Source organism: Pinus tabuliformis, chromosome 2_1 (genome assembly GCF_031772625.1).
Source record: "Pinus tabuliformis cultivar Carrire ecotype Pingquan chromosome 2_1, CPIR1, whole genome shotgun sequence".
NCBI lineage: Eukaryota > Viridiplantae > Streptophyta > Pinopsida > Pinales > Pinaceae > Pinus > Pinus tabuliformis.
In genome coordinates, this window is record NC_142299.1 from 380105970 (window position 1) to 380250148 (window position 144179).

A 144179-nucleotide genomic window follows, 5' to 3' on the forward strand; every position below is an offset into this window, starting at 1 on the left:
CTCTTCAAGACTTTCACATCCTCAACATCCTTACCTTTATCACTGGAAACACACACTACAAACAATACACACCCTTTCCTTCAACTGTGCTTAACATGTATAGCTATAACCATTCTCACCAATGTAGGCTTCTTCTTACTCTGGAATATTCTCTTCTCTCCATCGTCATCCAAGCACTCAATAGCCTTCTCATAATAATTCACCTTAGTCCTATGAAGGTACAAACAATCCATACCCATAAGCATATTGTACAAACCCAATGGAAGCACCTTCAGATGTGATGATGTAGGCATACCTTTCAACTCAAATACATAAGTTCTTATCCAATGATGAACTCTTTTCTTAGTACCTGTAGCCAACTACACCAACCAAGACTCAGCATGCACTTCTTTTCTCAAACCACACTTATCCACCAGGTCAAGATCAACATAACTATAGTTAGATCCAGTTTCAATCAAAATAGAAACAACCTGATCACAAAGCTTAACTTCCATCTCAATAATATATGCCTAGTGATTCGCCTGCTTGTTATCAAATGTTGCATAGATCCGGGGAATGCTCTGTCCAACATCCCCAATTGTTTGTGCCTCTTGAGCATTGTAAATCTGAGGCCTACCACCCTGATATGATGGAATATCCTTATTGAGATGATCCTTGCCACATATCCAACACTCCAAATGTCTGATACCATCACCTCTATTTTTCTGTTCTCCAAGTTGCGACCCATGTCCCTTCTCTACTACATTAAACTTATTGTAAGGAGCAACATTCTCTTTCTCACCTGCATCCTAAGGTCTTGTTCGCTTCGGTGGCGATTTACCTTTAGTATTTTGATTCCCTTTCCAACCCTAATTAGACTCGATCTTATGCTTTGATTACTCATAACAGTGCTTCAACTTTCCAATGACTTCTTCCAGAGTCCAAGGTTCATCATAATCAATATGATGCTTAAATGCTAATGGAAATCCACTAATAAATATATGAAATTTTGTCTTCTCATCCGTAGGATACGACATATACCTCAACAACTCCAGAAACTTAATCATGTACTCCTCATGTATCATCGATCTCATCTTCAACTCATAGAACTCCTTGGATCGACTGTCATAATACCTCTCTAACAAGTACTTCTTCCTGAAGAGTCTCTTGAATTCATGCCAACTAAACTCCTCTATTTTGATGTCTCTGACACACTTCACATCTCCTCACCAGATGTCTGCTTTCCCTTTGAGGCTGAAAATAGTTATCTTGGCCTTCATGTTCTCTGTGTAGTCATATAGCTCAAAGAACTTCTTCATCCCAAGCAACAATGCCTTTACATCTTCCGGTTTCTTTAGCTCTCCATCGAGTGTAGGTGGCTTTTCTTTCTTGAACTCATTCAATAAATATCCCCTGTCACTCATCCTAGAAGGATGATAGCAATGATGACCATGGTACCTATCAGAACCAAAACTAGAGTAGAACCCATGACCATTGCCTCTCCTATCAAGTGTATCCAAGAACCTGCCATCTCTGACTCTGTCATCTTTTTCTAACTTGTACCCACCAGTAGACCTGCTACCATATGCCCCATTAGTCCTGTCTTCCTATCCATAACTGAATTGTGGTTTCCCATGTCTCTGTAAGTCTGACAAACTTTGAAGGATAACTGCATTGACCTCTTCTTGTTTTTCTTCTTCCCTGGCAAGTCTTTCTTGTGACTGAGTGATCCTGTCATTATCTACCTTACAACTTTGGATTTTTGCCTTTAAACTTCTCACGTTGTCTGCTATGTCTGGAGAGTACCCATATCTTGGTTTCTCATCTTATCTATAAGGAGAGTCTCGTGAACTATAATCCACCATTTTTCTAGTCATATTTGATCCTCTTCCTCCTGCAAACATACCATGTCAGATAAAAAAAATACGAACATGATCAAAATACCCCAGTGAAGTTCAAGGGAGGTTATCTTGTCTACAAAATAAATCCATATTAGCACGATACATGTATACACATAATCATATCAATATACCAACATTATGCATGATAACACTAATTGCATACCATGACCTCATGCACGAAAACCATAACCATGACAATGCATGCATAACAACCATATAGACAACTGAGATGCATGCATGACAAACATACTTCGCCCATTCAATCCAAGTATTGAACCATGCTCTGATACCAATATAGTATTAGATAACACCCAAGGAGAATGAAACCCGCTTTGGTCCTAATTTGTAACCCCCCCCCCCCACATTTAACCAATTTCATTGGCCTTCCAGGGTAAACATGAGGCGAAGGGTTACTATGACAGGATCCAACCTCCTAGGTTCCTTTAAGGAAGTGGGGTCGACTAATAAAGACAAACTGACATTTCACAACACCCTACAGGGCTACAAGACACCCAGAGGCTAAGAAACCATCCTAGGTGACCAAACCATGAGTTGGACCCCTCCTTCTCTGCCTTGGGCCCTAGACCGACCCGCAACAAGGCCTCCATGTGGTTGGAAGCCTCCAACTGTATGCACAAGTTTACATCCATGCAGTTGCAACCCAAACACTCTAGTTAGGAGCATGCGGTCCTAGATTTTGAGCTTAAATTCCAAGCCAACCTCTAGACCACTACCCAGAACTTCCTGTAACTTATCAAAATAAATAATGACATGACAACAATGCTAGACATACAAATTTGAAGACATAACTTGACCTAGACTGCCTAGAATATGACAAACATTTCGTCAAACATATTGAGAACATGTAATCTATAGGTCATGAATGCATATATGAACATAGGGGTCTAATACTTATCTGAGAATCATAAAGAAGGTCTAATTCCCTCTCACAATAGTTGCAATAACATTTTTTAGCTCATGCATTCATCAACCATTCATCAACTAATCAAAACATGTCAAGAGCCATAACTAAAACCTATTATGAAACCATGCTTATAACCAGAACAATAACCATGATAGAACAACCATCAAAGCCATCTAATAAAAAGTTCAACTACTCATGAAATACAATAGGACAAGAGATCTTATTAACACATGCAAAAACTAACCAAGTCAAGGACTTCCACGTACCACTCGACCATAGATTGAGTTGAACCGAATCTTTCTTTTAGCCAATCACCTCTATGCCATATTCCAAGCATGAATGTGGGACTCAAGACAAGAAAAACCAAGGCTTCTCGGAGATTAAACCAACTCCACCCTAAGGCTTTACGACAATTCTCCCAAAACCAATCAAGGGATCACTAGGCCTAAAACAAGAATATAAACAACCATGGCTTCCTGAAGATTAAACCATCTCCACCCGCAAGATTTATTGCAATCCCATCAAAATCGATCAAGGGATCACAATGCCCAAACATAAGCTTGGATGCCTCATAATTGCTTCACCAATACCTTGAGGAATTTTCTTGTCTCCACCCTCAGGCTTTACCACAATATCGCCAAAACCGGTCAAGGAATTCCTAGGCCCTTGGGGAATTTTTTGAGACCACCTCACCCAGTTCCAAAACCATATGACAATCCAAAGCTCAAGAAAATAAAAGAACCCCATCACATCATGGCTATTCAGAAATAGCAAGTCAAGGTTGAAACCATTGTCACACCTAGCAAAACCCATGCCAATAACAACAAGAGAACTAAATACACGCATGCATGTACCATGCATTTACAAACAAACTAGGAAATCAAACCTCCAACATGTTGCCTGCATGTATTCCTACTGAAGCTGCTTAATCCAACTTACCTTGATTGTCCCTTGCTTTCATTTGCCTTCATGTCCTTCCTTTGTTTGCTTGCTTTTTTCCTCCTATTGGAGCTCTTCTCTCTTTGAAGCCAATTCTAACCAATTCCAAAGCCAAACTGACAAAAATCTTAACCAACAAGTTCTAGAGTGACAAAAGTTGTGAACTGATCCTCATAAGCCTTTTTATCATTGAGGCCTCTATTTTCTTCAATTTCCTCTATTCTCCCTTCAATTTTCCTCTCATGCAAACCCGTGACCTCTCATCTCCCTTTTCTCCTAATTTCCTTTATTTTCATAAATAAAATGCCAATTGATGCCTCTTTTCCTTTTCAAAGCCTTTGTCAATTTTCCTTAGTCATAATAAACCAAATGAACACCCAATAGGATGTTTTGCCCAACATTCAACTTGGAATATTTGTTCGATGACCGTGGTCTTATTTTGCCTTTATTAACTCTATTAACTTTATTACATGAACTTTTAACTCGGGGTTGTTACACTTGGATGACTCCAACTTTCTTCACTATATCCACAGAAATTTTGCTATCTCCACCCATCTGTCAAGAGTTCCAGGAGAAATCCCATCTCCATCCTTGACCCTTCGGAATTTCCCGAGACCACCTCACCAGGATCCAAAGTCTCCTGACCATCTAAAGCTTAAACCAAAGAGGGAACCCACAACACTATGGATATCTAGGAAATGGCAAGGCAAGGTTGAAAACCACTGTCAATCCAGGCAGATCCCATGCCAATGATAGAAAAGAAACCAAATAACCAACTTCATGTACCATGCATCCAAATATCATCAATGAAATCACACATGCAACCTATTACCTGCAATGTCTTCCTAATGAAGTTTCTTTTCCAATCCTTTCCGTATGCTCCCTTGCTTTCCTTTGCTTGTCTATTTTTTATCCAAGTGCTTCCTCTCTCTTCTCTTAGAGCTTTATTTATGAAAGTGATCAAAATATAGAATTGACAAAATCTATGAATTGTTTCTCTGATGCCTTTTTATCATTGATGTCTAGTCTCTTCCTTTCCTTTTTCCTTTTTCTTTCATTTTCCTCTAATTTATCTCTAATTTCCCTTGCATGCATATTTGTGTCTCTTCATCTTCTTTTTCTCCTATTTTCCTTTATTTCTCATATTAAATTGCATTTATTACCTCTTTGTCTTTTCCAATTGACATAGCCATTAATTAACCACGAGTGATGCCCACTATAATCTTTTGCCCCCCATTCATCTTGGAATACGTGTTCGATGATCTTGGTTTAATTTATTTACATAGAAAATCAACCCGAGGTTGTTACACAATATAACCATGAAGCAGATTCCTAAGCTAATAAAGGTCATACTCAATAATTGGGAAGAATCGTGATAAATGAAATGGAGAGTCTTACCCCCATTCCCTGGCTGCATGAACCAATTTTTATTATATATATATATATATATATTTTAAATTTGCTGATATTACATGCCAAATGGACCTTAGCATGTCCATCTGGAATGCTTGAAAACTCAATGGATTTATCTTGAGTTCATAGTACCTTCATCTTAATCTAAGGTGGGGTGAAACAACGGTGTGGAAAAGGTACGCTTGTCAATATGAGAATTCCATCAGAATGACTACTTAAGGTGATGTAAATTTGGCCATTGCAGTTAATCCTCGCGTGGAAGCATGTAAAGGAGTTGAACATAATGAAATGGAGTGGTGGTGAGAGGGATCATTGTATTAGACTAGATTCAAATTGGATCACCCACAATGTGATTGAGAAATGGCAACTCATAGTAATGATGATCGAACGTGGGATGGTTTTAGCAAGTGTAGGACTAAGAATCTATACCCCAATGCGAGGCATACGTACAAATTCACATTTCAAGCGTACAAATCTATCTTTGGTTGGTTTCCTGGCAAGAGAGAAATCCACAATTCCAAGGCTCGTGTTGAGGAAAGGGCTTGAGTTTGGGAATGGAAAGCGTCTTTGACAATGTCAGAGTGTCTTGGTTCAGTGATTACCTGAGGTAATTTCAAAGAAAGGTAATTCACACTGGGTTTTTTCTCCAAATTCATATTTCTCAGAGTCTGTTGAACATGGTATTATCTGGTTCTTCTTCTCAACTTCTTGGAAGAGTTACGGTGTGGTACCAAACTCTGTTATGTGAACCTATGTCTTTATTGTTATTGGTTTGATACCCTTGCATGAGATCTCAATTTTGTTTTGCACCCTATAGATCCTTTCCATCAACTGCTTTATTCACAATGATACGTTGGAAGAACACTTCTCTTTTGAGAAACCTCTAAACTTGCAACTCATCTTGTTAACCTCTACCAATAAGGGAAAAAGAAAAATGTTATGTCTCAAACGCAACAATACTCTATGCCCCATCAGTTACTATTTGAAAAGTATGAAAATAACTTCTTAGAATAGAGCAAGAATTAAGATGTCAAGGAGTATTGAAGACAAACATGGAGAAGTTTTGAAGAGAATCAATCAATTGTAAAATGAAATCATTACCCTGCAATTGAGAAACAACCGCCTTTTTTCAAGTATAATTTCCACCATGGAAATGCTTATCAATCAGGAAACTATTATGCATAGGGTTGAGGATAAAATAACAAGTCTAAGGCAACAAAGTGAAGAGTTGCAACATTCTTTGAATAAAACTTTTGTTGATCACTTAATTTCAAGCAATAATGATAATCAAGCGGAGCAAGTTTTGCGAAATCTAAGTCTCCCGCCCACTCCAATACCAAATGATGCAATGCCAAAAAATGTTGACCTTCCCAAGTAATGTTTCTATGCTTTTTTAAAGTTGGTCTAATTTTGTTAGTTTTTCAATGCATCTATACTTGTAAATGCAAAAATTTGAGTAGTGAGGAGAGTGCAAAACTTCTTGTTGGAGTTAAAGGGCGATTTTAAATTAGACGTATGGGGTAATAACCCATTGTAAAAGCCCAATTTTGATGTGCTCGTTGCATCCTCACACAAATTTGCTAATATAATACAATATTATTGTTTATGTTAAAAAAATAAAGATTTAAATTTCTTTTTTGCTTTTAGGTTAGACGGTTCAAACCTCATTTATAGTGTAAATAATGTTTTTTCTTATTTATCTTCTAAAAAAACACTCGTTACTCATGTGCTTAATCAACACTTGTTATATATAATAATACTTATACCTATTTTATAATCGATAACTACTCATTGAACTTGCTTTTCACAATATTATAATCTCCTTTTGCTTTTAGGACGAATAGGTTCAATCCTCCTCTTCGTTTTATGATAGACCAGTTCAATCCTTTTTTATATTCTTTTACTTAGCTATATTAAGTTTGACTCTTCATTATGTATTTTTTAAGTTCTTTGTGAAGGACCAAGCTACACTATTTCTTGTTGCAATGCACCTAGGTTTTAACATCTATGTACAAGGGATAAAATTTAGGTGCATTTCATAGTACATTATCCTTATTTGATGGTTTTAACAATGATTAGATCATATATTGATATATAATGAATATTGATTATTGGGTAAAATTTTGCTTTCATTTTAAAATTTGTATTTTATTATTTAAAAGTTAATCTCCTTTATATGTAAATAAATAAGTTAATGGCATAAGATCTATAGGTATTTAGTAACAGTGGAGGATAGCATATGGATTAGCAATGGGTTATTTCACGTCACTAAGGGAAGTTTATTCAGGATGATGTAGTTACACATAGGAATCTTGAATTTGTATAAATACATATTATGCCAATAACCCTAAGTATTGCAAGCTCTTTCTTGCTTTGAAAAACAAGAGAGAGAGAGAGAGAGAGAGAGAGAGAGATGAGGAAGTATAAGAAGAGCATAATTTATTTTGTAATTTGTTATTTTTAAGAATGATGGTGGAATTCCACCCTTTGAGGAGAATATATGATATGGAGAGCGTTATTAAGTGTGCAAATACAACATTTTGAATGACTTTATTTTTGTACAATGAGATAATGTTGTCATTTGGTTTACCCTTTTTTTAAAATACTTATGATCCTTGTGGTTTTAAATGGGCCAAAATCCTTGTAGTCAAATTTTCAGGGTCAAAGTTCCTGTCAATAAAGTGGAAGTATAACTTTCAATGAATATCCTACTAAATATGAAGACAATTTTCAACATAAGAAGGGTTGAGATAACAAAAAGAGGTCAAGTTTGTCGACTACTTAACTTGTGCCATTGCAATACTACTTTTTCCTAGGCGAATAAACTATATAATTGGTTCACCCAAAATAATATTGTGTGAAACTTACAAGTGATTGTCAATTTGGGTTAAAAGGCAAACACTTAGGACTAATATGTATATTTATTTCACAACTAGCCCGACAAATTAGGTGGATTGGTTGAGTGCTTTGAGCTTTATGCAAGACATTCTAAGGTTAATTCCATGAGTTAACTACCATTCATAAAATATGGGGAAGTGCTAAAAAAAGTTCTCATAAAATTTTCACTAGAAAAAATATATATTTCACAATTAATCCATTACATTAGTAAGAAAGTAAGTGTATTTTTCTATTATCTCATTAGCATAAAGATATGATATTAACACTTATACATTATGTTGTTGGACTTCCATTTTGTCACATTTTTCAATGACTTATTTGGCCTTTTATCACTTATATCCTACCCTCATAATCACATATTGTTTGCCTTATCATGCATTTCTACTCCTTTGAAACCAAAACCTTTTGACAAGAATATATACATAAAAAATATTTTTTTTTATTAATTCCTAAGACTATAATGAATTAATTGAATTTTAAATTGCTTTATTTTATTTTTTCTCGAGGAAAAATTGTAATTATATTCAACCTGAAAACCAAGTAACTAAATTACATTTTACAAATGCCTAAAAGCATTCCTTTAGATCAGCCTTTCGGTCAATGCCCAAAAATAAAATTTAGATGAATTTGTTGAGGCAAAACCAGTCAATTGTTGGTGCCCAAAAAACCAAAACCAAACAGAAAGGAGAACTTGGGACTAAGAAAAAATGCTTAGTTACCCTTTTCTACCCTTCTTCTTCTCTACTTTTCACCATCCTCCTTGATGGAGAGTGGATGTTACAATGATTAGTTGGTTCTCTTCTATTTTTCTTGATTGCTCCTTGTCTGATTTTGAGCTCTCAGATGAATAAGGATGTTTGAATCCTCCAATTTCCTTCTCCTTTTGCATTGCTTGGCCTAAATTTCCTTATACACTTGGATTTTGTGAACTTATTGCCACGATTCCTTATTGATTGATTCCTTCATTTTTTGAAGGTGCTTGTGGGTTTAGGTTTTCCTCAGTTATGGGATCCTCTTCCTCTTCTTCGTCTGGTTGTTGTGGTAGAAATTTCCATCCCTTAGGCTTCTTAGCTAGTTTATTTTTCTTCCTGGGGTCTTTCTTTGCCAAAGTACATGAGGTTTGTAAATGTCTAGTTTGTAGACAAAAGCGGCACTTGAATACCGAATTCTCATAATATAAGAACTTAGTCCAACACTAATCATTGTGTGTGAGAAGAATACGATCAAGTATTCCTTTGCTAATGTCTACCTCTATGCAAATTCTGGCAAAAGTATAACTTGTTTCTTCTATTCTTTGTGTATCCATCTTGATGTATCTCCCCAGCATGTTACCAATTCCTTCCAGAACTTTTGGATGCCAAAAATGAGGGGGTAAATTATGCAATCTTACCCAAACTAGAATTTTGGAGATCACAGTTGGCATCAAATTGTGGGAACCATGGGGTAAATAACAGTCCCACACTACCCCAAAACCATGGACCCTCTTGTAAAACATATTCTTTGATCTCTGATGATTCAAATTTTACGATGAAGAAGCCCCTAGAGCATAGGTGAACCTCACAATTTATTGTCCAAGTCATAAAAATCCACTGAAAGAGATCCAAAATTTTTTGCCAGAAACCATTAAACCTACAAATGATTGCCTAGGATTGATAGGTTGTATGAAGATTAGTTATCTCTGCCAGATCTATTGTCATTTTCGGGATTTGATTCATCTTCCCCACATTATATGGCTTAAGAATGTTGATAGTTTGTTCAGGTTTACCTGATACATCAAACTTTCCTTTAAGGGTGTCTTTGAATGAAGTAGATCCATGGATTGGTCCCTTAGGGTTACTGGATCCAGGTGAACCCTCCCCCTGCAGCCTCAAGTTAATGATGATTATGGACTTTCATTCTACGCCATCGTCCTATAGCTACTAATCATCTTGCATAGATCTATCGTCATAGATCAAACACTGTGACTCCATTGGAATACCATATATGTTAATGGATATCCCTTTTCAAGTTTCGTACCAAAAACTCATTATGAACCCCCATGAGGATCGATCTTTCAGATGGGGTTTGTGCAAAGATTTGGAATACTGCACCCTTGACCATAATAGGTGTTTTCTCGCATTTCTCTGATGAGCACTCAGCGAGGAACAAATATGCCTCTATCCCAGGTTTCATGGACCTTGGGGGACCCGACTTGTCGTCTTTATTATATTCCACTAAGAATCAAGGTAGATAACCCAAGTCTAGTCTTGTATAGAAGAGAGTTTCCAGATCTGTAGAAAGATTAGGTAGCTATCCTACATAGTTTATATCCATTGGCAAAACCATGTCCCACCACCAATCTACTGACCTTTTTGCTTTATCAACTAAATCTATAACTTGGAGGACACGACTGCGTAGATCCATAGAGGAACCATCATGATTGCTTGTATCTTCAGAGAAAATGATAGATCTGCAGTTATCTCTACTCCCATAAAGGAGATCTGCCAGATCTAGGGTGTTAGGATAACATTCTATCGAGAAACCCTTTTGTTTACTTTCACAAGTTTATGCCGGATGGATCATCTTCCGAGGCCCTTCTACATCCTTATTTTCCACACTTTGTTCCCTCTGAGTAGTTGATACCACATTAGCCATGAAACTCGAAATCATCGTCTAAAAAAGGCTTGTGGTTATTCTATAAAAGTTCTAAAAGTTTGATCCAATCTGATCCATTTTGTATTGCATCATTATAAAAATGAGTGCCCTAGGTGTTGAGGGCGGGTTAAGGAATGACAACGCCCTGAGATTTTCTTCCGAGAACCCTATCCATCACTCTCATTTTTATCTATAAGAAATCCAATGAATTTTAAATTGTTAATTTTACTAATAATGAATTGTTTATCCTAGTTCATGTACAATTAGTTCACTTTCAGTACCCGATCATGTTTAGCATATTTGCGTTCTTCGAGATGGAATTCGACCACATGGGTTTTGAAGGTTTAGGTGTCAATATAATTCTATGTTGATCATATCACACCCAGGTCACATGTGTGAGCCTCCAACGTTAAATCAATGTTACAATTCAAAGTTTCCATATAATCAACTTTAGGCATGGATTCCACAGTGTTATAGGCCAGTCAATAGGCCTTCAATTGGATCAATCAACATCCTTTGACCTCCTTTTCATCATACTTTCACAAAACCCTAAGCATGACTCATTCTAATCCCTGAGTTTTTGTCTCAAAAACACCTTGTTTAAATCATTTTAAGGACCAACGCTCCCTGGCCTTCTACTGGACAACATTGACTACTAGGTTGCTCCACTCTGCACCTACGCTGATCACAATAGGTTGCTCATTGTTGGGGGTGTGTTGATTCTAGAAATTCGAGAAAAAGAGAGATAATTCTTAAGCCTATTCTTCTATAAGCTTCCAAGGTCTATTGTAACCATTTACCTTAGATAAAAGTCTCGAATCCTATCCTATCCTACCTTGGAGTTTTCATCCCTTATCCCTTGAGCTCATCCTCCCATCAAGAGTGGATCTCAAGCCCAAATTGGTAAAAGGATAAGAATTCATGAACTACCTCCTTCACCTATATATTTACTGCCATCCATAGGCAAGGGGTTGGATTTTGGAGAGTGATTCTACCCTTATGTTGTTGTTATGAGAGATATCATTCCATGCATTAGGGTGATTAGGGTGCACTTTGTGACATCGAAAGGAAAAGTCAACTTGGAGGAGCTATTTTCCGGGATCAATGCCTATTTTTGGTTGTAACTCACTCCATTCCTATTAATGCAAAGAGTTCATTGTTTTCCTATATATGATGTTATGGTTTCATATATTTCAATACCATGTTGACCTATTGCATAAAGTGATTAGATGATCCTACATAGATTTTGTGGATCGTTGGCTTGTGTTATGTGATTGTGCATGTTCTATTAATAGCGATAAGAGCTAGCATTAGAGCATTCAAGACAAGGACGGATCAAAGCATATGACAAATTCTAGGTAGGCTTAATCTCGTTATCTACTTAGTTTAAGGAAAACATTAGTTCCTTTGTCTTTCTGTTGTTCTAGGTCAGTCCACCAAGCCTAGGGAAGATACTTCTGTCCGCAGTCATAGATTCCACATAACAAATTGGCGACCATACCAGGGAAAGGTGTATTCCATTAGTGGTTTCTTTGTCTATTGTGCTTGTCTTACCTCTTCTCTGGACCTTTAATGTTTTATTCAGTCAAGGACATACCTAGGAAGACCTTTAATTGAGTCTCAATTGCAATCCTTATGTCGGAACTTTGCATCCCTAGACCAACGAACCCTCTGGTTTTATGACAGAGAGTTTCACCCCAGTTGAGCCTTCTTTGTGCCTACGTTGCATAGCGTTGCTGCCTACTTTGCACCTGTGTTTGCCCCTGTTCATGCACAAGATTTTATTTTCCTTGATTCTCTCTCTAATAAACCTTCTTCTAGTAGCTCTTCCTTGAGCCTCTGAGTGTCTTATGGTCCCTTTGAAGCATCCAATTGGTTTTATTTTGTTTTAATACCTTTAGTAAGGATTTGTTTAAATATTTTCCTTTGTTCTTATCATTAGGTTGTTTGTAAACTAATTTTGTTTGATCATTGAGTGCTTAGATGAATTGGTGTTCTAGTCATCGTTCTGAAAAGATTGTTTGAATCAGTGATCAGACTTTGCATCTTAGTTTTATTCATTTTTTAAAATTAAGTGACTTGAAAAGAAAAAGCTTTGCATTGACATTTAGGGTTTTGTGTGTGCATTGAAATTGGAACAACTACTTTGAAAAGGGAATTGTGTTTTTCACATTGTTGTTGCATACTCTTTGTCTCTTCCCTTCGTTAGATAGATTTTCATCGAATGAGAAATATTCCGTTTCCTCATGTTAGTTTGCATTTTAGGATATTCAGGTGGCATTCACTGTGAGCCCCAAAACTGAAATTTAATTGAAGATAAACAATAAAATTTATTGAATCAACATAAGGATCATTTGTAACATTAACGCAAACATTTAGAGGTCTAGGCTAGAGACATGTTGTGGCGTCATTAAATGTAGGAGTTGTTGTTGTTTTCAAGTGTTGTATCCGGGGAGTGAAATCCTGTCCCACGTACATGGGTGTATAGAATCGTTTTCTGCGTACCTTTGGGTATATTAGACAATGCTCTAGGCACATAAAGTATATGGGTATGCTCTCATCGAACGGTTAAGCATTAGACAACACTAGGACAGACTGAACTTCCATGTACTGTCGAGTATATTTTGGAAGTCCCCTATAGGTTTCTATCCTCACCATAGGTAACTGAGTCGACCGCCTTGTGTACCGTGATACACCAAACACAACATCTGGGGAGATTGTCTGCACGTATATTAAGTCCTTTATTCGCCAATGTGTATATTGCAGTTCACATTTTCTTAGTAATTCTTTATGCCTAGATTACTCTATTTTTTATTTATTTTTGCGTTGATTTCTAAAATTTATTATGCAACATGGAAGAACAAAATCCCCCACTACATCGTTCAAGTAGAATGCAAAATAAGCCTCCTCTTCCACCAGAGGTTACTCCTGGTTGTTTTCAGAAGCATAAGAAGACACAAACTACCAAATTGGGAAATTCAAGAGCTGCTTCTGGTCCTCCTCCTGAATCTAATCAACCTGAATCATCTTTCCCTTTGAACACTGAGCCTGAGATTACCTATACTCTTGCATATGAATCTGACACAATTGAAATAAAAGGCCTTGAAACTTTATTGTCTAAGGTTATTGAACATGGCTTCCTTGTGTCAAATATTTTTCTTCCTAAGGTTGTTGAACCTAAGGAACCTCAACCATCTTCACCTGTTACTTTAGGTCCTTCCCCTTCTCTTCCTTTGTCTCAAACAAAACCTCCAACTATATATCTTGGACCTAACGATGAACCTATTCCATACAGACTTGTGAGTATTGAAGAGATCCTGCAAGAAGAACCTCATCCGTCTACTCCTGTTCATTGGAGTGGACTCCATTTTTATCAGACTGATCCTCTTCCTCCTCTTCAGACTCCAACACAAACTCCTTTACCTGATTCTTTTGACTCACCCGCAGATTTCTCGTGAAAATCTTCATTGGGATTGTTAACCATGATTGGATCCGATTTGACCTCCCAACCCATGTCCACCACTATGGTTGAGACATCAAATGTTGCTTCCTCATCTATGTTTGCAACATCACCAGAGGCACATATGTATGGTGGCCCGTTCGTCCCACCTGGTTATCAGTCTTTATCTGGTACCTTCTCTAGTGTAGCTTCTAGTCCTTGGACCTCTCCCATGTCATCCATTTTGGGAATTCCATCTGGTACTTCTCTTATGAACACCACTCAGCCTGCTCCTTCTCCTCCGCCTACACCTACAATTGAACAACAGGTTGTCCCTTATGTTAGTGGGAAAGGTTATCTTCAACAACCTAACTCTCCTTATGTTGGGTGCCCTCCATATGGATTGTAGTTGCCTCCATCATCTCCTCCTCCTATGGCAGGGGGGAAAACTGTTGTTGGTATACCTCAAATTGGTAATCAACCTTATTATAATCCTCCTTGTCCTGTGATGGATGCCAGTGTTTGGAAACCTACTTTCTCGGTCCAACCTGGTTCATTTTGGGACTGATTGTTGAATCCTCAACTTGTGCCATCTTCATCTCAAATTATTACCCATCCATCCATACATCCACAAGTTTAAAAACATCTAATTCAACCTTCACAGGTTGTTGTTGCATCTCAACCTATTCTGTCGGTATCTGGTACCTCTCAGGTTCCACTTACCCAACCTTTACAAGGTACCTTACAATTTCAACCACTTGGGAAAGGTAATCCTCAAATTATGATATGATAGTGTATAGTATGGCACAACCCCAGTCGAACACCCCTTATGCCGGGATGATGCAAAATCCCGCAGGGCAACTATATATATATATATTTTGTTATTTTTTTGTAACTAATTAATTAATTATTTTACTTTTATATTGCAATATATATCCTCTTTGACCTCTCTATTAAAATATTATCCAATATTTTAGTATAATAATATTTAAATCTAATTGTTGAATATTATTTATTTTTTAATAACCATTTGATAAATATATTAAACTTATTTTTAATTATATATTTACAAATATTCAATTCTTATTATATTATTATTAAATTAATCTAACTAATTTGAATTCAAAATTGTTTTAATTAAAAATATTAATAAAATAAAATAAAACATAACAAAATAATAATAAATGTATTCAACTAATTTTTAACAGCTAATTCTTAATAGCTATTTCCCTACGGCTAACTTTGGAACCAGATGCATCCATGCTATTTAAACATGCCGACTGACTGAATTTTTCACCTTTGTCCTCAGGATGAACCACATTAGATCGTTCAAAACGTCAAACACCATCTCATGATGTGATTAATCCGAAAGACTTTATCAAAATCAATATAGACCTTATCAGGGTGTTCCTCAAGTACCTTTTCAAGGCCAACATATCCAAACCCAACCATTCCAGCCTTTGCAGGGTTATTCTGGAGTTGGTCAACAAGGTTATGTGTATGCTAGTTACCAAAATCCTCCTTATTCTAGAGCCCATGTTCCTCTTTATTAGAACCCTCGTTATCCGGGAATTCAAGTACCTATTGCTCAAGCTATTCCTTCTTATCCAGGCTATCCTCTACCATATTTTAACTGATAATTGCCTTTTGTGGCAACTCTTGAAATGCGAGATTTGACTCGGCTTACCAATGATCTTGTCGCTCATTCACCTTGGTGGCCGATAATTCCCACCAAATTGCCTTCCAATATCCCAAAGTTCAATGTGAATCTTGGAGAAGACCTGTCAACCCATGTCATGACGTATCATCTGTGGTGTTATTCGAACTCCCTTAATGATGATTCCATATGATTACGTCTTTTCCAATGTACTCTTACAGGTACCACAACTAAATGGTACATTGAGTTACCTAGAGCTTCGTTTCATGATTTCAGTTCCTTAGCTACCACCTTCCTTACGCATTTCCAGTTACCCATTCGGTATGAAACTGGAATGGAACTTTTGACCAACTTCAAACAAACTAAAGACACCCACATTTTAGATCACATTCATGAGTGGCGACGTCATTACTGGTTGGTTAAGACCTATGTTCTAGATCAATTTTTAGAGGAATGGTTCATTAAATACCTGTTTCGATCTATCATAGAGGATGTAGCCAAAGGCAGAGTCGTGACCGAAGAGCAAGTAATTGCTCAAGCTTAGTATTTGGACCTCATCTATACCCAATCTAGCATGCTCTATGAAAATATACCAAATGATACAAGATCTGTGAATGTTATTCCTCCCACTCCTAGTAAAGAATCTCATGATGTTGATGGCATCATTGGTTCTACTAGTTCACAAACATTGAACAAACCATTTGGTCCTGTTCTCATTGTTTCTTCCCAAAACTCTTCATCCAATCTTCCTGCGACTTCTTCTTCCAAGATAAATGTCATTTCATGTGATAAGGAAAAATATCAACAACAACTAGGAAGCAAGAAGAAAGAAAAAGGCAAAAAGAAGAAATATTCTTCATTGGAGGATAAACAAACAAATCAGTCCTTTGATAAAAAATGAAAGCCTCGCTACAGATGTTTGATTTTCAACGAGGAGCACTTTACTCGTTATTGTCTTGATTGCACGAAAGTGAATCAATTTCTGAAATCTTCCACTTCTCCCGCTATGTTGACCGACCCGTTTCCCAATCAGGAGACCCATATGATTACTTGAGACCCATCTTCCTCTAACACAGTTTTAATGTTTTCCTCCATGAAGCATAAATCTAATGTTATGGTGGCTACTTGAAACACAGACTATGTTAATGTGAATATTCAAATGGTTAGGCTACTGATCAACCTACCATTTCGACATCACCTCCTTCTAATCCTCCTCTGCCCACGATTCTTATAGAGTTAACTATTAAGCCTTTGAAGGGAGTTATTCATAAATCTGCTTTCAACCCTCGTGCTAGGGCTGTTAAAAATTATAACGCAGTTGAGGACTTGGCTCAGCCTCCGTCAGATATGTTGACCTTCAAAGTGTTGCAAAGCTACCTTGCCCAGAAAAAGGCTTTGCTTTCAGCTATCCGATGTGTGGATCCTTTGGTTTCCAACCTAGTTGTTTTCATTCATGAAAACTAATACCCTGCCTTCTAGCTCAATTGGCCTTTATCATTCAGGTTGTCATCTGTGGTAAGAAAATTCATCATTCTATTGTGGACGACGAAACCTCGACCTGCATCATGTCTGTCTTGCTGGAAAGTGATTGGTTTGCCTCAACTGAGTCAATCACCTACCACATTGAAAGCTTTTGACTGGAGAACATATAAGCCTTGTGGTATTCTAAATTCCTTACAAGTAGAATTAGGGGACAAAACTATATCCATATAAGTGGAAGATATTGACGGACCTCTTGGTTTACGCCATGGCTACAATCATTTCGACTTATTTTTGTATGATCGCCTTTCCTCATAAGGGTGGGATTGTGGCCATTGACCAACTCACCTTTTTCGCCTTCGATTATCATGTTACTGGAAATGTCTTTCTTATAGGGGAAACTCAGTATTCTTATCAGCATGTCGGGGTTGGACTATTGAAGGATTCCTCACTCATGGGAACCTTTTCACTTCCTCCTCCTCCTCTTCCCGATAACTCATCTTCGATTTCTTATATCAATATGATATCATCTTCTACTATCCAAACCGATCCATGGATTGTATAAGATGAAACTAGCATCCATATTTTTGGCGACCGAATGTCTCTTAGCCCTATTGAACTCGATTATGAAGATATATATTCAACTTGTGCAGCTCATACCTTCTCTTCGATCAATTGGGTCATTCGATCATCAAATTATGGCACGTATTCTGATCCATTCTCTCGTGTATTCTCTACCATTGAAAACATCATGGAGATCATGATGCCAGACGATGCATCGTGGAATGATCATCACCAATGTTCCTCTTTACCATATTCCATTGAGAACAATCTTATTGATGTGTATCTACCCAATGTCATCAAGTCTTTTAACAATTATGTTTCTATCCACAAAGTCGATTTCGATAAGAATCTATCAAATATCAAATAGACGATACATATTGATATCTATGTTAAACTGAGTATTGTCGAAAATCTAAACATTGGTGCATCTTGCTCTCCATTCGATATTGAGACCTATAAAGCCCTATTTTAGGAGTTTCGTGATGTCTTTGCCTAAACCTTTGAGGAAATTCAAGGTATCGACCCAAAAATAGTAGTTCATGAGATTAAAATGTATCCTAATGCTAAACCAATATGGCAACGTCTCCATCCAGTCCAGCCAAAGAAGGTTTCCACAATTAGGAGTGAAGTTGAAAAACTCCTCCGTGTTCGTTTCATCTACCCCATTCCTCTAGCTGATTGGGTGTCAAACATTGTCCCTATCATGAAGAAACAGGGGACAATCCGGGAATGCATTGATTATAGGGATGTGAATCGTTGCTTTTCCAAGGGACAATTACTCGACCACGTTCATCGACTAGATTGTTGATGGTTGCGCCAATTGTGAAATCTATTCGTTCATGGATGGTTTCTCTGAATATAATCAAATCAACATTTTCCTAGTGGATCAACCTAAGACTTCATTTATTTGTCCTTGGGGTACATTTTCCCACCAAAAACTCCCACTTGGTTTAAAGAATGTTGGGGCTACGTTTCATGGGCAATGGATTACACTTTTCATGATATTAAAGACATTGTGCATCCTTATTTGGACGATCTCCCTGCTCATTGTAAGTGTTAGGTTGATCACCCGATGTATATTAGGGCCATTTTCTTACAGTGTAGACACTATAATATTCAACTGAATCCACACAAATGTGTGTTCTGCATTAGTTTTGGTCATTTTTTTTAACACGTAATTCATATCATCCTTTGAAAGTACAGGCAATCATTGATTTGCCTGCACTTCTTCTCTCATTCAGCTTCAACGACTTAAAGGGAAAGCTAACTACCTACGACAATTCTTCCCTAATTACGCTGAGTTGACCAAAGGATTCACTCGTCTGCTTAATAAAGGGGTTCCCTTCCATTTGGATAACGCAGCTGATAAAGTGTTTGATGCCTTGAAAGATGCACTAGTTCAGGCATCTCTACGAAGCTTCCCATCCTCTTTGGGAAAATTGCCTTTTAGGGATCATCGCGGGTATCCAAGCAAACAGAGTGATGGTATCACGGGGCTAGTATAGTGAAACTAGCGACCATCGTGGTTTTCAATGTCATAAGGGTGATGATTCTCAAAATTATGGTTTTAGAGCTATTTCCTTCAGGGGAAGCTCAAGACATTTTCCAATCAATGTCTTAGGAAGGATCTGAGCTGCATATATGAATGAGTACACTGCATAATGGTCATGTTTTGGGCACTTCAGGGTATGTCACAGGGAAGTGCAGGAGGTGTGACAATACTGTGTAAAAACAACCATAAGGAACATGAGAACCAACCAAAATCAAAAGGAAAGACACCCACAACACCATGGATATCTAGGAAACGACAAGGCTAGGCAAATCCACCATCAATCCAGGCAATCCTCCATGCCAATGACAAATCATAACCAAGAAACCACATGCATGTGCCAAAAATAGCAAGGAAATCATACATGCAACTCGGTACTTGCAAACAAAACCCATTGTAGTTGTTTATCTCGATGTCCTCTTGCACTTTCCTGCTCTTTCTTTGCCTTCTTTCTCCAAATCCCCAATATGCCACACCCTCCAAGATTGCTCCAAGAAAACTCTAATTGTCCAAGAGTATGAGAGGAAGAGTAGATAGAGAGCTCCAAGATAAAACTAAAAAAAGTCTGTCAATTGATCCTCAAAAGCCTTTTTATTAAAGAGGCCTCTAATTTCTTTAAATTTACATTATTTTCCTTCAATTTCCTCCTCACATGCAACCTATGACCTTTCACCTTCCTTTTCTCATAATTTCCTTTATTTTCATAAATAAAATGTCAATAAATGTCTCATGCCATTTTCTTTGCCAATTTCCATAGCCATTATTTAATCACAAGTGATTCTCATCACTATGTTTTTGCCCAACATTCTGATGAGCCCCAAAAATGGGTAACTTATTGGGCTCATTTTGCCTATTGTTCTTCATCAATCCACCATTTTTCATAGTTTATGCATGTTTTTTGAGTATATTTATGTTAGTTGAACGAATGAGGATAGTCACTTGACCAAGAAGGCTAACACGTGGTTATTGCAGATTTTTGGACAAATTTTGGACCAAAGCAAAGCATTTATGAGCCAGATGACAGCCAAGCATGAAGGAACAAGGGTGAGGATTCGTAGGAAGGGTGTCTCCTGCACTAAATGGCCCCTTCCTCGAAATCTCCACCCTCAGCTCGGAGTTCAGCAGGCCACCGAAAAGGATTCCCAAGGGCAGCCGAGCAGTTTTGTGTAAAGTGACTGATCACTGGCAGTTTGAGCAACCGAGCCCCTCGAGTTAAGGAGGGCTGTTGGAGACCCTCGTAGTGCATAAATAGGAAGGCTTCCAGCCTTCGTAGGTTACTTTTTGGAACAATTGTATTTTGCACTATAGTGCTGCTAGTTTCTCAGCTCATTTTGTAGCTTCTGTTGTACAACTTTCTTTGTGACATGGTTATTTTTGAATAATGGAAAGCAGTTTCATTTGGAATCAGTTCTGAGATTTTCTTAGGAGCCTGCAGCTCTTGGGGTTGGGCCCAACCCAAGTGCCAAGGCCTCCTTCATGTACTGTTATATGTTTTTAATGTTTTTTGCAAAATACTTCTGTTAAGTAGATTACAGTCTTGCTTGGTTACCTAGATCATTGTTGATGATTAGAGAGACTTTTCATGTTCAGATCAATTTGATAGGTTAATAATAGAGAAGACCTTCAGAAAAAGGCCATCAAGCACCCCTGATCTCACCTCTCCCTCTGTGGAACCATGAGCTGAGAGCAAGGTGTCCTTGCTGCCCCCAAAAACACTGTCTTTGCTTCATCATGCAATTGTTAGTGTTGAATTCTCATTTGCAGGAGTTGATACTAGTTGTGGTTACATGTTCAGGTTCATGATTACTTAGTTTGCATAGCTATTTCACATGATTTCGTTGCAATAAACTTCTGTTCATTCTCTTTGCTGATATTTAGGTCAGACTAGGTTAAAGTAGCTAGGTCTTTGGTTTTTCTGAGTCCTTGTTTGAATAGTTTGGAAAATAACTTGTAGAGCACCTGTAATACCTCTTTGCCTACCCCTACTCCCTCAATACCACCTACTCCATCCTCCAACTCTGATTCTTGCCTCGCATTTGCCACGTTCCCTCACTTTGACCTAATTTCCATATTTTTGTGCAACATTGCTCTAACCCTCCTTGAACAAATCCAGCCATCCTTATCACTCACCCGCTTCGTTCGCCAAGTCCTAGACCTCATCACACCCTCATCTCACCTCCATACCCACTTCTCCACCTTTTTCCACCATCAGCCCTTCAAAACTCCCTTTCGGAACATCCTGTAGAAGCCACAGAACATCCTGTAGAACCCCTGCAGACTTCCTGTAGAAGCTCACGAAAGCGGTTTCTTGAGATCCGAGCACTGTGAAACTCTCTGGAAGGGTGCTAGGGACCTCTGAGGCCCTCTTCTAACCTTCCCAACCCTCTAAAAGCGCCTACTCCATTTCCCTTCGCCAGTCAACCTCTGAACAGTCAAAAACAGTTAAAGTAGATGCAAAATAATTCTGATAAATTACTGAAAAATGAAAAAAGATGTTTTCTTCGTATTTCTCTTTAGAAGTAGCTTAGTCACATGCATTTTACCTTTTTAGAAGTCAATGGCATCCATTTCTGTAGCTTTCATCCTTTTACTTGCATCAGTAGGGTTAGTCGGTAGAACTAGGGTTTGCGTTCCTTTTTCACTTTCAGCTTCTTCCTGCAAGTAGACTAGCTTCCTTTGAGTTAGCTTTCATCCATCACTATTAAAAGCTTCTTATGAGAGCTCATAGAAGTTGGCTTAAGTTCCTAGCGGACTTGTGTCAGCTGATCTAGTGACAGCTGCGGTAAGAGCTAGTACTTGTGCATATAGCACCGTCGCTTCCAAGTTTGCTACGAACTACCGGGTTGATAAAACTAAAGAAGGGAGTCCCAGGAGTTGCAGCATTATTGCTGCAATACTGGAGCCCACCAAATTCAGCTTGGAATACATGTCCCATGACCTTGGTTATTATTTTGCCTTTATTAACTTTATTACATGGATTTTTGACCAGGGCTGTTACAGGCTTCACAAATGACTTCAAAAAAATGAAATATTACAATTTGTTTTGATGTGAAATTTGGTGACTTGATCAATGTTGCACATGTCATATGTAAGGTCAGAATCATTGGAACATACCTTGTTTACAAGAAGAAGCTTTGAGCAAAAAATCAAAATCCAACAAGCTATATACCACATTGAAATTTTTTGTGTGAACTTTTGAAGAAGAATAAATTGTTAGAAGGTTGAATTGAAGAAGCCTAGTCACTTAATAAGGAGCCAAGCTGGTGTCTTTGCGGAAGAAGAAACCAAAAAGAAGTTTGAAAATATCCCAGTTTGAATACAAGCAATGATGTTCAAAACTAGTATGACGTCTGGGAAGTAAAAAATGTAAAGAGATAGAAAAAACAATAGAGTATACAATTTTTAAAGGTATGTATCATCACTAAATTTACTAATGACGACTTTGGTTAAGATCAAACTCCTTTGGCAACATTCCTGAAGACTATGCCTATCAACATAACTATTAAAAGTTTGTAGCAAGAATTGTATAAAAAATTATCCTTGGAACTATTGATCCTAGTTCAATAAAGTAATGCTAAATCCCAATGTATCTTGAAGATTGAAAACTCATTAAAAATTAGTCATGGGATTGTAAAGTATTATTGAAGAAAGGAAACCTATGAATGTTGAAGAAGATGTGACCTTTACTCATGTATTGAAAGGTCAAAGTTGTGCTCTTCTTTGAAGATACTGCAAAGTATGGTTGAAGGTCATTTTTAGGATGTTTTTGAAAAACTCTTAATGTGGCAAGAAAGGTTGACTTTAAGGTTGTTGGAGATTAACAAATTCGTTACATCTGATGGCTGAGACAAAAGTATGAATCTTAGATTGAGATACATTGAATGTGTCTAATGTTATGACTGAGTAAGAACTTCCAATATTGAACTGTAAGATTTTTGGTGCCACTGCTTGTATGGTAGAATGCTAGAAAAATGGTTATCATTGAGAAAGATCCTCTTTGAGCCAGAGGAGTTAAAAGGAGGCATTGGAATATTCATGCACAAGCAGTATTGTAAGGCTACATGATCCTAGAAGACAAATCATTTAGAAGTATGGTCACAACCAAGAAGATATCTTGCTAAGACAATATGAATATTGAATGAAAGGAATTGAAGCAAAAAATCCTTTAAAGGCCAAAGCTCTCTTGATAAGGTCAAGTCATGTGTAGATCTAACCTACACTGTCACCATTATGGCAGGGCAAGGAGATAAAGGATTAAAGACCTAAATTTTTTGAATGAATCTATATTGATATCATATACATTGTTGCAGAAAATCTTACATGGTATCTAGGTGTTGTGATCTAATGCTTAGCCCATAATGATGAAGTCCATTCATTGCAATGAAGACCAAGTCTCTAAAAACAAAATGTTATTGTTGCTACAATGGTTTGGAAGGACCAAATAAAATTATTGGATGCAACATCCTTGATTGATTAATGACAATGATGGACTTCATCACATGTATGGGGCTTCATCACGTATAATGGACTCCAGGTTTTTGAAATTTTGAAATCTAGGGTTTGTGAACCCTAGTAGGCTAATAAGGGCTTGGATAAGAAAGCCATGGGGTTTACGAACAAAACCCTAGGATTTAACCTAAATCAACATTTTTGCTGAAAGTAGAGACCCTAGCTTGTGTAAGGAAGAATGACATCATGTTAATGACGAGGACAAGGTTGATGAAATTGCAAGATGGATGCCAGAAGGCCAAGATCAAGAAGGAGCTGGATTTTTTCATACGATCCTCAAAATATAAGTAACATATATCTCTCTTCTTTGATTATTGTTGTTATTGTTTTCACCATTAGTTAGTCTCTTGTCTTTGTATCCTTTTCTTAGTTATAATTGTTCTTCCATAGCCTCCTAGTGAGGATTATAGGTACATAGTGAAGGCTACAAAGACTTTGGAAACAAATGGAAGAAGTGGAAGAGAGAAGCAAAGTGTGTGACAAGAGGACCTTCCTTGAATCATGATTTGTGTTAAGGAATACTGTAATAGATGAATTTCAAGCTCAGAGGGAGCTAATAGATCAACAAGTTTGAAGTATGCCTTGATTATGCCGAAGAGAAGCCAATAATGACTTCCAAATGGATCTACAAGATATATTGTGCAACAAAAGGCAACATAAAAAAGTACAAACTGAGAGTTGAATACAAGGTTCTCCCAAAAGGAGGGAGAGGATCATGAAAAGATGTTTTCTCCAAGTTAAGAGGTACACTGATGTTAAAACTATTATCTTTGATTTGAAAATTGCACTAGGTGGATGCATAGATCGTTTCTCTTAATATAGTAATTGAGAAGGAAGAAGTGTACGTAGAGCTACCTTAGGTTTTTGAAGTGCATGAGAAGTAGTCTCATGATTGAAGAGGACTTTATACGATCACAAGCATACATGTTGAGCTTGGTATTTTTGGGATAATGGATCAAGGATGATTCTATATGATTTGCCTTTGTTGGAAGTAGAAGGACTCATGTGTCAGAGGGAGCAGTTGTGGCAAAAAGAATTGCTTTCGTGATAGAGGGAACAATCAGAGAGGCATGTTTTAGCTTCAAAGGGAGTTGACCTATGAGTTCGAGATGATGGATTGTCATTGATATTGTCAGAATAAATAATTGATATGTTGAAAGACAAAAATGGTAGAGGAGCAAACAGAATTACCACAACAAGATATGTTTTTAGTATGAAAGGGAGCACCCAGTCAAGGTGACAGGAAAGAAACTATGATGATGGACCCAGTGTAAGGATACTAATCGGTTTATGAGCTAGGGCATGTTGCTCGACATGGGTTGGAGTACCAACAAGGTACAATTGATCATGGAAAATACAATTATGATTTGAGATTTGTCTCAAATAATGAAATTCAACTACAGATTTAGACTGGGCAGAGAGTGTTGAAGAGAGGAAGAGTTCATTAAGATATTTCTTTAGTTTGGGCTCTGTTATAATTTCTTGGATGAACCTGAAGTAGACATTTGTCACAATCATTATTGCTGAAGTTGTGTTGGCAAGTTGAGAAGCAATTTGGCTTCAAAGGCTACCTACAAGATTATCTTGATCAAGTGCAAGTGTCGACCATGATGACAGGTCAAAACATAATGATATGCAATATCAAAGGAAACAGTGTGACTTTAGTATTATACTTTAGTATTATTCTATAGTATATCAGATTGCTGGCAAAGCCTCTATCCCAAGATGAAGCCTATATATACTTAAGTGACAAGCTTGGAATTATTGAGAATGCTTCTCTCAATGAGAGGGAGTGCTGATGAGATAACATCATGGACTGACATTCTCCCTGTGTCATATATGACCAAAATTAGGGAGAATGGTCCAGCAAAGGACAATCATTCTTCTTGTGTCAAGTATGTCGACCAGAATTAGGAAGAATGGTCCTAAAGGCTTAGGATTACTTAGATAGAGTGTGGCCTTTCGACATTAAGCTCATTTAGCACCAGGCCCAAAATTACTCAAATAGTGTGTGGCCTTTGGAGATTCACCATGTGTCAGAATATTGACCAGAATGATGGTGAACCAGGACTAGTCTATATACCATGTGTTAGATAGACCATAATTATTGTGACTAGTTGATGCTAATGATGTACTATGTGTCAGAGGTACTGACCATACTTATGGTAGCTTTTTGATGTTGTTGGTTTACCATGTGTCATAGTTGTTGACCAGATTATTGTAACATGTTGATGTTATCAATTTACCATGTGTCACAATTGTTGACCAGATTATGGTAACTTGTTTTACCATGTGTCACAATTATTGACCCAATTATGGTACTTGGTTTTGTTATAACCTTTTCTTAGAGAAATCTGTCAACAAGAGAACATCTAGATAGTCATTATGAATACCTCCCTAGCTAAGAGGGAGTGTTGAATTTTGTAGTTATGGTTGATCTTCATAATTAATATTTTAGTCCTTAATGTATTTACAATGATAAATGTAAAGCATGTTCTTCATGCTAGTGTCAACAAATAAATTATAAATCATGTTCTTCATGCTCTTTTCAAAATAAGGAAATTTGAATTTTTGGCTCCAAAATAGGCAAGTCGACCCTCCTCCTAGTCAAGTCGTCCTAGCTCTATTGTGGCACCCATTCAACCAACAAGAAAAGTATTAATAAGGCACTAAACCCTCCTCCAAAAGACACTACTTCATATCACCTCTGTTGAAGAAAATTTAGATCAATCTGAGTCAATTTGTGGCAAGGATCAATATGAGGCAATTTATAGCAAGGACGAATCAGCGGCACTATTTTTATCATGAAGAAAGACAAATTCCTGAAGTGATAAGGAAGAAATTCTGAGATATATCAAGGATGATTTTCTAAGCATGTTAGGGTTGCAGGACAAAGATCTTTAGGTGCAGAAGTAGGCCAAAGTTTGGCCCTGACAGACTAGGCCATACATAGTCTATTGGCCAGATGGTTGACTTGACTAGGATGGAGTTGGAACATGTTTGACCTAGCTTTCTTTATTGGTCATTGTGACTTTCTAAATAACTAGAACATCTAGGTGTGTGTCTCTTGTTGAACTTTTAAAGGTTGTTGGTGATCCAAACTTAAACAGGAACACAACAAATTACAGCGATAACCATAAACACAGATATGCAACGGAAATAATACTTCATTTCATTAATGTAAAACACTGAAATATGCTTACAAACAGTGATGGAAATAAACTAGCTAGGGTGATGGTAGCTTATCTCTGAGAAGAGATGTGGTGGCTACATGCCTCTGAATTGTCTTACAATGAGGCTCAAGGGCCCTTTTATTATTGAACAATAAGAGAAAACCCTAAACAACCAAAACCCTAACCCAAGGAGATGTAACACCAAGAGTTTGTGGGCCCTGTTGGGGTGAGTTGGACAACCAACTTCCCAGGGTCACGAATTGGTCATATTATCTCCGTTTGATGCGCATGATAGCCCGTTGGAAAGATCTCTCCGAGGACTATGACAAAAAAGACGATTTTAGATAAAAAAAACTGCTAGCTGTAGATTTCCCAAAAAAACGTCATTTAGGGCCTCAAAACGGCTCTGGAAGTTTAGGACCCAAAAAATTGCTAAAAATAGTAAACTATGCTATAATTAAGGAAACTGAAAAACTGAAAGAAGCACTGGTGGGGATCCAAGTGGAATTAGTGGGTGGCCACCAATATCCACCTGGATCATTCCTCCCCCCTTAGGAAGCAATGGTCCCCATTGCGTTGAGTTCCTCCATGAGATGAGGGAACTTCTGTTGAACTTGGTCCTTGGTGAGCCACTTGCCCTGGTGAAGGAGTTGGCCTGCTTTGACAACTCGATACAGTTGGATATTCTGCTGGTGAGTGTGCTTGATTTGTGTGTCCATGATCCGATCAGTTGCAGCTTGTTCCATGCAATTTGGATTTAACTCTGTGGGTGTGAGTTGTTCTGCAATGTCGGATGTGTCTAGTAATGGTGGAAAGTATGGCCGAAGGCAGTCCACATTGAACACTGGGTGCAGGCCAAGGAATGGGGGAATGTTGAGCTCAAATGCATTGTCTCCCATAGCCTTGGTAATGGTGTAAGGACCATATCGGAGTGGTCTGAGTTTCCGATAGGCTCTGGTAAGGTGTTCCTTTTGCAAATGCAACCAGACTTTGTCGCCCACCTGAAACTTGTGTGGCACCCGATGTTGATCATGTCGCTGCTTGTACTTAGCATTTGATTTCTCCAGAATGTCATGGACCTGCTAGCGAATATGTTGGATGTGCTCAATGAAGCTGTTTGCCTTATCTGTTTCGGACTGGACATGAGCAGAATCTGCGTGAGTAGCTGCAAATGGCATGGCCACATCGATGGGACATAATGGCTGGAATCCCAAGCCCACCTGAAAAGGGTTGTGGCCAGTCGAGCTATGGAGAGCCCGGTTGTAGCTGTGTTGAACATAGGGGAGGCTCTCGTCCCATGTGCGTGGATGCTTTGAGTTGTACATGCGCATAATGTGTACGATCATCTTGTTGACAACCTCTGTCTGGCCATCAGTTTGAGGATGGAAGGCTGTGGACTTAGTGAGTTTGGTGTCCAGCATCGACCAGAGACTGGACCAAAATGTACTGAGGAACCTGCTGTCCCGATTTGAGATGATAGACTGTGGGATCCCAAAGTGTACCCACACTCGTTCAAAGAAGAGTTTAGCAGTGGCTTATGCTGTGATATTCTTCTTGCAGGCCGCCATAATGGCCATCTTTGAGAACCTGTCGAAGACCACAAAAACACAGTCATTTCCATGCTTAGTGGAAGGAAGGCCTGACATGTAATCCATGGAGATGGATTCCTAAGGTCGACTAAGGGTAGGCAGCGGGGTATAGAGGCCTTGCTTCTTGATGGTCGATTTGGCGATGACGCAGGCAGTGCATGATCTGAAGTACTTCCCGACATCCTGTCGAAGATTTGGCCAATAGAAATACTTCTGCAGTACTGCCACTGTTTTTTCAGCCCCAAAATGCTTAACAGCCCGACTGTAGTGTGCTTCCCAAATCATCTTGGCACGCTCGCTTGAAGGAACACAAAGGTGACCCAGGTGGCATAACAGGCCATCCTGGAGGTGAAAATCTGGAACATGCTGACCCTCCAAGAGTGTCTGGTATGTGTGGCCGAATTCCGGGTTGCTTTTGTAGAGCAGTGGCCAATCAGAAGTCTCATGCCCACAAGAGTTGAGCACGGTGGTTAACGCCATGATCGGTGGTCGACTGAGGCAGTCTGCAACATTATTAGTGTTGCCCTTCTTATACTTGATATTCAATGGGAACTGTTGCAGGTATGTGGACCACTTCTGATGGTGATCATTTTGAAATTTCCCTTGGGTCTATATGAACTGCAGGGGTCGGTGGTCTGTGTGGATGACCATTTCCTTCCCCAAAATGTAATGCTTCCATTGTCGGCAGGCCTGCACAATGGAATACATCTCTTTATCATAAGTGGGATACTTCCGGACTGTGTCTGAAAGTGTTTCACTGTGATATGCCACTGGATGCCCATGTTGAGTAAGGACTGCCCCAATAGCATAGTCAGAGGCATCTGTCTCGACCTCAAATGGTTGTTGTAAATTTGGTAACGCGAGCACTGGTGCCGTGCAGAGGCGATCTTTCAACTCTATGAATGCCTTCTGTTGAGATTCAGACCAAAAGAATTTTGCTTTCGCTCCTCCCTTGGTGACTTGACTCAAAGGCCAAGTGATATGAGAAAACCCCAACACGAACCTGCGGTAGAAGTTGGCAAGACCTAGAAAGCTGCGGAGCTCTGTCAGAGTGGTTGGAGATGGCCAATCCCGAATGACTTGGATCTTGGCTGGATCCACATGCACCCCCTGTTCATCAATAATGTATCCCAGATACTGAACCTAGGTCATGCCAAAAGTGAATTTATCCAAATTGGCACATAGCTTGTGTTGCTGTAGTGTCTGGAGAACCTGTCGGATGTGGTGGAGGTGCTCTTCCCAACTCTGGCTGAAGATCATAATGTCATCCAAGTATACCACTACAAATGAGTTGGTGAATGGCCACAAGATGTCATCCATTAGCCTCATGAAGGTTGCAGGAGCATTTGTCAATCCGAAAGGCATAACCAACCATTCAAAAAGGCCCTCCTTGGCTTTGAAGGCAGTCTTCCACACATCAGAGGGTTCGATTGGTACCTGGTGATATCCTGACTTCGGATCGATCTTGCTGAAATATTTTGCCCCCTTTAGTTGGTCCAAGAGGTCATCAATCCACAGGATCAGGTACCTATTACGGACAGTGATCTTGTTCAGCGCCCGATAGTCAATACAGAGTCTCCAAGTCCCATCCTTCTTCTGTACCAACACGATTGGGCTCCCACAAGGTGATGAACTCGGACGGATGTGACCTTTCTGCAGCAGCTCCTGAATCTGCCTCTTGATTTCATCGTTCTCCAGAACGGAGCGCTGATAAATTGGTCCATTGGGTAGCAGCGCACCTGGGGTCAGACCGATGGAGTGCTTGACTTGACAATGCAGAGGAACCCCTGTGGGGAGGTGAAGATGTCCTCGTACTCCTCCATGACCTTGTCCATCTGTAGTTGTCGTGCGGAGGGGCCCTGTCTGGAGGCTGTGGCCACCGTCTTCTTCTTTCCTTGAGGGCGTATCATCAAGAAAACAAATTTCTCGGTTTTGGAAATGAGCTTACTGCATTGTTTTGCAGTAATCAAAGAGATGACAGTAGGCGGTGCTACCTCTGGTATCCTGTACAACTTATTTCCCAATGTAAAAATAACAGCACGAGGCCTTGATCCATACACAGCATGTCGCTTCCACAAGTATGGTTGTCCTAATAATACATCACAAACTTCAAGGGGATCAATGTGTCACAATACCTCATCCGTGAAGGGCTTGATGTTGTATGGAAGGCGACACTGCTGGCTCAAGCGAAGATCTCATCCTTGGTGAAGCCACCCGATGGTGTACGGTTGTGGATGTGTTGTGGTCAGTAAGCCCAACCGCTTCACGACCTCTGCCGAAATGAGGTTCTTTTGGCTCCCGCTATCGACAATGAACTGTAGTGAGGAGCCCTTTACCCACATCTGGGAGTGGAAGAGACGCTCCTCCTCCTCTGGATCTTCGAGTTCATTTTTCTGGATCTTCACAGTAGCGACAGTGGCATTGGGATCTGCATCAATGATCTGCTTCCCTTTGTCATTCCCCTTGTCGGGTTCTGATTCAGATTCGGAACATGCATCTGACTCTGAAACCTTTAGCTCAGCCACTAGTGACTGCTTGGCCCGACAGTCACTTGTGTTGTGAGTGGAGCTCTTATGGAACTCACACCATTTTCCTGTGTCCTTTTTCGGCTTCGCGGCACTGTTCTTTGCTTGCAACTTTGGCGGGTTGTCTTGGGCTGCCCCGCCTTGGCTTTGTCCTTTGTTCTATGGTTTAGGGGCACCTTTCCCTTGCTTTGGATTCGCAGATCCAAAGTCTTGCTTCTTTTGTTTAAACTTCTGCTCAAACTTGACGGCATATCGCTATGTTGTGCCGAGCGAGGAGATGTTCAAGAACTCTATTGCTTCCTAGATGTACTTGTGCAGGCAGCCGCAGTATTTGTGTATCAAATGTTGCTCTTAATCCTTAATACCCAACTTCATGCGAAGGTTATGGAAAAGATTGGTAAACTCCGGCACGTCTTGGTCCGTTCCCTGCCGTAGCGTGGTCCACTTTATGTATTCATCCTCATAGCTTCCAACAGGGTAGTACTGCTCCTTAATGGCATCTCGGAATGTATTCCAGGTGGGTGCGGCTAAAAATAGTGACTCGGTATTTTCATCCTTCTGCTCGCAATAGGTTTCCTACCAGTGCTTGACGTGGGGCGCTGCTTTGAGAAGAGCGAAAACAATCTTTTCCCGACTCGAAAATTCATGAACCAAAAAATAACCCTCTAGCATATTTAACCATTTATCTACAGCATCTGCGTCTATCTGACCCTCGAATATGGGGATTTCAAAATTAACTTGTACCTTAAAGGGTGTGGCATTTCCAGAGTAGCTGCTGGAAGCTGATGCGTCGCTTCTAGGTAGCCGCTGAAGGATCTGGGCAAAGCTGTCCATCATCACGTTCCGTTGTCGCTCGAGGGCTTCTTCGAGCAAGATTTTGATAGGATCTCCCACCCCCTCGTCTTTCTTCTCATCCACCATGGGAGGCTGTCGGGGTTTGCGAGGCTAGTCTTGCAAAGGTTCGACCAGTTCAAGCCCTAACTCCTTATATCCCGACCTCGTTGGGGACATGCAAAGAAAAACAGAGAAAAAGAAGACCGCTTTGATACCACTGATCCAAACTTAAACAGGAACGCAACAAATTACAGAGATAACCGTAAACACAGATATGCGACGGAAATAATACTTCATTTCATTAACGTAAAATACTGAAATATGCTTACAAATAGTAATGGAAATAAACCAGCTAGGGTGATGGTAGCTTATCTCTAAGAAGAGATGTGGTGGCTACATGCCTCTGAACTGTCTTACAATGAGGCTCAAGGGCCTTTTTATTATCGAACAATAAGAGAAAATCCTAAACAACCAAAACCCTAACCCGAGGAGATGTAACACCAAGAGTTTGTGGGCCCCGTTGGGGTGAGTTGGACAACCAACTTCCCGGGGTCGCGAATTGGTCATATTATCCCGTTTGACGCGCATGATAGCCCGTTGGAAAGATCTCTCTGAGGGCTATGACAGAAAAGACGATTTTAGATTAAAAAAAAAAAACACTGGCGGTAGATTTCCCAAAAAAAACGTCGTTTAGGGCCTCAAAACGGCTCTGGAAGTTTAGGACCCGAAAAACTGCTAAAAATAGTAAACTATGCTATAATTAAGGAAACTGAAAAACTGAAAGAAGCATTGGTGGGGATCCAAGTGGAATTAGTGGGTGGCCACTAATATCCACCTGGATCAGTTGGGTTTTCCCCCATGTGGGTTTTCCCAAGGCAAAATGTTGTGTTCTTGTTTTGCTATCTCTTTGTGATCCTAATTACATTTTGTTTTGTTGTTGATATTCTCTGTGTAATTACTTTATGATGAATAAGCATGAAAGAAAATATTAACCTAAGAATAAATCGTAAGAAGTAATTACCAGTTTAATGGATGCTTGAAAACTCAACACACTTTGGCCTTGGCCAACTTGCTGAAGCAATTGACTGCTAGTGGAAGGGGGTATTGATTCTTCACAATTTGCTTATTAAAAGCTCAATAGTCAATACACATCCTCAACTCATTTGTATCCTTCTTTTTCTCAACAAGTATAGGAGCACCATAAGGGGATTAAGAAGGATGAATAAATCCTGCATCATCCAACTCCATCAATTGCCTCCTCAATTCATCCAACTTCGGCCCTGACAACCCATAAGGGACTCGTGCTGGTGGTGGAGAACCAGGCTAAAGCTCAATGTGATGGTCCACTACTCTTCTTAGTGGAAGAACTTTTGGAAACTCATTTTGCATCCTATTTACATATGTCTCCAACAAATCAGAAAGCTTTGGTGGAATAGGTGTCCCCACTCCATCATCTCCTACTTCCTTGATTGCTGCAGCATATCTTCAGGCATTTGACTTCCAATGTTGCTTTTTCCATGATTAGCGTAAACACAAGCTACACACTCTCCTTTTGTTGCTCTCATGTGGTTGCATGCACAACCCACATCTTGTTGTCATCCAAGATAATGAGTGGATCCATACATGGTATCAGAACCACTTGGATTCCTCTCAATAAATCAACTGCTCAAAATCATCCATAAGAATCACTGTGAAATCCAAAAGTCCCTTCCAACCATCAAGCTGAAGTAGCACATTTGCTACCAATCTTATCACTACCTTAGCCTTGGAGTTCACTGCTTTCACCATTGTCCTACTCACTATTACTTTCAACCCAAGTCGCTTTTCCAATCTTACCCTCAAGAAATGGTGTGAGGCCCTTGTGTCAACCGGTGCTACTATTGTCTTCTTACTGATATCCATGTTCACAATGCATAATTAGTGCCTTTTGCAGAATTTTCTCTACAAATAAGCTAGCTCACTGATATCATGTAGAAATTTGACCTGCAGATCAAACTGATATATGCAATGTACTAAAGCATAATACTAGATCTACATCTACCATAAACTTTTTAGCAGAAGCTTCATTGAACATGAACAACATCAAGCATGAACAGATATAACTGAGAATGAGAAGTAATCAACCATAACACAAAAGATATAACCTGGGGGAAGCACCAGCCTAAAACCCCATCTCTGTATTATCAATCAAGTGGAAATCCTCAACAACATACAAAAAGAATCAGCTCAAAAGCTATCCTGCTCTCTCTGTACTCTGATGATGATGCTCATGGACTACCTAGGCCTGAATATATAGGCTACACAAGTCCTCCAAGCTCCTATTTCCTTGCGCACTTTTGATTGGGGTCCAATGTTATAACATGTGTGAATTGGCCACATCATACCTGCTGTAGCCTCAGGTCTAACTACGCAATCCATAAGGAATAATATTCCTTCTGCATGCAAGGAATATTCACAAGGAATATCCTAGCAACTGATAGTACACTGTCCCTCCATCTGATCTCAACTGGGTCTCTGTCTGAACTGACATGCATGAGTTATACATGAGTAAATACTCAGCTATCTGAAATACAGTAGTTACATGCATGCAAGCATTAACTAACTGAACTCTCATTAATTTAACAAACTGTTAAATTAATCTAACTGGACTTGACTAAGTTAAACTAAGTCAACTGATCATACTCAATATAGAACTCATCCTTATCTCCTTTAATCAAGGGATAAATTCCTCAATCAAAGGAGAAACTATTGCATGTCCTCACCTAGACTTCAAGTTCATAATTCCTTAACTAATTAACTCAAACTGAATTAATTAATTAATTTACAAACTGCTGTTAATATCAAATTCAAATTTTACTTCCTATATTTAGTCCAGGGACTGACTAAAATAGGAATCCACACTGAACTGCTAAAAATAGAACTTCTATTTTTAGCACTTCCATTTTTCATTCCCTGTTGCCCAATCCAGCACTGATACCCAAACTATTATTTTTAGCAGTGCTATTTTTAGCACTTCTATTTTTAGCAATTTCTTGTTGCCATTTTCAACACTCCCTCTCAACAAGAAAGGCTTCCTCTCGAACCCGATCCTATACCTTCGGAATGTTCTGCATGCAACACTTCTACCAAGTGTGGTTGCTTCAGCAACTCTCGGAACAAAAAAAACTCCCAACTGACCTCTCTGTTGGGCTAGAAACATACTCTGATGCTGAAGCTCTACCTACTGCTGACAAGTGCTCCCTCTCTGACCTCTGCGTTACTGCAACATCTCCATGCATCTCGCACCATTTCACACCTCTCTGTGCTACCCTACACTGGTGCAACACACTTGTGCCTCTTGCATTGTTGCAACCTGCTAGCTCTGCGTTGTCCTGGGATTCCCTACACTGTAGCTCTCTCTGCCGCTCCATCTGCATCTGTCTCTACCCAATCAGTCAGTTCTGCTACTCCTCATCGGGGCTCTCGTAGCAAAGTCGAATCAAAGAGGTTGGGTACCTCAAGGATCCTGCCCCTATTCCAGCCTTCTTGGGACAATCACTCCACATTGCCCCACCTCCTACCTGGAGGTATGGCTGCATGTGATCCCTCTGCCCACCTGGCTCGAAGTTTCCCCCTACTGGAGGTCTCTACATGAGTAGATGTCTCTACTCGATCTCCACTCAGCTTCCCTTGTTGTGGCTGCTCCACAACCTCCTGAAGCTGCTGCACCAATCATGGCTCCTCCACAATCGTCTCAAACTTCTTCTGGCACTGCATGTTGAGAGGTAATATACTCTCCCTCTCAACCACCAAGTCTTCATCAGTTGCCTTGCTGCTTAAGGCTTTGCATGCATCTTGAACCTCAAGAGAATACAGGTTCTTGACCCGTGAACCAATCTACTTCACCTGTCTAGTGATGATATGTCTAAGGAAAACCTTTCCCTTACTGAAGATTACATCTTAGCCTCTGTCTTCCATCATCGCTATTGACACCAAGTTTCTCTTCAGTCCTGGTACGTACTTGACATTGGTCAAGGTAAGGCGAGCTCCATGCTCCCTCTAAAAACTAACTGTGCCTACACCTGAGACACTGTACTTTTCATCATTACCCATCGCTATGAGTATCTGGAGATCTTTCTCCTCCAAAGTATTGAACAAACTCTTGTCACCGGTCAAGTGGAAAGAAGCTCCATTGTCAAGAAACCAACCACTTCCCACCATGGATGAAACCATGCATGCGAAGAGTGTGAAATCTAACTCGAACTGTGAAGCAAGTGCCTCACCCTCAGATCCTTCCCCAGATCCCTTCTTGGATTTCCTCAGTGGACAATTTGTAACAAAATGGCCCACCTCATGACAACGAAAGCATCACACTTTTGATTTGTCAAACTTCTTCCCACCATGGGAAGAACTAGATTCGGAAAGAGAAACCTTCTCCTTCCCCTTCTTCACCTTACTCGCTAAGGCACAGTTTTCTTCATCCTCCATAGATGAAGAACCATCTCTGGTGCTTCTTCTTATCTCCTCCTGCATCAAATCCGACCAAAGTCGTTCCCAATCTGGCAGTTTCTCTCTTCCATTAACCGAGTCCTGGTAGCTATGCCAGCTCTTAGGAAGACCGAGGAGTGCAAGACTCACCATGTCATCATCAGCTGTCACGATCCCTACACTTCCAAGCTCATCCCTACATGAGGTGAGCTTGTTCAGATACATAGAGATCATGTCATCCTTTTCACACTTGATCTTTCGAAGTTTGTCCTTCAGTGCCAACTTCCTCTGATCATTGCTATTCTGATAAAGATCTTTCAATGTTTTCCACATCGAAAATGGAGTCTCCTTCCCATGGAGGCTCGAGACAATGTGATCTCGAACTCCCTCCAGAAGGATTCTCCTTGCTCTAGCCACACACTTCTTCCATTCCGCCAGTTGAGTAGCATCAGTCGGCTTCGGGACTTCTTGATCAATGAAGTCCTTAAGGCCATTATCTTCTAATACTGCCTCCATGTGATCCTTCCAGGCTATATAATTCGAACTGCCATCAAGGGCATATTCGAGTCTCAAACCATAGAACGCCATTGGTGAAATAGATGTGATAAGAACTCAATTCAATATTCAGAAACCACAAACTTCAACTTCTCCCTTCTTGTATATTGTTCTTCCTTGATCACCTGTGCTCCGATACCATGTAGAATTTTCTCTACAAATCAGCTAGCTCACTGATATCATGTAGAAATTTCACCTGCAGATCAAACTGATATATGCAATGTACTAAAGCATAATACTAGATCTACATCTACCATAAACTTTTTAGCGGAAGCTTAATTGAACATGAGCAACATCAAGCATGAACAGATATAACTGAGAATGAGAAGTAATCAACCATAACACAGAAGATATAACCTGGGGAAAGCACCGGCCTAAAACCCTATCTCTGTATTATCAATCAAGTGGAAATCCTCAACAACATAAAAAAAGAATCCATTCAAAAGCTATCCTGCTCTCTCTGTACTCTGATGATGATGCTCATGGACTACCTAGGCCTGAATATATAGGCTACACAAGTCCTCCAAGCTCCTATTTCCTTGCGCAGTTTTGATTGGGGTCCAATGTCATAACATGTGTGAATTGGCCACATCATACCTGCTGTAACCTCAGGTCCAACTACGCAATCCATAAGGAATAATATTCCTTCTGCATGCAAGGAATATTCACAAGGAATATCCTAGCAACTGATAGTACATTGTCCCTCCATCTGATCTCAACTGGGTCTCTGTCTGAACTGACATGCATGAGTTATCCATGAGTAAATACTCAGTTATCTGAAATACAGTAGTTACATGCATGCAAGCATTAACTAACTGAACTCTCATTAATTTAACAAACTGTTAAATTAATCTAACTGGACTTGACTAAGTTAAACTAAGTCAACTGATCATACTCAATATAGAACTCATCCTTATCTCCTTTAATCAAGGGATAAATTCCTCAATCAAAGGAGAAACTATTGCATGTCCTCACCTAGACTTCAAGTTCATAATTCCTTAACTAATTAACTCAAACTGAATTAATTAATTAATTTACAAACTATTGTTAATATCAAATTCGAATTTTACTTCCTATATTTAGTCCAGGGACTGACTACAATAGGGATCCACACAGAACTGCTAGAAATAGAACTTCTATTTTTAGCACTTCCATTTTTCATTCCCTATTGCCCAATCTAGCATTGGTACCGAAACTACTATTTTTAGCAGTGCTATATTTAGCACTTCTATTTTTAGCAATTTCTTGTTGCCATTTTCAACACCTTTGATTGTCTTGTTCCTTCCCTAATACACTTATCATCTTAACAAACTATTCAAATGAACATGAAACACAAAAAACCAAACTTACCTCTTAGTTTGCACATCTCCATCTTGGTTGCACTGTTGAAATACTCAACTTCCACTGAGTGGTTGCTCTAGCACCACCTATCACAACTCCGGGGCCTCCTATGGTTGCGAGGCACCTTGTGGGCGCATTGTGATCCCTTGAGCGTGCGACATTAACGTGTTTCACAATTACCTAGTGTAGCATAGTGTTACTTCACTCAGAATATGCCTCACAATACACATTACCCTATCAACCTCTATATTATATTAAGTGTGGAATTATCATCAACATAGAGAAATAATAATATTGTCACTTCTACTTCCAATTATCTTCATTCATTAGCAGAACATAGGCATTATATGCAAGACATTAAAAAACATTAACATCATCATACACATGCACCATTTCATAAGGGATGACCCTCCGACCTTCTGCTTTTATTAAAAATCAAAAGTACAAGAGATTCACTGAGTCAAAGGCTCATGCTGCAATTTTACCTAGCCAAAAACCCCAAGAAATTGCCAAAACCCTTCACCCTAACCCTTAAGGCCCCACCCAAATCACCCATAACTCTACCACGATTTGCTACTACCCTATTGGGCTTGTTTGGTTTGGTTCACAAGGACTCCTCAGGTTATGCACAACCAGAGGCCTGAGGTCACTTGTCTCTTTTCCCTTGCATTATCCTTCATCTCTTACATTTGTTCCAAGTCCCATGTGACTTCGACTGATATGAGTTTGATGTCCCTCTTCCACTGTTTGGTTCCTTCTATATATACGGTTCATCACCATTCTTCGTGTAATTGCTCTCCACTTTCCAACGGGTTGGCTCGCCCATATAGGCCATGTGCCTTAGGTTATGCCGACTATTCATTCTTCCCAGGCGCCCACATCGCCTACTCATCCCACACTACCATTCCACTTCACTTGGGCGACATGATTTTGTTTGGTTGCTTTGTCCAACTCATGCATCGCTTGGCCTGTTGTGCCATCAAGCCACAATGGCTCTCAATTTTTTGACACCTCCCTCCATATTGTCGCAAATCATGTGATATGTTCATTACATTTCTTGCGACGCCAGAGTCACCCAAGTCACCTCATCTCACAAAGGCTTCAAGTAGTGCACCTTAGCATGTAGATGAGACAAGGATGCGCCTTAGCACCCTTGGGCCTGACACTCATATATCAATTTAACATCTAATTTGGCTGTAACCTTAAAATTAAGATATATTTATCTTATCAAAAAACATATTCTCTAATATCACATACCCAACCTATTTATTTAAAATATCACATTCACACATATATTTAAAATTATTACATGAGATTCGTACACTAGAAATAATTATAGCATAATATTAATACATTGAAATAGACTTCCCCAATGGGGGTGTGCACAAGATCTGAGGGGGCTTGGGAGGACGAGCTCGCCACCCTGCCCACCTAATGTGTATTAAATGGTAAAGTTGTGACTCGTCTTGGGTACGTAGTTGCATGCAACCACCTAGTTGGCATTAAATAGAGCCGTGAGGATGATGAACTGTGTATTCATTTTGGTGGTGAGGGTCGAAGGCAATTGCAGGCGTGAGGTCGAGTTGATCTCCCTGTTGTCTTCCCCTTCGACTGACTCTTGTGTTGTGTTATTTTGGATCATTTATGCACCTGACTTGTGTTATGAGAGAAGTGCTTTCTGCTTGGAGCTGGTGAAGTGGAGGGGGGTGGATAGTTCAGTCTAGAAGAAAGGGAATTTGCTATCAAAACTGGGGTCTGACAGGTCGTGTCTTAGTGCGGCGGGAGAATTGTGAGTTTGGTCGCTTGGTAATAATATTGAGAGATGTAATCTACCATGGATGTTGGAAAAGTGGAGGTGGGTGAAGAAACTCAGTTAGAAAAAGAATAATTGATTTTTGGCTCTAGTAAATGGTCATGGAGGTTGATGCAAGTTTCAAATTGTGGTTGCATACTCTGGAATGTTGGTATCAAATCCTCTAGCTTACCTTGTTATTCTTAAATGTACTCTTGGTTGTGTTAGCTTAGTCTTTGTCTGTGTAATTGTTATCTTGGTGTCTATGCACATTTTGGGTCTTGGGTTTGGTTGTTCCCAGGGAAAGAAATTTGTGAGAAGTACTATTCTGGGAAAGGGGTCTCTCATGTTTAGTTTGTTGCCGAGGGTCAACACTCTTTTGCCATCCTAGTTTTTATTATCTCGATGCGGTTATCGAACGTCTAGTACACCATTGGGTTTATGTCTTGTTACTTGTATTATTTTTCAGTTTGTAGTAGGATCCATATAAAGTGGAATCAGTCCTAGGGTGTCTGAGTACAATGTTCCATTGTGTGGTATAATCTGGTCTATGTTTCATTATGATGACGCTAGTATCTTGTTGGGAATGTTTCCTACCAGTTTTGGGTTTTCTCCTATCACCTTCCAGGTCATGGTCATTTTTGCTTTTGTTATAAGTGTGATCCCCTTTTGTTCGTCATGCCGCCTAAACAATGCATGCAATGCATAAGGGGAAGTGGTGGCAGTAGCTGACCAGGTCAACGAAGGCCTCGACTCTTTGCTGAGGATTCAGTTGTTACATATTTTAATGTAGTACCCTTGGAGACATGACAGGAAATCAGGAAATTAGAAACTTAGGCAGGAGTGAAAACACAGTCCTACTCCGACTATGAGATTATGGATGAGGTCTCTTGTTGGGTTCCGGACACTGGTCATACCGGGGGACAAAAAAAATAATATCTCAATTATGTTACTCTTCATTGGTAGATGAAGACTTTGCTTGGTTTGGTATTGAAATACAAACAAGTGGAAATGTATAACATATTTGCTTCTTTGGAAGACATTAAGTGGATGTTGCGAAACTAACATTTTACCATGGAAAAGCTTGCTCAAGACTAGCTCATGTGGAAGGACACCTGCATTGCGATACAAAAACTAATTCTCCTCCTGGATCAAGTGCCAGGGTCCGTGCTCCCATCTCTTCTTTTGATTCTTAATGGTGTTTATATCTGCTAGTATATTTGGTATTCTGTTATGCTTTGTAATGGTCGCCAATATGTTTTGATTTTTTACATTTTGGGATTAGCTGACTGATGTCCTTTATATTCTAGGATTAGTAAAAAAATATGAATCCTTTAGTATCCCCAAAAGTTCACAAAAATATCCTTAGTAATATGGTCATAATAACCATGTAAATTTAAGTTATTTTGGTAATACAAGATACTTTAATTAAAAAAAACATTAAAAAAAGCAAAATTAAAATTCATAATATTAAATATTAAATTTAATCAACCTAATTCATATTCACCATTTATTTTTTAATAAAAATTTAAACTTTAATTTCTTTTAATCCCGTTAAATTCTAATCTAAAATGAATCTTTACCTATCTAAATTTACATTGAAATAATGGAAATTAAAATTCACAATATAAATTACAATATTAAAATAAATCGAACTTAATTTATATTCCTCATTTTTTATTAAAACAAAGAAATTAACTTTAATTTCTTTTAACTCTTTTTGGTCCTTGATGATGGATGAAGTCACTATCCAAAACATTGGACGGATCAACCATAAATGAAATGAAATTTTAACATCCACGAGACTAGATATAGTCTATGGGACCACTAGCTTCCGTGCTTTTGCCTTTTGCAATTCAATCCTCTTATTATTCAAATGATGAGCTGACCCAACCTTCTAATAGTCCCCTCACTGAAAAGACAATGCTAAGGAACCGATGTTAACATATTGCTGTAACTGTTTCTGATGTCTCTCGAAGCATCACATTCCAAAATGAAATGTTTTTCCGATTCCACTGCCCCCGAAGTGCAAAAAGTACAAACTTGTTCTTCCCAAGCTTCTTTAGGTCTTTTCCACCAACCTGTTCCGCATTGTAATTGATGCAAGTTAGTTCTTAATTGAGCAATAAGAATCTTTGCTCTCCATGGAATGCTAGCTCCAATGTACTCTTTTTGTTGGAGATCACAAGTGGGGTTGAATTCTTGAACATAATACTTCTTCTTTCTACCCAACTCTTTTCCCCATATACGCTTACGAAACTTCTCCATATCAAAACTATTTAAATCCTTGCTATTTGTGGGACATGCATTGAGGTAAATATTTCTGTTTTGCATCCATTTGTTTTTTTGTCTCATCCATGATTTCTTTCTTTCACTCATTCCTTCATTGAAGATAACTTTAGGCCATCTACCTTCTCCCATTTGCTCAATTCTTTGTAGATACCTTATGAGATGCACCATAGCAATTGCTTCGATGGAAGTTGCTTCTGTTTCACTCAGTATTATCTCATAAGAAAGCGAACTTTTTATTTTAAACTTGCTCATGATCAAGCGTTTTTGGATTTTCTCAGCTTGCTTCCATTTTGAGACAGGGATGCTAATAGCCCACAATTCACACCCATATTATCACTTGACAACCTAGGAGTCCAAAAAGCACTTTAATTGTTTTCCAATCCCATAACTCTGCCTCTCTACATCTGTTTTGAAAAGCATATAATGTTTTCCACCCTCCTAAAATTCTCTTCTTTCTACAGTGCTCCCAATTAAGTTTGTTGTTGAAATCAATCACAAGGTACTTGTATTCATTTACTTCTTCAAGAATATTGCCTTCAAGAAGAACGTATGCTGGCTCTGCTTCTTTTTATTTGATAAAATCATTATTTTGGTCATGATGGTATTGACTTGCATCCCCATTGCTTTACAAAAATGCTCAAGGGCATATAGGTGCATCTGCAATCCCTGGCCGATTTAGCAATCAATACAAGGTCATCAACATATAAAAGAAGCTTTATCACAAACTCCCCCAACCGAACACCATCCCCACCTTGCAGATTTAGCCACTCTTCCAATTTATCAATATATAAACCAAAAAGAGTAGGGGATAAAGGGAAACCTTGCTTGACTCTGATGTCACTTCTAAAGCTTTCTAAAATGCCTGCTGAAGTTCTAATTTTGACTTTCACCTCTTCATAAACCCTATGGACGACGACTCTATAATGCACAGGGATTTCAAGTTCTTCCATTCTACTCCACAACTTATCTCTAGGCACTGTGTCCAATGCCTTTTTGAAGTCAACAAAGCAACAAAATACTTCTTCTTTGCCCTCCCAAACCTTTTCAATAATGTGTCTCAATGTAATACCATGATCTAGTGTAGAATGTTTCGGCCTAAAACATGCTTGCCCTTTTGCCCTCTTTTCTTTGACTTCCGCCCACTTATTGTTCTATTTTCTACCATGCCGTTGAAAAGCTTTACAAACAAAAGATTGATTATAATAGTTTTATAGTTAAAAGCTGCTCAAGAACACAGGTGGGACTTTTGCAAATCGATTCCAAACACCAAAAATCCAGAAGCTGGAGTTGGTGATGAGACTTGCTTTCTTATTGCTTGTATCTTCCTACACTACGAGCGTATGGGTGACGCCTCCAAAGATTTGAAGAGTTTTGTAAACAAAAGATCATAATGGTTTATAGTTAAAAGGATTATTAATGGTTTTATAGTTAAAAGGATTATTAAGATAATATAATTGGGAACAATATTGACAGTACTCTTTTAATCCCATCTAAAACGAGCCTGCCTTTGCTGATTTGAATTTACATTCACATTAAAATTGGCGTTCTTTCTCTTGTTGAAAAAAAAAATACTCAACCTGTGATTCTCTTCAGGTCACACAACTTCTGAATGTCTGCCGGATTTCAACTCTTGGATATGCGAAAAATCTTGATTTTCACATGTTCGCCAAGTGTTTTTTGAATGCGACCTCTCAGACAAAGGTTCTCTAATACATTCCCATTTTCTATATCTCTGCAGCTTATGGCAGCAAGGGGCAAACTGGCTGACACATGATAATGGGTAGACAAAATCGCTCCTTCGAACGGAGACAAAGGAGATTGGAAGAGATAGCTGAAGCCCGTGCTGTACCATACTCTGGTCCAAACAAGTTATTATTCATTTTTTGCAAATTGATTTCAAAGATTTCAATTCTATCCATGATAAGTCAGATTCCATTTTGTTAAGTACCATTTCGTTTTTGAAACTGTCCCCGCCACTGAACGGAGATCTTTAAATGGCTGTAATTGCTTGAATGTATCTGCCAGAGGGTAGAAATTTTTGGTCGTTTATATTTAATTGGCTTTAATTTCGGGTGATCTTGCATAAACATCATGGCCCATCTGTTGTAGGAACCGCCGGTAGTCCAAATCACGTGGAGTTAGGTTGCAGGTTGTTGTTGTCGTTTTTTAACAGAAGCGACCCAAATTTTGCTCGGACCGGATCAAATCCCAGGGACGTGTAGTTTTGGGGATTTTCAAGTAGAGCTTGTAAATTGAATTCCGGTTAGTTGTGGTTAACCAGGACAAATTTACTGTCAGGACTCAGGAACCATGGAATTGCATAAGTGAACAACAATGAATTCCAAAAAGAGCTGGTGGCAAAAGATACCATCATTATAGTACTGGAATACACATCATAGCACTGGAGAACACAAAATATGGATAACACCATTTACTACAACGATAGATAATCTATAGGATCATTTAACCCAAAGCATAATAGCTAGCTCAACGTATAATAGATAACACTATTTACTACAAGGATAGATAATCAATAGAATCATGTAACCTAAAGCATAACTAACTTTCATAGAATTAGAATAAGAAGGACATAGTCATCTTTGATTGCTTTGGATGCTCCTAGATCTCCTGCTATTGATTGTTGCTGTGTTGAAGGTTGTTTGGCCTCCTCAGAATGCCCGATTTGCCATGAAGAATCCCTTGCTCTGTCTAGTTTGCAACAATTATCTATACGACACTCTTTTGGTAACCAATTTTGCTGGATTTCATTGCAGATGGTGGTCCACAGATACACTAGCAGTAGTGACCGGAAGTAACAAAGGAATTGGACTTGAAATTGTTCGACAACTTGCAAAGCAGGGCCTGACCATTGTTCTCACTTCAAGGGATCAGGTTAGGGGACAGGAAGTGGTGGCATCCTTACAGACAGAGGGACTTAATGTGGTTTTCCATCAATTAGACATTGTGGATCCAAAATCGGTGGAGCTGTTTTCCAATTGGATAGAAGATCAATATGGCGGCATTGACATTCTGGTAAAGTATTGACCAGTGCTTTATATACATATGTGCTGCAGTTTTTTCCTGTCCGAACAGAATTCTTTTCTTACTGATTCAGAACACTTGTTTAAAATTGTCTTGGAATTTGGGAGTAATTAACATGTCTCTTTACTTCTGTGCAACTTTTACTGTATGCCGTTGAAAGAAAGCACTTTTCTCTTAGTTGTCATACCCGGCCTGATTACTTGGTGCCACGGGTATCCCAGGTTGATATAGATTGTAAAACGAATGGATAAATATATTCAGTTTTAACCTCTAAATAAGGATTCACATAAACTTTATGACCAGATGCTTCATTAGATTGTCTCAAACCTGACAAGTGCAATTGGATTGGAGATTAGAGGTTGTAGTTCCCAGTGGTATGCATGTTGGAATCAATTGGTTAAGGTTTAGTTTTGATATGAGTTTTGTGAATCTTGGGGTCCAAATACACATTGCTACGTCTTTACTGGTCGTCACATGGGGGTTCAAAGTTTAACAAAGAATTTCTGAATCTAGATGACTCTTGATTTTATTAGTGGCTCCAAGTGACTTGAGTTTTGTAACCAAATTTTTGTGTGCCTTTAGAGGGATTGTTTCCATTTTTTAGGTCTTCGGGGGGTTCTGGGGGTGGGGGTGCAGGTGGAGGGCTGTTTAACCTTTGGGGTTGGTTTTTGAGAAATGCATAGTTGTCTTATCCATACAATGGGTAAACTAAGCCAAACACTTCAAATCCAACGTCTTGTGTGGTGGGCCTCACCTTTATTTTATCTTAGGTATCAAGTCTTTGATTTGATTATCATAGTTCCTTTTTTGTAATCTTTTGTAAATTGTATGTAGATTCTTGTTGAAGTTTTTGACTACTATATTAGAGAGTGTCCTCACAAGAAGAATTCTCCAAGGGACGACGACAACAACAACAACAATTTCAAAGGCAATGGCAATCAAAGGAACACCATGTTCAACAATAAAGGAAAGAGGAATGCTCCCGCTGCTTGATATGGAAATGGTCGACTTGTGAAAAATCGGAAACCTGAATCCCATTGCAATGACAGGAAATAATTCTCCTAATTGTTAAATTAATTCTTAACAATTTATGTATTGTTCGCTACAACAAATACTAAATCAATCACACTGCAACCTACACAAATAAAACTACGGAAGAAATAAACAATGGAAGAAATACTAGCACACACACATAAAATGATAGTTATTTTTGGACCAGTGTCCCCAGAAAAACCCGACTCGGGAAAACTAGTGCAACAGCGGAGGGTTTTATTATTATGCAGTAGTGAAACACTGTAAAACTGGCAATCCTACAGAGAAATACTGGCAAGAAAATCTAGTGAGGAGAAATTCCTCACTCCACAGGCAAATCCTGGCATTGACCTCAGCTCAAATTGAGTCGTCCAAACTGCCTTTGCGCAGTCACTGTGTCACCCTAGCGTAGTTGCTGCTGCTCTCAGCTTGGAACAACTTCTCCTCAAGCTGTCTGACTAGCTACTGTCTGGGAAACCATCTCTCCTGGCCCCTGGAACCTTTGCCCAGCTTTTGGCACCAAAATTTTGCTTCTCCCCAGCAATTCAACTTTACCTCTAGAGGCTATTGTGTTGTTCTTTGCGTCAGCCTCTCTGTGGCTTCTCTGCCTCTCTGCAAATGCACTCACCAGATCAGGAAATCTTCCTCTGGCTTCACTGTCCCTACCCCTCTCTCACTGCTTCGATCTCACAACTCTCTCTCGACAACTGAATGCTACTACTCAGGAAATCGATTTGCTCATGGAATCGAACTGCACAAGTGTATTCTCCAAGTGCCCATCGACTTCTTCTTATAATCCTCTGTTGAGACTTCAATGACCAAGATTAGATATTAATTGATGGCTAGGATTAACTTGAAGTCGATCTGTGTGAGTTTCTAGAACATTCATACCTTGACTTGATTAATTCTAGTTAATTAGTCATATTCTCTAAGTTTTGACTTAGGAAATATTTAAAAACTGACAATAATCTAATTAAGTCATTTCTAGGTGGAATTTCTAGAAACGATTTATGGGTTTTGGAGATCTCATGTATTCTAGCCTCTCCACAAAATGTCAAGGCTAGAACACATCCGATGCTACAAAAACTAACACTCCCTCTTAGTGAGTAATGTATTCTAGAGTTGCTGCCTCCTGTAGCGACCCTCTGTCTCTGCATCATCTCCTGTCACGTTGCTGCTGCCCACCAACTACTGCGCAATTCTGATATACGTTGCATCTGTGCTGCTGTTGACTCTGCAAAACTGCTGCCAACACTGCATCTGCACTGCAACTCCCTCTCCATCTGTTGTTGCTGCAACTGAAAAGCATCCTAAATACAGAATCAACTGTGATCAGTATGATACATCTGTCATTAGAGTATTTGACTGCTGCTAGTATCTGCGCTGTCACTGAGGCATCTGCGTTGCTACTAACTCTACACGGTGCCACTTTGCACTACGCTGTCCAGTATCTGACTGCATCTAGACTATGCATCTATCACTCTGGCATCTGAATGCATCTACTGCCACTGATCCATCCTACTACTGAAGATTGTGGGCCCCCCGTAGCAAGTATTGATCCATGAGGTGGACTTCCTCAAGGATCCTGCCCAACCGGCACACTGGAGTCTCATACTCCTCCTCCTAGATCTGGTGCTCGATTATCACCTTTTGAGCCTTGTCCCTTACTCGAACCTTTCTTCGCTTTGCAACTTGCAGTAGACAACTCGCACTTCCTCTGGTACCTGTCTTCGGCAAATGGAAGTTGATTTGCTGCCTAGATCTGCGTTATAGCTAACTCACACGACCACCTATGGCAATCTCATATGGCCATCTTTGCAAAGCAAAATTTTTTGCGAAACTCAAAAGTTGGGAAAGTAAACCTGTAAATCTCCCTCTTTCTCGCTGCTTGGTTGTTGGATCTACTACTTGCACTCCCTTCTAGAGTGAGAAGATCTTCTCCCAACTATTGCCGATCTACAAGGAAAATCGAACTTCTTGGGACTAGAAGTTCCCTGAGGAAAATTTTCCCTCTCAATGTGTGCTCGTCTTCCTCCCGACGCTAGTTCTTCTCTAACAACTGCTGCAAAACTGTTGCGTCCAGCTAGAGATTTGCTCCGCGAAAAAGTACTGGCTGCTCCCTCTACCTCTGCAAACCCTCGATTTGGAGAGATCAAATTTTTTTTGTCCCTCTTAGAAAAATCGATTTCTCCTCAAGAATTCGACCTCTTGTCCAAGGTGACTGCACTGTCTCTGGGGTTTCGAACTGCTGCTCCTCAATGAACAATGAAATTCCCGCTTCCTTCGCTACTGAGCTCTCCAAATGATCATTTGTGCTCTGATACCATGCACAAAATCGGAAACCCAAATCCTATTGCAACAACTAGAAATAATTCTCCTAATTGTTAAATTAATTCTTAACAATTTATTTACTGTTTATTGCAACAAATACTGAATCAATCACACAACAACTTACACAAATAAAACTGTGGAAGAAATAAACACTGGAAGAAATACTAGCACACACATAAAATGACAGTTATTTTTGGACCAATGTCTTTGGAAAAACCCAACTCGGGAAAACCGGTGCAGCAGCTGAGGGTTTTATTATTATGTAGCAGTGAAATAATCTGAGTACAACTGGATGCCGAAACTGGCAATCCTACAAAGAAATATTGGCAAGAAAATCTAGTGAGGAGAAATTCCTCACTCCACAGGCAAATGCCGACACTGACCTCAACTCAAATTGAGCTGTCCAAACTGCCTTTGCGCAGTCACTGCGTCACCCTAGCGCAGTTGCTGCTGCTCTAAGCTTGGAACAACTTCTCCTCAAGCTGTCTGACCAGCTGGTGTATGGGAAAACATCTTTCCTGGCCTCTAGAACCTCTGCCCAGCTTCTGGCACCGAAATTCTGCTTCTCCGAGCAATTCGACTTTGCCTCTAGAGGCTACTGCGCTGTTCTCTGCGTCAGCCTCTCTGTGGCTTCTCTGACTCTCTGCAAATGCACTCACTGGATCAGGAAATCTTCCTTCGGCTTCGCTATCCTTGCCCCTCTCTCACTGCTTCGATCTCACAACTCTCTCTCCAACAACTGAATGCTGCTACTCAGGAAATCGATCGACGCATGAAATTGAACTGCACAAGTGTCTTCTCCAAGTGCCCATTGAATTCTTCTTATAATCCTTTGTTGAGACTTCAACAACTAAGATTAGATCTTAATCGATGGCTAGGACTAACTTGAAGTCGATCCATGTGAGTTTCTAGAACATTCATACCTTGACTTAATTAATTCTGATTAATTAGTCATATTCCCTAAGTTTAGAGTTTAGGAAATATTTAAAAACTGACTAATAATCTAATTAAGTCATTTCTAGGTGGAATTTTTCAGAAATGATTTATGGGTTTTGGAGATCTTATGCATTCTAGCCTCTCCACAAAATTTCAAGTCTGAAACACATCCGATGCTACGAAAACTAACACGGCCCCCCAAAAGGCCGAGAAATTCCAGGTATGAGGAAAGTAATGTTATAGAAAAACAAAATGAGTTTTATCTTATTTACGCTCTATCTACTGGCTCTCCTTCGGATACTTGTGGATCATTGGTTGATTGATAGTGGAGCCTCAAGGCATTTCACTGGGTACAAGGAGGCCCTCTCAAATTTGGTTGAAAAAAGACTAATTTGAAATCATACTCGGAGATAATGCCATCTACCCCGTGAAAGGGACAGGTATTGTCACTCTTCACTTGAATCAAGGTCAAACCATTCATCTACATGAAGTATTGTATGTGCCCGCAACCCGATTTGAAGAACCTGGCGTATATTTCTACGATGGAAGATAAAGGTTTCAAGGTATAATTCATTGATGGAAAGGTACATATTTGGCAAAGAAACCGTAAAGATGCATTTACACTTGGTTTTAGGGTTGATGGTCCCTATCAAGTTGGAGGAAATCCTTTGGGAGCCTTGACTTGTGATACTTCTCTTCAAATTGAATTATGGCACCGAAGATTTGCCCACCTTCATTACAAAGCCTTACCTGGGGTAAGGAAGATGGTCATAGGTATGCTCGAGTTCAACATAAATCATGAAGGAGTTTGTCAGGGTTGTGCAATTGGGAAACTTACAAGGGGACCATTCCCTTCTAGTGAAAGCCAAACTACCGATATTCTTCAATTGGTCCATTCTGACCTATCTAGTATGTTGCTTGTAACATCATTGGGAGGATACTTATACTATGCAATCTTTGTGGATGACTTCTCATGCAAAACATGGATTTATTTCTTGAAGAAGAAGGATGAAGTGTTCAAATGGTTCCGTTCTTTCAAAGCATTGGTGGAAAATCAAACAGGGAAGAAAATCAAGATATTGAGGACCGATAATGGAACCAAATATGAATAAAATGAATTTAATGACTTTTGCAGATAGGCTAGCATTAAGAGGGAGACAACTATTCCATACACTCCTAAGCAAAATGAAGTTGTTGGAAGGAAGAATCGAACTTTCATGGAAGCCACCTATGCCATGCTCCATGATCAAGGTCTACCGAAGTTCTTATGGGGAGAAACTGCCAACACTAACGTGTATGTTCAAAATAGGAGCCTGCGTCAAGCACTAGATTTCAAGACACTCGAGGAGGTTTTCACTGGTAAGAAACCTGATGTTTCTCATTTAAGAATAATTGGGTGTCTCGTGTATTTTCATGTACCTAAATAGAAAAGAAACAAGTTGGAAGCATAAGGGAAGAAAGATATATTTGTTGGCTACAGTGAAAATTCAGAGGCATATAGAATCTATGTGCTTGGTCAAAGAGATGTGGAAGTAAGTCATGATGTCACCTTCGATGAAGATAATGCCCTTGGGAAAGCCAAATATCTCCCTATTTCAAGGAAGGACAATGATGATGCTGCAGAAAAATAGGATGAACCTCCGACGGATGAGCCTATGCCCGATATTGAAGGCCCGATGGATCCCATTGATCTACCTCTTGGTGATCCCTCTACCTCAAGGAAAAGACCTTTGTAGCTCAAAGATATTTTCGAAGATGTTCTCCAAGAGGGACATTTCGCGAAAGTAAGAAGCCGAACAGGTATCAAGGGTACTTTGCTGCTATGAGTACTATTGTTCAAGCTGAACCATGTACGTTCGAAGAAGCCGTAAAGCACCAAGTCTGGAAGGATGTAATGAATGAGGAGTATGAATCTATTATGAGGAATGATGTCTGGGAAGTGGTGCCTAGACCCAAGGACAAGTTCGTAGTCACCTCAAAATGGCTATACAAAATTAAACATGGCATTGATGGGAGTGCAAAAAAATATAAGGTCAAGTTCGTTGTTTGAGGCTTCTCTCAAAATGAAGGAGTGGACTATGACGAGATATTTTCACTGATTGCTTGATATATCACTATCCAATCTATTATTGCTCTCGTTGCCACTCAATGATGGAGTCTACATCAAATGGATGTTAAGACTACTTTCTTGCATGGCTCGCTTAAGGAGGAAGTCTACTTGGAACAAACTTAGGGATTCGAAGTACAAGATCGAAGGACACATGTATGCAGATTGAAGAAAGCCCTCTATGGGTTGAATCAAACCCCTAGGGCTTGGTATGCGAGGATTGATAGCTATGCTGACCCAAACCTATACTTCAAGGTTGAAAATAACACGCCTCTCCATTTGGTCCTTTATGTAGGTGATCTCTTTCTGACCGGTGCTGACTCTCTCAATTTTTAATGCAAGAGGGAGTTGACTTCAGAGTTCGAGATGAAGAACCTAGGGTTGATGCACTACTTCCTAGGCCTAGAGGTCTGGCAAAAGTGAGGAGAGATTTTCCTTTCTCAAGGAAAATATGCTGTGAAGTTGCTCGAGAGATGTGGGATGGTGGATTGCAAGTATGTGTTTACTCCGATGGGACTCAACTTCAAGAAGCTATGTGGAAGTGCTGCTGGGCACGAATTGGCAAATCCTTCTGAATATAAACAACTTGTGGGGGCCCTGATGTTCTTGGTAATCTCTCGACCGACATGTGCTTCGTTGTGAATACGTTGAGTCAATTTATGGTCGAGCCTCATCACACACATTGGATTGCTGCTAAGAATTGCTGGGAATTTGAGGCTACATGGATACACTGATGCTGACTGGGCTGGCAGTGTGGTGGATTGTAAGAGCACGTCTGGATGTTTCTTCTCATTGGGGTCTACTTCAAGTTCTTGGATGAGCAGAAAGCAGAAATCGGTTGCTCTAAGCACCGTCGAGGCTGAATATATTGTAGCTAACATGGCCTGTTGTGAAGCTATTTAGTTGAGGAAACACTTTAGTGAGCTATTTGAGCACGTGCTTGATACCACCGTGATCTACTGCGACAACCAAAGTGGGATTCGCCTTTCAGAGAATCCCGTGCTCCATGATCGCTCCAAGCACATTGATATCAGGTACCACTTTATCTAGGATATGGTACAATAAGGAGCAATAAGGCTCCAACACATCAGAACTGATGGACAGGTTGCAAACATCCTCTCGAAGCCCTTAGGGAAGGTCAAATTCTTAGCCTTTCGAGAGAGACTTGGAGTTGTGGAAAGACCCTCCCATGAGGGTCCTGCTTGAGTTGGACATTGAGCTCTGGGAGCTCTTGGGGGCTTGGGGTACTTCTTGGAGCTATGAGCGACCATAGGGTGAATGGTTCACCTCCCCTATTGGTGCGCTGTGTACAGAGTGAGTGGTTCACCTTCCCTTGTGATACCCCATGATGGTTGATATGTGTGTAGGGTGAGTGATTCACCTTCCCCTACGATTGATATATGCATAGGATGAGTGGTTCACCTTCTCCTATGGCATATGAGCAGGATGAGTGGTTCACCTTCTCCTGCGGATGCCCTAGCATACATCCTACTCATGTAGTCCGGGACTCATGTGAAGTACCTCTCATCTGGCCAATGAGTCGGGAAAAGTGGATAGGGACCATAGCACAACAAATGGATGCATCGTGTACTGCCGTACTCCCTATGTCTAGGATGCATGATTTTCAACAACTTGATTTGGGATCAAGTTCGATTGAGTTTCTACCTCTAGACTGACTTGGTCTGTGGAGAGTGGTAAGGTCTTGTGACTCACTCTCAATCAATTCTTCTTCATTATTTATATCAGTGTTCAGCAGAGATGAGATGAGATACAAAGATGGTACATGACGACAGGATGGCATGATGATGGATAGATTGGCAGGTGGAATTCTCCCTAGTTGAGCGGGAGTGTTAAAATTGAAACTAGGGCCAAATTCCACATTGGACAACTCATTTGATGGAGATGATGATTGCATTGAATTCGTCTTTTCAAGAAGACCAAATTTGATCTAAAGATCATCAAATTTGGACAAGCAGAAGTGTGTTTTTGAATTTATGCCCACACGTGTAAATATTCAAGGTTGGCCTCATCATGATGCAGGCTCATGAAGCCCAAGAGACATGTAACTTCACCCTCAACGACTTGTATAAATATAAGTGACCTTTCACCTCATTTGGCATCATCATCACTCACACATTCTTCTCTCTCCTTCTCTCATTGGTTTGTACAACTATTGGGCATATTCTTTCTCTCACACTTTTGGCAAGGAGGACAAATTTCAGACAAAATTACAGAGCCAAAAATTTCAGATTTTCTTTCTGTTTGACTAATGTTGACTTTGTCTTTCCAGGGAAATTTTGAGTTCGATCTTTTGGGCAGTTTTCTGTTTGGGCAAGGCATACTTATTGGCAAAAAAACTGAAGCTTTCTGTTGACTTTGACTGTGTTGACTTCAGCCTGCAACTAGTTTTTCTGTAGCAAATTTAACTTCGACTTTGACGAAGTTTAAGGTGGAATTTTGGGACTGTTTTCAAGGCATCTTGACCAACTGATCTGACCACATTTGACCAAGGTTGACTGAGCTCTTTTGTGGATTATTTGCTGCTGCACCATTGACTGGTTAGGGCTGATTTGACTGTTGTTGACTAAGAGCAACATTGCAGATTTTGACAGGACTATTTTGGACATCTATTGGCAAGTCAATTTTGACTTTTGTACTCTCTCTCTGCTGAACATTTGATATAATAACAAGAAGAATTGATCAAAGGGATTTCCCCATCTTGGGGTTTCCCCTGGCATCCGCCAAATCTGGTGTCCTCTTGTCTTGGCTTGTCTTCTGCATTTTGTTATTTCATGTTCTATCTACAATTACTGCGAATGTGATTAATGGTTAATGTGATTGATATTGGAAACTAAATTGGAAATTGTTATTGGGCTGCTAAAAGACATTGAAGTAATTATGCTAAGCATAGAACATACCATTGTTAACTAAAATTAACACATGTACTTTGACTGGAATTAGGGATGTTATCCTTGTGTCAAGTACATTGACCGGAATTAGGGAGAATGGTTTGATAGATTAGATAGCATCATGGACTGACATTCTTCCTGTGTCATGTACTCTGATTGGAATTAGGGATGTTATCCTTGTATCAAGTACATTGACCTGAATTAGGAAGAATGGTCTGTGGTCTATCTTTCTCCTTGTGTCAAGTACTTTGACCGAAATTAGGGAATGTATCCTTGTGTCAAGTACTTTGACCTAAATTAGGGAGAATGGTCTAGCAGAGGACATACTCCATGTGTCAGTTGACCTTGGTTGGAGTATGGTCCTAGAGGCTGTAGCCTCCCAACATCGTGCTCTGATCTCTTTCTAGAGAGAGCTTGTTTATCTTTGATGAGGCCTATGGTGTTTCACCTAGACTATGTCTATAGTTGTTTGATGGTGAAACGTGATTATGTTGATGTTGGTGATTATGATATTGATGATGATGCTTATCTTAATCTTGATCTTTCCTTAGAGAATTTGTCAACTTGAGATTATCTTGATAGTCATTATGAATACCTCCCTAGCTAAGAGGGAGTGTTGAATTTTGTAGCTATGGTCGGTCTTCATATTGATATATTTTTATTGATGTACTTGTTCATGTGAAGCATGCTCTTCATGTTCATAAGAAAATTAAATTATTTTTTTATTTATCGAAAAGACAAATTTAAATTTTGTTTTTGGCACCACAAGCAATCCAAGTCAACCATCTACACTTCAAGTCGGCTCAGCTATTCTTGGCAGCCATTTGATCCATGGTTCACTATATATATAAGTCATTTGTCCTCTTCTCCGACCACATTCGATCTGAGCAACAAGCAATAATATCTCTAGCCATACATAGTAAGACAAAGAGCAAAATGAAGATATAGAAGACAAGAAAAATTTCTTGGAAGTGCCGAATTTTCTTTGTGGCATATCCCTTGGAAGGGCCGAGTTTCTTTGTGATTTATCTCTATTCTAGGAGGTTGAATCTCTGTGGAACAAGGAGGTCGAGTCTTTGTGATTATCTCCGTGCAAGAAGGCCGAAACTCCTGTGGACTAATCTTGTGGAAGAGGGATGAAGTTCTGTGTTTTGTCTTTGTTGAAGAAGGCCGAAGTTCTGTGGCTAGTCTTTGTTGAAGAGGGCCAAAGGTATGTGATATATCTCTATGGAAGAGGGAGCCAAATTCTCTGTTATCTCTGTGGTTGCAATCAGATTGAGAGGGATGACTTGGACACTTGGTGGATGCTCTTGCTAGTTAGTTTGTCCATAGCTTTGACTTTGATATCTCTTGTTGAATTGATTCTCTAAGGAAATAATTGCTGGGTTTTTACCCCAAGTGGGTTTTCCCAAGGTAAATATTGTGTTGATCTTGTGCATTGTGATCTCTTCTTTTCTCATTCTTGTATGGTTGAATTTCTGAAGTATAATTGCTTGATGAAGAAGTTGTAAATGATAAAAGGAAGTTGAATATAATTATCACAAGTAATTATTAGTGTTCAGAAATAAGTTCTAGTCTACATTGAAATATATTTTTTTCAACACAAATAACCTAAGGAATTTAAGCTAAGTGCCCCCTAAGGATCCTACAATGGAAATCCACTGGATATAGGTAAAAAAAAGTTAGGGTTTGAGGTGGATGTAGGAGGAAATTCTAGATTCACATTCAAAGCAGTTATGGCTCAATCTGTAGTGATATGTAAACTGTTGTGGGTATTCCACTGGACAGTTTGTCACAACAGGTATGATAAGATTATACTTAAAAGCTAAAATCTATACTAAGAAGGTTATTTTCCTTAGACTTCTGGATTTGTTAAGTTATTCCTTTAGTGCATGCAATATAAAAAATGCAAAAAATAGAAAAAAGACAAAAACACAATCACTTACAACCATAATAACACAAGATATGACATGGGAAACCCTTTCGGGAGAAAACCCATCTAGAAGGTGAGTTTGCTCTACTCTTTCTTTCTTTGTATGGAAATGGATGCAAGTACAAAGAAGTGGGACTTGCGGCCTGTGGACTACTACAATACACAAACCCTCTCTATTTTTTCTCTCTCCACTCTTAGTTACTTTGCTCATCTATGGAACAAAATGCACTCGAATAGAATGAAACCCCTTTTCGTCCTAGTGGCTAGGCTATCTGTCATGTCCCTTCTCAAACACATTTGTAACAGGGTGTTTCCACACATTTTTGCACAATTTTGGCTAAGGGAAAGAACCCAGCATTTTCGACTTAGGGACTTAGGAGGAAATTCGACTTAATTTGGTTGCTAGTGGAAGGTGGGGGCCACCCACGTGGGAATTCAAACTAGGCCATTTGAATGGTTTGGAGGGAATTCGAAGTGTTGGATGGAGGGGCCCACATGAGGCAAGGAAGGCCCACAAAGATAAAAGGAGGAGAGAGCTCTCATTTGGATTCATTCTTACACCTTGCAATCAAAATTACTTGATTGTTCGCTTTGCTGTTTAGCTGAGTCAACCGGTTGTTTAGCCACGAATCTCTCAAGCGGGAGATTCAACCTCTACTTCGGGGGACCATCTGTGCCCGCCCTAGAGAGGCAATTCCATAAGTATTTCAGGAGTTCCGGGAGTGTGTACAACACTACCATTCAGCGACAACAGGGAGTGCGTATTTCTAGCTAGCTGGAGAATACGCAAGGGGAGTTTGGAGCTATCAGTGATCAAGCATTTGTCGGGAGAGTTAGAAGATTGGGAGAGAAACAAAGGGTCAGCCTTTCTTGTGAGTTTGGAGCCAACAGAGCCAAGATCCTGACAGTTCGATTTACAGTTACCCGGGGCCTGTGCAAAGAGTCACCACTAGGCTCACGTGGGAGTTGGAAGAAGGAATTGTAGAGTTGGAGCTGGCCAGGAGAAGTAGGAGATCACTTGGAGGGCCATTTGAGGAGGATTTCTAGAGTTGGGAGAGCAGAGATTGACAGGATCAGTCACAACAACAAAATTCGAAATTGGAGGAGGGCCAAGCTGTGAAAGGTCAATTTTTGAAGGTTGGAACCAAGGGAAACCCTTTCTAGGTTTTTCTGGGTTTTGGGCAAGGATCACACTCCTGATTTTATAGAATTTTCTAGGCAGATCTAAGGGGTCAAACAAGGGTCCCAACTTAGCCAGCAACTAGAGGAGCTAAGGGGAATTTGGGCCAAAATTTCGAGGTCAACATTTGGCCAATTCCTTCGTGGGTTTTTCTGGGTTTAGGCCAAGGAGCAAGGAGTTGAAATCTCATAATTTTCTGAGCACGAGAAGCAGTGATTCCAGCCCTTCGAAGTCAGTAGACAGAGCAATTTTCTGGGGTAGCGCAGTTCAGTTTGGTGCAGCAGTTGTAGCAGCCTTCAGTTCAACATTTTCTCACTTGGGTTTTGTCAAGCTTGTTCATTGAGACAAGCCCAGGTGCACCATTCTATTTTATTATTGTATTTTTCTCCCGAAGAAGTAATAAAATGGCGCAACAGTTCTCTATTTCCAGTGTTTCCATGGGTGCTTAATGTATATTTCATTTTTCTGATTGCTGGATTGTTTGCATGCTTTGTATATCTCTTATATTCCTGTTTAGGATCATTACACTATCACACTACTTGATAGGCAACTATGGGCTAAATTTGATCCTTTCAACCCTCAATATGAGTTATGACTTGACCCTTCTAGAGTCTTCGTCATAGTGCCCACGTGGCTAGCCCCTATTCCATGAGTAATGGGGATTGATGTGGCATGCTCTCGAATTATGGTGGTCAAGTTCGACAGGACAACTTTTGGGAGGCATAACTTTCTCATATGAGCTCTGATTGAGGCAATTCGTGTTGAAGAATGTGTAGTTATGGTCGGTCTTCATAATTATCATTGTCCTTGAGAAGATCAAAATTATTATTGTCTCTAGCATGTTCTTCATTCTTTTGATTTTGTTAAAATGTTTTTTTTGGAAAGAAGAAAATTATAATTTATATTTTCGAGTTCTCCACAAGTGCTAAGTCAGATCACATGATGGCTAGTTGGCTTGCCGTGAAACTCTCTCATTCAAATCACATGATGGCTAGTTGGCTTGCCTAAAAGATATCTCATTTGGATCATATGATGGCTATATAGAGAGGCTAATTCGCTTTCCTTTGTATGCTATTGGAACACACATAATTTACTCGTTAACTCTCCTATGTGAAGTGATCCGAGATTTGTAGATCTGCTCATTACATTTATGATCTGAAATCAGTGATTAGAGATCTGCTCATTATACTTATGATCTGAAGTCAAAGGTTTGAGATCTTCTCATTATACTTATGATCTGAAGTCATAGGTTTGAGATCTGCTCATTATACTTATGATTTGAAGTTAGAGGTTCGAGATCTGCTTATTATCATTGAGATCTGAAGTCTGGTATTCGAGATCTGCTTATTATCATTAAGATCTGAAGTCTGGTATTCGAGATCTGCTTATTATCATCGAGATCTGAAGTCTAGTATTCAAGATCTGCTTATTATCATTGAGATCTGAAGTCTGGTATTCGAGATCTGCTTATTATCCTTGCGATATGAAGTCCGGTGTCCGATATTTGCTCATTATTATAGTGATCTGAAGTATGAGTTCTAATTTGACTGTCTTTTGTGATATGATGAGAGGATCAGCCTCTCCTTGGTGATCTTTGTTGGACATTCAGTTGTGGAGACTTAGCACTTGTGGAAGCCTTCTTGGGTCAGTATAATCTTTGTCTTGATGTATTGTTGAAGGATCTCTCTAAGAAATATTTGGTTGGGTTTTCCCCCTTGGGGGTTTTTCCTTGGTCTTTGACCTAATTATGGTGTCTCTTATTATTGTACATTGTGATCTCTTCTTTCTCCTTACTGTTCATTTAATTTCTGAAGTGTAATTACTTGATGAAGTGAATTAAATTGTAAAGAAGACCTGATACATTCACAAGTAATTCCCAGTAGTTCAGAAATTCTCTTGTACTTGTTTTTTCAACAATTCATGTGCCATTAGAAAGGTATCAGTGTGTATATTATGGAATCTAGGTCCGTAGTCAGGTCGGGACCACAAAAAGTGCTCATTTAAGGCCCAAAAAGTGGCTCCTGAAGTTTTTCACTTGAAATTATCTGAACTAGGATCATTGGTAAAAATGACCCTGCAGGCTGATTCCTCCAAATTTTCTACTAAAACAATTGAGATGGATAACAAATAATATATTGATCCAATCCGAATCATGTAGGCTATGGTTGACTTAAGAGGCCCAAATAGGGTTCTCGAACATACCAAATCAAGAAAACACTCAAATCTGCTATAAACTAGGGTTTGAAATCAGTAATTTACAGGAATACAACAGTTTATAACAGCAGCAAATTTAGGCCTTGAAACTATGATAAACAAATGTAAAATGGAGCGTAAATATAAGAGCAAATAATAGAATAAATTACAGCAATATTTGGTGGTTAATAAGGCATATAGCAACAATAAAAAGATTGACGTCAGCCCTAGAAAATGGCTGCAAAATGTATATAAAACAATCATTTCTCGTTATCTAATGCACTTTTAAACAATGTCTAGCCCTAGGGCATAGATCAAAAAGTCTATAAGTGGTGAAAATACAAGATTTTTCTTTAAATAAGCCCTAATCTACCATAAAACAAAAGGAAATATGCTTTTTAATTTTAAGAGATTGCCACAAGAGAGATGGGCTATTGCCTTCTTAGTTTAGAGCATATGGAGTCTAGGAATCAAACAATTCTAGGGTTTCCTTGGAGTGATAACAAGATTCAAACAAAATTAGGGCATATAAACTAACTTATGCTAGGGTTTGAGACTAAGGTTCTCAAATTTTCAAGATGATTATGGGAAAGAGAAAACTATCTCTATTCCTCAAATACTTCAAAGCAGGGTTTAGCTTAACAATGGCAATTAAGAAAATACCAAATAAACTACCTTAGCATGTGAATATTCATCCAATAAATTATAAAACATAATATAAAGATGAAGCAAATAAAATAAATTATTCTACCATGCATCATCCGAGATCCACAGTAAGCATCCATGGAAAGAGATTGCACCACAATTGAATTCCACCCAAAAGAAGTTGCTCAACTAGGCCTCCATGGTGCACACCAGAGAATTAAGATACAAATGATCTCAAGTTGTGATAATGATTCAAAGATATAAATTGTTCCCCTCTATATATTAGGGTAACCAAGTGATTTAATCCTTTGATTAGGCTAAAAACCCTAAAAAAAGGCCCCCCAAAAACACAAATTCCATGATACATGGTGGATAAGTCATTAAGTTGACCCCCAAATATAGCCTCACTTATGAAATAACATGAAAAATGTCCCAAATAATCCACACGTGTGAGTAAACATGCCTTCAAGGGTGACATTATCATCAAAAGGCAGGTCTCTCTATGAGAAGGTGCAATGAAAGGCTCAAGGGTTTTGTCTCATCCCATAAGTCATGTCTCATCATCCAATAGTGGTGCCTTATCACCAAAAGAGCTTTCTCAAGCCAATGTTATCCTCCAAAGAGCCCATGTTCTCATCAAATGAAAGCTAGGGCATGACATCATCAAGTTGGGATAGGACATAATCATGGTTGAACGTGAAAATACCTCTCCAGAGGGATCCTATGTCATCATTATCATCAATCATTAATATGAGAAGAGCAACGTCCCTAAAGAAGGCACAATGCTAGCTTGGTGGTGTCTTGTCATCTAAAGGGGTACATCGACTCCCAAGGAAATGTCCTAGCCAATGTTGCACAAAGGTTGCATGAAGGTTACATCAATGAAGATAGAAATGGAATCCATAGTACATTATTGATTATCAATTGAGCATTAACCATCTAGAATCTAGATTCTAGCAATTACAAAGAAACATACAAATTTTCTACAATTATGGTCCTAGCTCATAACATCAATGTCCTAGTTATTTAGGATGGTGGAGGGTCTCATCATGTGTGCCAAGCCTCCATCAAGGTCAACGCTCATCAAAGGTGTCCCAATGTGTGAACATTTCTAAATAGAAATCCTACTGCAGTGATTAATATTATTTCTTCTACTTATGATCTTAGAAATAAGTTATTCACAATGTTCTTCCAACAAATATCAAAATATATTCTACTGCAACCTTTACAATTAAAATATTGCAGTAAGTAAATGTAAGAAAAAATATTGGCACAAATACAATCATAATGACACAATTATTTTGGACAATCGTTCTCAGAAAAAACCAATTTGGGAAAACTGATGCAGCAGATGAGGGTTTCTTTATTATTCTTCAGCAAATTCTCATGTACAAATTACAACCAACAAAACAAGAGAGAAATTTTATAGACGCTTCCTGACAAATTTCTGATCTAGGTGAAGTACTCCTCTTCCCTAGAATCCTTCTGCGTCCCTCTACATCAAACTTCTCACACTGGCCCAGTGTCTAGCTTCCCACACAGGCTCTGCGTTAATCTGCCTCTGCACTGCCTCTTTCTGCGTCACCCTGTTCCTACTCTGCGTCTTGCTGCCTTGCACTCTCGAAAGATGCTAATGCCCTCTCTTCCCTTCTCACCTGCAACTTTCCCTCTGATTCAATTTTCTCTTGCCGAACTTTGACCAGTGAGAAAATCGATCTTACTTGGGTAATTGAGTATTTGCCTCTATTGTGTTCTCCAAGTGCCCATCAAGCCTTCTCTTATAATCCTCTTGTTGATCAATCAACAACCCAGATTAGATTCTAATCAATGGCTAGGATCATATTGACTTGATCTTTGCATTCTTCTAGAAGTTTCATCCATAGCTTAGATTAATACCCATTAATTATTTTAATTTCCTAAGTTTAGACTTCGAGTCTCATTAAAAATAATTAATTATTTTAATAAAACTGTCTCCGGGTGGAATTTCCCAAAACGATTTCTAGGTATTGGAGAATGCATGTGTCTAAGCCTCCCTACAAATTTTGAGACTTAGAGCACATCCGATGCTACCAAAAATCAACACTCCTCTTAGTGAGGAATGTGCTCTAGCAATGCAGCCTGCTGAAGCATCACTCTGTTCTGTAACATCTCCCTCTGCGCTGCTGATGTTTGTCATGCTGTCCACCAACCTCTATGCAAATGCTGCATCTGTACTATTGCTGACCCTGCCACTGTCAACACTGCATCCGTACTGCAACTCCCTCTAAATTTCTGCATCTGTGCTACTGCTGGCACTGGCACTACCACTGCCAACTGTCTTGCACTGCAAACTATTGCTGCTAATGAAACAGATTTTCTACCATACTCATCTGCTCTCTGAACTAAGTGAACTTAGCTCTTTCGAGAGCCTTTGTGAGTATATCGGCTATCTTCTCTCATGTGGGGACATACTGTAGGCTGTGTTATCACTCAGGTTGTCCCTAAAGCTCCTTAAAGGGATACGGCCGAGGTAACCACAAACCAATCTTTGGACTGCAGGTCCTAACCTACCAGCAGTCGGAGAGGGCTCTCTCTTTAGGATTTAGCTTTGTTGATGATGATTTTAGGCTAGTTATTGAGTGCAAGGGGTTTTGTTTGAGTTTTGGTGGGAAGGATGATGCTTTCAAGTAAAGAGGCAGGGATAGCATGAAAGTTTTAGAATCATTGAGCGTGGAGTCAAGGAGTAGGACTACTGGGGCGTTTTCTTGGTCACAAGAGAGAAATATGGAGCAAGCTAGCTGCACATGAACCAATGATTCAAGCTTAAAAGGATGGAATGAGGGCTAAGGAATGAGAGGCAGTTAAGAATCTCTCGTTCAACTTAATAGAGGGAAGGTGAATGAGCTCTATCTAGGAGCAGTGAAGAATCCCTAGATAACTGTCAGACATGGGTGAATTAGGGTAAATATGAGCCAAAGCGAAATCATATTCATTACCAATTCAGTTCAGAAGAAAACATAAAGAAACAACAAAAATTGAGCATAGAGTGAGGTTAAACAAATTCTAAGCTAATCTTTCTTTCTGCTATTTAGATGGTGATACATGTATGATATGAGCATAAGTCAATGAAAACAGAGGTAAGAGGCACTTATTGAGTCACATTGCAGCACAAGAATTCCACATTTGATTCTTCAAAACATTTATACACAGCACACAATCCATTCTCCAAGCTTTCAGCAGTCTTTGATTAAGTAAAACATATCAGGCATACAGAGCGAGTCTCTCTTGGAGCTATACAACCAACCAACCCCTTAAACAGTGAATTAGGGTGGTTTTATAAGTAAAATATCTACAAAAATCAGATCTCAGACAGATCTGTTGTAATAAGTGTCTTTAACCTAACACATGTCTGAAATAAATGCGAGAAAATATCTCCGAGCTGCGCTGGGGGCAGCTGTATCAAAAAGAGTTAATGTGTTGTCTTTATGGCTCTGTGCTGATCACTTAGCCATAACTGTGCTTTGGGCTTTGATCCATGCTCTTGAGTGGTTCTGAGGTGCATTAACTGTGATGGGAGAGCCTCGATATAGCTCCACCGTTTTCTTTGACTTTGTTGGAGGCCATTCAATGTTCACCTGCATTGGGAAATAAAGATTTCCATTAAAAACTTTTGACTGATACTCTTTGCCGCTTCCTTGATATGCTTTGGCAATGAATGTGCGCATTTCTCACTTCTGATACTCTTTAAACTGTTGCATCGACCTTTCATGGCTGTTGTTCGGCCCTCTGCTTGCTTTAAAACTGCCTTTGCCCCTTTCTAAATCCTGTGCGAAGAAATTCTTGTCATTTTGCGACTTTCGGGCCTGCTGGTGGCCGAGCCACGAAAGGGCTTTCCATTTTGGCCTATTTCCCTTAGCGATGCGCGATTAGTGCTAAGCGCTAATCGCGCATCGAAAACTGCCTCAGATTTTCATTCTGGGCTCTCTTTGCTGCGATTTGCGCCTTGTGCCCTTTTTGACGATGACGTCAGCATGACGTCAGCGGTGGGTCCTAGTACGGAGGTGACGTGGCAGGGTGACGTCAGCAGTATGGCCGGGTGACGTGGCGGTATGGTAGGGCTGATGACGTGGCAGTACGGTAGCAGCGACGTGGCAATGACGTGGCAGGGACACGGTGGCAGGAAGTCGACGCAGGTTGATGACGTCATGGGGGAGACGTGGCGCCGACGTCACACAAGGGAGGGCGGTATCTGGTTTCAGGCGCACCGCTTTTGTGCGCAGGCGGTTTCGAAGGAAGGGGCTCCGCCACAGCTGGGAGGGCGACACGTGGCGGGAGTACGACGGGAAAACCGCCCATCTCCCGGGCGCTAACCCTCGGCATGTCGGGGCACAAAAAGACCCGCCCACCGTAGATCTCGGGCGCGCCAGATCGGACGGTCGGCGGCACGATCAAAGCGGCGGAAGGATAGATACGGGGCCCACGGCGCTTTTTATTTAATTGTTTAAATCCGGCGGGGGGGAAAACTTTAGGAAAGTGGGTTTTTGGGTTGTATACAAGCGGGGTTAAATATTTACAAGCATGACCTTAGGATAAGGGCGGGAAATGAGTATTGTAGGGTTAGGACTTAGGGGAAATGGTTATTAGTGTGACCAGATGTCAGACTAACTCCAGGTTAGGACACAAAAGGGTTAGTAGGAGCCCCAGATGGACTACTATTTCCTGGACTTGATAAATATGGCTATAATGCCAAGGGGAGGGGAATATGTAATATTTTTGGGATTTTATATAGTTTTCGTACAATAGGGGATGGGGAAATAGTTAGGGAGCTAGATAATAGAGTTAGGAGTTAATATGAAAATGACAAGAAAGCACTAAGGTAAGGGATCTTAGGCTATTTTTTGGAGGGGAAAATGATTCAAAGAGTGAATCAATAGTACTCCTAAGCAAAGTGGACCTTTATTTAGGCAAATATAGTGGAAGATGATGAATTCAAGAGTTGTCAAGCAGAGCTTGACCTCTTTGGGGAGGTTAGTGAATGATTTGGGAAATAAGAAGAAGGGGAAGTTAGAAATGCCTCGCTTGAGCTCCTCCAAAGGGGAATTGCCTTGCCCTGTGATCTGAATAGATATAACACTTGAAAAGATGAAATGGATCACACAGCTTGATTCTGCAACCACAAAACTACTTACCCAGCCTACTTACCTAGCATTTTTTCTCCTTTTTTGGTTCGGGTGCACTTGAACTTGCAAACCCTGATTATCCTTTTTTCTTTTGACTGCCCTCCTATCTAAATCAATCCTTATTTCTGCCGGGGCTCAGATTAAGCTGATGAGCGCCCAAGATTCTCTACCTATCTACAAATCTGCCAAGATTAAGCTGTTTGGACAGATATTCATTCTCTATATTCTAAAACAGGCAATTGAAACCTAGGGAGGCCAAGATTGAGCTGTTTGGCCTTCCCTTAACTGAAAAAACTCTTCAAAAAGTGGAATAACTCACCAAAATTGGGATACAGCAGTGGCATTTAGACCGGCACACTTTCATGGCCTCTTCTTTGGTCTCTTTTGCAAATATGGAACATTGCAGCATGCAAAGTATGACATATTTGGCATGTAAAAATGTCAATCATGAAAGATGAACACCTGTTGCAACAAGAGGCTAACAGGCTGTAGCTGTACTGCCCCACACTGAATACAGTCTTTGATAAAGTGACATCGAATATCTATGTGTTTCTACCGATCATGAAATACTAGATTCTCAGAGAGTTTGATACAACCCTGATTATCACTGTAAACCTTGGTTGCCTCCATCCTTTTTTTGAACAAGCTCACAAGAAATTTTCTGAGCCATATAGCTTCGCACGTAGCTGTGCTGGGTGCCATATATTCTGCTTCTGTTGAGCTCAGAGCTACCAATTTGTGCTTCTTGCTGCACCAAGATATCTTCCCTGATCCAACACTGAAGTAGTACCCCGAGGTACTTTTTCGGTTTACTGAACTACCTGTCCAATCTGTATCTGTGAACCCATTCAATCTAACGTCCTCCCCTCAGGAGTATTTCAACCCATATCTGACTGTTTCGTGCACTTACCTAAGAATGTGCCTAGCTACTGCCCAATGCACCCTTTTTGGTTCTACCATGAATTGACTAAGAGTGTTGACAACAAAGCGAATGTCCGACCTAGTGTTGACCAGATACATGAGTGACCCAATGAGATACTTGTACAAGGTGGGGTCTATTTCCTTATCTCCTGACGCATCTATTTTCTTCCAGCTGGTGATCATGGAAGTAGCCATGGGTCGACAATCTTGCATTCTGAATCTCTTCAGAATTTCGGTAGCATATCTTCCTTGTCCAAGGAAGATCTCCCCATTCTTCTACCAAACTTCCAACCCTAGAAAATAACGCATCAATCCCATGTCCTCCATGTCGAATTCAACTTCTAGATTCTTTTTGCAATCCTGTATGAGCCTGAATGACCCAGTTAGGAACAAGTCATCTACATATAATACCAGAATAAGTGGCTCATTCTCTACCATCAAATAGTAGAGATTGGGATCAACATCACTCTTGACAAATCCCAACTGCTGCAAGTAACTATCAATCCGACCATACCATGCTTTGGGTGCCTGCTTGAGCCCATATAAGGCTTTCTTTAATATGCAAACATGAGTTCTCTTCTCATGAGTTTCGAAGCCTTCGGGCTGTTCTATATACACCTCCTCTTCTATCACCCCATTCAAGAATGTTGTCTTGACATCCATCTGGTGAATCTCCCATCCCATTTGAGTTGCTAGGGATATAACGGATCTGATAGAGGTGTATCGAGCAATTGGGGCGAAGGTCTCTTCATAGTCTATTCCTTCTTTCTGAGCATACCCCTTTGCCACGAACCTTGCCTTGTACTTCTCTATACTGCCATCTGCAGCATACTTGATCTTGTAGATCCATCGTGATCCTACAACTGATCTATCTTCTGGTCTAGGTACTACTTCCCAGACATCATTCATCATGATAGAGTTGTATTCTTCTACCATGGCATCCACCCATACTTGGTGTTGAACAACTTCCTGAAAGCTAGAGGGTTCTTCAACCTAAGCTACCAATGCCTGGTATCTGTCAGGTTGTCTACATTGCCTTTTCTTGGTTCTAGGAGCTCCAACAAACTCCTCTGCGTCCCTCAGTGTCTGTCGTACTTCTCTACTGGTTCTACCACTGGTGGTGGGAGGCTCAACCAACTCCTCCTCCTGATCTTGTCGTTCCATCTGCTGAGAACTATTTGCATTTCCTCCTTCTGAGGAGATACTGGTACTGGTCACTGTACTGCCCCTGCTGCTCTTGAAGTAATGGAACATCTCTTGACTGATCTTCTGCAGGCATCTCACGGGATTTCCTGAAAGCTCTGTACTCCATGAACTTTGCATCCCGTCTCACTACAATCTTCCTACTGCTAGGAATGTAGATTCTGTATACCTGAGGTCTCACTATATCCTACAAGATACCCCTTTTCTGCAGTCTGATCCAGTTTACCGCGCTTCTCGTTTGGAATGTGACAATAAGCCACGCTTCCGAATATCCTGAGATGACTGACTTCCGACTTCTTCCTTGTGAAGACCCATTCGGGCGTTTTCTTCCCCAATGCTCTATGAGGAGTTCTATTATAGATAAACACTACTGTGTTGTAAGCTTCTGCCCATAGATACCTAGGTAGATCCTGATCATACAACATAACTTTGGCTACCCCAACAATAGTTCTATTTTTCCGTTCTTCTACCCCATTCTGCTCCAGAATATATAGAACTGTCCACTCTCTTTTGATGCCCTCCTTTGCACAAAAATTTGTGAAATCTTTGTCCATATATTCTCCACCATTATCTGAACGCAATACCTTTATCTTTTTCCCTGTCATATTTTCAACAAGAGATTTAAACTCTCAGAAACGATCAAAGACCTCATCCTTAGTCTTTAAGAAATAGATCCAGGTTTTTCTGGAGTGGTCATCGATAACTTCGCCACCACTAAGAGCTCTTGTGGACATAGGACCATAGATATTTGAGTGTATCAATCCTAATACACATTCTGCTCTATTGTTACTTCTGGAAAACGCTGCTTTAGCGTACTTCCCTAGTACACATCCTCTGCATAAGTCATCATGTTCATTACTAAGGATTGGTACTCCTGTAACAGTCTCTCTGAGCATCCTCAGTGCTCTATGGTGTAAATGCCCCATTCGCTTGTGCCATAATTCATTTCGCTCCTTCTCACCATTATAGTTGTTGCCTATCAGTGCCATTGGTGACTCAAGCTGTAATCTATACAACTTGTTGCTTCGAATCCCAATTTTCCTTTTATTCTTCCAGCTTAGATGCTTGACGTATACTTTCTTTCCCATGAAGTATACATCATATCCCTTGTCCTGTAACTGGGACACTGAAATCAAGTTCATTCCTAATCCTGGCACATGCAGAACATTGGTGGCTCGGATGCTGGCCTCTGCTTCCGTCTGAAATGCTATGGTGCCTCTCCCTGCTAGAGTACATTTCGTTCTGTTTCCCATAGTGATTTGGAAGTCCATTTGTTCTTCTTGATAGCTCGAGAAATGTTCTTGTACTCCAGTCATATGAGTTGAAGCCCTGCTATCAATGTACCAAACATCTGCTGATGTTGAATTTGCTAGGCATGCGAATTCTTCATCTAATATGGTAGATAACTCTGAGATACTTTGAGTATCCATATTGTGCCAATTTTTGACGCTAACCTGTCCCAACAACTGCTGCAGGAAAAACTATGTCCTACCTGAGACAACCCCTCTCGCTGAATCTTCTGTTGTGTTGTTCCTTCTACCACTGACAAATTTCGATTGGAAAGACTTACCTCTCTGTTGACTCACTCAGAGAGAGTTTTCCCACGAAATCCAATCCTCTTGGCTTTGAATTGCGCAAGCCCCTTGGAGATTCAAATTACTGCCCCTGCAGGAATTTTGAATTCCTTTCTTCCTTCAACACTGGGTCTTCCGGCTTCTGCTTTCCCTTAGCTCTGATACCATGTGAAAATTTCTAAATAGAAATCCTACTGCAGTGATTAATATTATTTCTTCTACTTATTATCTTAGAAATAAGTTATTCACAGTGTTCTTACAACAAATATCGAAATATATTCTATTGCAACCTTCACAATTAAAATATTGCAGAAAGTAAATGTAAGAAAAAATACTGGCACAAATACAATCACAATGACACAGTTATTTTGGACAATCATCCCCGGAAAAACCCAATGTGGGAAAACCGGTGCAACAGATGAGGGTTTCTTTATTATTCTTCAACAAATTCTCATGTACAAATTACAACCAACAAAATAGGAGTGAGAAATTTTACAGACGCTTCCTGACAAATTTCTGATCCAGGTGAAGTACTCTTCCTCAAAATCATTCTGCGTCCCTCCGTGTCAAACTTCTCACATTGGCCCAACGTTTAGCTGCCCACGCAGGCTCTACGTCAATTTGCCTTTGCCCTGCCTCTTTCTATGTCACCCTGTTCCTACTCTGCGTCTTGCTGCCTTGCACTCTCGAAAGATGCTGATGCCCTCTCTTCTTTTCTCACTTGCAACTCTCCCTTTGATTCGATTTTCTCTTGCCGAACTTCGACTAGTGAGAAAATCGATCTTACTCGGGTAACTGAGTATCTGCCTCTGGTGTGTTCTCCAAGTGCCCATCAAGCCTCTGTTGATTTGGGGTAGCATTGGATGTGCTCTAGCCATGAAAATTGTTGGAGAGGTTAAAGCACATGAGATCTCCAAGACCCAGAAATGGTTTGGACAGATTGTACTTGGTTTGGGAGATATTAAAATAATTAATATTTTTAATGGAGTTCCTAAGTCTAAACTTAGGAAAAATAAAATATTAATGGGTATTAATATAAAACTGGGTTAGAAGGTTCCAAAAGTCATGGATCAAGCCAAATCTAATCTTAGCCGTTGATTAGAGATGTAATCTCGGCCGTTGAAGGACCAATAGGAAAAGTATAAGAGGAGGCTTGAGGGTCAGTTGGAGAATACACCAGAGTGATCAGTGATTCGATTTGCTAGAGCGGGGTTGCTAAGCAAAGTCGAATCAGTGATCAGCAGTGAGGGGCAGTGAGTACTGGACAAAGAGGCAGAGATAGTGTCGAGAGACCAGTGTAGAGGTAGAGAGCGAGAAGCAGCAGCCAGAGTAGGCCACGCAGAGCCCAACAGAGACAGTGCAGAGGCCAGAGGGTCTACGTCATCTGCGCAAAAGGCAGCAGGAGTGACGCAGAGGGTCCCAGAGGTTGCGCAGTTCCTTAGAGCGCTGATGCAGGGGGTTTTGAAGCTGATGCAGATCAGCAGGAGGCTGGCGCAGTGCTTCAGAGTTGTTGGAGAGGGTTTCGTGGGACAAGTTTTCTTAATACCTGTTTCCAAATAGAGAGGTGTTACTGCTGGTTGTTTTTCTCTGACAGGTGAGTCAATTTGGCACCTAGTTGTACTCAAGGAAATATTGCATAATAATAAACCCTCAGAATAGTTGCACCGGTTTTCCCGCATTGGGTTTTTTCGGGGATGTTTGTCCAAAAATAATGGTGTCACTTGTGTGTTTGTTTTATGTCAGCTATTGATTTGTAGATGTTGAGACTGTATTGTGTTTATTTCGTTATTTATGTTTTAAATAACTTGTTTGAATTTAACAAGTAGAAGAAATAAACCAGAAGAATACAGATTAAATTTCTAACAGATAGACTTAGAAATTTCAACATGGTATCAGAGCGTGGTTGCAGATCACAAGAGAGCTGAAGGCATCAGCTAAGCAGAGCATTTGCAGCAGAATCAACTGTCCCGAGTGACAGAAGTTGATCCTTGCAAAAAGCGACAGAAGAAGGGTTGACGCAAAGGGACTGCGTCATCAGTCCGGGCCAGAGAGAGGCCAACGCAGAGGCTGAGGAGGGTAGAAAGAGGCTCACGCAGAGCCACGCAGAGACCAGGAGGGTTGACGCAGTTGGCTGAGGGAGTTGTTTTGCCAGTGTCGGGATTGCGCAGAGCCTAGAGGCTCAGTCCTTCAGTTGCTGGGGCATAGGAAGCTGTGGGCAGTTTGCGAGAGCCTGTGTTGCGGGGGAGCGCCTCCTCGCCCCCCCCCCCCTCCCCGATCCCGCTCCCAATCCGCGCTCCGGGCGGGAGCGACTCAGGAGCGGGTCGGGAGCGCGCTCCTGAAATCGCTCCCTTTTTGGGAGCGATTGGGAGCGATTTCGGGAGCGCGCTCCCTTAAAAAAAAACACTCCTTGCCTTTTCGGGAGCTTTTTGCCCTTTTTGCTAATTTCTTTTTGCAGTGATGTTCCAAATGCAATTTTTTTACAAAGAAACAAATAAGTTTTGAGTGGGGCAGCTTAATGATCAAGTCTATGGCCCTAGTATTGATATGCAATTCATGGTAATGTTAATTTCTTAAAGTAAAAGTGACATTCTCTTTAATCTTCATTTTCATCCTTTTACTTAAATTTTTAACATTACCATGAAATGACTCAGGATGTTTGAGAGTGGTTCCAACCTCATTAGATTTCATATGGAGAAAGTAGAATTTTAGATTTCATTCAAAATCCAGCAGACTTATCAGTTTTTCAGGATTTTAGGATTACAATGTTTCCATTGAATTTTGTCATGTATTAGAGTATGGAACTCGTATTTAATCAAGAGCACCAATCCCTCTATGTACCTTGATGTTAGTGACATTGGTTGTCGAACTCCTCTATCATGACCCTCCTAAAAATGTACGTATCACTCAAACAAAATCTTGACTTGACATGCTATGCTTTTTCTATCTTATGTTAACGCTTAGAGGGTGATATTAATGACAAAGATCCCTATACAGATGCAGAGGTAATGACAAAGATACCTCTAGATATTAATGCTTAGAGGGTGATATTAATGACAAAGATCCAGATTTTCCAACAAGATTAAAAAATTAGACATTTCTCGTGGTGGCAAGAGGCCCAAGCATAAGCAATAGATAATAGATTTACTTGTCTTTTCTAGTTTCTAGTAGTTTTTATAACTATTGACTCTTTCATATTTATTATGATATTTTTTTAAACAATATATGACAATTTAAGTTTGAAGTTGGCAATTATAACTCATTAGTAATGAATTATGAATATTATGCTTCATGAAAGTTGAAAGTTGTTTCATTTCATTTCATGTTAGATATTATTTGTTGTAATGGTTACACTTAGCTTACAAGTACAACTTTGGTGATCAATGATGATAAATGTTATATATTGAATTTTGAAAGCTTGAAACTTTAAGATTGATGAATCATGAGACTTAATATGCTGTATGTTACTATGTTACTAACTTGTGGACATGGATGATGAAGATTATAACTTCTAGATGATTGTTGTTATATGGTACAATCTATGTTTTTTTATGTTTTTTATATCTAATTCATCATTCTACATGTTTTTGTTGACATATATGTATCAAAATATAAAAATATAAAAAATATATATATATTATATAAAAAACGCTCCGTGATTCGCTCCTAAACTGGGAGCTTCTGAAAATGTCGCTCCTGCACCCGTTTTCGCTCCCGCTCCCAAGTAACACTGGTGAGAGCGAAGCTGGTGGGGTACTGTGGGCAAAACAATACCTAACAGGGAAAAACGAAGGTAGAAGGAGTTGCTACCGAGGCGGATTTCTAGCCAAGAAATCTGGATCAGTGTTGCAGGTGCACAAAAGATCGGAGAGGTGCAACTTGACGATTGGCAGGAGGATTTCCAAAAGGGAAATCATGACTCAGAGGGAGTCCAATAGAGAAATTCCAGGCGGGAAGTAGAGAGACTCAGCAAGAGTCGAAGAGAGAACTTCCGGAGGGAAGTAGAGAGACTCAGAGGAGTTGACAGAAGAGCAGAGAGATGGCCATGAATGGGCTAAGGGATTAGGACAGGCTGGACGGGGCGTCCAACTTTGTGGTCTGGAAGGCCAGGATCCTGTCCATTCTAGATAGACATCGCATCAAGGCCTTCGCCTTGAGAACAATGGCGATCCCAGTTGACCTGACTGATAATGAGAAGTACGAGGAGGCAATGGCCAAGGCGAAATGCATCATTCTTGATGGGGTCAAGGATCATGTGGTCCAACATATTGCCAAGAAGGAGACGACAAAGGAAATGTGGGACGCCTTGAAGAAATTGTACCAGCATACTTCCGTGCAGAGGAAGATGTTACTTGAGAATCAACTGCGATCATACTAGATGCAGAAGGGGGAGCAGATAGATCACTTCCTCGGTCGGTTGAAGGAGATCTGGGACCAACTGACTTCCATAGGGGCCACGCCGGATGAGGAGATGTTGGTGAGGACCGCACTTAACGCAGTCTCCAAGGAGTGGGAGACATTTGTCCAGAGCATACTGGGCAGGGCGGATCTTCCAGATTGGGAAGAATTGTGGGCGGCTCTTCGCCAAGAGGAGATCAGGCGGTTGAGCAAGACAGGAAGTAGCAGCAAAGGAGTCCGGATCAAGAAGGAAGAGGAAGAGGATGCGGCTCTAGCATCTGCGGGAAAGTAGGAGAAGAGGAAGAAAAAGGACCTCTCCAAGGTCAAGTGCTTCAACTGTGGGGAACTGGGGAATTATGCGAACCAGTGTCCGAAGAAGAAGAGTAAGGGAGAGGCATCTGACTCTAAAGCAGCGCCAACGAAGGTAGAGAAGGAGGTCGAGGAGGATGACGATTGTGCCATGAGTGCTCATGTACCTCTAGATAAGAAGTGCGGAGACATCGAGTTGTAGTCAGGATGACTGTAGGCGATGAGGGGCAGGATCCATGAGGTACCCAACCTCTTGGATTATACCTTGTTATGGGAGCCTTGAAGAGATAGTAGCAGGACTAGCGGATGTCGGTAGAGACAGATGCAGATGAAGCAACAGAGAGTGCTACAATGCAGGAGTCGCCGGGCAGTGTGAGGCTAGCAGGCTGCAATAGTGTGAGAGGCATAGAGAGTGTTGCAACGGTGCAGGATGGCACAGAGAGGTTTGCAGCATTGCAAGAGGTAGGGAGTTATTGCAGCAGCGCAAAGGTCAGTAGAGGGAGCACTTGTTAGTGGCAGAGAGAGCTTCAACATCGGCAGTGTTTCTAGCCTAACAGGGATGTCAGAAGTTGGGTGGATCAGTTACTTACTTCTCAATAACTGAGTTGCAGTGCAGTAGCACGATGCAACATGATGAGAGGGGGATGCAGTGCAGTAGCAGTTGGCAGTAGCACGATGCAGCATGATGAGAGGGGGATGCAGTGTTGGGAGGATGGACCAACAACAACACGGATGCAGAGGGAGCTGCCATACGGATGCAGCAGTGGCAGTGGCAGAGCCATGGGTAGCAGTACAGGATGCAGCAATGCAGAGGATGTTGGGTGGGGAGGCCTAGCATCAACACAAGTATCGATCCCGTATAATCAGTGTGATGTTCAGTGTGGAGTATTACTAGAGCATAGTCCTCGCTAAGAGGGAGTGTTGATTTGGGATAGCATCGGATGTGCTCTAGCCATGAAAATTGGTGGAGAGGCTAAAGCACATGAGATCTCCAAGACCCATAAATGGTTTGGATAGATTGTACCCAGTTTGGGAGATATTAAAATAATCAATATTTGTAATGAAGTTCCAAGTCTAAACTTAGGAAAAATAAAATATTAATGGGTATTAATATAAAACTGGGTTAGAAAGTTCCAAAAGTCATGGGTCAAGCCAAATCTAATCTTAGCCGTTGATTAGAGATGTAATCTCGACCATTGAAGGACCAACAGGAAAAGTATAAGAGGAGGCTTGAGGGTCAGTTGGGGAATACACCAGAGTGATCAGTCATTTGATTTGCTAGAGTAGGGTTGCTAAGTAAAGTCGAATCAGTGATCAGCAACGAGGGGCAGTGAGTACTAGACAGAGAGGCAGAGATAGAGCCGAGAGACCAGCGCATAGGCAGAGAGCGAGAAGCAGCAGCTAGAGCAGGCCACGCAGAGCCCGACAGAGACAACGCAGAGGCTAGAGGGTCTGCGTCATCCACGCAGAAGGTAGCAGGAATGACGTAGAGGGTCCCAGAGGTTGCGCAGTGTCTCAGAGGGCTGACGTAGGGGGTTCTGAGGTTGACGTAGAGCAACAGGAGGTTGACGCAGTGCTTCAGACTTGTTGGAGAGGGTTTCGTGGGACAGGTTTTCTTAATACCTGTTTCTGAATAGAGAGGTATTATGGTGGTTGTTTTTCTTTGACGGGTGAGCCAGTGTGACACCCAATTGTACTCAAGGAAATATTGCATAATAATAAACCCTCAGAATCGCTGCACTGTTTTCTCGCATTGGGTTTTTCCGGGGACGTTTGTCCAAAAATAACAGTGTCACTTGTGTGTTTGTTTTATTGTTGATCTGTAGATGTTGAGATTGTATTGTGTTTATTTCGTTATTTATATGTTTTAAATAACTTGTTCAAATTTAACAAGTAGAAGAAATAAACCAGAATAATACATATTAAATTTCTAATGGATAGACTTAGAAATTTCAACAGCCTCATTTTATAATCCTCTCGTTGATCAATCAACGACCCATATTAGATTCTAATCAATGGCTAGGATCATATTGACTTGATCTTCGCCTTTGTTAATTTTAGGTATGTTCTAGGCTGAGAGCAATTTACTTGAATATTTCATTTTAGCTCAATGACAATATTTAGATTAGCAATCACATCAACATGATAGTAAATTGCAGATAGAACAGAAACATAAACATCAGAAGACAAGCCAAGATAAGAGGACACAAGATGTGGCGCCAGCCAGGGACAAACCCCAATGTGGGGAAACCCTTGATCAATTCTTCTTATATTCTTCAATAGTTCAGTAGAGAGAGAGATAGTACAAATACATTTGAAGTCAACACTTTGACTTGCCAAAATAGGAGATCAAACATCAGAGATCTTCACCATGAAGATGACACAAAGCAGCAGATGATAGGCCTAGAGCAGCTCAACCAAATACCCAGAATACTGAAGCTTTCCTTCTATAAAGCTCTTCCTCCTTTGCTGCTTCACTGATCATGTCAAGGCTGCTGATCTGGCACCTTTCATATGCAGTAAGGACTGATGCATTTCATGGTAAACCTGATTACAGGTTAGGGCACAAACTCAGTGTGCTACAACATCTGCAATACACCCCACAGTCCACCTATAGACAATGACTAGCCTTCATACAGTCCTCCAATGAAACGCTGCATTATAGGACTGCTTACCTTATGAATGCAGCTCCTAAAAAGGTTCTCCAACTGCTGGCTATGGCCTGCGGCCTAGCCCAACAGTGGACTGCAACTATAGTCTCTCCATACAATGATCCAAACAACCCTTACATAGCAGCCTCTAGCTCCTCCTTACAGCGGATTCTTTTTCCCTTCAAATCAAGCTCAAGGATCATCACCAACATGCCCAGACAGTCCTCAATTAGGCCACGTTGTCACCTACAACAATGTGGCATCATGACAGTGATTAAGGTGACTGCAACAAGGTCTCTTTGAGCTGTTAATAGACTGTGGTTTAGGTCACCTTAGGATAGCATGTAAGGATCTCTTTGAACAACAAATAAGAGTCTTCACAAGACTACTAATGGGCCTCTCTTAACAGCAGATTAGGGCTGCGTAATAAGGACCTTGGGACAACGGATTAGGGCCACTTTCATGCTGCGTATAGGTACTCCTTTTGACAGCTACAGGTCTCCCTTTTAACTGCAGCCAGACCTCCTTGTAACAGCAGCTAGGTCCTTAGATGACTGCGGCTTAGATCCCTCCCTTGGACTGCGTATAAATCTCTTCCTTGACTGCGTCTAGGGCACGTTAGAACACCAGCTTATGACACTTGTTTGGACTGCGGCTAGGGCTTGTTAAGGCCTCCTCTATACAACGTATACATGCCTCCTTTTGCTGCATATGAAACCCTCATTGACTGTGTCCTAGGGCACCCTTAAATGCTGCGGCTAGGAGCCTCCTTTAGCTTCCTATAGAACCCTCCTTGACTGCGTCCTAGGTGTCTTCTTTCTCTGCGGCTATGACTCCTTCAGGACAGCGTTTAGGTCACTTAAGAACAACGGCTTAGGGTCTCTTCTAGACCTGCGTTTAGGGCACATTGACAGCGTTAGAACTTCTCCTTGCTGCGCTATAGAAGCCTCCTCCATGACTGTGTTGAGGGCTAGGGCATCTCCTCTAGGGCAGCGTATAGACCTTCTTCCAAGGACAACGTATATGCCTTCTCTTCTAGGCCTCTCTTTCCACTAAAACCCAAACGAGTGGAGAGAGAGATCACAAGAGATGAGTGACCAAATGACTTGAAGGCCACCTCTATTTATGGTGCAACGTTGAGGTTGAGTGGGGGTAATTTGGTTGCTGGCCGACCTTGACGAATTGTCACATAACACAAATAAATTCATATCTCCATGAATACATGTCGGAATCGGATGATCTTTAGATCAATCCTACACCTCTTAACGAGAGGAATCCAAGAAAAATATCAGCTGCCATAAATAAGTAGAGCCACATGGAGTTTGGCCCTAGTTTCCAATTTTAACAACCTTCTTCTTCTAGAAGTTTCACCCATAGTTTAGATTAATACCCATTAATTATTTTAATTTCCTAAGTTTAGACTTAGGGTCCCATTAAAAATAATTAATTATTTTAATGAAACTGTTTCCGGGTGGAATTTCCCAAAACAATTTCTGGGTATTGGAGAATGCATGTGTCTAAGCCTCCCTGCAAATTTTGAGACTTAGAGCCCATTCAATGCTACCATAAATCAACACAGTGTCCTCCGACAAATTTTCTGTGTCAGGATGGAATGTGACTAGATATCCTCTATGAAGTGCTGGAGAAGCAATACATTATCCTACATGGGATCTTGGGTACACCTCGAACAATCATCTAGGACATACTCAAGGAATCAAGTGAGATCAACATCATGGGTACAAGAACCATAAGAGCATCAAGGTGGACCATATTTAATGTTAAAGCCACCAAAGTACTTCACACAAGTATCACCTTCAAATGTCTCACTAGCTTGTGACTATATACAAGTTGCCAAAATTAGGTATGGGAGGGCTATCATATGTCCTATTAGCTCAAATTTCTACACTGCTTGTAGATGGGAATATATTTCAAAAAACCACAACAGAAATTAGTGAAACATCTAGGAAGATCTGCCTTTAGTGTCACTAGCAAATCTCCCTCTCCATTTAGGCTGGTGTGTGCGTTCAGGGAGGTGTCACTGGTTCTAGCAAGCGCTATTTTCACCTATAAATATGGAACATAACATGTAAAAAAACAACAAACTACTGGATGTTTGACCAACAAGTTAGTGGCCAAACAAATTTGTAAAATACCCAATGTTTTAATAAGTGGAATGATCTCTAGCAATCAACTCTTTATATGGAAAATAAATAGGTAAAATGGGTATTTAAATGTTATATTTCAACAAAGAAAATAGCTTAAACACTTTTACCAAATTGCATAAGATATCATTGAAACATCAAACAAACCCAGAGAGATTTTCCGATTTATTTGCTTTAATTGGCTTGTTTAACAAGGTTCATTGATTATCATGTAAAGATGATATAACAGCTTTAATGATGGGCATTTTATCACTTCATTGGGGGCGGGATGTTTTGTAAGGGTTCCTTTTACTTTGATATGCATGAAATATGCATGGAACTCTAGGGACAAGTGGCTATATAAGAGGGGGTAGAGTTCAAACTAAATTGAATTTTGTTTTGCTTTACATCCCTTTCCATTCCTTTGCATTTTAACATTTGGCTTGTGTTTTTTTTCCTTTTTATTGTAGCTGCTTCAACATTGAGCATTAACAACCCCTTCTTCTCATAGCATGAGGTATGTAAAGGAACCAACAAGAGCACCTGACAACAACTAGTCAAAATATGGGAGAACGAAGAAGAGAAAGATGACAAGTATTTAAGTATGAGTAACATGGAGAACTACTTCAATTAGAGTTTCCTATTTGTGCTTCTCCTAGATGTTGAAAGAAAAAAATCCTAAGGTTACATTGGAGTAGAAGCAAATGATAACCACCAAGATGAAAAGGGGAACAAGTATTCACCCCAAGCATCATGGTCTATAATCCAATTTCAAACCCCTGATCCATACTAGAATGCTAAAAACATTAAATTAAAGCACTTGTATGCAAAAATGATTAATGTACCTCATAATAGATGGCCCCACTTCCATCGAATGAATAGGCTAGTCAAGTGGAATAATTGACCAAATAGCAAGCTTGAAGTATTTGACATTGGCTATTTGTTGATCATGGTAGGGACTACTGGTTAGAAAGTTGCATCATAGGTGAAAATTTTTCTCCTAGGGTTACCCATGCATATGGATGGGCAAAATATGGCTCCAACTCAGGGATGTGTTCACCATAGAGTGTGTGATTGATGTGCTCAAACAAAGAGTGCATGAGAATCACAACAATCCCTCGTGTTCACAGACCTACCACCCACATCACTCTAACATTTGCTAGATTCTACAAACAAGGCCATTGGTACTAAAGTAAAAGGGTAATATAGTCACCCTGGAATACGAAAAGGTTAATAAGCTATATGTCATAAATATCTTCAATTTTTTTTTCTCTTTGCTAAAGAATGCAATAAAATCAATATGCCATAAAACAAGGAAGGATGCAAAATCAAGATGCAATACACACAATGTACTTCTAACTACTCTAGCATATCAAAATCAATCAAGTGCCAGTATAAAGTTTAAGAAGCTTGCCACTAACTGACAATGAAAACTTCACCCAATCAAGGTTAGTAAAGTATATAGAATCAGCTACAACATTTTCATGAACCTTGTATGGGCAGGGGTCATTATCTATAGTCATTAGAACTCCCTTTCTCTATTCTTCCCCTTAGCGATGTGATTAGGGTTCTTCTTGACTCTATATCTCCGTTTTATTTTAACCTTTTGATCACAAGAGATTCATCTAGATGCTTGAGTATCACATGTGCCTTTTGCTTTAACATAAGTAGGAGAAGACAACTCTTCTAGTCTACTATCATTGTCCAAACGGCATATGCCATTTCCTACATTATCCCTTTCTTTCAAAGTCACTATTTCATAAAGAAGTTTGTTGGCCAAAATGTTGCCAAGCAATGGTAAGGTTCAGAGGTTCTACATTTTCCCTTTCCTCAACTTTAGTTTCTTACAATTTCATCAATATTTTCTTCATAAGCAAAAGTGAGGATGGACAAATCCCAAGGATGGTCCCTGGCTGGTGTCATTGTATTGGAGTCATGATGGCTCCATAACTCTCTACTAACATGGGATGTTGGGTAGATAGTATCTTTGAGGTCCTTTACATGGTACCTTGTAGTGGGTTCTCTATATAGTATACATGGTTTACCATTAGGGGTAGGGATAGTGGCATAGGATAAGTCCATTTGCAGGTTTCCCCCTAGGATGGTGAACCACTTCTGACATAGGAGCATGCCCCATGATACATCATGGATATCTATCACAACAACATCCACAAGCATAATATGTCAGCACAAGCAACGAGAGTAACCTATAAGTCCTTAATAAGGCCATGGACTTGGATAGACTTTGAATGAAAGCCACAAACATTTCTATAAGGTCTAATAATTTGTAATTCTAGTTGATTCATGAATTATAATGGCATCACATTAGCAAAGGCACTAGAATCAAGTGTACATTTATGAAGTAATAAGTTGTTAACTAATAATGTGACGAAGAAAGGTGGATGCTCTCGTTCATAATGCATGTTTTGCAATATAACAAGAGGGTCTTTAGGCTCTTTGTCAAAGTTGAAGAAACTTTTGACTTGATCTCTTTGAGGTTCAAGTTTAATCAACTCTAGGACAGGCATAGATACATTTACTTTACTAAGCACATTACCTAATTCAACATTCAAAGCAACTTCATCATTCTTTTGGGTTGAAGGAGGACTAGGGTTAGTATTCAAAGGCAATGGAGTCTTAGTCCATCCACTGGAATGGACATCATTATTACTGGCTTGAGGGCTATCATTTTGTTTATTTTGTCTTGTATATTGTAACCCTTTACTAAAGTTATCCCTTGTATCAATAGCATTCACATTCATATTAGAGGTTTTGACACAACCTTTGACCATTTCTTCATGTTGTTGTTTTGTAAGATGATACTCTTTCTCTGGCGACATTGTGGGATGATATGAATGATTGATCTAGTTTAAGTGCTCAAGATTTTCCCCACCATTTTCTTTATTATAAGGGCAATTATCAACATTATGAGGTTGTTCACGATACAGACACTAAGCATTATCTTCTTGGTTAACCATATTTGAAGTGGCTAATGTGTTAGGAACACTTTTTTAAGAGCAGGCCTATTTTTTTGTTCTTGGCTCCTCCTTCGTGGCCTATTGTTAATAAATGGGGGTGTAGGAGGATAACTAGGATGTGGTCCTTTATCCTTCTTTAGAATGCAATCTATTCATCATAGCAAGTTGCCCTTGAATAATTTCATTGGTTACTTTATCAAAAATTTGGGCAAAGAGAGCAAATCTCTTTGGGCAGGGTCAACATGATTCATGGATCTAGGCTTGGTCTTAGCTTTTGCTCTAGGGTTAGAGAAAATATCAACCTTTGAATCTAAGAGGTTCTCTTCAATGTTAATTGTTGATTTGGGGTAGCATCGGATGTGCTCTAGCCATGAAAATTGGTGGAGAGGCTAAAGCACATGAGATCCCCAAGACCCAGACCCAAAAATGGTTTCGGGAAATTCCACCCGGTTAGAGAGATATCAAAATAATTGATATTTTTAATGGAGTTCCTAAGTCTAAACTTAGGAAAATTAAAATATTAGTGGGTATTAATATAAAACTGGGTGAGAATGTTCTAAATGACATGGATCAAGCCAAATCTAATCTTAGCCGTTGATTAGAGACTTATTCTCGGCCGTTGAAGACTCAACAGGAAAAGTATAAGAGGAGGCTTGAGAGTCAGTTGGAGATACACCAAGATTGATTAGGCGGTTCGATTTTTTGGAGTAGGGTTTGCTGAGAAAATTCGAACAAGTGATCTGAGTTGCAGCGAGGGGTAGTGAGTACATAGAAGAGAGGCAGAGGTAGTGCCAGAGGGCCAGCGCAGTGATTGAGGAGGCTACACAGAGCTAACAGGAGCCACACAAAAGGCTAGAGAGACTGCGTAGAGGCTAGCAAGGCCTGCGTGAGTGACACAGAAGGCTAGAGAGATGACACAGAGAGACAGAGGGCTGACGTAGGGGGTTCCAGAGCTACACAGAGGCTAGTAGGGCTGATGCGCCTTGGAGAAGCACTGGAAGGATTTTCGTGGGGCATACTTGCTTAATATCTGCTTCCGAAGAGAGGTATTACTGCCAAATAGAAATCTCTGTTGGGTGAGCCAGTTTGGCACCCTATTTGTACGCAGGAAAGCTGCTTAATAATAAAAACCTCAGAACTACTGCACCGGTTTTCCCGCATTGGGTTTTTCTGGAGACGATTGTCCAAAAATAACTGTCCCTTGTGTGTTTGTCTATTATTTTAGTTGATGATTTTTATATGAGTTGAGGCTGCATTTGTGTTTTTTTTTTTCAGTATTTATATGGTTGAATAACTTGTTAAGGAATCAATAAGTAGGTGAAATAAACCAGATAATGCAGGAAGAATTTCTGACGTGTTAGACTTAGAAATTTCAACATGGTATCAGAGCATTGCAGATCACAGGGAAACTGAGGGCACCAACAATACCGGAAATTTGCAGTAGTAGCAGCTGTCCCGAGAGACAGAGCTGCTCCTAAGCAGAAAGCAACAGAGAAGAAGTGACGCAGAGGGCCTGCGTCATCATTTCAAGCCAGAGAGAGGGCCAACATAGAGGCAGAAGAGGCTCACGAAGAGCCACGTCATCCTACTCAGTTAGGTAGGCTTGACGCAGTTGGCCAAAGGAGCAATTCAGCCTTGCTGGGATTGCGTAGAGCTAAGAGGCTCAGTTTCTTCAGTTGCCGGGGCCTAGGGCGTTGTGCGCAGATTGTGGGTTGGGAAGCTGGTGGGGTGTTGTTTTGTCGGAGCAGAGCAGTACCTAACGGGACAGAACCAAGGTAGAGGGAGTCGTTGCCTTGACGAATTTCTAGCCAAGAAATCTAGATCCGAGTTGCAGTTGCAAAGAGGATCGGAGAGGAGTGGATCGACAGTTGGCGGGAAGATTTCCAGCAGGGAAATCAGGATTTAGTGGAGAACTTCTAGGAGGGAAGTCGAGACTCAGAGGGAGTGTTGGAGAGAACTTCCAGGAGGGAAGTCGAGACTCAAAGGGAGTCTAGGAGAGAACTTCCAGGAGGGAAGTTGAGACTCAGAGGGAGTCCAGAAGAGGAGCGGAGATGGCAATGAACGGACTGAGGGATCAAGACAGGTTGGATGGGGCCTCCAACTTTGTCATCTGGAAGGCCAGGATCCTGTCTGTTTTGGATAGACATCACATCAAGGGCTTTGCCTTGAGAACCGTGGCTATCCCAGTCGACCCAGCTGATAATGAAAGGTATGAGGATGCAATGGCGAAGGCAAAGTGCATAATCCTTGATGGGGTCAAGGATCATGTAATATTGCATATTGCCGAGAAGAACACGGCAAAGGAGATGTGGGATACCTTGACAACATTGTATCAGGGCACTTCTGTGCAGAGGAAGATGCTGTTGGAGAATTAGTTGCGGTCGTATGAGATGCAGAAGGGGGAGCAGATAGATCTATACCTCAGTAGGTTGCAAGAGATTTGGGACCAACTTACTTCCATAGGGGCCACACTGGATCAGGAGTTCATGGTGAGGACCACCCTGAATGCAGTCTCCGAGGATTGGGAGACATTTGTCCAAAGCATTTTGGGCAGAGTTGATCTTCTAGGATGGGAAGAGATGTGGGAAACTCTTTGCCAAGAAGAGATCAGACGGTTGACCAAGGCGGGAAGTAGCAACAAAGGAGGTCGAATCAAGAAAGAGGAGGAGGAGGATGCAGCTCTGGCATCTGCGGGACAACAGGGGAAGAGGAAGAAGAAGGACATCTCCAAGGTGAAGTGCTTCCATTGTGGGGAGCTGGGTCATTATGCAACTCAGTGTCCCAGGAAGAAGAATAAGGGAGAGGCTTCTAACTCCAAGGCAGCTCCAGCGAAGGCGGAGAAAGAAGTCGAGACAGATGATGACTGTGCCATGAGTGCTCATGCACCTTTAGAGAAGAGGTGGGGTGACATCAAGCTATAGTCAGGAGGACTATAGAAGATGAGGGGTAGGATCCTTAAGGTACCCAAACTCTTGGATCATATCCGGCTACGGGAGCCCCGAGTGACAGTAGCAGGATGACGAATGTCGGTTGAAGCAAGATGCAGATGGAGTGACAAGGCAGTGCTAGAGTGCAGAGGTCTGTAGCAACGCAGTGGGGGTTGCAGCAGTGCGAGAGGCACAGAGGAGGTTGCAGCAGTGCGAGAGGCACAAAGGTGTCTGCAACAGGGAGAGGCAGGATAGCAACAGAGGTAGCTTCAACATCAGGAGGCTTCCAGACTAACAGGGATGTCAGTAGTTGGGTAGATCAGTTACTTACTTCACAGTAATTGCGCTGTAGTGCAGGAGTTAGCAGTGATAGTGCTATAGGCAACATGATGCAGCATATTGAGAGGGAGCTGCAGTACAAATGTAGCAGTGGCAGTGGCAGAGCCATGGGCAGCAATACAGGAGGCAGCAGTGCAGAGGATGTTGGGCAGCAGGCCAAGCATCAGCACAGGTACCGGTGTCGGATGATCAGGGTGATGTTCAGTGGTGGAGCATTACTAGAGCACATTCCTCGCTAAGAGGGAGTGTTGATTTGGGGTAGCATCAGATGTGCTCTAGCCATGAAAATTGGTGGAGAGGCTAAAGCACATGAGATCTCCAAGACCCAGAAATGGTTTGGGGAAATTCCACCCGGTTAGAGAGATATTAAAATAATTAATATTTTTAATGGAGTTCCTAAGTCTAAACTTAGGAAAATTAAAATATTAATGGGTATTAATATAAAACTGGGTGAGAATGTTCTAAATGACATGGATCAAGCCAAATTTAATCTTAGCCATTGATTAGAGACTTAATCTTGGCCGTTGAAGACTCAACAGGAAAAGTATAAGAGGAGGCTTGAGGGTCAGTTGGAGATACACCAAGATTGATCAGTGAGTTCGATTTTCTGGAGCGGGGTTTGCTGAGAAAATTCGAACAAGTGATCTGAGTTGCAGCAAGGGGCAGTGAGTACATAGCAGAGAGGCAGAGATAGTGCCAAAGGGCTAGTGCAATGATTGAGGAGGCTACACAGAGCCAGCAGGAGCCACGCAGAAGGCTAGAGAGACTACACAGAGGCTAGCAGGGCCTGCGTGGGTGACGCAGAAGGCCAGAGAGTTGACGCAGAGAGGCAAAGGGCTGACGCAGGGGGTTCCAGAGCTACGCAAAGGCTAGCAGGGCTGACGTAGAGCCTTGGAGAAGCGTTGGAAGGATTTTCGTGGGGCAAACTTGCTGAATATCTGCTTCCGAAGAGAGGTATTACTGCCAGATAGAAATCTTTGTTGGGTGAGCCAGTTTGGCACCCTAGTTGTACTCAAGAAAGCTGCTTAATAATAAAACCCTCAGAACTGCTACACTGGTTTTCCCACATTGGGTTTTTTTGGGGACGATTGTCCAAAAATAACGGTGTCCCTTGTGTGTTTGTCTATTATTTCAGTTGATGATCTGTATATGAGTTGAGACTGCATTTGTGTTTATTTTCAATGTTTATATGGTTAAATAACTTGTTAAGGAATAAACAAGTAGGTGAAATAAACCAGATAATGCAGGAAGAATTTATGACGTGTTAGACTTAGAAATTTCAACATTAATGGCATACTCTTTAGCTTAAGTAAGAGTTGTGGGACTGTTATCTCTTAAAATACAACCAAATTGCCCCTCAAAAACATTAATGTATTGCAACAAAATAACATCTTGTGGGGGTTGAAGGTTCTCAAGAATAATTTTGACCAAATTATCAAACCTTTGGTTGAATTATTGTACACTTTCAACCTATTTATCTTCATTTCATGGAGCCTCGCAATCAATAATTCAATCTTGTTGAGAAATCTATAGAGCTATAGTTAGGATGATTTTTCTTAAACTTGATAACTGCTTGTGATGTCTTTTTATTTTTCCTTATTAGCTTCTTCTCTTATTATTATGTTATTCTTATTATCTAACAACCACCAAAACAAGAAGATCAACAATACACAGGGACACATGATATAGGCTTCAAGCTAGGGCCAAAACCTCTCCACTTGAGAGGAAAACCCACAAATCTCCTCTTCTTATAGATTCTTCAAATGATGAATTCCAAGACCTCTAGACCAAGACCAATACCCTTCCAAGACCAAGTCCAACCTTCTTGATGATGTGCTTCCTTTGTCCAAGTCAAACCCAATCAAATATCTTCTAGCTGCACAACTTCGACCCCTAGCTACAAAATTTTGACCTCTATTGTAGGTCTGAAATTTTCAGCCCCTACAACAACTGCTACCTCCACACGACCTTCGCTTGAGTTTCTCCTTCTTCTAGGGCTGGAGGATGACCTAATATACCTTCCTTCGGCCTTCTTTTTGCAATTTCTCCGAGTTTGATCTTGCAACAACAAAACCCTAGCTTCCTTCCTTCGCACGTGTGAAAAGAGAGAGAAAAAATAACCCAAACACTTGTCCTTCATCCTTATTCCTTCTTTGCTAGCCTTCTTCTTCTTCTCCTTCGCTTGAATGATGAGAGAATGAATGATATCCATAGGAGGTCGAGTTCCCTCCTATATATAGGCTTCCAAGGTGGACGAAATGCCCTAATTGAGGCCAACTTGGTCTTGGAGGGTATTTTGACACTTTTAAATACAAAAATAATTCTTTTTACAAGTTACAATGTGCCCGATGGGGTCTTCTTCATATGACAATGACTCTTTTGACTTCTTGACCCTAGGACAAACCCTAGAAGCACTCAATGGGTGCTTGACCTCTAAATAAAAGACCTTGAGCATGAAACCCATGCTACAAAAAATAACAATAATAATTTTTCTTTCATTTTACAATATACAAGAATCAAAAGTACATTTCATATTTATGAAGACCGAACCTAGTTACACATTTTTTAACACATCTTTCATAGGTGTCCACCGTTTGATGAATGCATCTTGGAATTTATTGTAGGTTTTGATGCTCTTCTCAAGAAAGTCTCTAAACCAAGATTGACCAATTCCTTCTAAGAAAAGGGCAAAATGTTACAAAACATTTTCTTCTTCTTCAATCCAATTTCCACCCCACGCCAACATAATTGGGTTAAATGTTCTTCAAGGGTGATGACATTATTATAAGAGAACTTGGATAAGCACTCATAAAATTTATTAGGCATCTTGTTGACACAACCTTGGATGGCGGTCATATCCAATGGTTCAAAAGCATTAACTAGCCATGGGTTGGCATAGGTTGTGTTAGTGCCAATTGAGACAATTGTGGGAAGATTTCCAAGGAGAGACTTGATTGTAGGGGACTTATGAGTAGTTCTTTTCTTATAGACATTTAGAGGATTATAAAATCTTCTATTGAGTCTTTGATTAGAAGTCTCTAAACTTGGATGAGATTGTGGAGTCGCCAGATAAGCCAACTAGGCTAGGCATTGAAGTATGTTCATCAAGGAAAGGTTGAAGCATATACTTTCGATATCAAGGAGAAGGATTCAACCCCTCCCCAATAGCGGCGCCAAAAATGTTACAACAAAATCTATCACCTAGTGCAAAGCCTCACTAGGTGACCTAGGAAATGTGCAACACATGGGGGTGTTACCATTGTCACCTCAACTGCAACTTCCCTTCATTTTAGTGACGGACACAATCCAACAAAAGGGAGGCTTCCCTCGTAGGGCTTAGGGATCAACTAACCCAAGGAACTTAAGCTAAGTGTCCTTTAAGGATCCTATAATGAAAATTCGCTAGATATAGGTAAAACAACCTAGGGTTTGAGGTAGATGTAGGAGTAAACTCCAGATTTGGGTCCAGGGTAGCTATGGCTCAATCTGTAGGCTATGGTTGACCTAAGAGGCTCAAATAATGTTCCTAAACATGCCAAATCATGAATATACTCAAGGCTGCTATATACTAGGATTTGAAATCATCAATTTATGGCAATACCAAAGTTTATAACAACAACAAATTTAGCCTTTGAAACTACGATATACAAATGTAAAATGGAGGCTAAATATAAGAGAACACGAGGAATAAATTACAACAACATTTAATATTTAATAAGGCATATAACAACAATAAATACCCTGACGTCAACCCTAGAAAATGGCTACAAAATGTATGTAAAGTAATATTTTCTACTTATCTAATGCACTTTTAAACATTGTATAACCCTAGGGCATAGATTAAAAAATCATTAAATGTTGAAAATACAAGATTTTGCTGTAAATTTATGAGAAATCACTAGGGCAGTGGATTAGGGATGATTTCTTTTACTTGATAATTGCTTGTTAATATATGTTAGCTTCTTATTATTTTTATTATGTTCTTCATCAAACAATTACCAAAACATAAACATGAAGATCACAAGAAGACAATGAACACAAGATATAGGCTCCAAGCTAGGGCAAAACCCCACAAGGGGGAAAACCCAGTCAACTCTTCTCTTCTTATAGAATCAGATCAAAGTGAGAAATCCAAGACCAAGACCTCCCACAAGACCTAAGTTAGCCCTCCTTCCAAACTCTTTCAACAAGTCAAAGTCAACTCAAGTCAACAATAGTCAAAGCCTTTCAAATCTGGTCAAACTTTTGATTTTCCGCCCCTGCAATTCCTTGCAACTTCGCATGTGATAGAAACTAGCGCAGAAAAACTTTGCACGTGTAGAAGCTTTCTCTCTCCTTTGACCCTTTCTCTCTCTCCTTTGACTTTTGCTCTTTTCCTTGACTTCTTCGTTGGTTTTCTCTCTCTTCTTGACACAAAAATCGAACTTTCTTGTGATAATCCAAATGAGGACGAGTTGCACTGTATTTATACACATTCAGGAGGTCAAATGGGTCCCTTCTAGGGCCAACTTGTCCAAGCAGGGCCGACTTTGTCTTTTGGGGACAAACTTGACAATTTTGACTCAAATAAAATTCTTTTTCTCGCTTCTTTGAAAAGTCCAAATAAGACTTGACTCTAGTACAATAGGTTGACTTATGACAAATATTATTTTGACTTAACAAACCATAGAAGCATGAAGAACATGCTTGACCTAAATAACAATTTGACTTGAGCGTGAAACCCATGCTTTAAAAATTCTTTTTCTTCTTTTTGCTTTTTACATGAAATATATAATGACATAAGTACAATGATAATTATGAAGACCAAACCTAGTTACATTTCCCAACACTCACTCTTAACTATGGAGGTATTCATAATTACATAAGTAGTACAAAGGTACTCTCAAATTGAAATATTCTCATAAGAAGAGTCAGATTGATAAGCCATCATCAAGCATCAACATCATGACCAACATTGTCAAATTGCAATATAGCAAGGCCTTGACTAACAAGCTCTAACTCTCCACTAGATTAGAGCACAATGTTGGGAGCATACATATGGACACCACCACAACCGCCTCTCAAGGCACATACCCCATCTAGACGTTCACCAGATACATCCCTCTAGGACTATTCTTATCTTGGATTCCCAATCCTTAAAGAATTTCATTCCTCTTCAACTACTCTTATCTTGGATACCCTGTCATATCCTCAAAGAGTATCAGTCCACGAGACTACTACCTATCTTGGATTCCAAATCCTCAAGGAGTATCACTCCAAGATGCTTATCCAGTCTTCCATTCTCCCTACTAGTGCCTTCATCAGACTTATGGCTGTTAGTCTTGACCTAGTGCATAACACATGGAGAATACAGTGTCCATCATCACTCCCTCTCAATTATGGAGGTAATCCTCACTCCCTCTCAAACAGGGAGGAGATCCCTACTCCCTCTCAAACAGGGAGGAGATCCCTACTCCCTCTCAATTAGGGAGACACAACCATAAGCTTCATCTTGTCTCATTCATCAACTACTTGTTCTCCCTTAGAGATCTTAGTAGTAGTTGCAGGGCTCCTATCTCGCATCATATCATACTTGAGCTTCGACCTTCCTGGATGTCATATATTTTATGGAGCCAAACTCTTTCTCAATCTATCTTCATGACAGGGTTCTTGCCATCAACCTTTTATATCACTTTCCATCAACCATCATTTGTAGTATCTTTGTCATCAAAAGTATCTTGTCAAACCAATCAATGTAGAGATAATTGTAGCTCTTTCTATTCAACTGGGAAAGTGAACTTCTTCTAAATCAACATCAAATCCATCATGACCAACAAACTATCTCGTGACTTGCTACCTTTTCTGCCTTTATGGTGTACATATTTCTGCCATATATTCTTCTAAGCCATTATCAGTGTTGTCCACTCAATCCATGTGCTCTTTGAATTGAGTTAAACCAAACAACTGTAGATACATCATATTATCTCAACTGCTATTTTTCCAGTCTATACTTCTGCAATATGTTCTTCCAGGTAGCCAAATCATATCTCAAACAAATCATCAATATCAGAGTTACCAAATCATAATAGCCTCTAGTCAAGGTGTCAAATTCTGCTACTTGCTCCCTCTGAGGTCAACATCCCTTTGCATGGTCTATCTTCATATTGCACTAGAGTTATTCTTCATGCTCTTCAATCATCAATCAATGTGTTCCTGAATCAATGAACAAGCTTCAATATCATATCCATCAGGGTCTTTACAACTCCCTCTGAAGTTGTCATTACTGTCTTTCTTACATTCTTCAAGAGACCATATCGAATGTTGATCAATACCATGCTCATCTATCTTGCTTCTATGTATCGTGTAACCAAATGGAAGAGTTATTGTCTCATCCAATCTTAACCAAGACATACCATGCTCATGCTTCCAAGTATATTTTTGTATCCAACTCTTCCTACAATATTTTTCTGAAGACATGAATCTACTTTCTAATGAAGAGCACTTTTCTAAATATATGCATACCTCTTTCCTTCATGCTGCCTGTTGACCACTACGTGTCAACTACCCATAGCAGTGCACCCCCTTATTCGCAAAAGGGACAGCGCTTGGTCGACGTGTCCGTGCCATTCGACTGTCATCATCAGCCCAATCCTGTTATGTTGTAAACCCAGTCTGCATGTGTAAATTGTAAACAATCTTAGCAGATCTGAGTCATGTATGTATTTGCCTAGGTAAACCTAATCTTCCAGTGATGATCTACGTTCCGGAAGGTTTTTTGTCTCACCGATCCATGATCGGCAGAGTTTTCCTTCAGCCTAACCCCAACACCGGAATGGATTTTGTCATTAGAATCTTAGGGGAATCCTAGTGTGCTTTGAGTTTATGTAAAAGTAATTTGGAAATAATCTTAATTATTTGGTTAGGTTATTACAAATTGCTTGATCTGCTAGATTATATGTGTCGCAGAGCTGGGTGGTCTATGAGGGTCTATGTCAAATGGGTTTTCCCCCTTGAGATGTAAAATTGTAAAAGTCATGATGTAAAGTGTCTTGAGGGTTAGAAAATGTTTTATCCCCTCATAAGTCCTAAGTCCTGGGTCCTAGGTGATTTTTCCAAAGGCTAAGTTCGAGGATCCAAAAATATAAAATAAAAATAATAAAAAAATAAAATTTAAAAAATAAATTAAAAATAAATAAAAATCTGAAAAATAAAATAAAATAATAAAATAATAATAAGTCAAAGTTTTGAGGAAATAAATGCAGGGTTTTAATTTTTTAATATATTAAAATGCATTTAAAATTTCGATGGATGAGATTAAAAGAGATTTTGATCCTCATCGACGGTCGAGATCATTTTGACATGGATCACTCGAACTAGTCGTTGGAAATTTTTCCTTTAAATAGGGTGTTAGGGGTCATTTGAGATCATTGGATCTGTGAGTCTTGTGCTAAAGAAAGCTCTCTTGTAGTCTTTTTTTGTGCAATAAAGAAAGACTTTGGGGTTGAAAATCTTGCTGGTGTTACTCTTCTGGAAATGCTGTAAGATGTTTTATTTTTCTGCATAATTTTATTTTCAGCCATTGATGATAGCTTGATGAAGATTGATTTAGGCACAGGTATCTTGTCTGATCTTTGGGGTTTGAATGATAGTTTAATTTCTGAAATATAATGGCAGATATCTCCATTTGATTTTAATTTCATTGTTGTTTTCTCCCTCTATGTTAATGGTTGATTTAAGCTGTGTAGGATATCCTTAATTTTGAGTTTACCGGGCATTAGGGGAAGTTCTCGGCTGAACCAGCCAACTCCCGGATTGCGTTTTCTGAAAGAGCCCAACCAGTTTTAATCCCAGGCTTATCATTAGAATTTTTTGCAGATGCATGAAGGGTTTTCTGAAGCACCTTATCTAAAATTTAAAATTCTGAAAATATTTCTGTGGATTATTGATAAATCTGGCTGCTTAGAGCCTTTAATCTGTAATTACTGTAATTATTTAGCTGGTTTTTGGGTTTCTTTTTAGGTTTAATCCTTGCATATATTATTTTTGGGTGTTCTGTTTTTTGCCATTGCAGGTACAGATTTTGAAAAATTTTCAGGGTTTCCATTGGGCAAATCTAAAGCAAGGTGATTTAAAATTTACTGGAGTGGAGAATTTGGAAGTGTTTTGCAGGAAATTCTCAACTGATGCCAAACAGCGGGTCCATCCACACACTTGCAAAGAGTCTCCACGCATTTTTCTGCCAAGCATCCTGCCCTTTCATGCTGTTACATTATCATGCTTCTGCCAGCATCCATTTCTGCGGCTTTCCCTTCCCTTCATCGCTGTTCCATCCTACCGGCGTCCATTCCTCAGCCATTTCCACGCTAGCTTCACGCTGCTTCTTTTTCGTCCAAAACCCTTCCACGCATTTTCTTTTTACGCATTACATAGCTGCCTTTCCCCTGCGTGAAGCCCTCTCCTATCCGCTGCAATCTGTCAAACGCAGCTCCCTTGGCTCCCACGCTGCTGTCCAAAGCCAAATTCGCAGTCGCATTTCCTCCAGATGCTCATTTCCCCTCCAGATCCGCGTCTGGCCTCCATCCCCCTGCGTTTAGCTCCCTTGTATTTCCGCAGATCTCTTCTGCTCTCAAATTTCCATTGCCCCGTCTCCTTCACGCATTGCCTCCCCACGAGAGCTGCCACTTCTTCTTCTGCGTCTTCCGCCATCGAAAACCTTTCAGCGTACCTGCAAACAAGCGTTCGATTTCTTTTATCTGTGCATGCTCAGGGTTAGCGTAGGTATTCCTTTGTTTTTATTTACTATGAGTTTCATTTAGTTTAGGCATTAGTTTAGTTGTGTATATTTAGGTTTTGGTAGCGTATAATTTTTCGTTTTAGATTTTGAATTAATTTTTTTTTAGTTTTAGTTTTATATATACGTTAGTTCATTTTAGTTTCAGATTTATTAAATTCTTGTTTTAGTTTTAGATTTAGACTTCTTTAAATTTAGATTTAATTTTGTTTAAAGTTAGATTTTAATAATAAAAAATCATAAAATATAATAATATCAAAAAGTTTGAAAAAAAAATCGATTTTCATTTTTTTAGATTAGCTGTTAGTTTCAAATTTAGTTTTGTTTTATTTTTTTTTAATAAATAAAAAATCATAAAATATAAAAAATATAAAAAATGCATCAAAAAGTTCCTTTTAGATTTTAGATTAGACTTTAGTTTAGATTTAAATTTTATTTATTCAGATTTTAGTTTTGTTTTATTTTAAGCTTAGAATTTTATAAAAAAAAAATAAAAATATATAAAAATAAAAAATAAAAAAATTTGAAAAGCTTAACTAAAAATTGAAAATTCATTTTTTGGTGTCTTTTGTGGTATCTATGTTCCACTTTTCTATAGTTAAATGCACTTAATGTTTATTTGAAGTTAGCTATGTGAAAGTGGTAACTGGTCAACATTTATGAAGTTTAAATCAATCAGGTGCTAAATTGCCTTGCTGTGTCTCCCAACCCAACTGTTCCACAGTTGGTCTTCCTTTGTCCCATAGGGTCTACCCCCCTTACCCTCGGGAGACGACTTAAACGGAGAGATCGGGGATCAGGGTGACAACCCCCAGTCTGAACGTTGTTGTGACAATCTGTGCGACAACACTGCCATATAGTTAACTTCCTTTTGAATGAACTGCTTCTTTCTTTGAAGATGATGTCTAAGATGATATTCCTTCTCTAAGATGAGAAATGCTCCAATTATGCCTTCATGTTGCTTCTTGACTATCTTTGTACTTTCAATCTTTTAGACTGCTTTTGATATTGCTTCCATAATCTTCTAGTGGAATATACTCCTGCCATGTTACTATGATTCTTCCATATACTGAAGAACCTTCTCATAATGATGGTTCTATTACTGTCAGGGATCCTTGTGATCCCTTCTTGCTAAATGACTGCTTCTATAACAACATGATGCTAAGTAGTAGTTGCATGAACTGTTAAGTGCTAGGTGGTCCAAATCCTTCTATCCTTGCTTTGCTAGATGACTGCTTCAAAAAGATGCAACTGACTATGTAAACTCTAATCCTTCCAAAGCTAAATGATTCTTTCCATGATGCCATAATTTGCAAAGTCCAAGATTCTTCTATAAATGTCGCTGCATATGCTACTCTAATTGCCATCTTCTAATGAAAGAGAAAATAAACTGCTAGTGAAGTTGGTAGAGGTGGAGTTCTTCAATAATAGAGATCCTTATGATCTTCATTTTTCAACTTCGTTTTAGGTTCTTCATTTTCTTTGGCAATGTGAGCTCCACTCCTTTCCTTCCTTTTATTGTTCTTCCTGTTTTGAGGATACTTGGGACAATCTCTTTTAAAGTGTCCATATTCATTGCATCCAAAGCATTGTACTTTGGACATGTCTTGTCTTCCACGTGGTTGATTGTTGTTGTTATTGTTGTACTTTCGACGAGGTTCAAACCTTCCAAACTTTCCATTCTTCTTCCGTCATCTAGCAACAAAAGATTGAGACTTTTCATTGGGTTTGGTGTCATCTTTGGCTTCCAATCTGTTTCTCCTCTTGAAGTTTGGAGTGTCCTTTCTTGAATAGATGCTTGTCAGAGAACTACTCCATTCTGAAGGTAAAGCATTGAGTATACAAGTTGTTGATTTAGAATCGGAAACAACTTCTCCAAGCCCTTGTAGTTGATCCTTTATTTGTGAGAACTTTATAAGATACGAGGCCAAGTCTTCATCCTTCGATAACCTTGTTTTGTAAGTTGATTCCTCAAAGATATTTTCTTCCCTGTGGTAATGACTGAATATAATTTTACCAACCTGTCATAGATTGCTTTAGATGTGCCCAAATCTGCAACAAAGAGAATAAGTTGATCTTTGATAGATTCAGTGAAAATCCTTTGAGCCTAACTTCTCCTTTAGTGTACTTGGCCAATTCTTGAGATTTATCCTTCTCTAGTATTGTAACTTTGCCTAGAACATAGTCCATGTCTTCATTTTCTATGAGCACCAAATCTATTCTCTTCTTCCATGCTTGAAAGTTTGATGACCCATCAAGTTTGTTGCCTTCCTTGCAATATGAAGTCATTTGATTTGAAGATTGAGACATAGAGAATAATGTTGATTTCTGGTAGCATTGGATGTGCTCTAAGTTTCAAATTTTGCAGGGAGGCTTGGGTACATGTATTCCAAAGAACCCATAAAGCGTTTTGGGAAATTCCATCCAGAAACAATTTTATTAAAATAATTAATTATTTTTAATGGGACACTAAAATCTAAACTTAGGAAAATAAAATAATTAATGGGTATTAATCTAACTGTGGGTGTAACTTCTAGAAGAAGACGAGGATCAAGCATAAATGATCTTAGCCATTGATTAGCTTCTAATCTGGGCCGTTGAATGTCAAGAGGAGATTATTTAAGAAGGCTTGAGGGTCATTTGGAAAGATACACAGAGAGTTCAGAAGTTCAATTTTCTGAAGCAGAGCAGTTGCCGAGAGAATTTCAATAGTGAGTTGTTGCAGTGAGGGGAAGGGATAGTTTGGTTGGAGAGTCTTCTCCTGAGCCAGGATACACAGCAGAGAGGTAGAGAGACACCAGAAGGAGGCAACGCAGTACCCAAGAGGGGTTGACGCTGAGCCAGAAGGGCTCACGCAGAGGTAACACAGTCCTCCAAGCAGAAGTCCGAAAATTTGTTGGGGTTTGACGTTCTGAGCTGGGAGGGTTGATGTTAGAGCTCTGGGAGAGCAAATCGATCCAGCGCTGGGGTGATGCAGTGCCTTAGAGGCTGACGCAGGGACCATGCAGGGGCAACATAGAAATCGCCAGGGACACGTTGGTTCAGCTGTCGGATCAGCCGAGACTTGCCGAGTAGAGTAAGGTAATCTCACAAATTTCTTCTGCCAGTCATATTTCTTTGTAACTGGATTGCCGGAAGGGCATTCAGAAGTTGTATTTAGAAAACTACTTCATAATAATAAAACCCTCAGATCTGCTGCACCGGTTTTCACGCATTGGGGTTTCCCGCGGACGTTTGCCCAAAAACAACTGTGTCATTTGTGTGTATCTTTCTCTATTGTTCAGTTTTTTGTTTCGCCATATTATTTAAATGGCGTAGGCTGCAGTTTATGTATTTCAATGTTTGCTGTAGGAAACTGAAAATAACTTGTTCATGTAAATCTAACAAGTAGAAGAAATATAATCAGTGTTGCAATAGGAATTCCCGAGTTTAAGGAATTTTCACACGGTATCAGAGCGAGTGCAGGTGAAGCAAGAAGAACAGTGCTATAGAACTCAGCGCTGAGCAGAAAAGGAGGTCGAAAAAGTTGTAGGAGGCAGTAGTTCGAATTCCCAGAGGGGTTTGCGTAGTCCAAGTTGGGAGGGAAAAATTTCGACGCAGTCTCTCTCTGAGTAAGTAGACAGAGAGAAGGGCTTCCAGATCAAGATCTTGCCGTGGCAGAGGGAGCAGCGCTGAAACCTCAGCATGAGAAAGAGTTGATGGGACGCAGTTTTTCTGTAGGCCGTTTTGCTAGGCAGAAAGGTGTTAGAAGAGAAGAGAAGCACTGTGAGGGAATTTTTTCCTCAAAAGACTTCCCGCCAAGATGTCCGTTTTCTTATTCGTTGAGCAACAACAATAAGAAGCAGAGAGGAACAGTTCGACAATTTTCGTGGCAGAGATGGAAACCAGTGGATCGAGGGATCAGGATAGACTGGATGGAGCATCCAACTATGTCATCTGGAAGGCAAGGATGTCATTCCTTCTAGATGAGCATGCTCTCAAGACATATGTCGACAGCGTGGTGGCTGTGCTTGCAAATGCAGATCCGCTGAAGAAGTACAAGGCAGAAATGGTGAAGGCAAAGAGAATGATCCTTGATGGAGTGAAGGATCATGTAGTCTATAACATTGCTAGCAAAGGAACTGCTAAGGAGATGTGGGATGCATTGTCTACGTTGTATCAAGGATCTTCCGAGCAACGAAAGATGTACTTAGAGCAGAAACTAAGATCTGCACAGATGCAGAAGGGGGAGCGTGTAGATCCATTCCTCACGAAGCTTCAGGAGACCCGAGATGAGTTATCAACTGTGGGGTCTACACCTCAAGATTCCGAGTTGGTTAGACTGGCCCTCAATTCTGTCTCATATGAGTGGCAAGTCTTTGTCCAGAGTATCCTAGGCAGGGCGACTTTGCCGAATTGGGATGAGATGTGGGCAAATCTCAAGCAAGAGGAGCTGAGGAGAGACCTGGTCAAGTGTAAGCTTGATCAAAGCAGCAGCAGTGGGTCGAAGCCCAAGGAGGAGGATGAGAATGCAACCCTTACATTGAAGGGGCAGCAGGAGCAGTGGAGGCAGAAGAAGGACGTCTCGAAGATAAAATGCTTCAGGTGTGGTGAGATGGGTCACTACGCAACATAGTGTCCTATCAAGAAGAAGGACAAAGATGAGAAGCACGATCTGAAGGCTGCACCCGTGAAGATCGAGGAGTTCACCATGACAGCCGAGATACCTCCAGGAGGGAGGTGGGCTGATTTGGAGCTGTAGTTCGAAGGAGCTACAGATGGGTAGGATCCTTGAGGAACCCACCTCTCGGATCAATTCCTTGCTACGGGAGCCCAGATCAGAAGTAGCAAGATGGACTAGTGTTAGATGGTGCCAAGGAGTGTCAGAGAGAGTTGCAGTGGCTAAGAGCGCCAGAGACTGAACAACGTAGAGCAGAGTTGGAAACAATGCATATGACACAGAGCAGAGGTCAGCAGCAACGCAGTAGATTCAGAGGGTCAACGCAGAGACTAGCAGCAGTCAGGCTCCAACATTCACATGGTATCATACTGAACACAGTTAGTTCAGTAATTTGGGATGTTTTTCCGTTGCTGATGGAGTAGCAACAACAATTTGCAGTGTAGGGGCAGTTGGTAGTGGCAGTGCCAGTAGCAGTACAGATGCAGTGTTGACAGTGGCAGGGTCAGCAGCAGTACAGATGCAACATTTGCGCAGTGGTTGGTGGACAACATGTCAGACATCAGCAGCACAGAGGAAGATGTTACAGAACAAAGTGATGCTTCAGCAGGTTGTATTACTAGAGCACTTTCCTCGCTAAGGGGGAGTGTTTATTTTTGGTAGCATTAGATGTGCTCTAAGTATCAAATTTTGTAGGGAGGCTTGGGCACATGTATTCCAAAGAACCCAAAAAGCGTTTTGGGAAATTCCACCTAGAAACAATTTTATTAAAAGAATTAATTATTTGTAATGGGACCGAAAGTCTAAACTTAGGAAAATAAAATAATTAATGGGTATTAATCTAACTGTGGGTGTAACTTCTAGAAGAAGATGAGGATCAAGCAGAAATGATCTTAGCCATTAATTAGCTTCTAATATAGGCCGTTGAATTTCAACGAGGAGATTATTTAAGAAGGCTTGAGGGTCATTTGGAAAGATACATAGAGAGTTCAGAAGTTTGATTTTCTGAAGTAGAGCAGCTGCTGGGAGAATTTCGATAGTGAGCTGTTGCAGTGAGGGGTAGGGAAAGTTTGGTCAGAGTGTCTTCTCTTGAGCTAGGATACGCAATAGGGAGGCAGAAAGACACCAGAAGGAGGCAACGTAGTAGCCAGGAGGGGTTGGCTCTGAGCCAGAAAGGAGGGGTTGGCGCTGAGCCAGAAGGGCTCATGCAGAGGCAACACAATCCTCCAAGCAGAAGTCCGAAAATTTGCTGGGGTTTAACATTCTGAGCCAGGAGGGTTGACGTCAGAGCTCTGGGAGAGCAAATCGATCCAGCATTAGGGTGATGTAGTGCCTTAGAGGCTGACGCAGGGCCCATGCAGGGGCAACGCAGAAATAGCCGGGGACACGTTGGTTCAACTGCCGAATCAGCTGAGGACACGGTGGTTCAACTGCTGAATCAGCCGGGGACACGTTGGTTCAACTGCCGAATCAGCTGGGACTTGCCAGGTAGAGTGAGGTAATCTCACAAATTTCTTCTGCCAGTCATATTTCTTTGTAACTGGATTGCCGGAAGGGCATCCAGAAGTTGTATTCAGAAAACTACTGCATAATAATAAAACCCTTAGATCTGTTGCACCGGTTTTCCCGCATTGGGTTTTTCCGGGGACGTTTGTCCAAAAACAACTGTGTCATTTGTGTATCTTTCTCTATTGTTAAGTTTCTTGTTTCGGTATATTATTTAAATGGTGTAGGCTGCAATGTATGTATTTCGATGTTTGCCATAGGAAACTGCAAATAACTTGTTCATGTAAATCTAAGAAGTAGAAGAAATATCATCAGTGCTGCAGTAGGAATTCCGGGTTAAGGAATTTTCCCAAATAATATAGTACTTACTTGTCAAAAGAGTGACCTGCTTGATGATGATGTCTTCAAATATCTAGATGCTCCCAGGATTTCCAAGAGACTTCAAATATATCCTAGAATAATGACTTCTAGGATGGCTGGTGCAATAATAACTTCAAACTGCTCCAAATAAGAATGATGATGCTTTGAAGAGTGTAGATGATGTTACTAAGAATCTTGATGTCAGTGATGACTTCTTGTAGAGATGTCTTCCAAAAATGAATGATGATCAAAGAGATTCCAAGAGAGAGAGATTGATAAGATGATGATCTTCTTCAAAAAATGATGAGTAACCAAGAGCCTTCAATGATAGAGAGAGATGAATAGCTGATGTAATAGTCTTCCTTTGAGTCTTTTTCCTGATTCCCTTTGCAAATGATGTCCTCCAAAGTAGCTTTGATGAATGTCTTTCACTTGTGCCAACAAGAGTGATCTTCAAGCTGCCTTCTCCTCATCTTAGCTTTGATACCATGTTGAGAAATCACTAGGGCAGCCGATTAGGGATGATTTCTCTTAATTGATAATTGCTTGTGAATATATGTTAACTTCTTATTACTTTTATTATGTTCTTCATCAAACAGTTACCAAAACATAAACATGTTGATCACAACAAGACAATGAACACATGATATAGTCTCCAAGCCAGGGCAAAACTCCACGAGGGGGAAAACCCAGTGAACTCTTCTCTTCTTATAGAATCAGATTGAAGTGAGAAATCCAAGACCAAGACCTCTCACAAGACCCAAGTCAGCCCTTCTTCCAAATTCATTCAATAAGTCAAGTCAACTCAAGTCAACAGTAGTCAAAGCCTTCCAAATCTGGTCAAACTTCAGATTTTCAGCCCCTTCAATAGGTCTGCAATTTTTAGCCCCTGCAATTCCCTGCAACATTGCACGTGACAAAAACTAGGGCAGAAAAACTTCGCATGTGTGACAGATTTCTCTCCTTTGACTTTTGCTCTTTTCTTTGACTTCTTCACTGGTTTTATCTCTCTTCTTGGCACAAAAATCGAACTTGCTTGTGATAATCCAAATGAGAACGAGTTGCACTGTATTTATACACATCCAGGAGGTCGAATGGGTCCCTTCTAGGGCCAACTTGGTCTTGAGGGGACAAAATTGACAATTTTGACTCAAATAAAATTCTTTTTCTTGCTTCTTTCAAAAGTCCAAATGGGACTTGACTCCAATACAATAGATTGACTTATGAAAAATATTCTTTTGACTCAATAAACCCTAGAAGCATGAAAAACATGCTTGACCTAAATAGCAATTTGACTTGAGCATGAAATCCATGCTATAAAGATTCTTCTTCTTCTCTTGCTTTTTACATGAAATATACAATGACATAATTACAATGATAATTATGAAGACCAAACCTAGTTACATTATCCAACATAAATAAGCCCTAATTGACAATAAAACAAAAAGAAATGATTTTTATAATTTAAGAGATTACCACAACAGAGATGGACTAGTGCCTTCTCAATCCAAGGCATATGGAGTCTGGGAATCAAACAATTCTAAGGTTCCTTGGAGAGACAACAAGATCCAAACAAAATTAGGTCAAGTAAACTAACTTAACGTAAGGTTTGAGATCAGGGTTCTCAAATTTTCAACATGATTAACGTAAAGACAAAACTATCTCTATTCCTTATGAAGAATGGTTTAGTTTAACAAGGACAATGAAGCAGATACCAAATAAACTAACTTAGCACGTGAGCATTCATCCAATATTTAATGTTAAAGCAATGAAAGTACTTCGCACAAGTATCACTTTCAAATGTCTCAATCGCTTGTGATTGTATACAAGTTGCCAGATTTAGGTATGGGAGGGCTATCATTGGTCCTGTTAGCACAAATTTCTACTCTGCTTGTAAATAAGAATATCTTTAAAAAATCTGCAGCAGAAATTAGTGAAACATCTAGGAAAATCTGCCCTTAGTGTCACTAGAAAATCTCTCTCTCCTTTCAGGCTGGTGCGTGCCACCTCAGCTAGGTGTCACTGGTTCTAGCAAGTGCTATTTTCACCCATAAATCTGGAACATAACATGTAAAAAAACAGCAAACTACTGGATGTTTGACCAGCAAGTTAGTGGCCAAACAAATTTGTAAAATACCCAGTGTTTTAATGAGTGTAATGATCTCTAGCAATCAACTTTTTATATGGAAAATAATTAGGTAAAATTTTAAAAAGGGTATTTAAATGGCAGATTTCACCAAAGAAAATAGCTTAAAAAATTTTGCCAAATTGCATAAGATACCACTGAGACGTCAGATAAACCCAGAGAAATTTTCCCATTTATTTGCTATAATTGGGAGGGCTATCATTGGTCCTGTTAGCACAAATTTCTACTCTTCTTGTAAATAAGAATATCTTTAAAAAAATTACAGCAGAAATTAGTGAAACATCTAGGAAAATCTGCCCTTAGTGTCGCTAGCAAATCTCCCTTTCCTTTCAGGCTGGTGCGTGCCAACCTCAGCTAGGTGTCACTGGTTCTAGAAAGTGCTATTTTCACCCATAAATCTGGAACATAACATGTAAAAAAACAGAAAACTACTGGATGTTTGACCAGCAAGTTAGTGGCCAAACATATTTCTAAAATACCCAGTGTTTTAATAAGTGTAATGATCTCTAGCAATCAACTTTTTATATGGAAAATAAATAGGTAAAATTTTAAAAAGGGTATTTAAATGGCAGATTTCACCAAAGAAATAGCTTAGAAACTTTTGCCAAATTGCATAAGATACCACTGAGATGGCAGATAAACACAGAAATTTTCCCAGTTATTTGCTATAATTGGCTTGTTTAAAAAGGTTCATTGATTATCATGTAAAGATGATATAATCCCCTTTAATGATGGGCATTTTATCACTTCATTGGAGGCGGAATATTCTGTAAGAGTTCTTTTTACTTTGATATGTATGAAATATGCATGGAACTCTAGGGACAAGTTGCTATATAAGAGGGGGTAGAGTTCAAGCTAAATTGGCTTTTGTTTTTGTTTATTTCCCTTGCCATTCCTTTGCATTTTAACATTTGGCTTATGCCTTTTTTCCTTCTTTTTTGTAGCTGCTTCAGCCTTGAGCATTTCTAGCCCCTTCTCATAGCATGAGGTATATAAGGAACCAACAAGTGCAACTGACAACAAACAGTCAAAAGATGGGAGAACGAATAAGAGAAAGATGACAAGTATTTGAGTAACATGGAACACTACCAAAGTTAGAGTTTCTATGGATATCTATGTTGTGATATCGATTAAATTCTAATTGTAGTCATACACGTTAATATCCCATTAATTTGAATGTGCCAAATTTTAAAATTGCTTAAATATAGTGGGGGAGAATATTATCATAGACAAGAGCGTTAATGCACTGTAATCTGACAATGCTATCTTGATCCCTCATTGATGCTTATTTTGAACCTTATATTGTCTGTTTTTTCACTATATTATCCAATCTTCTCACTCATCTAAATCTTTAATGCTTTTCTACTCGCTCTTAATTAAAGTTTTCAACCTTGATAATGACAGTCTCTCATCACTTGTTCATTATAGTTTGTTCATGAGGAGTTGATTTCATTATCTTTCTATCACACACTGCTCTGTTGATGCTACAGTTCTTATGGAAATTCTATTATTAGCAGTAGTCTGTATGAGGAAAAGACCGGCTAAATCCATTTTCTGGAAAAAAAGAATATGATTTTTAGGAGGAAAGCATCATTTACCGGTGCCAACTTTACATCCTTCACATGTTTGGTTGGTTTTGTGATAATGTTGACCATGCCCTATTCATAACTGGACAACACAAGTTTATGGAACACTGTCATAGTAAGCATGTATACGTTTCATTTCTTATATGTCTTGGAATCATGATGTTTTTACAAAGTTGTTATTTACTGGCTGTATCACTTATTTTTATCAAATTTAACTACTACAGAAATTTAGGGTTATTTTTGTTATCATCCTGTTCAGCGAATGAATGACACTTAGATGCAGGTAAATAATGCAGGTGTCAATTTTAATACTGGCTCGAGCAACTCAGTGGAATATGCAGAGACTGTGATACAAACAAATTATTATGGTACTAAAAGAATGACAGAGTCTATGCTTCCTCTTATGAAACCTTCCTCAGCAAGTGCTCGAATACTGAATGTCAGCTCACGACTTGGAAGGCTAAATGGAAGGCGCAATGTACGTATCGGGCGCATAGTACTTAACAAATTTACTTCCCTTCATCTCTTATTAGAAACCCAACTCTTCTTATATGGTTTGATTTTTTTGTCTTCCTTTTGTCGATATGATTCAAAAGAGGAAATTTATTAATAGGATATTCCGAATTTTGCATCATAGCCATTCACATTATAACAAAATGTAGCCTGACAGAAAATTGGTGACGAGTTGCTAAGAAATCAACTTGAAGACGATGAGCATCTTACTGAAGCACTGATTGACACTACCGTTCAAAGTTTTATGGAACAAATTAGAGAAGGGACATGGGTATCTGGTGGTTGGCCACAAATTTTCACAGATTATTCAGTCTCAAAATTAGCTGTCAATGCTTATACTCGTTTTCTTGCAAGGAGGCTTTCTGGTCGTCCGGAAGGTCACAAGATCTATGTGAACTGTTACTGTCCTGGCTGGGTCAAGACTGATATGACCGGTTGGGAAGGTAACATAACAGCGGAAGAAGGTGCAGATACAGGAGTATGGACAGTCTTGCTACCTCCTGAATCACTTTCAGGAAAGTTTTTTGCTGAAAGGCGTGAAATACGCTTCTGAATTAGCCTATGATTTATCCTAGTACCCTATACTTCACCGACTCCAAAAAAAGTTTGTTCTCAGTGATTGTAGGGTGTCAATATTATGAGATATTAACTAAAGGACCGATTGGTTCTATTTTTTTGAATAAAACATCTAATAGCAGATTTCTACAATATTTCTCATTCCGCTTCGTTCTATTTTAGCTCTAAACAGAACTGAAAATCTTAAAAAGGTTATGGACATAATGTTTTCTTCTGGATATAATATTACGTATCAAGCTAGAAAATCATTTAGACTGTATAACAAGAGAAGACAAAATGCATACAGCTTTTGTCTGTATCTGTTACAAGCGATGCTGTAAAGGGTTACATTTTGAATTTGAAGCAAGCTTTCGCCTGTATCTGATATAAGCGATGTTCTAAAGGGTTACATTTTGAATTTGAAGCAAATTGTGCAACAGTTTTAGGAAGATTGCTGGTTTATTGAAAGTTTTCTAGCAACAATAGTAACGGGGATGGTTGGGCTCTACTTTCACTCAAATCCCATCTATCTAGTCCCCAAGTTTACAACAGAGATAGATGATATATGTAATGAAAAGTTACGATGTAAATAGAAAATTGCAGTACGTGGGTACAGAGCATGGAGGTTGTGTCCTGCTTTGATTGACATGCTTCCTTAGTGGAGATTAAATATTCTTTTTCCCAAGGAAAATCTCACAGTGAAATACTAGGAACTTCTCTGCATTAGAATTTAGTGGTTGGTTCCCAATGGAAACCTGTCAACGTTGATTACAATGTGTGATTTGGAAGGGACACCGTGTGAGGCACATATTAGAGGCAACTAACCTGGGAATTGACCCGAAGGCCTCTTACATAAAGCTTGTTAAAACAAAGTCTAGCATCCTTCCTATAATGTAATGTCCCAAGCATCAATGGACTAGTATTGAGCAACATAGGAAGGCTACCCACTGTCATCTTAGTAACTCTTCCTCTTTCTTTTGGTTGGATCTTATCTAATTTGGAGGGGGCTTCCCTAAAGAATAGGACTGTGAGGGCTATGGAGTGGGGATCTAGGTGATGCTTGAAGTGTAAACCTTAACAAAACATGGTGGTTGTAGTACTGGTATGTGGTAGTGAAAATGAAAAGGAATGAAATAGAAATGAGGGAAACAAGGGAATGGGATGATGCAAGACTAGTGCCTATCAATTTAAGGGTTAATGGTGTTGAAAATGGTTGTTATTGATGTCAATGGCTGTCCAAATAAAAGAGAAAGCTACATAGTCAAATATCATATTTCGAGACCTTTCCAACGATACATGACACACCTTTTGGAAATATTGTTTTTGGATTTTTGATGCCCTATTTAGATACCTTGTCTTTGAATGCATTTTTACTCCAATTACCTAGCTCAAATGGGAGCCTAATATATATGGTTGCAAAGTTTATTTTGAGACCTTTCCAAAAGTATATCGCATTACCTCTAACTCCTCATGGTTGAGGAGAAATGATCTTTTGAATCTTCATTATACATTCTGCTAGTTGCACAAGTCAGCACAGCCAGAGCACAAGTTGCCTAGCTAGTGGGCAAGGCTGGTTTCTTGTGTTTTGAAGGCCAAGTTAAAGTCTGGTTTATGGTCGTAGTTGTTGGGCATATTGAGGGGGTGAATAAGTATTTCATTTTTTCTTACAATTTAATATCACAAAGCATTAACCAATCATGTCACATTAGTAGCACACAAGATTTGTATTAACAATTTATTTATATATTGAAAGGAAGTTACAGCTTTCGGCTTTACTAGCTACAATTGGAAGGGATACAGCCCCTGGTTTACCAACTCCTACTAGAAGGAGGCGACAACCTCCTGAACGAAGCTACGACTTCCTTGCCTAGCACCACCCTACCACCCTTAATAATAAAACATAGAATAAGAACTCTTGGGCTCTCGTACCAGGGACATTGACCCAATTACACAACACTTAATCACGGTTGCCTCTTCAACTTCAGGTTTGCTGATGTAAGACTACTGTAGATTAACCCTTCACTCTAGTCTTTAATAACAAAAGTCTCATACCTTAGATAAATTTGAAGGAAATCTAGACTTGGATAGGCTGTCACTGTTCTCTGCTTCAACAGGATATACTTTAGTTACTTTTGCTCAAATGTGCTTCTGAACTGATCATACAAATCTGGGTATCAAATTGCCTCAAATCTATACTTTACACTCTAAATCAAGTGAGACTATAGTTGTTATAAATCAAATAGTCCTCATCTTAGCTCAAAATGCCCTCACTCTTGTGGCCTTACAGGCCTGCTTTTGGTAACCTAAACTAGGCCTATCTCTTGCAGTTTCCACAAAGATGTTGCGGTCCAATAACAGAGCAAATTCGACCTTGGATAATTTGTGAAAATTTCATCTATTGCAGTAACTGGAAATTATTCTCTTAACTATGATTTTAATTACACAGTTTATTTTCTTCAAAAAACAATGAATAAAACCACAACTGCAATTTTGACCATAAAAATTCTGTGCAAAATAAAATGCTGGACGCTGAGAAATTCTAGAACACATAAAAATTAACAAGGTTATTTTTGGACAAATGTCCCCGGAAAAACCCAATTCGGGAAAATCGGTGTAGCAGTATGAGGGTTTATTTTATTATGCAACAACTAAAATCTGAGTACAATAATTTGGATGCTCTACTGGCAATCCAATCTGAGAGAAATACTGGCAAAATTATTGTGAGGATTTTTCCTCACCCCACAGTTGATTTCTGTCCTCGGAATTGCCTCCCTAGCCACACGCAATCCCTTCTGCGTCAACTTCTGCGTAGAGCTTGCGCAGATCTTGCCGTAGCTGCCTCCAGAAAACTCTAAAACCCTAACTCTGTCTTTTTCTAGCTCTGAAACTGACTCACTGCCTTGACTGACCAAAATTCTGGCCTTCGACTGCTGAATCACTAGCTCCTCCAGCTAGATCAAATTGACTACTGCTGTGCTTGGCGCAATCTTTGTGCAGACCCTTTGGGAATTTCACACTCCCTCTCACTGCGTCTTCCAGAACTGGAAGACTTCCTCCGAAAATGTTGCTGACCTCCTCTGCCACCTGCTACTAACCCTCTGACTCAATCTTCTCTACTGAATCTTTGCTACTGAGAAAACCGAACTGCTTGGACAACCGAGTATCTGCACTAGTGTGTTCTCCATCTACCTATCGAATTCTTATAATCCTCTGTTGGAGTAGCAAAGACCAAGATTAAAACTTAATCAAGGGCCCAAATTAATTCCTTGTCGATCTGTGTGCATTTCTAGATGATTCTCACCTCATCTCAATTAATATTGATTAATTAACCCATTTTCGTAAGTTTAGACTTAGAAAATAATTAAAAATAGGCTAATAATATAATTGAGACACTTCTAGGTGGAATTTGCTGAATTTATGGGTTATGGAGAAGTCCTATGTTTTAGCCTTTCCACAAAGTTTGAAGACTAGAACACTTATGATGCTACAAAAACTAACATAATCCTCAAAATATAGCTTGGATATACTCAGGAATGCCTCAGAAAGGGCCCAAATTTGCCTCAAACAAGGGTTGAATTCTTTCTGAGATAGAGGTCAAGCCTGCGGTCAATACAAGTCCGAATTTCACACTGTAAATGGCCATGCAACTCACCTCGGATGAGCCTCAGATTAGGCTCTATAACTTAGCCTCAAACCCAATGAATCACAACAAGAAGAATAACGAACATAACCAAAACAACTTTTACTTTCCAACCGTTCTGAGCTGCCAAGGCAAAGAGTGTCCGGATGGTAGCCCATTTTGCTGTGGGGAAAAATGTCTCCTCATAATCGACCCCTTCCTTCTGTGCAAAACCTTTTGCCACCAGCCTGGCTTTGTGCTCATCAAGTGAGCCATTGGCTTTATACTTGTTCTTGTAGACCCACTTGAAGCCAATTGGTTTGGTTCCCAATGGAGGACCAACCAGTTTCCAAGTGCCATTCTTTATCAAGGCATCATACTCCTTTTGCATCACTTCTTTCCATTCATCATGAGAAGCGACTTCTTTGAAGGAAGTTGGTTCAAAATCTGTAGACAAATTCAATTCACAATCATAAGAAACATCCATATCAACAGGTGAATCAAAATCGTCTACATCACCTCCATTTTTCCTAGTTGAATTTCTTGTTCCTGTCTTTCCAACCTCATCAGGATGAACACTTTCAAGTGTCTTTGTCGGCCATTTTGGAGGACCTTTCTGAGATAGCCCAGGCTGCTCAGTTGACGAAGTTGGGGCTGAGTCAAGATTGAGTCTCCCAATTCTGTCAATCACATCACTCAAATTATCATCAGTGGCTGAAGCTTCATGTGGGGGAGAGAGTGCTTCAGAAGAAGATTCCACAGATTGATCCAGTATAGGAATCCCCCCTTCAAGATGTGGAATCTGATTATCAAATTCTCAAAACAATTTTGCATGTACGAATCTATCCAATTGATTAAGCTGCTGCTCAACAACATTGTCAGCTTTGGAAGATTCAAGAAATATTACCTCTGGATACAACAAACTTCTTATTAATTTCATCATAGAGACAGTGTGCTTTGGAGGTATTTGAATACCCCAAGAAGATACACTTACGACTCTTTGCACCAAGTTTGTTTCTTTGTTCCTTTGGTATAAAGGCATAGTGTTGATTTTTGGTAGCATCAGATGTGTTCTAGCCATGAAAATTGGTGGAGAGGCTAAGGCACATGAGATCTCCATGACCCAGAAATCGTTTGGGAAAATTCCACCTGGATGGAGAGATATTAAAATAATTAATATTTTTAGTGGGGTTACTAAGTATAAACTTAGGAAAATTAAAATATTAATGTGTATTAATATAATATGGGTGAGAAAGTTCTAAATAACGAGGATCAAGCCAGATCTAATCTTAGCCATTGATTAGGGACTTAATCTCGACCGTTGAATCGTCAACATGAAAAGTATAAGAGGAGGCTTGAGGGTCAGTTGGAGACACACCAAGTTGATCAGTCAATTCGATTTTTTAGGGCAGGGTTTGCTAAGAAATCGAGTTAGTGATCTGTTGTAGCGAGGGGTAGTTCGGTAGAAGGCCGAGAATACATAACGGAGAGGCAGAGAGAGTGTCGGAGAGACAGTGCAGAGGCAGCCTAGGATGATGCAGAGGCTGCCAGAGCTGACGCAGAGGCTTGGAGGGCTAGCGCTGAGGACGCAAGAGGCTGAGAAGCTGACGCAGGCAGATGCAGAGGCAGTAGAGCTGACGCTGGGCAGAAAGAGCTGCGCTGTGGTGTTTTCGTGGGGCAGAATGAGAGCTGAGAGGAGACATAGAGCCATAGAGCCATAGAGGGTGATGCAGTCCCTGGAGGGTGACAAAGTTCTAGAGAGAAGCTTGGAGCATCTTTAGCTGTCCAGCTGAGGAACAATTGAAGTCACTGTGGGGCTTATCATCTAGTTGCTGATCAACCGGAATATCTGTTTGCGAAGAGAGGTATCACTGCCAAGGGCATTCTATATTGGGTGAGCCATTTCTGGTGCCCTAGTTGTATTTAGAAAACTGCATAATAATAAAACCCTCATTTGCTACACCAGTTTTCCCGCATTGGGTTTTTCCGGGGACAATTGTCCAAAAATAATGGTGTCCCTTGTGTTGTCTCAGTTTATTTTAGTTGCTGATATGTATATTTGTGAAGGCTGCTATTGTGTTTATTTCGATGTTTATATGATTAAATAACTTGTTAATGTAAAGAACAAGTAGGAGATAATAAACCAGAAATAGCAGTAGGGATTTTTGATGTGTTAGATTCAGAAATTTCCACATGGTATCACAACGATTGCAGATCATAGGAGGACTGAAGACACCAGCAGAAATCTGAAAATTTGCAGCAGAAGCAACTGTCCCAAGAGACAACACTGTTCCAGAGCAGAAGCAATAAGAGAAGAAGTGATGCAGAGCCTGCATCATCATTTCGAGCCAAGGGAAGGGCCAACGCAGAGGCAGAAGAGGCTCACAAAGAGCCACGCCATCCTGCTCAGCTAGGTAGGACTGACGCAGTTGGCCGGAGGAGCAGATTCAGCCTTTGTTGAGATTGCGTAGAGCCAGAGGGGCTCAATTTCTTCTGTTTTCGGGGCTTGGGGCACTGTGTGTAGATTGCGATTTGAGGAGCTAGTAGGACGCTGTTTCTGTTGGTGCAGAACAATGTCTAAGGAGACAAAACCAAGGTAGAGGGAAGCACTGCCTCGACGGATTTTCTAGGCAAGAAATCCAGATCCGAGTTGCAGCTGCAAAGGAGGATTGGAGAGGGGTGGTTCGACAGTTGGCAGGAGGATTTCCAGGAGGGAAGTCGAGACTCAGAGGTAGTCTAGCAAAAATGGCAGTTAATGGACTGAGGTATCAAGACAGATTGGATGGGGCTTCCAATTTTGTCATGGACAAACATCGCATCAAGGACTATGCCTTGAAAGTAGTGGCTATTGTAGTTGATCCAGCTGAAAATGAGAAGTATGAGGAGGCCCAGGCAAGGGCGAAGTGCATGATCCTCGACGGGGTCAAAGATGATGTCATACCACATATTGCTGAGAAGAACACAACAAAGGAGATGTGGGACACCCTGACCACCTTATACTAGGGATCTTCTGTGCAATGGAAGATGTTATTGGAGAATCAGCGGAGGTCATATTAGACGCAGAAAGGGGAGTAGATAGATCCATTCCTTCTCAGGTTGCAGGAGATTCACGACCAACTTAATTCCGTGGGGTCTACATTGGATCCTAAGTTCATGGTCGGGACTGCCCTGAATGCAATCTCCGAGGAGTGGGAGACATTTGTCCAAAGTATTTTGGGCAGGGCTACTCTTCCCGGTTGGGAGGAGATGTGGGCAACTTTTCGACAAGAAGAGATCAGGAGGATGACCAAGGCGGGGAGTAGCGGTAAGGGATTTCTAGTCAAGAAAGAGGAGGAGGAGGATGCGGCTCTAGCATCTGCGGGACAACAAGGGAAGAGGAAGAAAAAGGATATCTCCAAGGTCAAGTGCTTCAATTGTGGGGAGTTGGGTCATTATGCATCCCGGTGTCCCAGGAAGAAAGGCAAGGGAGAAGCTTTTGATTCAAAGGCAGCTCTTGCTAAGGTGGAGAAAGAGGTCGAGACTGATGACAATTGTGCCATGAGTGTTCATGTACCTCTAGAGAAGAGGTGGGGTGACATCGAGTTGTAGTCAGGAGGAATACATGCTAAGGGTAGGATCCTTGAGGTACCCAAACTCATGGATCACATCTGGCTACTGGAGCCCTTAACGACAGTAGCATGATGACAGGGGGCGGGTGGAGCAAGGTGTGATGGAGCGACAAGGCAGGGCTAGAGTAAAGAAGTCTGTAGTAGCGCAATGGAGGTTGCAGCAGTGCGAGAGGCACATAGGTGTTTGCAGTAGTGCAGTAGCAACAGAGGGAGCACGGGGTAGCAGCAGAGGTAGCTTCAACATCACAGGGCTTCCAGTCTGACCGGGATGTCAGTATTTGGGAGAAGATCAGTTACTTACTTCTCGGTAACTGAGTTGCAGTGTAGCAGTTATAAGTGGCAGTGCTATGGGAACATGATGCAACATGTTGAGAAGGAGCTGCAGTACATATGTAGCAGTGGCAGTGTCATGGGCAACAGTACAGGAGGCAACAATGCAGAGGATGTGAGGCAGCAGGCCAAGCATCAACACAGGAACCAATGTGGAGGATCAGTGCGATGTTTCCATAGTGAAGCATTACTAAAGCACATTCCTCGCTAAGAGGGAGTGTTTATTTTTGGTAGCATCGGACGTGCTCTAGCCATAGAAATTGGTGGAGAGGTTAAGGCACATGAGATCTCCAAGACCCATAAATCGTTTGGGGAAATTCCACCTGGATGGAGAGATATTAAAATAATTAATATTTTTAATGGGGTTCCTAAGTATAAACTTAGGAAAATTAAAATATTAATGTGTATTAATATGATATGGGTGAGAAAGTTCTAAATAACGAGGATCAAGCCAGATCTAATTTTAGCCATTGATTAGGGACTTACTTTCGGCCGTTGAATTGTCAACAGGAAAAGTATAAGAGGAGGCTTGAGGGTCAGTCGGAGACACACCAAGTTGATCAGTCAATTCAATTTTCTGGGGCAGGGTTTGCTGAGAAATCAAGTTAGTGATCTGTTGCAGTGAGGGGCAGTTCGACAGAAGGCTGAGAATACATAATAGAGAGGCATAGAGAGTGTCGGAGAGACAACGCAGAGGCAACCAGAGCTGACATAGAGGCTTGGATGGCCAGCGCTGAGGACGCAGGAGGCCGAGAAGATGACGCAGGCAGACACATATGCTAGCAAAGCTAATGCTGGGCAGAAAGAGTTGCGTTGTGGTATTTTTGTGGGGCATACTGAGAGCCATAGAGGGTGATGCAGTCGCTGGAGGGTGACGCAGTTCTAGAGAGAAGCTTGGGCAGCTTTCGCTGTCTAGCTGAGGAACAATCGAAGTCACTGTGGGGCTCATCATCTGGTTGCTGATCAGCGGGAATATCTGTCTCTGAAGAGAGGTACTACTGCCGAGGGCATTCTCTGTTGGGTGAGCCATTTCTGGTGCCCTACTTGTATTAAAAAAATTGCATAATAATAAAACCCTCATATGTTGCACCGGTTTTCCCGCATTGGGTTTTTCCGGGGACGATTGTCCAAAAATAACAGTGTCCCTTGTGTTGTCTCAGTTTATTTCAGTTGCTGATCTGTATATTTGTGAAGGCTACTATTGTGTTTATTTCGATGTTTATATGATTAAATAACTTGTTAATGTAAAGAACAAGTAGGAGATAATAAACTAGAAATAACAGTAGGGATTTTTGATGTGTTAGATTCAGAAATTTCCACACATAGCAGGTGGAACCAAAGACCTTGAGATGCTTTACTGAAGGAATGTGGCCATACCACATTTCAAACAGAGTCTTGTTTCTAATAGCATTAGATGGACATCTATTATTTACATACACAACACATAGAACTACATCAACCCAGGACATCAATTTTGCATTCTTGAAAAACATCATGGAACATACCATATTTAAGATTGTCTTGGTCATTCTTTCAGCTACTTCATTTTGTTGAGGATTATAAGGCACAATTGTTTGATGTTTGATCCCAAGCCGACGAAGATAGTTTTCAAATTCATTTGAAGTGTATTCTTTTCCATTATCAGTGCGAATAGAGCCAATATGAGATTGTGCATAATTTTCAATCCATGTATGAAAATTCTTGAATGTTTGAAAAGCATCAGATTTGTTCTTCAATAAATAAACCCAACACATTCTGGTGTAGTCATCAATAAATGTCATCATATATTTATTTCCATTTGCAGAAGGAACAAACATTGGACCACATAAATTTGAATGAATGAATTCAAGTTTTCTATGTGCTCTGGAATGTGAACCCTCTGGAATGTGAACCATGAAAACACTGTTTGCTATGCTTTCCTAGAATACAAGCATCACATTGCTTAAGTTTCCTAGGAATTGTAGGCAAACCAGTAACACCGTTTTTTTCCAACAAGCGAACGCTGTCATAGTTCAAGTGTCCAAATCTAGCATGCCATAAAAGACTTGATGGAAATGTGCCTTCATCATAATGAGAATTGTATGAGAAGTTTTGTGCACGAGCAGAGATACCTTGTAGCTTCAAAAGTCTTTTTTTTTCTATACCCGTCATGACAAGTGAGCGATCAGATGCTTTTCTAACCTCAACTTGGCCGTCAAATAGATGAATGGAGTGTCCTTGCTAGCGGATGTGGGCCAAGGATAACAAGTTTCTCCTTAGCTGCGGGAGATATAAAACATCATGTAGAAGAAACTCTGGAAGACCAGGCAATTTGAGCCTGATTGTGCCAAGCCCTGATGGCTTGAGCTTTGATTTGTTTGCAAAATATACTGCCCCATGAACACTGTCAGTAAATTCTTCAAAAAAATCTCTTCTAAAAGTCATGTGGCAAGTTGCTCTTGAATCAAGCAACCAATCATTTTTCCAAGAAGCAAGTGAAGCATTAAACAAGTCTTTAGTTATTCTAATTTTACAATGTGCCACAACATAGTGAGCATATTTAGGTGCTTTACCTTTCTCTTTGTCATTGGTTTTACCTTGTGCTTGATTTCTTTCCTGCTCAATTCTATCCCAAGGCAACTTACATGTAGATGCATCATGTCCATCTCTATTGCAACGTATGCAATGAAGATCAAACTTTTCTCCTTGAGAGTGTCTGCCCCCCCTGCCCACCTTTGAAATTTCTTCTTCCTCTACCTCTTCGACCACCTCTTCTTCTAGGAGAATCTTGAGCATGATTCTTCTCTCTATGTGAAAGACACAACTTCTTCAGAAGACTGAGGAGCTGTCTTCTTCCCAAAAGCCTTCTCTCTCTCAACAAACTTCCTCACAAGGAAGTCAAAGGTAATCTCCTTGGGGTTTCCACTTGCTTACAATGACTCAAGATAATTTGAATAAGTGGGATATAGTGCCTTGACAAAATCTATTAGAGGAATGTTTAGTTGAACATCAGTGGTTTTAATATCATGCATAATAGATCTTACTTCTGATGCTAAAGTAAGAGGATCATCATTTTTCAATTCAAGACTGAACAATTTAATCATCAATTGGACAACTTCAAGTTCATAGTGTGAGTCATAGAGTTCCTTCAACTTCTGTAAGTCTTCAAAAGCATTTGAAAATGGTGAAATATGGCGACTCACTTCTTCATTTACATATGTTGCAATCAAGGCATAGTCCTTGCTATTCTTGGTTTCCCAAATGGCGATCTCTTTATCTAAGGTGGGCTTTGCAGGTTCATTATCTCCTCCTCCTATACAAACTCCTTTCCACAACTCATTGAAAATGAGAGTGTGCTTTATCTTCCTTTGACCATTTAGGATAGTTCTCTTTTCTGGAGAGAACTACTCCAACAGTAGATATCAATGAATGCATTTTAAATGTGTGTACTGTAAAAAAAAAAGTACTTCTGCTGCCAATATACTGTAAGAAATTGCGCTTCCGGTGGTAGTTTTGTAAAAAAAATTTACAATTATGATATGAATATGGAGCAGAGGTATTATATGAGGGAGGGAGGATACGATTATGACTTATGGTATGCGGGTTTATGCTATTAACAAAACGAATATATGGTATGCGGGCTTATGGGTTGAGACTTTATTAAAACACATATATTAACAAAACCACATATCACATATATCACAGTTAAAAAAATGAGAGCGAATTTATGGTAGAGCTGTATGGAAAAGTGATATGGTGGAAGCCACAAGCAAGTGCATATGAGTCAAGTGTACAGGTATGTAGTGATATATTAAAACCACCGTTATAAAAACGAGAGTGGTATGGGGAGGCGGTATGGTGGGAGGTATGCCGATGTTATATAACGGACAACGTGGAGGTGAGGCGATATGATGTATGAATCGTTGCCAAAAAAGGCAACGTTCACTGTGTATGAGCACAAGATTATTAGTTCGATGCCACAACACAATATTTGTAATGTTCCTAAATAGGAATAAAAGTGATATAAAGCATATAATCTGTGCAACAAAATATAAAAATGAAATACACATTAAACACCCATGGAAATGCTGTAAGGAACTGCTGAGCCATTTTATTACTTCTTTAAGGGAAAAATACAATGGATAATAGGATGGTGCACTCGGGCTTGCCTCAGTGGACAAGCATGACCAAATTGGTGAGCACCAGTATTGCAGCAATAATGCTGCAACTCCTGGGCTGCCTACTTTACTCTTATCAACCTGGTAGTTCGTAAGAAACTTGGAAGCGTCGGTGCTGTATGCACAAGTACTAGTTCTCACTGTAGGTTGTCACTTGGTTAGCCGGTGCGAGATCACTAGGAGCTCAAGCCAACTTATATGGATTCCAGAAGAAGCTCTATATTGGATGGAAGGAAAGAAAGATTACTCTATAGATGCTATTCTAATTGCAGAAAGGAGAAAGACTGAAATGTAAAGCAAACCTAGTAAACCCTAATTAACCAACTAATTCTACTTTTGCAGAAAGCACTATGAAAACCATGAAAGGAATGCCATTACCTACTCAAGGAAGTAAACAACATCTAACTATGTTATTTCTGGAAGTAAATAAGCAAAAAACATATTTTTGGATTTTTATGTATTTTTATGTGAATTTGACATGCATGTAATTTATTGTGTGTGAGTGTGGCAGCGAATAGGTGGTGTTGAAGGGCGGTTTTGGGACTTGAGAGGATGTAGGATGGTGTGGATGGGTCCTAGGAGGTCTTAGGTGGCCTTCTGGAGGCTTTTCCCACACTCAGCCTTCAAAAGAAAGCCTACAGGAAAATCTACAGGAGGACACATGAAATCTACAGGAGGAAAAACAACGTCCTACAGGAGGCCTACAGGAGGAGGCCGAGAGTAGTTTTCACTGTTTTGAGGGTGTGAGAGTGGGTGAAAGAGGTGGATGAAGGTTGGAATGAGGTGTTAGGGTGCCTATGGTCTACCATGAACCACTAGGAGAGAGAAATATGATTGGATTTGCTCAAGGAGAGAGGAAGAAGTCCTAGGAAAAATGCAGGAAACTAAGGCAGAATTGAGGTGAGGTTTGGGAGACCAATAGGGCATGGATTAGATGGAGGGTGTGATTGCTGATAAGCTGGCCTACTGTTGGAAGAGATCTGCTGCATAGAAACTGACAGTCAACCAAGGAAATCAAGCAACAAGTGAAATGAATGCATTTAGGAAAAATAGAGTTTTGCATAAAAATGGTCTAAACTATGATCTATGAAAGGAAATGCTGTAGGAAAGGAAAGCATGAAAGAAGACTATTGAAAATCAAGAAGTAAGCATGATGAAGAAGATCTAAAGCAAAGAAAAGCTGGACTATTAACCTACTAAAAAGTTGCAAACACTAGAAGTCCTATGAAGGAGGAAAATCTGTGTTTTTGGGGCAGCAAGAGGGTCTTTGCCTCAAATCATGGTCCCAAAGGGAGGAAGAGAGGCCAAGGAACTGTTGCTAGCCTTTTGAATCTTTGTTGATCACTGTTTAACCTGCTACAGAAAGCACAAATGGAAGCAAACTACTAGATCATCAAAAGCAACCTATTCTCAACCATAAAAGAAATACATCTAACAACAAACTAATCTACAAACTGAAACAAAGCATACAAATACAAGTAAAGAGGATGTTGGTTGCTTGAATTGAGCCCTAACCCAAGAGCTTCAGCCCTCTGAGGTAACTCAGTGCTAGCTCAAAAAGGATTCCATCTTTATTTTCAAAATAATAGCAAGATTACATGAAACTGTCACAAAATAATAAGCTCGAAATCTGAGCAGAGTTTACATAAGCAAAAATCCAACAAAAATCCGACCCTAGTGAGGCCCTAGGCCTCTCTACTTATACAAATGAAGCTACCAATAGCTTCCTTAAAATCAGGGAGGCTTGGCTCCCAAAACTCGAGATAATCATCAGTCATCCTCCACTTGCTCGGCTGCCTTCTAGTGCATGATTCGACTGCTTGTACTCCGAGCTGAATGAAGGGGAATTCGAAGTGAGGAGTAATAAATGAGGGGGATTCCCTCCTATAAGTCCTCTCCTTTGTCCACTTCGAGTTATTGCTGCCATTTGTCCATTGGATCCTTGACTTTGACTTCGAAAACCATTAATAATCTGCATTAAATACATGTTAGACCACATGGCACAATAACTAACTCAACTCACTCTATAAGCATAAATATAATCAGAAAATCATACAATAAGCTAAGAGAATGGTTGATTTGACTAGGTTAGGAGGTAAAATGAGCCCATATAATTACCCATTTATGAGGCTCATCATCACCCCCGTACTAAAAGTGTTGCTCATCCTCTGAGCAAATTAGTCAATCTCTTCATCTTTTATGGCCCTCGTGGCCTCCCTAGCATCCCAGGCTTCTGATGTGGTCTGCTCTTATTTGCCATAGAATCCTGCCTTCCTGTCTATGTCTTTCCACTGCTCCTCTTCTTCTTCTCTTCTGCCTTCTAGCATGCCTAACAACAGTGGGGGACTTAGTTTGAGGCCAATCCAGTTGACCTTCAGCCTCTGCATGGAGCGCTTGTACATTGGCACTCTTTTCAATGCCTCCTTCAGCCTCATGGGGGAATGATATTCCCTGATCTACAAACTGTGTGGTAAGGTGTTCCATCTCCTCATGCATGCATGCACACAGTCATCCCCAAGTAGCCTTTGCATATCCTCAAAGTGTGCAATGGCTTGTGCCTGATTGGTGAGATATCTGGGGGCAATCTGAGGGTCATTGACAAGCAGGTTATGTGCTGATGAGTGCCATAGGATCTGATGGCTCAGCTCTTATCATTAGTGGCTCATTCTGCTCCTTTATCATCAATCTTTTTATTTCTGCTGCCCTCAATTCTTCATGGTTCATCCATGAGGCCATGGCCATTAATTGCAGGTCCCCTAGCTTGGCATTGGGGTCCCACACATTCATGTCTGTGAGGGCCATGTTATGTAGGTAGAATTCTGCCATCTTTGCCTTATCCTCTGAGGTGCTTTGGTCACACAAATCCATAAACTGCCTGTAATCTTGGAAAGGCATTGTGCCTCTTTGTGCCAAAGTCTTTATCTGGAATTGTAACCATTGGTCCTTGAGATAGAGGCCATAGGATTTGGTTGGTGTTTTGCATTGCAATGCCTCCATGGACAAGCTGACCATGCATGCCAGCTGGGTCTCTTTCTCTTGCAACTGCCTCCTTAGTAATTCATTTTTAGTTTCAAGATGGCTTCTTGTAATTGCTTCCCTGTCTCTGAGAGCACTCAACTCTCTGCCCATTTCCCTGAGTTTGTTTTCCATATGGCCAATATCCTCAACTCCTTTGGATTTGAATATATGCATCCACCTATGTGTTCTCACTCTTTCTTTCTCTAATTCAAAAAATAGCGGAATTGCAAATTTCTGTGGGATTATCCTTCCTCCCTCAAGTAGATTGTAATAGGAAGCAAGACTAGGTTGGGGATCAGGTTCTTGTATCTCCTGTGCTTCCTCCTTCACCTGTGGCTGTTCTTCTATCCTTTTCTCAAGCTGTTGGGTCTCTTGTAGTTTTGACAGTGTCTCCTGTAGAACTGTCTGAGCCTCCTGTAGGAATGTTTTCAGGTCCTGTAGTACTACCTTTTCCTTCCATGTGGAAGATCTAGGAGTCCCCCTTTCATATGTTATAGGTGTCTTGGAAGGAGATTCTTTCCCCTTGGCAGAGGGTGAATCTTCAATGGTAATTGGCACTTTTGAAGAGGGTTGCGGTTTGCCTGTTTTGATTCTTGTGCTCTTCCTAGCCCTGAAATACATGGAGGTCTGTCTTTTCCTCTTTTGCTTTGGCTTGATTGGTGTACTGAGGGCAGTAAGGGCAGCTGCTGCCTCCCTTTCCAGAGTCTCAGGGGACTCTTCTCCTTGTTCTGCCTTCTCTGCCTCTTTTTCTCCTTCTTTTGTCTCTTTCTCTGTCTCTTTTTCTTCAGCTTTCTCCTCCTCTATTTCAGTTCCCTCCTCCTCCTTTCCTTGTTCTTCTATGTCACCAGTGGCTTCACCTTCTCCCCCTTACTGTTCTTCCTCCTCACTGCCAGTAGGATTGACATCATAGGTTAAGGACTTTATGTCATCCTTAGCTGTCATGTTTCAGAAAACTTCCCATGCTATAGGGAGTGTAAAGGTATAAAGGGCTTCCTCCACTAGGATTTTGATTAAGCCATGGTGAGCTAGTTGCTCGGAATTTCCTGCTTGAACCTTAGTGTTGGAGTCAATGAGGGACTTCAAGAGGAAGTAGGGGATACTGAGCTTTTTAGGTGCTGGAGTGTCCATGCCATACCTTAATTCATGGAGGATTCTAAAGTGATAACCATAGACAATGCTGTATCTCCCCTCACAAGAAATGCATTTGATTATTTGGTAGCTAACCTCATCCGAGGGATATGGTATGCTAGCCCTTCTAATGCCATTTTTATCTTCTATAGGGGTTTCATTGTTTTGGAAAAAGTTTTTCTTGGCAGCCTGACCAATTGGTTTCTCATCCTTACTCCAAGGCAGCGTAAGAGGAAGGGTAGTGACCCTACTGATAAATTCAGGGGTTATCTCCATGGAAAGACCTCTAAAGGTGACAGTGGCATGAGTTCTTGTGTGGGGTACCAGAGAGAGAGCAAACTCTTGGGCAATTTCCTCATCAAACCCTTGGAATTTCTCAAAGAAATTCATCTAGTTTGCCCTTGTGAAGATGTCCACCACTTGTGGATGTGCATGGAGCCTAGTGGAGCTGGTGGGCTCCTTTCTCATAAACCCTCTTGTCATATTGTCTATACTCTTTTGAAAAAAAGCAAATATGGAGATGGAGACAGAGAATTTTTAGAAAAACAGAGAAACAAAGGAGACTGTTTTTTTTTTAAATAAACAGATTTATATATATATATATATATATATATATTTTTTTATTATTATGTATTTTCTTCTCTCCTAAAGACTTTATTTCCTCTTCAAATTGAACCCACTTCTTTCATATTTTGATATTCAATAGGGGGCATGCATGAACCCTACCTCTTCAGACCGAAACTTGTGCAAAAAAATCAAGTTTTCTCCATTCAAAACGACTCACTACCCCTCCTGTAGAAGTCTGCTGTCCCTCCTGTAGAAGTCTGCTGTCCCTCCTGTAGAATTTCTGTAGGTGCTCCTGTAGAAAACCTGTAGGTGCTTCTATAGAAAATGCCGAGAGCAAGAATATGGGAGAGATCGATGGAGGACGATGGTTACAAGGTTGTGGGGGCACAAGGCTACTTGGGGAGGAGTACTTATTACCCTTTATGGATATTTTTCGTGATGAGGGGTGAGATGGCAAGGTATACGTTGGCAATATTCGGACCGTTGGTCCCCACTTGCTTGGTCATCATGTCCTCTCCTCGTAATCATCTCTCATTATTACATCGGAGTTCACACCTCCTCCACTACTTGTCCTTGACATCTTTTGCTGGAGTTGACTGTGCGCACGTGTGGGTGACATCTCGGATGAGTGGAGTCAACTAGATGAAGGTGGCCAAGTTAACTGGCCACCTTTCCCTCGTTCAACCTCAACCATCTCGTTGCTTTTGCATGACTTCTAATTACACAAATGCAAACAGAGGAGCGATTTAGTTACTTACCTGTGATCCGAATGTATTTGTTGTGAGGTGCTGTGGCTCTCTCTGCTGCATGCCTTTATTTCTTTTGATGCATGTTGTTTTCTTGCTGATGTGTGGCTGTGTGCTTGTGCAGGTTCTTCTCTTGCTGGATCTGAGCTTTAGGTGCCTTCTCAACCTTCATCTTTGCACTCTCTTGCTATTGGTGCTGGATTTTAATGGGATCAGCTGCTACAGGAGCTCCTGTAGCTACTTCTCCCCTTGAAACTTCAGCTTCTCCCTGTTCTTGGAGCTTCGAGGATGATGCCAGAGGTGTAGATAAAGATGGAGAGGTAGTAGGTAGGCTTCAGGTGAGGTTGATGGTGCTTTTTCCTCTTATTTTTTTGTTTTTCTCTAAAAAATTGAAAAACTGTTTTTCTGTGTTTTTCTTGGACAGGAAGAAAAATGATGCTTGGGGTGTGATGTAGGTTTGGAAATGATGGCAAGGAGGTTTGAAGATTGTAGGAGGGATTATAGGTCCTTCATGAAGCTTCTTTGTCCCTCAAACTGCCTTCTGTAGCCACTTTTGGCTCTCTGTAATTCCTACAGGAGCCTCTTGTAGAAAACACAGAGCCTCCTGTAGAAAACACAGTTTTTGAAAAAGAGGTACAGTGGGGTGAAAGAAATGCCAAATATGATGGAGGAAGGTGTGGAGAAGGTGAGATGGGTGTTGTTATGAATGGCAGGGTCCCCTTGGCACCTTCTTATGTTCCCTGTAGTCCTCCTGCAACCCTGCAATGCAACAAAAATTCATTTCTTTTTTCTCTTTTTTTTTGTTTTGTTTTTGTTTGTTTGATTTTGTTTTGAAAAACAACTAGGGCGCCTCAGAGAGGTTTTCACCTTAATTGCCTGCCCTGGGCGCCTCCAAGGGAGGTTTTCACCCAGGGATCTTATTCTTTTTCTCTTTTTTTTTTTGACATCACTGGGCCGCCTCAGAAGAGGTTTTCAACCCAATGATGGGACTCAAGCGCCTCATGGAGGTTTTCACTTGAGTCCTTATTATTTTTTTTTTTTTTTTTTTCTTCAGTGAGTGGGTGAAGTGGAAGCTAAGACATGCTCCACTACCATCACTGTTTTATTCAGACCTTCAATAAACTCTTGCTTGGAGAGGGGTTTCTTGTAGACTTTCAACCGATGTCCATTTACAAGCATGGGGATGGCTTCATCATCAATGGTTCTGATCAGAACTGAACCATTGTCATTACATTTCTCCACAGTGTAGGGTCCCAGCCATCTTGTCCTCAGCTTGCCTTTGAAGTCTTTGTATCTTGAATCATAGAGTAGTGCCCAATCTCCCTCTTGGAATTGCTTCTCCTTGATATTTTTGTCATGCCATATTTTTCTTTGAAGCTGAACTACCTCTGTGTGGAGAAGGGCTTGCAATTTGTATTCATCCAATCCATTGAGCTGAAGTAATCTCTCCTTCTGTGCATGGTTGAGGTCTAGGTCCAGCTGAGCTGCCATCCTTAGTGTATTGAACTCAAATTCTATTGACAGCAAAGCCTTCTTCCCATAGACCAGTTCATAGGGTGTGAACCCGGTGGTGGTCTTCCATGTGGTGTTGTAGGCCCAAGTGGCCTCAACTAATTTGTCAGCCCAGTCTTTTCTGCTGCTGCTCACTACTTTGGTCAGGATCCCTTCCAATGCCCTGTTAGTGACCTCCACTTGCCCATTGGCTTGTGGATGGTAAGGGGTGGAAGTCCTGTGCTTGATCTTATGATGTGTGAGCAGGTCTTCAATCAGGTTGGAAGTGAACTGACTGCCTTGATCTGTGACCAACTCTCTCGGATACTTGAACTTGTAGAATATGTTTTCTCTCAAAAACTCAGCTACTTTTTCCTCTGTCACTGCTTTGATTTCTTTTGTCTCTGCCCACTTTGTCAGGTAGTCGGTGCACACAATGATGTATTGTTTCTGCTTTGAAGGAGGGTTGATAGGCCCCATAAAGTCCATGCCCCACTTCTCAAATGGCTCAAAGGTCACTTGAGGTTGCATGGGCATCTCATCCTTTGGAGTAGGTTTCCCCATCCTCTGACACCGATCACACTGGCTTGTATATCTCCTCACATCCTGATGAAGAGTGGGCCAGTAGTAGCCTGCTTGCAATATCTTGAAGGCAGTTCTTTTTGCTGCAAAATGACCTCCACAAGGCCCGTCATGACAGGTCAGGAGGATGTCAAAGACTTCCTCCTCCCTGACACATCTTCTCAAGATTTGATCTGGGCCAAGCTTGAAGAGATTGCCCCCAATCCAGGTGAAAGGGGCGTTTTTCCTTACTATCTTGCTCTTCTCTTTTGAGGACAGGTGTGGTGGGAACTGTGCTGAAACCAAGTAGTTTGCTATATCAGCAAACCATGGAGAGAGTACTGATATAGCAAATAAGTGCTCATCTGGCATTTGGTCATCCACCATTCCTTCTTCACTTTCAGGGAAATTTACTCTAGACAAAAAGTCAGCAACAACATTTTCTTTACCAGGCTTATCCATAATGGTCAAATCAAACTACTGTAGTAAAAGCAACCATCTAATAATGTGAGCATTTACATCTGTTTTTTTCATTAAATATCTAATTGTAGCATGATCAGTGTGCACAAAGGTTTGATAGCCTGTGATATAATGTCTGAATTTGTTTAAGGAATGTATGATAGCTAGGATTTCCTTCTCGGTCACTGTATAGTTTAACTCTGCCTTTGACAAGTTCTTGCTTATAAAGTATATGGCATAAGGTAACTTTTCATCAATTTGTCCTAAGGCTGCTCCTATTGCTTTGTTCGAGGCATCTGTATGAATGTGAAATGGCAGGGCCCAGTTTGGGCCTCTGAGAATTGGGGTAGTCACTAGCTTGCTCTTCAAGGTATCTAAGGCTTCTTGACAGTTTTCCGACCATATGAACTCAAAATATTTTCCTAAGAGGCCAAACAAAGGAGAGGCTAGCTTGCTGAAATCTTTAATGAATCTTTTGTAATATCCGGCTAAGCCTAGGAAACTTCTGACATCTCTCACCTTTTGAGGAGGTGGGACCCTTTAGATGATGGAAATTTTGTTGGGGTCCACCTGCAGTCCTTGCTGAGATATTGCATGACCTAACATGGTCCCTTCAGTCATAAAAAACTCACATTTTTCCGGACTGAGGGACAGGTTCATCTCAATACACTTATCTAGAACTTTTCCTAGGTTAGATAAAGCTTCTTGAAAGTCAGAACCATAAGGAGTAAAATCATCCATGTATATTTCTACTGCATCATGAACCAGTTCAGAAAATATACTCAATACCGCTCTTTGGAAAGTGGCTGGAGCGTTGCACAAACCAAAAGGAAGGACCCGATATGCAAAGGTACCCCAAGGACAAGTGAAAGTGGTCTTATCTTGGTCTTCCGGGCTGATTTGAATCTGATTGTACCCGCTAAACCCATCTAGGAAAGAGAAAAGCTTATTTACTGCCAGACCGTTTAACACTTGATCTATGAAAGATAAAGGAAAATGGTCCTTTTTAGTGGCTTTGTTCAATTCCCAATATTCAACACAGGTTCTCCACTTACCATTTTTCTTTGGCACTAGCACCAAAGGAGAGACCCATTCACTGTCAGAGATGGGATAGATGAATCCTGCATCAAGCAATTTCTGTAGTTCTTCCTTAACAATATCTTTAAGTGCTGGATTCATCCTCCTTTGAGGCTGCCTGACTGGCTTGCAATCTTCCTTGATGTATATATGATGAGTACATACTGAAGGGTGCACTCCCTTCATTTCCTTATAACTCCAGGCGAAGGCATCTAGATGTTTTCTCAGCAGGCTGCATAGCTCCTTCTCCTGGGAAGTAGATAGGGATGGATTGATTTTCAATGTCCTTTCTGGGCCGAACTCTATATTTTTGACACGGGGAGGAGTAGGATCAGCCACACAGAGATCAATTGAGGGGTTGTTTTGGGTTTCTCTTACTATGTCTTCTAATGGTGATACACTGGGAGGTGGATTCTGAATCAAATTTTCGATCATATCATCCTCATCTTGCGGTTTCCCCCCCATGGCGGTTTCTAATGTACAAAGTGGTGTAGAATAAACTTCATCCTCATCTTCCTCCTCCAACCAGAGCGGTAGATCATGTTCTAGCAAGGGTCTGGCAGGAGGATATAGGATTAACTGCTTGGACATGTGCCCGTTCTTTATGGTCATGTTCCCAGCTCGACAGCTGATGTAGGCATCGGTTGTAGCCAACCAAGGTCTTCCCAGAATGAGAGGATACCCAGTGAGCTTTGCCTTTGGCTGGAGAACTAAGAAATCAACAGGGTACTCCCAAGAATAAATGGAGACCATCACATCTTCCACAATCCCCTCAGGGGTCACTGTGGAGCGGTCTGCTAACTGTAGCACTGTCATGGTCTTCCTCAAGGAGCCCTGGAGGTTGAGTTTGAGCATTGTGTCCTTTGTCATCACATTAATGGCAACTCCCAGATCAATCAAGGTATGCGGGATCATTGTGCCATTGATGTGGACATCAACTACTGGGCTTCCAGGGTCCAAATATTTTGGACAGATTACCTGCCCCAACATCAGGTCGGACAATTGTCCTATGACATTGATGGTTGGGGCATCTCTCTTGCGCCTTCTTGGATGCCTAAAGCACTTCTCTTTGATCAACCTATTGTAGATAGACACATCTTTTATGGCTTGGAGAAGTGGTATCTTCACACATAAATGTTTCAATTCTCCCAGGAGTTCAGTTTCTTCTGGGGTACGCTGGACTATCACGGATAGTCTCTCAAGAAAGGGTGGATCTGCTTTAGGTTCACTTTCCTCTTTATCTTCCTCAACCTCCCTGGGTGGAGGCTGGCTATCTGGGAGAACTTTCCCAGATCGCAAGTTGATTTCTTGAATCTCCACAGCATAAGTTGGGCATGATGGTTCCCCACTATACACTTGCTGAGCTTGTCTGTTGTTCGGGTTCGGATTTGGCTGGGTAGGCATTTGGGGTTGCCTTGGTGGAGCAGAAGGTAATGGTTGTGGTTGGGCAGGTGGTGGAGGCATAAGAGTGGGAAGAGAGTTGTATTGGGGCCTCCACCCCTGATGAGATGCATTCCACTGAGGTTGCGGTTGAGCATAGGATTGAAATGAATGGGTGGCTGGTTGGGCATGATATTGAGATGTGAAGGACCAAGGAGGTGGTGTGGACCAGGAAGGATGAGCAGGGGGACCCCAAGAAGGTATGGAGGGCACTTGGTTGGAGTTGTAGTATGCCTGAGATGTCTCTTGCATCCCACGTTGGTATGGTCTAGGTCCATGCGGCCTTCTTTGGTTTATGTCATAGAGCTGTTCAATGACTCCCTCAGCCCCTTGATATACAGCTTTAAGTCCGAGCAAGGAAGGGCACTTATCTGTAGAATGATTTTCTTCACAAACTGAACAAACCTCTATAGAGTTCAATGGGCATTCATTCCTAGGATGCCTCCTAGTGCATCTAGGGCAAAAAATGGCTAAAGCCCTGTCTGCTTCTTCTCGTTTTCTTTTGATATGTAAGGTGTCCATTTGCATGCAAGAGTCTGCAACATCTCACTCTAGAAGTCTTCCAGCATGTTTCCAATTTCTCCTTTAATGGATGAGTTGGAGGAAGAGGTACTGGCTATGGGTTGACTCCCCCTACCTTTCTTTCTGGCTGCCTTAGAATGGTTTCTAAAAACAGTGTTTATGTCCTCATAGGGTAGTTGGTAGATGTCTCCCCCGGCCAGCAGATGGAGGGTGTCTAGAAGGTCTTCTCGGATTTCCCTGAGCAGGACCAACTTCAGAGACTCATGGTCAAGCATACTCATAAGATGGCCAAGTGTGTGGTGTAGATATGGGGCCAACTGGGCATGATGGATCAGGTGCATCCTCCTCATCCAATAAGTGAAGCACGAGTAATATTTGAATCTTTGTGGGGATCCATGGAGTTAAATATACCACTGTGGAGGCCCATGGCTCTCAACACTCACCCTACATGTGCCAATGTAACCATTTGGAGGATTAGGACCCCGTATAGGGAGACCAAACCCCGACCCCGAATGGAAACCATCTGCAATCCTGCACAAGATCCAATGCATCCCCTAGCCTTCCAGTGCAATAAGTCATTAGAGAATTCAAGTAAATTAGCTTACCTAATCATGGACCACAGGTGGGGACTTCATAATGGCCTGCCATTCCATAATGGGCTTTGGTATGTGCCAATGTCTCCTAAAATCCAAATGGGGTTAACCAAGTACCCTATTAGGTGGTTTCTACTTCTAAAGGGGATAATATTCAAGATACATCCCTCAAAAAGTGGTGGCATGTGAAAAATAGGGTGAATGAAGTAGGGGATGAGGAGGGGCAGCCCTGGTTCACATGCTGGGGTGCAAGGGTAGCTAATAAGAGGGAATCCCACAATTGGGTTTATAATGTATAAGAGGGAACAATCGTGGTCTATGAGGTGCCCCGACCTTGCTTTTTTCACCCTTCTTTTATTCCTTTTGGCTTTTTATGTTTTTCTTTGATTGACTTCTCAGGGCTCAAGGGGTTAGAGCATGATGTGTAAGATATAGCAATGAAATACCCCTTTTAAGGTGGGGCAATTCATCGCCCACCAGAGGTTGGGACAATCATGGGTTCCTTAATGATGAAGAAGGCTCATAGAACTTGTAGGAACTAGAGTGATGGCCATGATCATGGGGTAGGGCTCATGTATTGGTTTTTTCCCACATGCTAAATGTTTTTGTCTTGACCATCTTTTTCATTTTGTGGTAATTTTCCTGTTGAATGTGACCATATATGCTTTTAAATTTATTTTCAATTGCATCAACCTCTTGGCTTCATTCCAGGCAATGACCCAAGGTGTGGGCAAGGGAAGGGGCAAGCTAACCCTATGTGTACCTAATGGAGGAATGTGGAACCAGGCGAGAAAAATGATGGATGGGGTAATAATGAATGGAAAGAGGGTAATACAAGCAGATAAGGGAGCGAGACCACGCAACCAAAATCAGGGTTTCCTGTGAAATACCATCCCTGGAACCAAATGGTCAGTAAAAGAGATTCCATGGGACTAAAAGCCAAGGTTAATTCCTTAAAATGGGTATAGGGGACAGAAGCACAAACCTAGCCCATTATTTCCACCGAATCCCCCCATTAGTCCATGCATATAAGTGTCCATGATAAGCAAACTACAATACTCAATTTCCAAATGATAAGGCATACCTTTAGATTTGGGAGGCCCACCTTCAAACATACAATCATGGCAGATGAGTGAGGGACCACATGGTTGGCTCCGGTGGCGGAGAAGATGGTATAATGAGCTAGCTGGTGGCTGCAAGGGGATTCTGGTTTTCATCTAAGGACCATCTTGGAGAAAACAATTCTCCTAGGGATATTACCCACAAAATGGTGGGTAACATCTGGCTTCAATTGGGACATGATTTCTCGAAGAAGTGGGCGAAGGTACTTGAACGGGAGGTCATGAGAACTCAAACAAACTCTTGGCTACCATAGACATGTCACCTGCACATAAATTAGATGGAAAATAAAAATAAAAATGGGGCAACATGCTTTCACGACGTCTCATGATCGCGCATGCTAATATGTTAGGCCATAAAATCAATAGAAATTAAAATATGCAAATATGCATCTAACTACCATGAGAAAATCATATGATGTTATTTCTAATGCAAAAATAAGCATGTAATGCATCCTACTCTACCATGCATATGATACAAGGTCATGCCTCATAATAATACTCCTTTAGGAGTTTCCCATTCATGGGAAGGGGAATGGCTTCTCTGTCTAGAGTTTCTAAATGATATGAGTTCACTCTCGCCACATCACTTATCTTGAATGGACCTATCCAGAGGCTATCCCACTTCTTGTGCATACCAAGTTTTTCTCTTCTTTTATCCGACAAGAGCACAAGGTCACTAGGTTTGAAGGCTTTGTGTCAGCTATATTTGAAGGTGACTTTCATTTTATCATGACTACGACCAATCTGGTCAAAATCTTTCCTTCTATTTTCATCGCTTTCAATTAGTTGATCGATCCAGGATTGTATGGCATTTTGTTGATCGGGAAAAGCTTTCAAGCATTCAAGGATGGGAAACTGCATTTGAATAGGTAACTTGGCCTCAGAACCATAAACCAATTGGAATGGGCTAAAACCAGTGGAAGCCTTCACGGTTGTTCGGTCAGCCCATAAGGCGTACTTGATCTTGCTATCCCACCCCCTTTTATTATCACCAATGGTTCTTTTGATAATTTTTATGAGGTTCTTATTGCTAGACTCAGCCTACCCATTTCCTTGAGGGTAGTAGTTGGAGGAATGCGATAAGATTATGCCGTACTTGTTACATAGGGATGTCAGAGCCATGGAATCAAAAGCTTTGGCATTATCAGTGACAATCTTGGTGGGAATGCCAAATCTAGTAATAATCTTATCCTCAAGGAAATCCATAACCACTTGGTCAATTGCCTTCTTGGTTGGTATCGCTTCAACCCACTTGGTGAAGTAGTCAGTTGCTGTGAGGATCCATCTATACCCATTGCTAGAATTGTACTTGAATTCACCGATAAAATCTAAGCCCCATTGTTGGAAAGGTGCATCAATAGAAATGTTTCTCAATGGCATAGCGGCAAGGTGATGCTTCCCAACGAATATTGGCAAGGTTGGCATCGTTTTATAGAGTTAGGGGTTTCAACAAAGATAGTGGGCCAGTAATAACCTGCTCTCAAAATCTTATGAGTGGTGGTTCGGGCAACATAATTTCCACCGCAAAAACCAACATGGAATTCATTCATCAATTTTTCAGATTCTTCCTTGCTAACACATCGGAGGATTACCCCATTGGGACTCATCCATCCAAGGCCATTTTGGGTCAAACAGAACTTAGATTATTTTAGCCTCAAAGCTCGCCTCTTGTGATCAACAAGGTGGGGAGGGGCAAACAAATTGCGCAAATAATAAACGATGTCTGTGTACCAGTCATCGTTTTCGAGCTCAGTGGATGTAGTGCATAGTTTCTCCTTTTCTCCTTCTTTAATGGCTTGACTATTACTCTTAGTAAGCATCTCAGCCAATCCTTGTCCCTTGATGACCTTTTTAGGGTGGATATCAAGGTCATATTCTTGGATTTTGGATACCCATTTGCCCCTAGATACGAGACAATCAGATTGTGACAACACATCCTTCATAGCAAGGTAAGGGACATATGCATATATTTTATTGTACCCTACATAGGATCTAAAGAACTTAAGGGATTTGACAAGAGTGTAAGCTTTCTTTTCAGTAATGGTGCATCTTGTCTCAACATCTCCGAGGGGTTTGCTCATGAACGCCACTGGTCTATCCCCTCCTTCCTCATCCTTTTGCATGAGGATACTCGCTATAGTGTCCTTGGATGCGAAGGAATATATTATAAATTCCTTGGTGTAGTCGGGGCTAATTAATACATCGACTAAGGCAATTCTTTCTTTAATATCTTCAAAGGCCTCATTTGTAGTATGGTTCCACGAGTAGGGAGTATCTTTCTTTAGGAGGTCATTCATAGGCTTGAAAATTTCAATAACATTTGGCACAAATCTCCTCACGAAGTTTATTTTTCCGAAAAAGGATCGTAAGGCACTTTGATATTTGGGTGCGGGAATGCTTTTGATGGCTTGAATGATTTTGGGGTCAATACTAATCCAATCTTTAGAGACCACATGCCCTAACAATTTACCCTTTTCAACAATGAATATCGATTTCTTAGGGTTCAGGGAGATGCTGTATTGCCTACATTTCTCAAATACCTTTCTCAAGTGTTTGCAATGATCATGTATTTTCTTAGAAGCAACAATCAAATTGTGTTAATTTATGGTATGTTCTATGCTTAGAGAAGTTTACTTCTCTTTCTTATTATTATTCATAGATTAGAAATCACATGTGCATAAGTAAAGTGTAGATAGAACATTAAACGATCAACAGAAAACAAGCCAAGACAAGAGACACAAGATGTGGTGGCTAGCTAGGGACAAACCCTAATATGGGGAAACCATTTGATCAAATCTTATTTTATCTTCAATAATTCAGCAGAGAGAAATAGTACAAAAATCTGATTTATATCAGCAGCAACAAACCCTAGATCAACAACATCAACATTAGTGGCATCAACATCAAAACTAGGGCAGTCAATATCTTGCAAATGGACCGTCGGATCGGCTTGATTCCTCCACCAAGAAATGCGGCCTTCAGAGGAGATCCAAATACACCTACAACGCAGTTCAGAGGAGGGAGTCTGATGGCCAACACTGGTCAAACTTTGGATCTGCAGTTGCAACTTCAAGTTCTACACCTTCCTTCCACACGTGTGAGAGAAGAGTCTTTTTCTGCGTAGGAGAGAAGAGCCTCTTTTCTGCGCTAGAGAGAGAGAGAGATGTGATGCGTTGAGTGAGTCCAAATGAGGAAAAGTCCTCCTGTATTTATACACGTCTGTTGATAATTGAATAGATGCGACTGTTGGGCTTCTGAGCCTACATGAGTTGTTGGTAGGCTTGATAATTATTCCATAATCAAAATAAATTCATATCTCCATAAATACTTATCGGAATCGAATGATCTTTAGATCAATCCTACACCTCTCGACGAGAGGAATCTAATAAAAATATTATCAACCATGAATAAGATGACCCACATGGAGTTTGGCCCTATTTGCCAATTTTAACACTCCCTCTCAACTAGGGAGAACTCCATCTGCAATCTGTCTGTCGGTCGCTACTATTCATCCATCAAATGCACTACCCTGTACAGCTTGACCCCTGCCCTGTTCTGCTCTATTCTGCCTATCCTGCTCTATCTTGTTCTACCCTGTACTGATTTGGACTACTCTGCTATGTTCTGCTCTGCTCTGCTTTGTTCTGTTCTGCTCTGCTTTTGTCTGAATTATGAAGAAGAAGAAATGATCGAGGATGTATCATATTGACTCAAAGTCAGTCTCAGAGTATGTACCACTGGTCCCAGACCAGTCTCAACCAACCCGAAGTTAGTGTCATAGTGGGTACAATTCCTACCACTGGTCCCAGACCAGTATCATCCTCCACTGACTCAAAGTCAGTCTCAGAGTGCATACCACTAGTCCCTAGACCAGTCTTAACCAACCCGAAGTCAGCGTCATAGTAGGTACCACTCCTACCACTGGTCCTAGACCAGTACCATTGATCCCAAATCAATGAAGTTCATCCTAGCGTAGGGAGTATGGTAGATACAATGATGTGTCCATCGGTACTACTATGGTCCCTATCTTCATTTCCCTGCTCATTGATCAGATGAGAGGTACTTCCCATGAGTCCCTGACTGCATGGGTAGGATGCCTCGACAAGAGAACTTAATCAATCCCATCCTCATAGGAGAACTAATCATCTTGCTACAATTTTCATGGAGAACACATCATCTAGACCTCACATGAGAACTAATCATCCTGCTACATTTTTTCATGGAGAACACATCATTCGGACCTCACAGGAGAACTAATCATGCTGCTACATTTTGTCATGGAGAACACATCATCCAGACCTCACAGGAGAACTAATCATCTTGCTACATAGTCACCACGGGGTGATACAGGGAAAGTTTTGATTCTTTTACCCTGTGGTCATATGTCGCTCCAAGAAGTACCCCGCACCCCCTCCTGGAGCTACAAGAGCTCCATACATCATACAAGACCCTCATCAGAGGGTTTCTGAATGACACCAAGTCATTCTCGGAAAGTCAAAAATTTGACCTTTCCTAGGGGCTTTGTTAGAATGTCGGCGACCTGTTCATTTGTACTGATATGTTGGAGCCTTATAGCTCCCCGCTACACCATATCTCAAATATAGTGGTACCTGATGTAGATATGCTTGGAGCGATCATGAAATACGGGATTCTCTGACAAACGAATCCCACTCTGGTTGTCACAGAGGATCACAGTGGTATCTAGTGTAAATCCAAACAGCTCACTGAAGAGCTTCCGCAACCAGACTGCCTCACAGGAGGCCATGCTAGCAGCAATATACTCTGCCTCGGTGGTGCTCAAGGCCACCGACTTCTGCTTCCTGCTCATCCAGGATATCGAAGCAGATCCCAAGGAGAAATAGCACCCGGAAGTGCTCTTACGATCCACCACATTGCCTGCCCAATCAGCATCAGTGTATCCAAGTAGTCTCACATCTCCGATAGTGTATCTTAACCCATAAGTGATTGTGCCACGAAGATCTCTCAACAAATTCTTGGCACTAATCCAATGTATGTGGTGAGCTTCAACCATATGTTGACTCAACGTGTTGACTGTGAAGCATATATCTGGACGGGAGTTCACTGAGAACATTAATGCTTCGATGAGTTGACGATACTCGGTGGAATTTCGTAAAACAGGTCCAACAGCGCTACCGCTTAGCTTCTTAAAGTCAAGCTCCATCGGGGTAGTTACAGGCTTGCAGTCTACCATACCGAATCTTTCCAATATCTTCACCACATATTTTCCTTGAGATAGGAAAATTTCCCTTGGCTTCTGCCAGACTTCAAGTCCTAGGAAATAGTGCATCAGTCCTAGGTCCTTCATTTCAAATTCAGAAGCCAACTCCCTCTTACATTTGTGAATGAGAGGGTCTGCACCTGTTAGGAAGAGGTCATCCACATACAACACCAGTATGAGAGGTTTGTCATCTTCAACCTTGAAGTAGAGGTTAGGGTCGGCTTCACTCCTAGTGAATCCCAACTTCATCAAGTAGTTGTCGATCCTTTCATACCATGCTCGGGGTGCTTGCTTCAGCCCATAGAGAGCTTTCTTCAACCTGCATACATGAGATTTTTGATCATGAATCTCAAATCCTTCGGGCTGCTCCACGTAGACCTCTTCTTTGATCGAACCATGTAAGAATGTTGTCTTGACATCCATCTGATGTAGATTCCATCCTTGTGAAGCCGCAAGGGCTATGATTGAGCGGATGGTGGTATATCTGGCAATAGGTGCAAATATCTCGTCATAGTCTATACCTTCCTTCTGGGAGAAGCCACGAGCGACAAAACGAACCTTATATTTTTCTGTACTTCCATCTGCTGCATACTTTATCTTGTAAAGCCATTTAGAAGTGACCACTGTTTTGTCTTGGGGTCTGGGACTACTTCCCAGACATCATTCTTCATAATAGACTCATATTCTTCAGTCATAGCATCCTTCCATACTTGATGTTTGACAACATCTGAGAATGATGAAGGCTCATTTTGTATGATCGTGCTCATGATGGTCAGGTAACCCTGATATCTGTTGGGTTTCTTACTTTCACGGAAGGTTCCTTGGGGTGCAGTGTGTCCTTCAGCATCATCGAGTAGCCCCCTAAGCCAAGAGGGCCTCTTCCTAGAAGAGGAGGGCTCAGGTGGATCAATAGGATCCATGGGTTCTTCCACATCAGGCATTATTTCATCATCCTTCTCTTTTGGTTCCCTGGTGTCGGCTTCTTGAGAGTTCCTCAAAGTTAGAAGATTGTCCACCTTGCTGAGGGCCATATCTTCGTCAAAGGTGACATCATGACTAATTACGACTTCCATTTGACTGGCAACATAGATTCTATAGCCCTTGGTATTTTCACCATAGCCCACGAAGATTCATTTCTTTCCAGATGCACCCAATTTATTCTTTTTCTCTTTCGGCACATGAAAATATACTGTGCTTCCAAAAATTCTAAAATGAGATATGTCAGGTTTCTTACCTGTGAACATTTCTTCAGGAGTCTTGGAACCCAATGCTTGATGAGGGCATTGGTTTTGTACATATACGGCGGTATTTGCAGCTTCGGCCCATAGAAACTTTGGAAGTCTTTGATCATGGAGCATGGCACAGACAGCTTCTACAATCGTACGGTTTTTCCTTTCCGCCACACCATTCTGTTCAAGAGTATATGGTGTAGTAGTCTCCCTCTTGATGCCAACCTCTTTACAAAATTCATGCAACTTGTTAGACTCATATTCAGTCCCATTATCAGTCCTTAAGATCTTGATCTTCTTTTCGATTTGATTCTCGATCAGGGCTTTGAAGTGTTGAAACCAAGAGAACACTTCGTTCTTCCTTTTTAAGAAGTATATCCAAGTCTTTCGAGAATAGTCATATGTAAAAGTAAGATAATATAAATATCCTCCCAAGGAGTTCACATGCATCATACCAGATATGTCTGAGTGAACCAGTTGTAATATATCGGAGGTTTTGCTTTGGCTTGAGGGGAATGGTCCCCTTTTGAGCTTTCTTTTGGCACATCCTGGACATACACCTTCTTTCTCTACTCGGAATTCGGGCATCCCTATTACCATTTGTCTTACATCAAGTAGAGATCTATAATGAAGGTGGGCTAACCTTTGATGCCAAAGTTCAGACTGAAGAGATGTGTCACAAGACATGACACCTAGCAGACTTCCACCGACCTGATATAATGAATCAACTTGAAACCCAAGAGTGAAGGCATCTTTAACATTATTTTTCCATGCACATACCTTGCCATCATTGAAGGTCACCTTGTAGCCTTTGTCTTCCATTGCTGAGATGGACACCAGGTTCTTCTTGAAGTCAGGTACATATACTACATCCTGTAAGTGGATCGCATTACCTTGATTCAATTTAAGAGAGACATTGCCTACAACTTTCACGGGATATTTCATATTATCTCAAAGGAAAATTTCCAGGTTAGTTTGTTTCTCTATTAGATTATGGAGAACTTCTTTGTAACCGGTGAAGTGCCTTGATGCACCACTATCAATGAGCCAAATTCCCATTGACTCCGAAGGAGCAGAGGTAGATAGAGCAGCTGGTAAATAATATTCATCCTTCTTATTTTCAACAATGTTTGATTCATACCTGGAATTTCTAGCCTTCTTGAATGGTTGTCTTCTTCCTTGATTACCAGCACTCCTTTTACCTTTGCTATTAAATATGCCATTCCATTGATTGCCATGAGAGGAATTTTGATCATCGTCCCGGTGTGAGTTCTTTCTATCAGGGCACTCCTTCGCACAATGACCTGGTTTATCGCAAATGTAACATCGTCCTTTTCTTCCACCCTTAGGTCTAGCCTTTATTTTTGGTTTAGTCTCGGAATTATTTCTTTTCTTAGCATGAGAAGAAAAGGCAGCAGGAGGACCTTTAGGCATGGGCATTTCTTGCTCTTCTACCCTTGTTTCTTCTTGAATAGATCTAGCCATTAATTCCTCGAAACCAGGAATTACATTATTGTAAAGAAGAGTAGTCTTGAACACATACCATTCAGATGGTAATCCTCCAAGAGTTGTGAGTGCCATTTCCCTATCAGTAATAGTCTCCCCAATATATAGGAGACTGTTCCTGATCTCGGTGATTCTTAAGAAGTATACTTGCATACTCTCATCTTTGCCCTTCTTAATTCCTTCGGCTTATTTCTAAGAAACAGAACTTGATTTGCATCATTAACTTTAAATAAATTCACCAGTCTATCGTAGATTTCCTTAGAGGTGTTCAGATCGGAGATGTAGGCCACCAAGCGCTTGTTGATAGAGTCCCGGATGATCTTCTTTGATTTGACTTTGCCGGTTTTCCATTTGTTTCTGGCAGCAACGGGTGCATTTGATGGAGGCTCAACAATATTGCCTCTCACATGGTCCAACACTCCTTGATCTTCTAAGGTTAGATCGATAGACATCTTCCATCCGTGATAGTCAGCTTTCTCACGGAGCTTGTCTTTGGCAGGGAAGAGTGTTGAGGACCCCATAGTTCTTTTAGGATAGCCTTGCCAATCTTCTCTCTGGTGATTGCTCTTGCTCTTGCTCGGGCTTTGTCTTCACCTTAGCTCTAATACCATGTTAATTTATGGTATGTTCTATGCTTAGAGAAGTTTACTTCTCTTTCTTATTATTATTCACAGATTAGCAATCACATGTGCATAAGTAAAGTGCAGATAGAACATTAAATGATCAACAGAAAACAAGCCAAGACAAGAGACACAAGATGTGGCAGCTAGCCAGGGACAAACCCCAATATGGGGAAACCCTTTGATCAAATCTTCTTTTATCTTCAATAATTCAGTAGAGAGAAATAGTACAAAAATTTTATTTATATCAGCAGTAGCAAACCCTAGATTAGCAGCATCATCATCAAAACTAGGGCAGTCAATATCTTGCAAACAGACCGTCGGATCGGCTTGATTCCTTCACCAAAAAATGCGGCCTTCAGAGGAGATCCAGATACACCTACAATGCAGTTCAGAGGAGGGAGTTTGATGGCAAACTCTAGTCAAACTTTAGATCTGTAGTTGCAGCTTCAAGTTTTGCACCTTCCTTCCACACGTGTGAGAGAAGAGTCTCTTTTTGCGCAGGAGAGAAGAGACTCTTTTCTACGCTGGAGAGAGAGAGAGATGTGATAAGTTGAGTGAGTCCAAATGAGGAAAAGTCCTCCTGTATTTATACACATATGTTGATAATTGAATAGATGCGACTGTTGGGCTTCTGAGCCTACATGAGTTGTTGGTAGGCTTGATAATTTTTCCATAATCAAAATAAATTCATATCTCCATAAATACTTATCGGAATCGGATGATCTTTAGATCAATCCTACACCTCTCGATGAAAGGAATCTAATAAAAATATTATCAGCCATGAATAAGATGACCCACATGGAGTTTGGCCCTAGTTTCCAATTTTAACAAATTGTCTTGTTAGATCTCCATGATCTTTCCAATAAAGTCTCTAAAGGCAAAATCCATGGCCTTTTGCAAAGTGGATCCAATATTGAGGATACCAAATGGCATCTGAAGGTAGACGTATGTTCCCCATGGTGTGGTGAAGGCAGTTTTCAATCGATCCTCTTCCTTTACAATGACTTAGTTATACCCAAAAAAACCGTTAAGGAATGACATCATTTGAGAACCTATTATTCTTTGTAGGAGATTTTCCATATTGGGCAAGGGGTAATTGTCTTTTAGACACACATGATTAAGATCCATGAAATCAATGCACATCCTAATATTTACAGTCTTTTTATCGGTGATCACAAGTTTGGAGATCCAGGACAAATGTCGTATAGGGGCTATTATCCCTGCATCAACCATCCTTTGCAGCTCTTCCTTCACCAAAGGTGCAAGCTTGGGGTTTATTCTTCTCAACTTTTGTTTAACGGGATTGGCACCTTCCTTAAAAGGAATAGTACGATGGATAACTGTAGGGAAATACACTTTTAAGTCATCATATGACCAGGTGAACACATCCTTGAATTCCCTCAAAAATTTCTCCAGTTCCTCCCTTTCTTCTTTAGACAATTTCTTCCTGATTTTGACCATTTGAGGAGAGGTTTCAAATCCAAGGTTGAGATCCAATGTATCAGGCGATTATTGATCATCCTTTTTAGTGGTGGTAACATCATCCCTATCAAAGTATTGTTCATTTATTAAGTCTTTACCCCTTCTATCGAGATCTTGATGGTCCTGAAGGAAGTTGGCTATATCTTGATCATCTTCAAAACAGGCTAGTGTTCTTCATAATCAGGGACAGAGGGCTGATGGATTGTGTCAATTATACACTTCCCTCTTTTAGCGACATCACTGTGAATAATTGAGGATGTGGATGCAACTATGGCTAGGGCATTGGCCATGTCATTTAGGCATCGATCTAGGGCCAAGAATTGTAGCTCTTTGAACCCCTTGATCATGCTAGTGATTCTCTCCCTATAGGGTTTCAATTTTTCATCCTTAGTTTTGAAAGTCCCCCTTATTTGTGAGATGACAAGGTCAGAATCTCCAATTATGATTAAGTGTTGGATCCCCCTTGATCAAGTTGCCTCAAGTCCTAGTAGGAGGGCCTCATATTCAGCTATGTTATTGGTGCAAGCAAATTGGAGTCTTAAAGAGAATAACAAGTACTCCTCAGAAGGGGATATGATGACAATGCCAACCCCTGATCCAGTCTTAGAGTGAGCCCCATCAAAATACATAACCCATTGCCCAAGGAGAGGGGTAGTCTTGATATGCTCACCCTTGAAAATTCTCCATTCTCCAAGTTTATTATCTTCTTCTTCCAAGTCATTATCAGTTTCTTGAGAGTTGGCAATCATTGGGGCAAAGAATTCCTGCCTAGGGATAGATACATAGGAGTTTTCTTTCCAAGGAAGGTATATAGTGGAACTATCTTCATTGATGGATAGGTTAAGGTTTTCAATGAATTGTTTTGATAGAATCATGCCCCATGTTGGATTGGTTTTGATAATGAGAATGTTTATGGAGAATTCTCTCTCAGGATATGTATGGAAAAAGATCTTTCTACCTTCTACCAACCCACATACCCTGAATTCTTCACAATTTAGAATCACCTTGCCCCAACATTTTCTTGAAAGAGTAATCCCAAGCATTTTCATAATACTCAAAGGCATGATATGGATATGGCTCCCTGAATTTAAGATGCAATTCTTCAAAGTATGCCCGTTTATTCCCAGAGTCACATAAAAAGGGTTAGTCAAACTTAAAATCAATCTTAAGGGAATTTTGGTAGTGGGGTCAGGAGGTTCCTTTGCCTTGTTGCTGATTTCTTGTGTCATGATTTCTTCATGATGGGGAATACTTTCATTTGAGGGGGAAGGCTCATCTTCAATTTGCAGCATGGAATTATGATTCATGGCTTCATCAAGGTCAATCATCATGTTTTGAGCTTGGAAGAGACTAGAGGGGTTTTTATTTCGGACATCAAAGACCAACTCTCCTTTGAAGGCATTGAGGTAAGAAGCCATAGCTACATCCTTTGGGGGAGACATTTCTTGAGGGATAGAATGGATAACCATATTGAATCATTGATTAAACTCAACAATGGTCTCATCCTCTTTCTTTTCACTAGACAAGAGCCCTTTGTACATTTGGACCACATCCTTTTTTGGGAACCATCTTCTTCTAAAGGTTTGGAAAAATCCTTCCCATGTGGAGATGGAAGATGATGGAAGGTTGAAATACCAATCCCGGGCATTCCCTGTCATGGTTGTAGCGAAGGAAATCATTCAACTATAGTCATTATATAGTTCATCACATGTTCGGTATTCAAATTTTAAGAGATGTTCTTGGGGATCCTCCTTCCCTGTGAACATAGGCCTTTTGGGGTCTTCAGGTACTGCACAAAAGAGAGCCCCAGTCATGGAGGAAAGGTCTAAAGGTCTAAATATCTTATGTTTCTTCCTTAATTGATTGAGATTTTTGTTGAAGAAAGGAATATGGGGTTTGTCATCTCTCCTTCAATGGTAAGTCACAACCTCAAGATCTTCCATCTGGGAGAGAGAATGCGGAGTCGCCAGAGGAATTCTTTATAGATGTCATTAGTGAATTAATTCCTCGATGATTCACTAGGGAGGTAGACCTACTTCCTCCCCGACAACGATGCCAAAATGTTACCGCTCAAACTAACAGGGGACCTAAGGGGGATCCCTAAAGGGTAAATGCTAGGCCAAGGGCAACAAATGGAGATTTAGCCCACTGTCACCTAAGCTAAGGCTCCATTCTATTTACAGACTTTCACTGATGGGAGGAGACCCGATATGTATGGAGTCACTAATGAATGATAAGTCGATGGATATGAGTGACCCAAAAAAATCCTTTCCTAGAAAAGTTTGAAAGATGGAGCTTTCTTTCTTACTAAGCAAGGTATTATGTACTCTACGGAAAGGAAGAGAGGATTTTGGGGGTTAGGTTTATGGGAATATGCTTGTGAAAGAGTTCCCCAATCCCTAAAATCCTTTTTAGAATTGGTATCCCGGATAATTCTTGAATAATGATCTTTTAAAGGAGCGGGACCACGTGGGACCAAGTGGACCCAGTCTAGGGTATGAGGAAAGTATGAAAAAACCAATGATATTCTTACCCTAGACAAGGTGGGGGAAAGGATCAAGGAAATAGTTTCACTTGAAGATGTTGTCTTTACCCTATGAGGTACTAGCATTGGAGATGCCAAGGCAAGTTTTTATCCCAGAGCTAGGGATTGACTTTTCTTCCTGTTACACAGTAATTTGTCACTGCCTTCATCTCCAGTCTTCCTACTATGTCATGTGTCCAAGTCATTCATGCTCATGTTAGACAAATGATCTTTGATGTTGCCAAATGACCCACTTTTCCAAAGGTTTCTGCCTCATTGCGTCTGTTGGCTAAATAAACGCGCTGAAGGGCGCTCCGAAACAGTCTAGAAGCGCTGCCATCGCAGAAGTACACCTGATTCCCGCGATGGTCCGATTTTATGTGCCAGCGCAACTATCGCTTATAAACTTCCGCGATGACCTGACTAGCTACGTTATTCAATAGAGATGTCAGTGCGGAGGAGCAGTTATGTGCCCGCGATGATCCAGATTGGGTGAATTTGTTCCAACAGTTGGCCTTCTAGATGACTCCAGACCTAGTTGTTGGCCTAGTTTATGTCGCCCTCCTTTCTTTGGCGTGGCTGTTACGTCATTTGTGCTACCTTCCTTGGAGATAAAATCATCCTCCCACCTTTCATGGAGACTCCTTCTCCTATTTAAACTCCCACCATTGCTATGTGCTGCTAGTTTGGTTCTTAGTCTTTGGAATGGTTGCTGATAGTGCTGTTAGTGTTTGTGAGTTTGCTAGATAGCTGGTGTGAGTGTGACAAGTGTGGGATTGTTGATAGCTTGAGGAAGGTTGTGAAGTGCCCTTAATCTTATGTAAAACTTGTGAGTGAGAGAGACTTGTATGTTGGGAGATCCATCTTCAAAGAGTGAATGCTTGAGGAATATGCTGGCTGGATCCCTCTGAGCAGGCTTGTGATGTCAAGACTTTGTTTGTAAGTTTACTCTTATTTCATAATTAATGCAATCAATGATGTTTTTCTATGTCTTGTATGCAATGTACTTGATAGCTCATGACTTCTTGACTTTGTGAGTAAATAGATCATTGTTGTTCCGGTTACGTGCTTTATTGTATTTCCTTTGCATTGTTTCAGGTTGATTACTCATTAGGAAGCGGAAGCTGGAGCAACGCAACGGAACTCCATCGACCACCGGTTGAGGTAGGCCTCCAAATATGACTGTTTAAGGAAAGCTATCGTTGATCTGTCCTTGTTTGTGACTAGATCCACTCTAGGGCTAGAGGGGTTGCCTCTGTCTGCAGAGGGAACACTTTCCTGCATCAAAAATTGGCGACTCCACTGGGGAGCTTTAGCCTTTGTTCTTTTCTTGTTTACTCTTGTCTTGATTTTTGTTTTGGTCTCTTTTGAAGTTTTGGGGATTAGTTACCTGTCTTCTGAGTTTCCTGGTCTGATCTAGGAAATGCCCTTATTTGATTAAAGATTGATTGTCTTTGATTTGGGAGTTTTTGGTTCGCCTGTTACTGTTTTGAACATCATCGCGGCTTTTAATTTAACAGTCGCACTGTCATCACGTCACCCCTTTTGTAGTATCCTGTTCATCGCGTAATTACGCTTAACAGTTGCGACGATTCTGTAAATCGGACCATCGCGGGAAAGTCGTGTACTTCTGCGCTGACATCGCTTTGTTGCTGCGGTGTGCTCTTTATCAGCGCTTGTTGCTTGT

At 40.5% G+C, this 144179-nt stretch overlaps 1 protein-coding gene across 3 annotated transcripts; it reads left to right on the forward strand.

Annotated features, from left to right (window-relative positions):
• Positions 1 to 43930: 43930 nt before the first annotated feature.
• On the forward strand, positions 43931 to 105790 carry LOC149200438 (short-chain dehydrogenase/reductase 2-like). Of its 3 annotated transcripts, none has more exons than XM_089402742.1 (5): positions 43931 to 44047; positions 44193 to 44322; positions 45229 to 45487; positions 104668 to 104862; positions 105055 to 105790. In XM_089402742.1, the coding sequence occupies exons 2-5, from the start codon at positions 44225 to 44227 to the stop codon at positions 105448 to 105450; spliced, it is 948 nt and encodes a 315-aa protein (XP_089258868.1). In that variant the 5' UTR covers positions 43931 to 44047; positions 44193 to 44224; the 3' UTR covers positions 105451 to 105790. The 3 variants fall into 3 exon arrangements, with proteins under 3 accessions (XP_089258868.1, XP_089258866.1, XP_089258867.1); XM_089402740.1 differs by having other exon boundaries at positions 43938 to 44065; positions 105055 to 105789; XM_089402741.1 differs by lacking the exon at positions 43931 to 44047 and having other exon boundaries at positions 44072 to 44322; positions 105055 to 105789.
• The last annotated feature ends 38389 nt before the right edge of the window (positions 105791 to 144179 follow it).

Coding starts and splice junctions, on each gene's coding strand:
- LOC149200438 (XM_089402742.1), top strand. CDS start 44,225: ATGATAATGGGTAGACAAAATCGCTCCTTCGAACGGAGACAAAGGAGA. Junction 44,323..45,228: donor CCATACTCTGGTCCAAACAA/GTTATTATTCAT, acceptor ATTTCATTGCAG/ATGGTGGTCCACAGATACAC. Junction 45,488..104,667: donor ATGGCGGCATTGACATTCTG/GTAAAGTATTGA, acceptor ACTTAGATGCAG/GTAAATAATGCAGGTGTCAA.